The following is a 144179-nucleotide window of genomic DNA, read 5'->3' on the forward strand; positions in this document are numbered from 1 at the left end:
ATTGCACTGGGAGCTATAAATACACTTTATAACATTTTTCATATCTGTGTAGATCCAGCTCTTGTTATACCCATCACACAATATTCTCAATGGACAGGTTACGTCAAGTGGTAAGTTTGAACATTGAATGTTTAAGCTTATGTCTATAACAGATGGCTAGAACAAACACCATTAGCTGTACTGCTGGATGAGTGTTTAATAGCTTTTGCATTTGTTTAAAAACCAACAAAATTTGTTTAAAAGGAGAGAAAGAGAGCGGACTGTGCATGTGCCCTAGCCACTCCCATGCTATATCAGTGCTCATGGCCTCTTTTCCAGAGGGTTGGAAAAGGAAGCCTGCTTTTCCTCAAGGCATTCTCAAGGTCTTCTTTTGCTCTGGTCACCAAGCTGAGCTCATGGGAAGTCACTGGATGTGTAGCAAAGGAGGAAATATAACCTGCCAATGCAGCAGTAAGGGATCACACAGACATTCTTAAGTTTCTAGAGAGCCTTTGCACGAGTGCCAAAAGTGTGGGAATTGTAGGTCGGTGAGGAGAATAGGGGTGTCCCAATAACTCTCAGCTCCCTGAAGAAACTACAGCTCCCATAATTCATTGGGGGAAGCTGTGAATGTGAAAGTGGTGTGATACTGCTTTAAATGTATTGTTTCCGAGCACAATTCAAAGTGTTGGTGCTGACCTTTAAAGCCCTAAACGGCCTCGGTCCAATAAAAAGGAGCATCTCCATCCCCATCATTCTACCCGGACACTGAGGACCAGCACCGAGGGCCTTCTGGCGGTTCCCTCACTGCGAGAAGCCAAGTTACAGGGAACCAGGCAGAGGGCCTTCTCGGTAGTGGCGCCCGCCCTGTGGAACGCCCTCCCATCAGATGTCAAAGAGAACAACAACTACCAGACTTTTAGAAGACATCTGAAGGCAGCCCTGTTTAGGGAAGCTTTTAATGTTTGATGCATTACTGTATTTTAATATTTTGTTGGAAACCACCCAGAGTGGCTGGGGAAGCCCAGCCAGATGGGCGGAGTATAAATAAATTGTTGTTGTTGTTGTTGTTGTTAATACAGATTTGGCTCTAGTACAACAAGGAATGGCTACAATTAGCTTGGAGAAGAGAAGGTCAAGGGGCTGCTTTCAAATAACTGAAAAGCTGTGATGCTGACGATGGAGCAGACTTATTTTCTGTTGCTCTGGAGGGGCGGGACTAGGACCAGTGGGTGGAAATGGGAAGGAAACAGATTTTGGAGAAATGTCCTAATGGCAAGAACCTTTCCACTGCCTTGCTAGGTGATAGTTTCTCTGTTGCTGCTGTTGTTTAAGCAGGAGCTACACAGCCATTTGCCAAGGATGCTGCAGTTGCAAGATGCCTGTACTGAACAGTTAGACTACATGATCTGCAAGATCCCTGCCAACTCTAACATCCTATGGTCATATCTTGGTGTTGCAGCCATCTAGTGATGAATTTGCATGTTTGCTGGGGGAAAAGAAAAGAAAAGAAAAGCCCATATCCTTTTTCTTATCTAATTTTGAGCGTACAAGGAATCAGGGCTGGCTGACTTGGTTCTCCTCCCCCATCTTTGTGTTCTGCATTCTTACAGTGCAGGTTGAATTAGTAAAACCTGAAGCAAAGATACACAGTCATAAGACACTGCTTTGATAGCTCCCCCATGCTTGCTTTTCAAAGTGCTTTCTCAACATTAAGCCTCTTAGCACCCCGCCGAGAAAGATCTACATTATTATCCAAAGCAAAGAGAGGTTAACTGCCTTTCCCCGGGCACAGAGGAGGCAAGATGTAAACACAAACCAAATTATAACCCTTTCACTAGTTTCTCAGTCCTAAACTATAACCAGGAGAGTCTACCTGTCATTGGGCCAGCTTTCAAAAGAGCTAATTATCTCCAATTAGGGTTGCATTTTCCAATAAGTTCAGTCTCACGTTTGTCCTTGTGTGCAGAAGAGTTCTTCTTCACATCCTGCTTTATAGAAGGGGTGAAATGGCTCCTTTTTTGCTACTACAGGTCTTTGCTTGAAAAGGGAATGGCGGCATTCAACACCATGCTCCTCTCATCGTTCCATCAGCACAAGCATATCAGCTTATCAGATGGAATGATCCCCCCTCCCCTCTCTCCATGTGCTTTTTCTGGGGGTTCTCCCAACCCTTTAAAAGCCCATTTCATGGGCTGTGGGGGTACACAGGGGAAGGAGAGTGGGGGGAGCCCACTGCGCAAGCGGAAGCCCATATGCTGGCAGGGTTCAGTGGGTGAATCCCGTCCAATATATTTATAGCTGTATCAGACTTGAATGTTGAATGTATTGGATCTGGATGGAAACTTCCCACACTGGTTTAATGTTTTTAGTCCCTTGGTTGGAAGACTTTTTTCTGTTGAGGGCTACCTTCTGTCCAAGGTAACCTGCCAGGGGCCACACACTGGCAATGGGCAAGGTTGAAGCCATTGGTAGGTATGGCTGGAGCAAAAAAGAATGTAGTCCCTTCTTTCTTTCTCTCACTCTCTCCCCCCCACCTCATTCTTTCCCTCTTCCTCCCATTGCCTTTTCTCTCTTTCTCTCGTTCTGCCACTTGTGTCTTTCTCCCACTGATCCCCTTTATCTCTCCACTCCTTTCAATGGTTAGCAGCCTGCTGGGGAATGAACAGGTAGTTCTTGCCAGAGATCTGAACAGAAGCTTCCAATGGTCTTGTTTTCCTTCTCTTCTTTTCTTTAAAAAAGATTATTTATGCATTTCCCACAAATTTTATACAGACATCATACATTGTCCATCACATACAGTATCACTTCCCTTAGGACTTCCCAAGTCCATCTCTCCATGACATTCTATGCAAACCTTATTTCTGCTGCATATCCTGTTATTCCACCCAATTTTATCTCATGTGTTTCCTTTGTTTAATATTAACTGCTGCTCATAAGGGTTATACTCCTACTGGCTGGTTAAATGGAGTGTTATATCTCCTGAGATGTTCTCCGAAAGACTTGCACCCTTCTTTTATCTGTGTCTCATCTTTATTTCTTATTTTCATGGTCATAATTGCTAATTCTGTCAATTCTATCAATTTATTCTGCTGTATTTCTTTCATTGGTAGTTCTTTTTCTTTCCATTTTTTTCGCATAAACTATTCTAGCAGCAGCGGTTGTGTGTAAGAAGAGGTTGAATGTCTTCTTTGGGATATCATCGCTTATTATCCCTAGTACGAAGGCCTCAGATCTTTTGTGAAATGCAAATTTAAAGATCTTTTTAAAATTCTATATGAATCTTTTCCCAGTACTCTCTAGCATACTTGCACAACCACCACATATGCGTCAGAGTTCCATCTACCTCTTGACACTTCCAACATAACTTGGACCCCTTTTTAGCACATTTTTACCAGTTTGCTAGGTGTCAAGGACCACCTGTACATCATCTTATGTACGCTTTCCTTGGTAAGATAACAGGCTGAGAAATTCATGGTTTTCCCCCATAATTTCCCCCAGGCAGAAATTTCTATATTATAACCAATAATGATTGCCCATTTAGTCATTGTTGCCTTTACCATCTTGTCTTTGGTTTCCCACTCCAATAACAGTTTATATATTTTAGAGATTCATTTATCATCATTTCCTATTACACTTTATTTGAATTCTGAGCCAATTTCCCCAAATCCATTTTTTTTATCTTTTTAAAATAGCTTGTTCAACTGGAAGTACTGGAACCAATCCGTAGTATAATCTTGTACAGTCCACCATTCACTCTTTCTTCTTTAAACTCTATGAGATCTTTATAAGTAGCCCACCTTTTATCCACGTTTATCCTTTTCACTGATACCACCTCAGTAGGGGATAACCACCTTGGAGTTTTCCTTTCTAAGAGGTCCTTATGTCTCAGCCAGGCGGTGTACAGGCTCCTTCTTACTTACTACATGATTTTTGAAACCTTTATGTACCTTTGTTTTGTCATAATACAGATATTATGCATGCCATCCATAACGTAAGTCAAAACCCTCTTTTCCCTCATTCCATTGCTCCATCCATTTTGTCCCTCTCTAAAATCAGCCACCCCATAAGAGGACTTCTCTGCACACCTCCTGTCACTGCCATTTATCCTTTCTCACAGAGCTCCGTCCCCCTGCATAAAAGGGTGAAGGTCCACAGGGGTCCTGAAGGCACCCCAGCATTAGTCCAAAGCAGGCAAACAAAAAGCAGTACTTGCAAAGTATTAGTAAGAGAAGTGGAAGGACCTCTCAAACCAATACTATCCAGTTTTGAACTCATATCCAAGAGCAGGGGTGCCGGCTTGAATAAAATATTGTGGGGGCCCAGGTAACCCCTGCCCCACATAATCAGTCACATGACACAGTGCACACACACCAGTTGAATGGGAATGCCCATCAACTTTGTGGAGGCCCGTCCCCCTCAAATATTTTATTTTGGGGGCTGAAAGGAGTTGGCTCCTATGTCCACGAGCACCATGAAGAAGCCACAGATTTTCAGATTCCCCTCACAATCTAAATCCCATTCAAAGATGTGGGCCACAATCCTATATTCGTTTATCTCACAGCAAGTTCCATTGAACTTAATGGGACTTCATTATAGCCTTGAAGTCCCCGTCAAAAATGGGAACTGAATACATATTTGAAAGGCTTGACATTCTCTGAGAGGAAGCGTGGAGGTGGAACAACTCTTTCTGCCCCTGTTGTCGTCTGTCTATATATAGAGTTGTGCCCATGAAACGACTTGGCAAAGGTTGCCGTGCCATACCTCCATATGAAATGCGATGTTTTCCAACTGATATTCCCGTTTCAAGTCAGGCATGTAAGCATGATGTGTCTGTGCTCTGCAGTGGAGCAGGAAACAAGGTGTCTGTCTCTGCTGCAAAGAAACAAAACTAAAGCCCAAACCCTTGGCATACGCTGATTTAGAAGGTGGGGGGGGGGGAGGATGGAGGAAGGGGAGAGAGAGAGGGGCGTTCTTTTGTGGAACAAACCCAGGCTGAAAAACAACAACACTGGCGTCACCCAAAGTTTGGCTCATGCTAAAAATATAGCACATTTATTAAAAATATATATTTATAAACATCGGTTTGAACAGACACAGATGTCAAGCAACCGAGAGAGAAAAGGAACGTCAGGTAACCTTACTTTGCCCAAGGTTTTACCCTTTGGTGGCTCAGGCAACTCAGCGGAGTAGCTGGTTCCCCTCCCCCCTACCTTGTGATTGCACCATATGTTCATTTTAAGTTAAAAACTGGAAAAACAAAGAGCGAGGGAAAGAAAAGCTTGCTAGCTTCGATGTAAATCAAAGAAAGGAGAGTAGAGAAGATGCGGACTAATGGGCATGGAACATAACTTGGCACAGATATGCTATATATTTGTCACTGTTTATAATAGTGTCCAGTCTTTGGCTGTATTGAAAAGTTTTATCCATAGTGGGGGGTTTTCCCTTGACCCCCTGTCCAAAGCTGATACTTACAGATTTGTACTCATTTCTCTAGAACAGAGAGAGAGATTGAGAGAGAGAGAGAGAGAGAGAGAGAGATGCGAGTTTTGCTTGTAACTGTGTGAAAAAAGTCTTGTTCAATTAATTGTGCTTCAACCTCCAACGCCCTCAGGCAGAGCTTTTATGACGTCTTAATATACTACAGAGTCAATTCTCATTAAGCCGTGTGTCAATAGCCGGCCACGTTTGCCATCACCTCTTGTCAGCTGTCTCCCCCGCTTTGCGTCTGCGGCTCACAATGTCGTGTAGATGTACACAAAAATGATCACGACGAGGTTCAGGATTGTCCCGATAATGCCCAGCATTGCCAGGATGGACTCCTCTTTGCTCTCCTTTTCCTGGTTGCTTTTTTCTTCTTCATTTCCACTAGTGATTACCATCTTGGTAGCCAGTTTCTTAATCCTTCTCCTCAGGCTAACCTACAATGTAAAAAAAAAGATATAAGGAGGGAGCAAAGCAGAGAGTCAGAATACTATTGCTCTATTTATGAATTAGTGAATGGGCAAATTCTGTCAGGGTCAGTTCCTCGTTTTTCCAGTCTTCAGTTCTCCACATTTTCACATCAGCTTGCAATTTTTAAAATTAAAGCTAAAAAGGCCTCGTGAAAACGCTTCAGTACCTGAGGGCAATATTTACCACACTTCTGTGTGCAGTTTTGCATGATAGGCATGTTTTTGCAAAGCACCGTCCCCAAATCTAATGCATTTCGCCTGTTATTTTCATTAATAAATGCATTTTGTGCATACTTTACACCCGCATATTCATTTTTGTACATATTTATGGGCTGGGGACCTGCACTGCAAAATTTTGGAGAAAGGTGAATTCTGAAAGATGGCTGTGTTTTGGTTTGCATATTGTCTTGAAAAGTGCAAATTAGGTAACTTTTAAATGAGAACTGAACTGAATTCCCATCCTCCCGTCCCTTTGTGTTGAATTCTGTAGTTGACCTCCTTTGTAATGTTTTATTTTGAAATCTTTAAGATAACATTTCAGTTTTCTGTTAATTTTCTGTTAATTATGTTGCTCTGACTGTATACTCTATATATGATTTTCTTCAGAAATGTTTGATTCTGGATTGTTTTATTGATGTTTTAATATGCTGTAAACCACTTTGGCATTTTTCTTAAAAATATAGAAATGAAATAAATAATAATAGTAATAACCCCTGTAATAATGAGCATCTCTTATACTGATAATAGTCAACCAATCATTCTGCAAGCCAGCTAGATGTTATTTTATTTTATTTTATTTTATTTACAATATTTCTTTCCCACACTTTACCATAAGGTCCACAGTGGGTTACAACAATATAATTTTAGTTTTTAGTTTTGAGAAACTGAAATTGACTGATTTGTCTATTCCTAAATGGAACAGGAAGGCTAGTTTTCGACTGCATAGTGTTGCAAAAAACCCAAACACCCCCAAACAAAAATGGCCTGGCTATGGGGTTTTCGTGTGTGATGCTACAGACAAATAAAAGCTTTTGCTTGTTTATTTATTAAATATGCATCCCACCTTTCCACATTTGAGCTCAAGGTGGTGCATATGGTTCCCCCTCCCTATTTTATCTTCACAGCAGCCCCATTAGGTAAGTGGGGCTGAGAGATAGTGACTGGAGCAGAGTCACCCAATGAGCTTCTTGGCCAGTGTTAGAAACTGAAATATGAAAGTTAGGAGCTAAATGGCACCTTAAACCTGGATAATGGGCACAACAATGGAATGTCTAGGCACACTTTTTAATATAACAAGAATACAAAGCTGAAAATGTATGAACGGCAGCTAAAATACTATGCTCATTTTTTACATGGTCTAGTCCTTCCCCTGCCCAGCCCCCTAATATGCTTAAGAGGGTCTCTTCTCCAGTCTTCAGAAAGTAGCTGGAAGTGGGGAGGCAGAAAAAGGTCCTCCTTTCCTTGCACTGAAATCTTAGGCGTAATACTGTGCCCAGAGCTCAGAAACTGCTCAAGCTAATGAAATTCCTTGTCACAAAATGCGCCTAGAACAATGGGAGTCTCAAATGCTGTTCGTGACTGAATGGAGATTCAAACCCTGATCTCTCAGGTTCTAGTCTAACGACTACACCTCATTGCCTCTTTTGATTTATTCTTAAACAAATAAATAAACCTTGCCAGTCTTCACTTTGATATGACGAAAAGCACCCCGACCCCCTGTTAAGCTGCACACCCAGACCATCTCTGGGCTCTGTAACCTGGAGCCAAAAGGGTTCATTTATTAGCCTTTCCCAGGTTCTCAGAAGTTCTGGATCTGACACTCTGCAGCAGCACAGGTGAGGGCATAACAGAACAGGCTTGGCCAAATCTCATTTCTGCTAATATAATCAGGGGGAGGAAAACAATCCCAGGAGGTAAACAAGAGTCCCCCGCCTTTTTTCTATACTTTCCCTGCACAGAGAGAAAACTACAATGACTTTCTTATAAATAATGCAGAATAAAACCAGAGATGGAAGTGTTTTTCTCTTTGTTTTTGTTTTTCCTTTTCCTTAATATAAAATGAAACATTTGCAGCATGGACAGCTGCTGGCGGTGGGATATGGTGGTGGGCAGTCCCACTTTCTGAAGCTGCAAGCTCTTTAGGACAGTGAAAAACACACACACACCAAAACACACACACACACAAACACGTGAGTGATATTTGGTCTCTGAAAGGCAATCACATTATGCCAAGCTGCATCCACAACTCAGAAAGCTCCATATCCATCATTGAAAGCAAGACAGGATCTTGACCCACCTGATTTTGCTATGGTTTCATCCCTAAGAACCCTAATAATAATAATAATAATAATAATAATAATAATAATAATAATAATAATAAAAACCTTTATTGTCACTACACCACCTGTGTGCAATGAAATTAAACGAGCCTCCCCCCCCCCATACACTCAGTCTTGTTCGCGCTCTGTGTACTTGTCGGAAGTCAATTACACCACTATTTTCTTCCATTCAGCAGCCCAACAGCCCATGGATAAAAACTGTTCTTTAACCTGTTGGTGTGGCTGACTATACTTCTGTATCTCCTGCCCAAAGGTAGGAGATTAAAGAAGTGTTGGCCAGGGGGTGAGTCATCCCTAAGAATTTTCCTTGCTCTCCTGAGGCAGCAGTCTCCCGTGATGTCATCTAGCGAACTCAGAGGATAGCCCATGATGTCATATGCTGTATTCGCCACCCTCTGTAGGGACTTCCTGTCCGTGGCTGTCAAACCAGCATACCACACTGTTATATGGTATGAAAGGACACTATTGTGGCCCGGTAGAAGGAGATCATCAATTTTTGTTTGACATTGTTCTTTCGCAAGACCCTGAGGAAATGGAGTCTCTGTTGGGCCTTCCTAACCACCTGGGTTGTATTGATTTTCCAAGTGAGGTCTTCACTAAGGCAAACTCCCAGGAATTTAAAGGAAGAGGCTCTCTCCACACACATATCCCTGATATACAACGGGGCTAGTTCCTCTCTCTTCTTCCGAAAGCCCAACACCATCTCCTTTGTCTAGCTGATATTTAGGTGCAAGTTGTTCTCTAGACATCATGTGGAAACTTTTTGAACCTCCTCCCTATACGCTGATTCATCTCCACCTGTAATTAGATCCACTATAGTGATATCATCTGCAAACTTAATAACTGCAGTGGATGGATCAGATGAAATGCAGTCATATGTAAACAACGAGTACAGGTAGGGACTCAGCACGCATCCTTGTGGGGTGCCAGCGCTGAGCTTCAGAGAGGTAGTTGTAACAGGCCCAATCCTCACTATTTGTGTGCAATCCCTCTGGAAGTCTTTAATCCAATCACAGATGGTAGGGGAAAGGTCCAGGTCCATCAGCTTTTTAATAAGAATGTCCGGAAGGATGGCATTAAAAGCTGAGTTATAATCAATAAACAGCATTAATTCCCCGGTCTCTCCAGATGACTCGCTGCAAGGTGAAAAGCTGTGGGTATGGCTTCGTCTGTTGACCTATTTCTCCTGTAAGTGAACTGGTGTTCATCAAAATCCAGTGGAAAAAATGTCCTAAGGTGTTGAAGAACCAATCTCTCAGCCCCTACCCAGGCTGGTAATGTTCTTACAGAAGTTGGGAGTCACCCCCACTCTCTGCTGAGCGGCAGCAAGATTCCAGGGGGTTCCAGGTGCTCACCCAGGGTTTGTGCTCTTTTGGAGAATTGAAGACACAGCGGAGACTGTCGTAGCTTTAAGAAATATGATTTATTCACCCATTTACACCTTCAGCCTGCGTGGAGGGAGCCCAGATCTTACAGGGTGGTCATTTCAAGTGGGGCTTGTTCTCCACAGAAGCGCAGCATGTCTATCATTATTCTGTAAGTGAGATATGTAGTCAATTCTTAATGAGTGCCTGGCTTTAGGTCCTGCACAGCTGAGACATGCTCGAGCCCTTTTGCTAAATTTTCACACTGTGTATTTGCCATTTGAGCACAGGATTCCTTAGCCCTCAACCACACTTACTGCGTAGCAGTATTTGCAGCAAATAATGTGCAGGGAGTACCTGATCTCAAACAAGCCCACCACAGGAAAGATACATCCTGGTCTCTATGAAAAAAGGAAGAGCGAATAATGGATATTCCAAAGGCTATTAGAAAATAAGAGAGAAGCAGGAAGTGTACACTAAAGAGAAGGGGGAAACAGCTCTTTAGGATCCCAGGGATTCTAATTGCCTGATTTCCAAAGAACTAACTTGTGTGGCAAGGCGTCCCCCCTGCCCTTTAGACCTCTCCATACCAAAGGCATGACAATTATTAGAGAGCCAGTGTGGTGTAGTGGTTAAGAGCGGTAGACTCGTAATCTGGTGAACTGGGTTCGCGTCCCCGCTCCTCAACATGAAGATGCTGGGTGACCTTGGGCCAGTCACACTTCTTTGAAGTCTCTCAGCCCCACTCACCTGACAGAGTGTTTGTTGTGGGGGAGGAAGGGAAAGGAGAATGTTAGCCGCTTTGAGACTCCTTCAGGTAGTGATAAAGCAGGATATCAAATCCAAACTCCTCCTCCTCCTCTTCTTCTATTATTATTATTATTATTATTATTATTATTATTATTATTATTATTAATTTGTGTAAAACCAGGCCACATCTTTATTGACTACAGAAGTAGAACCCACGACTTCTGGCTAGCCTGCCAGAAGGACTTACATTGGGTTCAACCAGAAGTGGGGAAGTCCCTGACCTACATCAAGGAGTAACTCCCCCACTGGATTGCACCTATGGAGTGTTGTGGCCCCACACCCACACCTGGACATCCAGACAGAAGCATCTCCCCTGGATCCCTTTAATGGGCTATCTCATTTTTGGAGGGACCAGGCAGAGACTACAACCTCTCCTCCGTCCAACACTATGTCTGCCCAATGCCTAAACCACCACTTGAGCAAATGCTAACTGCCAAACCACCCATATCTGAAGCCAAAACCTTCAGCCTTCAACAGGTGGGAGCAACCAGGATGGGCTCGATTTGCAGAAATCACTAAGAAGGCTGATTTTGCTTCATAACTTTCCTTCTAGGATGACTAGAGACTTAAAAAAAACAACAACCCTCAGAGTTTGGAGCTCCTGCTCAGGTGTGCCAATGAAGGACTTCCTCTGTGCCATCGTGCCTACAGATGCCACGTTGATGTCCTCTGTCACATATCACAGGTCCGTTTCCTGATCTCCCCCCCCCCCCAATGTGGCTGGTCAACTTGGCATCAGAGGCTGAGGCACATTTGTTTTGTTTCCTTGTCACTGTTGAGGGAGTCAACCACCAGCTTGCTTTTAGGAAAGTTTCCCAGCTGCAAACTTCGAACAACCTCTGCGCTTCAGAAGAAGGGAGTGGCAGCACGTTTAAAAGAAATGATAAATAACAAAGGAACATTCCGTTCTTTTGTCTCATTCATACGGCTCAAGCCTATGCATTCCCCAGAATCTTCTCTTCCCTGCTTGGCAATTTGATCACTGCTGGTGCCTCTCTTCTTCAGGAGATAAGGGAGACTCGGTACTCCAACAGCGCAGAAACTCACACACCTCTTTACACCTTCCTTCTGGGGGTTACTTCAGTTTGCCAATCAAAGCAGGTTCCTGCTGCATATCGCTCATCTGCAGAGGGATGAAACTATCCTCCCAAAATTAATGCTCCCTTATCTCTTAATGTGTCATCACAATTAATAGCCTAGGGATAGAAAACATGCTGAAATTTCTGAACAATTTGCCTGGGAGATCTGCGATTGTGTATGAAAGCATACAGAACTGGGGGCTGATAGTCAAGCTAGACTGAACAGAGGTGTGGGACAGATCCTCATTTTTCGGTCTTTTTTCATGCTCCGTTCAAATAAAGGGAAAGCTGCTCTTGATTTACACCACTGGCAGATGTGGCCTTTGGGAAATGGTTACCAAAGAAGAGGCCTGACTTGTTTTGCAAATCATCAGATAATGCTTGCCAGCATAATGTTGAGCCTGGTCCAACATGGTGTCAAGCAAGTTTCTGCGATGCGATAATTAATTACTTCTGGCGCTGCGGTAGCTGTGAGAGTTGAATCCGTTCAGTTCTCCACGGGATAAGCTTTCCTCGTGCATCTCTCTGGAGCATCTTAATAAATTATTGCTTTTAATCTCAAATCACATCATTCCCACAACTTTTTCAAGTGCAAGCCAAGGTGCCGGCAACATTCAGAGCCTGTCTCAAAAAAGTTGAAGCATTTCCTCTCGGATTATTTTGGGGGAATGCATTTCCAGGGGGCGCCCAAATGTAGCATAGCAGGGGCTGTTGTTGGTCTCACTCATGAGCTACTCTCTGTCTGCAGGGTTGTCATGTTTTAAACCAGCCACCGTGGCACTGCCTTTAACAGCAACAAGGCTGTGTTTCCATACATGATACTGAAATTAGAAGCACAAGAGAATGCCAGACCCCTTTTCTGGTCATTTGGCAGCCTTATTCCTCTGGTGCTTGTCATCGACTAAGGTAGACTAATGATTTCTCTTGGACCAGCGGGTACAAGTTTGTAAGTTTGCTGGGTTCATTCTGTGGCATGACTCCTGTGCTGTGCAACAAGCAGAGATTCAACTATTCTCCTGCTCTAGCTCAGCTGGTTAGAGTGTGGTGCTAATAATGCCAAGGTTACAGGTTCGATCCCTGTATGGGACAACTGCATATCCCTGCATTGCAGGGGGTTGTATTTGATGATGCTCAGGATCCCTTCCGACTCTGCAATTCTATGATTTCTATGGTTTCCAGTAAGGTTAATTCATAGTATAGTCTAGCTCAGTTGGTAGAGCATGAGATTCATAATCTCAGGGTCGTGGGTTCAAGCCCCACATTGGGCAAAAGATTGGATTGGATTAGACCAGGGGTCAGCAAACTTTTTCAGCAGGGGGCCGGTCCACTGTCCCTCAGACCTTGTGGGGGGCCAGACTATATTTTGAAAAAACATATTGAATGAATTCCTATGCCCGACAAATAACCCAGAAATGAATTTTAAATAAAAGAATACATTCTACTAATATAAAAACACCAGGCAGGCCCCACAAATAACCCAGAGATGCATTTTAAATAAAAGGACACATTCTACTCATGTAAAAACATGCTGATTCCCGGATGATCCGCAGGCCGGATTTAGAAGGTGATTGGGCCAGATCCAGCCCCCAGGCCTTAGTTTGCCTACCCATGGATTAGATGGTCTTCATGGTCCCTTCCAACTCTACAATTCTATGATTCTATGATAGTAAATACTTTCCATTTTTTATGCAGCTATTCAGGGCCTGGGAAGGTTCCTACCAGGGTTGGAAAAAACTGTTGTGCACTCATGGGTAAATCAAGGTGCTTCTAGATACAGTGGTACCTCAGGTTACAGACGCTTCAGGTTACAGACTCCACTAACCCAGAAATAGTACCTCGGGTGCTTCAGGATGTGTACAGAAATCATGCTCCAGCGGCACAGCAGCAGTGGGAGGCCCCATTAGCTAAAGTGGTGTCTCAGGTTAAGAACAGTTTCAGGTTAAGAACGGACCTCCAGAACAAATTAAGTTCTTAACCCGAGGTACCACTATAGTTGCTGTTTTCAGGTAGGAGTCGATCACATACCAGAAAATTCAGGTTGCACAAATGCAGCTGACTGCAATAGCAGTGGGGTGACAATGCTCCCCTCAGCTCCGGTTGGTTGCACTGCTGCTGCTTACAATGAAGTAGAGGGAGAAGCAGTGGTGCGCTGTGCCTGGTGCAAAAGCACCAGCAGGATCTCCACACTGGTCCTTTCATGTCTATATATATGAAATAGAATGGGGTTGGTTATGTTAGTCTTCCCACATAATGGGCACCAGCTCTTTCCGTGCAGCACCAATTCTCCAGAAACAGATCCATCCAATAGGCTTTAGCACATTCTCCCAGCCATGCAGAAGCCTCTCAAGGAGGCCTTAACTGTACATTGGAATGGAGTACAATATTGGAAAATTGATTACCATTGGGCAATTGAGCAATCAGTTCAGTAATGTGCTAGTTGTTAAACTACTTGACTCCATCATGCATTAATATGTTTTTGACTTCCTTTTTTTCTGGTATTTCTTACCCACCCTTCACCCTAAAATCTCAGGACAAATTGCATAAACTAAAATACCAGGCTTGTCCATACAGTTTAATGTGGATAGGAGGCTTTCTGTACCTCTGTAAATTCACCATTGTTTGTATGCCATTCTCTTCTAAATCACTGCCTTCCCACACTTTCCTCCCCTGTTCTGGACTTTCTTATACCCCAATCCCTTTTGGAGTATCCCTTGTATGAGAAAATCTGTATTGAGGGAAGGGAAGTGTGAAAAGGCGGTGATTTAGATGAGAAGGTCCTATGGAAAATGGAGAAATAATGAAGGTACAGGGAACTTACTATCCTCATTAACCAACAGTATAGATGAGCCCACAATCACAAAGCAGAGCTGATTTCCTTCCACATGTTGGATCCGTGGTTCTTCCCATCTAGCCCTTACAAAATACCTCCCTCCCCTCTCTAGTAATAGTTTAGTGAATAAGAACAGCCTAGATCAGCCTTCCTCAACCTCCCATCATCCTTATGATCGTTACTTATATGCCGCTTAATATGCAAAGTCCATAATGAGTTTATATAAAATCCAGTAAGATAATTAAAAAAGAAAAAAGGTAAATACAACATTTAAAACCAAAAATACAAAGAAATGCCCGAATAAAAAACAAAAAGAAGTTATCAATAAAGCATTCAGTTAAATATCAATAAAACATAAAACATAACTGTGCGATGAAATGCCTGTTTAAATAGACAGGTCTTTAGGAGTGTTTAAAGTCTGCCACAGTTGTTGTTGTTAACTGAACTTATATACTGCCCTATAGGTCTCCTGTCCATTAAACTTTAATTAGTTTAATGTTAAGTAAACGTCCAGTGCGCTTCCAACGCCATAAATCTTATCTCAGCAGAGAATTTCATGCAGCGGTTGAAGAAGGCAGGAGAGTCAGTACCTTTCAATGAAGAATCCTGGAGCAAGCACTTTGGAACTCAGGGAAAACTTTATTTACAAAAGAAAAACCCTGGCGATAAAGCACACATGCTTTTATCTCCGGCATAAAGAAGACTTTACTCTAAACTTAACTCATATCAGCAAACACGCCCATGGCCACAAACTGAGTCTGCGAGTCAGGTCAAAGGGGAAAAACACACGGGTGAACTGACTATTTATACAAACTAACTCACATTCCTGGATGCTTAATGACTTCCAGCTGCTCAGTGATTAGAGCGACTTGTTACCTCTTAACCCTTTAGTACCAACAGTTAAGTCCAGTCAAATTTGACTATGGGGTTAGGGTTAGGCTGAGGGAGCCGGTGTTTGCTCGCAGACAGCTTTCCGGGTCATGTGGCCAGCATGACTAAACCGCTTCTGATGCAATGGAACACCGTGATGGAAGCCAGAGCACACGGAAACACTGTTTACCTTCCCACCGCAGCAGTACCCATTTATCTACTTGCACTGCCGTGCTTTTGAACTGCTAGGTAGGCAGGCGTGGGGACAGAGCAACAGGAACTCACAGGGATTAGTCACGGGGATTCGAACCGCCAACCTTCTGATCGGCAAGCCCAAGAGGCTGAGTGGCTTAGACCAGTGTTCCCCAACCTTGGGCCTCCAGCTGTTTTTGGACTACAACTCCCATCATCCCTCGCTAGCAAGACCAGTGGTCAAGGATGATGGGAATTGTAGTCCAAAAACAGCTGGAGGCCCAAGGTTGGGGAACACTGGCTTAGACCACAGCACCACCCACATTCCAGGGCAGTTCACAGAACTCAGGACAGTTCACAGTTCCTGCCTCATGAACCGCATATAGAACTGTGTTCCAGAGAGTGGGTGGAAGAACTCTGACCATTGGTCATGTTGACTGCGATGGATGAGAATACCACAAAACCTGGAATGTCATAGTTTCCCCATCTCTGGTTTAAAAGATAATCCCATCAAAAGTGCCAGGTGATGCTATGGGTAAATGCGTCTGGCCATTAACCAGAAGGTTGGTGGTTTGAGCCCACCAAGGGGCAGGATTCCTGCATTACAGGGGGTTGGACTAGATGACTCTTGGGGGCCCTTCCAACTATATGATTTTATGACTGGGGCTGTCAAATAAGAGACGAGCCAATGGACTGGGATGAGAGGAGTTGCAGTTTAAAACATCTGGAGAGGACCAGGTTGTGGAAGAGGGGCTGTCCAAATCCACTAAACAGCAAAAGAGCCATTTGGGTGGAAAGGAAGGATGTAATTAACAACAACAACAACAACAACTGTAATAAGGTCAATTGAAATCTGGCTACAAAATGTTGCTTTAGAGGAATGTAAGGCAGTCAAATGGGCCAAGGGAGAGACATTCTATGGCAGCATAAAGGTTGCAAAGCCTTCGTCATATCCTTCAGCACACAGCTGGGAGGGAATTGCTGTGGCCAAGAAGTATGATGAGAATAGAAGCTACTTGAGGACATGCGGGAGAGTTGGCTGCAAATTAAAGAATTTCCCCCGAGTCAGAAAGGTTCTCGGATCTCATAATGCTGAACATCTCCATGCCAGGAAACAATTCTTTTTTGGTCTTCTGAAGTTCAGCAGCACCTCTAACCCACATAGGTAAAAAAAGGAAAAAGAAAAAGAAAACTAAAGGACTCCTGGCCAGTTATGTCCAGCCAAAGGCGACTATGGCGTTGTGGCACTCATCTCACTTCAGGCCAAGGCGGCTGGCATTTGTCCACAGACAGCTTTCCAGGTCATGTGGCCAGCATGACTAAACCGCTTCTGGCACAATGAAACACTCTGACGGAAGCCAGAGCACACGGAAACAGCATTTACCTTCCCACCGCAGCGGTACCTATTTATCTACCTGCACTGGCGTGCTTTCAAACTGCAAGGTTGGCAGGAGTGGGGCAGAGCAATGGGAGCTCACCCCACTGTGAGGATTCGAACCGCCAACCTTCCGATCAGCAATCCCAAGAGGCTCAGTGGATTAAATCACAGCATCACCTGCTCCCCATAACCCACATAGGATAAGCAATCTGTCCGGTGCTTCTCCAGCTACCCAATTCCTCTACCGGGTGTTGAGTTCAATGAACAATCTCCACCCTTGTATGCTAAGGCAGAGGCATGCAAACTTCTTGCCCTTGAAGAAAACATGTGGCAGTGGAATGATCGTTGTGGGCAGGAATGGCACATCTTGTTTCTCTGCTTCAGGTAGAATATGCCGTTCTGCCCTGCTGGTGCCGTGCCACTGCCCCACCTTGCAAGTCTTCCTTGCCAGCTGGTCCACTCTGCGAGAACCACTGGCAGTCATCTTTGAGAATTCCTGGAGAACAGGCGAAGTCCCGGCAGACTGGAGGAGGGCAAATGTTGTCCCTATTTTCAAAAAGGGGAAAAGAGAGGACCCAAATAATTACCGCCCAGTCAGTCTGACATCGATACCAGGGAAGATTCTGGAGCAGATCATTAAGCAAACAGTCTGTGAGCACCTAGAAAGGAATGCTGTGATCACCAATAGTCAGCATGGATTTCTGAAAAATAAGTCATGTCAGACTAACCTGATCTCGTTTTTTGACAGAATTACAAGCCTGGTAGATGAAGGGAACGCAGTGGATGTAGCCTACCTTGATTTCAGCAAGGCATTTGACAAGGTGTCCCATGATATTCTTGTAAAGAAGCTGGTAAAATGCGGTCTTGACTATGCTACCACTCAGTGGATTTGTAACTGGCTGACTGACCGAACCCAAAGGGTGCTCATCAATGGTTCCTCTTCATCCTGGAGAAGAGTGACTAGTGGGGTGCCACAGGGTTCTGTCTTGGGCCCGGTCTTATTCAACATCTTTATCAACGACTTGGATGATGGACTCAAGGGCATCCTGATCAAATTTGCAGATGACACCAAACTGGGAGGGGTGGCTAACACCCCAGAGGACAGGATCACACTTCAAAACGACCTTGACAGATTAGAGAACTGGGCCAAAACAAACAAGATGAATTTTAACAGGGAGAAATGTAAAGTATTGCACTTGGGCAAAAAAAATGAGAGGCACAAATACAAGATGGGTGACACCTGGCTTGAGAGCACTACATGTGAAAAGGATCTAGGAGTCTTGGTGGACCACAAACTTGACATGAGCCAACAGTGTGATGCGGCAGCTAAAAAAGCCAATGCAATTCTGGGCTGCATCAATAGGAGTATAGCATCTAGATCAAGGGAAGTAATAGTGCCACTGTATTCTGCTCTGGTCAGACCTCACCTGGAGTACTGTGTCCAGTTCTGGGCACCACAGTTCAAGAAGGACACTGACAAACTGGAACGTGTCCAGAGGAGGGCAACCAAAATGGTCAAAGGCCTGGAAACGATGCCTTATGAGGAACGGCTAAGGGAGCTGGGCATGTTTAGCCTGGAGAAGAGGAGGTTAAGGGGTGATATGATAGCCATGTTCAAATATATAAAAGGATGTCACATAGAGGAGGGAGAAAGGTTGTTTTCTGCTGCTCCAGAGAAGCGGACACGGAGCAATGGATCCAAACTACAAGAAAGAAGATTCCACCTAAACATTAGGAAGAACTTCCTGACAGTAAGAGCTGTTTGACATTGGAATTTGCTGCCAAGGAGTGTGGTGGAGTCTCCTTCTTTGGAGGTCTTTAAGCAGAGGCTTGACAACCATATGTCAGGAGTGCTCTGATGGTGTTTCCTGCTTGGCAGGGGGTTGGACTCGATGGCCCTTGTGGTCTCTTCCAACTCTATGATTCTATTCTATTCTATTCTATTCTATCTCACCAGAAACTGGCGCCACTGCTGGCGCCACTTCTCTGCTGGCAGTAATGCAGGAGGGGCACCTGTGGGTTTCTGCCACTCGAGGCATCTACCTCATAGGCAGGCAGGCCCTGGTTGTGAGGAATGGGCATTCTTGTGGGTGTGGCAGGAACCAGCAGTGGGCGGTGCTAGAACTGGTTTCAAGTGAAGCCTAGATGATGGGCAGGTGATTCGTTTACACAAACACACACAACAGCCACAGAGCTCTTTGTCGGGGTGGGGGGAACACACTTGTGATGGGGGGATGGCACACAGGGAGGGTCATTTGTATATGCCCCCCTCCCAGCTTGAGTAGGCTGCCCTGAAGGCCTCCAAGGACTGCGGGTTGAGGCTTCCCCACATAGCTACAATTTCCAGAGTGGTCTAACAACAAATCCCTCCTCCCAGGGAACTCCGGAAAATGTTGTTGTGTGAGGGGAGTACAGTCATACTTCGGGTTGAAGTAGCTTCAGGATAAGTATTTCTGGGTTGCGCGCTGCGGCGACCCGGAAGTAACGGAGTGCATTACTTCCGGGTTTCGCAGCTCGTGCATGCACAGATGGTCAAAATGACATCATGCGCATGTGCAGAAGTGGCAAATCGCGACCCGTGCACTCACAGACGTGCGGACGTGGGTTGCCTTCACTTCTGGATGCGAACGGGGCTCCGGAACGGATCCCGTTCGCATCCAGAGGTACCACTGTAGATGTCTCCTAACAACTCTCAGCACCCTTAACAAAGGACAGTTCCTGGGCTGCTTTGAGGGAAGCCACGACTGTTTAAAGCATAGGTAAAGGTGAAGAGACCCCTGACCATTAGGTCCAGTTGCAGACGACTTTGGGTTGCAGCACTCATCTCGCTTTATTGACCGAGGGAGCCGGCGTACAGCTTCTGGGTCATGTGGTCAGAATGACTAAGCCTCTTCTGCAGAACCAGAGCAGCGCATGGAAACGCCATTTAAAGCATAGCCTCCAACACTTCTCTGATGAAAATAGGCAGTGCTTTTTTTTGTGGAGGGATGCAGGGGTACACATACCCCTAAACATTTTGTGAATCTTTGTCCATTTGTCCATTTACTGTATTTATTTTTCCCCATTTTGAACTATAAAATGGTGATTTTCTTGAGTCAAAATGAGAAAAAGGCACTGAAAATAGGGATATCAATAATAATAATAATAATAATAATAATAATAATAATACCCTGCTGGGTATTATGTTGGGTTGACCCAACACAATAAAACATTAAACATTAAAAAAATCTTTCCGTATTCAGGGCTGCCTTCAGGTGGCTTCAAAAGGTTGCATACAGTGGAACCTCAGTTGTCAAACAGTTCGGAAGCCAAACAATTCGGAACCCAAATGCCGACAATCCGGAAGTGAATGCTTCCATTTTCGAACGCACCTTGGAAGTTGAACAGCTTCTGAGGTGTGTTTCTCTATTTTTAAAAGGAATTTGCTGGCTGGCAATTGCGCCCCGGTTGTGTTCTGGAAGTCGAATGGTATTCCAGAACAGATTACATTTGACAACCGAGGTTCCACCATAGTATAATAATAATAATAATAATAATAATTTATTATTTATACCCCGCCCATCTGGCTGAGTTTCCCCAGCCACTCTGGGCGGCTCCCAATCAGTGTTAAAAACAGTACAGCGTTACATATTAAAAACTTCCCTGAACAGGGCTGCCTTAAGATGTCTTCTGAATGTCAGGTAATTATTTATCTCTTTGACATCTGATGGGAGGGCGTTCCACAGGGCGGGCGCCACTACCGAGAAGGCCCTCTGTCTGGTTCCCTGTAACCTCACTTCTCGCAATGAGGGAACCGCCAGAAGGCCCTCGGCGCTGGATCTCAGTGTCCGGGCTGAACGATGGGGGTGGAGACGCTCCTTCAGGTATACAGGACCGAGGCCGTTTAGGGCTTTAAAGGTCAACACCAACACTTTGAATCGTGCTCGGAAACGTACTGGGAGCCAATGCAGATCTCTCAGAACCGGTGTTATGTGGTCCCGGCGGCCACTCCCAGTCACCAGTCTAGCTGCCGCATTCTGGATTAATTGCAGTTTCCGGGTCACCTTCAAAGGTAGCCCCACGTAGAGCGCGTTGCAGTAGTCCAAGCGTGAGATAACTAGAGCATGCACCACTCTGGCGAGACAGTTTGCGGGCAGGTAGGGTCTTAGCCTGCGTACCAGGTGGAGCTGGTAGACAGCTGCCCTGGACACAGAGTTAACCTGCGCCTCCATGGACAGCTGTGAGTCCAAAATGACTCCCAGGCTGCGCACCTGGTCCTTCAGGGGCACAGTTACCCCATTCAAGACCAGGGAATCCCCCACACCAACCCGCTCCCTGTCCCCCAAAAACAGTACTTCTGTCTTGTCAGGATTCAACCTCAATCTGTTAGCCGCCATCCATCCTCCAACCGCCTCCAGGCACTCACACAGGACCTTCACTGCCTTCACTGGTTCTGATTTAAAGGAGAGGTAGAGCTGGGTGTCATCTGCATACTGATGAACACCCAGTCCAAACCCCCTAATGATCTCTCCCAGCGGCTTCATATAGATATTAAAAAGCATGGGGGAGAGGACAGAACCCTGAGGCACCCCACAAGTGAGAGCCCAGGGGTCTGAACACTCATCCCCCACCACCACTTTCTGGACACGGCCCAGGAGGAAGGAGCGGAACCACTGTATGACAGTGCCCCCAGCTCCCAGCCCCTCTAGACGGTCCAGAAGGATGTTATGGTTGATGGTGTCAAAGGCCGCTGAGAGATCCAGCAGAACTAGGAAACAGCTCTCACCTTTGTCCCTAGCCCGCCGGAGATCATCAACCAGCGCGACCAAGGCAGTTTCAGTCCCATGGTGAGGCCTGAATCCTGATTGGAAGGGATCCAAATGGTCCGTTTCCTCCAGGCGTGCTTGGAGTTGTTCAGCAACCACCCGCTCAATCACCTTGCCCAAGAATGGCAGATTTGAGACTGGGCGATAGTTGGCCAAATTGGCCGGGTCTAAAGATGGTTTTTTAAGAAGCGGTTTAATGACCGCCTCTTTCAGCGTGTCTGGGAAGGCTCCCTCACAGAGGGAAGCATTCACCACCCCGCAGAGCCCATCGCCCAGCCCTTCCCGGCTTGCTTTTATCAGCCAGGATGGGCAAGGATCAAGGAGACAGGTGGTCGGTTTCACTTGTCCAAGCAGCCTGTCCACATCCTCGGAGGTAACAGATTGGAATTGGAAATAGTTACTTATCTCCTTGACTCTGGGGCCGCGTGACTCCATACCATACCCTCAACATTTCTCCAATGAAAATAGGGACATCCTAAGGAAAAGCGGGACATTCTGGGATCAAATCAGAAACTGGGACGGCTTCTGTAAATCTGGGACTGTCCCTGAAAAAATAGGGACACTTGGAGGGTCTGTCAAAGTGGTATGATAGTGCTTTCAGTGTATGGTGTGCTTATGGCCTGTGTGCTGCTTCCTAGTAAAAGAGTTGTGAAATAATTTACAACCAAGGGGGGGAGGGGGAGGGGGAGAATGCAATAAGAAAATCACATTGACCCATTAGAGGCCTGGGAAAACAAAAACACCTATGCCTGGTATCAAAGCAATGAGAAGGGGCAGCATTCCATAAATGGGGGCTACCACAAAGAAGTCAATGCATGCTATAAGTTGCAGTAGACTCCCATTTGTGGAATGCTGAGAGCTTGTGACACACTGCCTATCACCACAATTTTTGCAAGTCTAAGACAAGGAACAAAAGCGATCAACGCCATAATGGTCAAAAGCTGCAGAGCTTGATCCAGAGTCAGATTTAGAATTTATTTCTCTTTTATGCAGATCCTGAATATGGATCCTGCCAGCATGGCCCAATGCTCATGGCAGCTAACGATAAAATAAAATTAACACGCAGCAATTATGCACTCTAAAGATAATGCCCTCCAAGCCAAAGCTCATCTGAACTCTGTGATGCTGTTCAATTCACATCTTGACATCCGACTACAGTATGCAAAATCCACACCACTGTGGAGTGGTGAACCTTTGAATTTTTGATCACAATGAGCATTTAATGCATTTCCTGATTTTCAACAGGCCCCTGCAGCAGCTGCATCTGAAGGCTTCAGCAGGCGGCCTTGTTTATCTCCATGCTCTAGAAACCTCTGCCTGGTGATTTCTGCAGATCAAGCTTCCGTTAAAAGATATGGGAACAGGCCAGGCTCCCTGCTCAATTATTTCATGCAGTTCTTTAATAAATGTGTACCTTGCCTTTCAGGGTAGAAAACCCTCCCTAAGAGGCTAAGAAAGGTTCAGGGAAACAGAGATGCAACATTAAGAGCACCGCAATCAAAATTAAAAACCAAACCACTTCTTTGTTTATTAGTAAATGTGTATCCTGCCTTTTCCTACAAAGAAGCCCCGAGAAACCTGTACAAAACTCAGGCAACCATATCGCTGTTCTGCTCTGTCTCTCAGAATGCTAGAACATCAGTAATCCAAGGAAATTGTCAGTAGATTCAGGATAGACAAAAGAAAGCACTTTTTCATGCAACACAGTACAGTGGGCCCACCACATAACGTGTAAATTGTGTCCTCCCTAAAAGAGGGCACGTCTTGGGGTAAGACCTGGAGACTGACCTCCTGGTTGTGGGTGGGTCTGTTGGATAGCCACAACACCCGATTGGTCCCTCATTGCTGGGTTTAATCTGGCCAATGGGGTGCAGTCTAAACAGATTGAGGGACCTATATAAACCCATGCACATGACCCAGAGCTTCCTCTTTCAGCTCGTGCATCAGAACACCCGCCCACCTCTCCCTAATTTTAGGGCATTTTGCGATTGACCTTGCTATGCCGTCGTGTATTGTCTGTCACTGGGACAGGGCACGGCAGGAATTTTTCCCACTTGGCTGATTGGCTATAGCCATTTGGGTTTCGCCTGCTGAGTAGCAATTTGTCACAACTTGTAAGGTTGCGGATAGGCACTGGTTCAGGTGACAGGAATGGGAGAACGCTCTCGCCATTCCTATGTGAAGAGTATTCCGTTAAAGGAATCCAGGGACTCAACTTAGTTTGGTCAACCCTCAAAAAGGGGTTGTGCCCATGCTTGAGTCCAGGGGAGCATCTGAGGAGTGAACAGAGTCTGCTCCCAGGCTTTTCACCTTCCTCAGGTGTTCACCCTTGGCTGACCTATGATAGAGCTCTGGGTCAGTGCTACCTGCAAGGGTGCAGAGAGCTAGTCAAACCAGAGTCTATGCAACCACTCACTTTTCTGTAATCAATAAAGCTGTGGCCTAAATTCTGCCAAAAACCAAAACTAAAATTAGAGTCAAATGTGTATTTAGCGGGGAGGTCTCTGGGTCTGAACACGCAACTTGCATACGTCAATGCAACCTTAGGGACATGGCCAAAAAGTAAGCAAATAAATAAATAAATAAATGGAGAGTATGGGAAAGCTGTTGCACCTTCCAGGGTCCTTGTGTGACCTTCTCAATGTGGATTTGCATGAGAGGGTGTTGGATAGCCACACCCACTTTTGGGCAGAGGGTTGACCAGGGCTGAATGAAGCTTTTAGGCTAGAGTTTAGCTTACCTGTAGGGTGAGGATTAGACAGTTTATGTAAACATATGTTCAGATATGGACTCTCCCTCCTTTCCTTTACCTGCCTTGTGCCCCACAACTAACTAAATGATAGACCTTTCACAAGGGTTGGGGTTGGATGATCGCATATGTGTTCTGTTGTTCCTCAGGTCAGCACCCGTGGGGTGAAATGCCCTGCTGCTGTTCCACTTGCAACAAAGGTGCCTGCTAAGGTAAGGGGAGGTGATATTCTGTCACTGAGAGCCAGTGTGGTGTAGTGGTTAAGAGCGGTAGACTCCTAATCTGGTGAACCAGGTTCGCTTCCCTGTTCCTCCACATGCAGCTGCTGGGTGACCTTGGGCAGGTCACACTTCTCTGAAGTATCTCAGCCTCACTCACCTCACAGAGTGTTTATTGTGGAGGAGGAAGGGAAAGGAGATTGTTAGCTGCTTTGAGACTCCTTCGAGTAGTGATAAAGCGGGATATCAAATACAAACTCTTCTTCTTCTTCTTCTTCTTCTTCTTCTTCTTCTTCTTCTTCTTCTTCTTCTTCTTCTTCTTCATGTCCTCTTCCCATCCTATGTCCCTGCACCAATGGAGAGACCTTCCAAAACAGCACAAAGAGTGGCATAGGAGGTGCTGCATGGGGGAAGGGATGCCTCCACTGGATCAAAATCAACTATGGGACCAAAATGGCGGCATTGGATCTCACCCACTAGAACTTCTCTTCAGAACAACGCTGTAACGTCACAAGACTCTTGTGTATGGTCAAAGATGAGTGTGTTTCAGAGCCACCCTGGGTGCTTCCAGACTGGCACTTAATATTGCAGAGGTGTCAGTCATATAATGCAAATGAGTAATCAGCAACAGTTCCCCCCCACCCCATATATATTTTTAAAAAATCTTAAGGAATTTTCTGCATGAAGAGTGCATCTGGATTAAATGGTGTGGGAGGGATACAACCTGCCATTTTTATGCCAAGGGTGTCATGCGGACACTGCCAAAGAAAAAAAAGTTGTTGGTCATCTGTAACACCCACCTAGAAGCACCCTATAACTTTCCTATGCAGGGCTGAATTCTCTGCTGTTGTGGAGAATAGTCTCCTCTCTGCAATGGTGGCCAGACTATATAAAGAACATATTTGAATGTCTCTTGCAATGCAGCATATACATTGCAATGCCTCAAGGTCATGGTAGGTTGCACCACTGTACATGATGCATCCTGACATGCTCTAATGTATCATCAGTAATTGAAAAACAGTGACTATGTAAAAAAAGAAGATAAAAACAAGAATTTGCCCCCAAAGCAAATTATATCTTGCCCCTATCTTGCAGTGGCACCATTATAGTGCAGGTGGATCTGAGCTTATTATTATCAATATTTATTAAATTTATATAGCGGCCTTCATCAGAAGATCACTGGGTGGTTTGCAGTATAACAGCACAAAAATACATAACATAATAACAAACAAGCAAACAAAAACCAACAATATCTCCCAACACCCATGAATAAAATACGTAGCAACAGTTCTCTCTCTTGCTCTCTTTTCATGTTTCCCAGCTACTGGTTTTCAGAAGCTTGCTGCCTGATGCTAGAGACAGTAGTATACAGTGGTATCTCCAGTTACATACGCTTCAGGTTACATAAGCTTCAGGTTACAGACTCCACTAACCCAGAAATAGTACCTCGGGTTAAGAACTTTGCTTCAGGATGAGATCAGAAATCGTGCAGCGGCGCAGCAGCAGCAGCAGCAGGAGGCCCCATTAGCTAAAGTGGTGCTTCAGGTTAAGAACAGTTTCAGGTTAAGAACAGACCTCCAGAACAAATTAAGTTCTTATCCCGAGGTACCACTGTACAACCAACTCAGCTAGTAGACACTGATAATCTCATCTTTATCTGGTATTCAGGGGCATCTGCCTCCATCAGCAAAGACAAAACCCAGCTATCCTCCTGGCCAGTAGCCACTGATAGATTTATGGGCGATGAATTTATCCAATCCTCTTTTAAAGCCACCCAAGCAGGTGGCCATCACTGCCTCTTGGGAGAGTGAATTTCACACACAGCACAAAGAAAAGTCCTTCCTCTTGTCTATTTGGAATCTTCCACCAATCAGCTTCAATGGATTACCACTGGGTTATAGTGTTACAAGAGACGGAGAGAAATGTTTCGCTATCTACTTTCTCATGACTATCCTGCATACATGTTTGTCACCCTTTCTTGCCTCCGTATTTCTTACCAAGTTCAAAAAAGGCCCAAGCATTCCTCAAAGGGGAGCTGCTCCAGCCCCTCAATCATTTGGGTTGGCCTGTTCTTTCTGCTTCACACCTGAAAGCCATCGTCTGGTGTCTCCATCAACTGGCATTGCCAGCAGGGCTGTCTTTAGCAGATGTGGTGCCGGGGTGCAAATATCCGCCCCGCGCCCCCAAAGTACTACGGATAGTCTTGGGTGGACATAGCTGCGCACTGCCAGCCATCCGGGGAGAGGCGCAACTCTCCCCCATGCCACTGCGGGAGAGTGATCCTGGGGCTTGGGAGTGAAGATGCACCCCTCCCAAGCCTCCGCGGGAGGAGAGCAACCACCACAGAGGCTTGGGAGGGAAGCTGCGTGCCCGCTAGCCTTATGGTTGGTGGGGCGCAGCTGGCGGGCATGCAGGGAAAGGGGAGGCCGCCGGCAAAGCCGCACAGCTCCCCCACTTGCTGGGGCACCCCTGAGAGGCCAGCGCCCTGGCGTGACACGCCACTAAGCCCTATGGGAGAAACGGCTCTGATTGCCAGAGTACTCCAGGTTAAAGATTCCCTAGCATATAGCAGACAGATGCCAACAACCACAAGGGGTTGGGAACCTTCTTAAGCCTGGGGGCTGCAATGCCTTCTGGGAAACCTTCCAAGGGCCGCATGCCACCAGTGAGTAGAGCCAGGTGCAAAAAGTGGATAGAGGACAGTACAGTAGGCTAGTTTCTATGCACACTGCTTCCTATCCTTACCCAAGGAAGCAAGAGGCATTATCAGAGTTCTAGGAAATATCCCAGTCAGGCAAAGACACCTGGGGTGTAGCCTGGGGAAAGTTCTGAGGGCCAGCTAGAGAAGTTTGGTGGCCGTATTTGCTCCCTGGGCTTGAGGTTCCCCACTCCTGATTTATGAACTGGCTTACTAGCAGTACATGTGAAAAGGGACTAGGGGTCTTGGCGGACCACAAGCTTGGTTGACATGTGATGCAGCGGGGGGGGGGGAAAGCTAATGCTTTTCTAGGCTGCATCAACAGAAGTATAGTGTCCAGATCAAGGGAAGTTCTTTTCTGCCTTGATCAGACCACACCTGGAATACTGTGTCCAACTCTGGGCACCACAGTTTAGGAAGGATGTTGACAAGCTGGAACATGTGCAGAGGAGGGCAACCAAGATGATCAAGTGTCAGGGGTGCCGTCAACAGCTCACTGGCTATCTGCCTATTGAAATCACAGAGAGAGCTTTTCAGCTACTTTATTTCAATCCACAGAAACACAGGAAGACATGGAATGTACATCCTCACACTTGAACCAACGTTGCTCAGAGTGACCCCCTGGCAGTTACTTCCTAGCATTCAGACCCCTCCTGCTGCCTATGGTGGCTGCTAAGGGAATTTCTCTGTTTGGCTTTCTGCTCTGAAACACAAAGGGCATGTCTGATGCTAGGGGAAGCAGGGGGCTCTGGCAAACTCTCCAGAGACAGCATGTTACTTGGCCACAGTACTGTTTCTAACACATCTGACTCCTGTCTCTGTTCACTGTTATCTTGCTCCTTATGGGGTGTGACCCATCTCAAACCACCACAATCCTACGTCCATGCTCTCTCCCCCTTCCTCCTTTCTGGAAGGATCTTGGAGGGGGGTGGTCTCCGCTCCTCCTCCTCATCTGCCCAGTCCGTGACATCAAGGGTCTGGAAACCAGGCCATATGAGGAACAGCTGAAGTGGCTGGAAAAGAGGAGACCAAGGGGAGATACGATATCTCAAGGGCTATCACATGGAAGAGGGAACAAGTTTGTTTTCTCCTGCTCTGGAGGGTAGGACTCAAACCAATGACTTCAACTTACAAGAAAGGTGATTCTGACTAAAGATCAGGAAAAGCTTTCTGGCAGCAAGAGCTGTTTGACAGTGGAACAGACTCCCATGAAAGGTTGTGGACTCTCCTTCCTTGGAGAGGAGGTTGAATGGCAGTCCATCATGGATGCTTTAGCTGATTTTCCTGCATTGCAGAGGGTTGGACTGGATTACTCTTGGGGTCCCTTCCAACTCTACGATTCTATGATTCTATATACTGCTCATCAACCAAGCAAAGCGAAAAAGCTTTACCCACTTCAGTGGCACTCTAGGCTATGAAGTAAGCATGTGACCATACCGCGGTGGCTGAGATGTTATTTTTCATTGAAGGCAGTGTCGGCCGGTGGAGAGAGAAGAAACAAATCTATAGTGATGTGGATTGAAATGATGGCCGTGAGTGTGTACAAAACAAAAGTACATTGAAGGAATTGTTCAACAAGAGCTTATCCTGCTGAAAAGATTACTCACAGAAGGTTGCCAAGGTCTGTGTCATCTTAGATTATCTGCAATTCAATGCCAGCTACACAAGTTAGAACCACCCAGGGGCTCTCTACTCTTAGGCAGAAGGTCACTAAACACTAACAGTTGATCTATGGCTCCTGAGACATGAAGAAGGAGTCATAACCAAAATATAACAATGCATAGTGTTTCTTTCCTGGCCTCTTTTCATGATCCTTCAAATGGAGGGTTGTGCTGCTGTCTTCCCTATGAACACCATGATCAGTAGTTCTAGGGCTGTCTGAGGGCAAAAATGGCATATGGCTGTTCTCCAAGAAACCTGGGTAGTGGTGGGCAAGGCTGCAAAGGCTGCATTCCTTTATGGGCACCCTCCCAGAGGCCACAAGTCACACTGTGAGTGGCCAAAGTGGGTGGAACCAGAGCAACAGGCGTGGCAGAAGTACATAGGAAGAGCCTGCTGGATTGGGCCAATGGCCCATCTAGTCCAGCATCCTGTTCTCACAGTGGCCAACCAGATGCCTGTGGCAAGCCCGCAAGCAGGACCTGAGAACAGGAGCACATTTCCCACTTGTGGTTTCCAGCAACTGATATTCAGATGCATTACTGCTTCTGAACGTGGAGGTAGAGCATAGGCAACACTTTCCATTATACATCAGGCTATGTTTCAGCCAAGGCAAAAGCATCATAATCAACCATCTATGTGAGCAAGAGGCATTGTCACAGCCCAAGTCAGGTAAGAGCACTTGAGAAAGGTGCAGAGCAGGGCCAGAAAAGGAGATAGACTGGGGAGAGTGCCAGGGGCTGGGCACAGAGGCCTATGAGACAGGAGGTTGCAGTTATCCTCCAGACCTGAAAATCCTCACCCCTGGCCTGCAGTAACACCTGAACAAGCTATGACTCCAAGTTAGTTGTAGACTCCAAACTAAGACTTACATGTAAGCTTGCACAAAATGTCAGCCACCCAGACCTTTCCCATCTGGATTTATCCAGACATTAGTCCTACTGCATTCAATGGAGCTTTTTCCCAAGAATGAGTGTGCACAGGACTGTATGTGCATCCTTCAGGAGGAATTCAGCATCATGCTAAGGTTATCGTTCCATCAGGGCAAGGATTTAGGCTTGCCAGATGGGATGATACCACCTCTCCTCCCCCACGCACTGTTCTAAAAGTTCTCCTGACTCCCCTGAGCCATGTATTTTTTTGGGGGGTGGTGTAAGTGGCACACAGGGGAGGAGAACGGGGAGAAATCCTAGTTGTTCAAGCAAAGGTCCTTGTACAGGGCTTCTGCTGAGGGACTCATGAGTTCAATCTGGTCCTTCATTACAAGAAAAACTACCAGCAGAGGAGCTAAGGAGTTAAAGCTCCAGATTTTTTTTGCAAAGCAGCTAGCTTTAAAAGACAAAGCAGAAAAGTAGAGAAACAAGTTTAATGCTCCTGACTTTGCTTTTAAGATAAAAACTAGAGCAAGGGCCAACAGACTCTAAATCGCAGCAGAGCTGACATTCAAGTTGAAGTAGAGCACTCTTTTTAAAAATATGTGTTTGCCCATTGGATTTGGCAACAGAAGCTTTCCTTCCACTGGTCCAAAATTTATATTCCTTTTGCTTTGTGGAAGCATCTATTGGGACACATAAAATTGCCCTTGGGCTGTAATTACACCAGCTTCCTTCTTGTGCATACGGAGAGCGTCATCAAATGTAGGGAGACCTGGAGGCAGAGCTTTTTTCAGCCGGAACTCGCCGGAATTCAGTTCCAGCACCTCTCAGGTGGGCGCCATTGCCATCCAGATGGACGGTGTATAAATAATAAGTTGTTGTTGTTGTTCTAAGAGAAGGAGGGAGGTGTTCATGGTGAGTTCTGGCACCTCTTTTTCTAAAAAAAATAGCACTGCCTGTAGGAGTATCTGAGCAGAACTGTGAAGAAACTGGGCTTGTAGCTACTGTAACAGGACCAGTGGTCAGGGATGATGGGAGTTGTAGTCCCAAGACATCTGGAGGACCGAGTTTGCCTATGCCTGTTCTAAAACCTCATTTGCCCTCTTTTTCTTTTTCTTTTTGGCAGCCCTAAGAACAGAAGAACTACCTTCCAGTATCAGGCCAATGGCCCATCTAGTCTAGCATTCTGTTTTTATAATGGCCACCCAGATGGCTGTGGGAAACCAGCAAGCAGGACCTAAGCAGAAGAGCATTCTCTCCTCCTGCAGTTCCAGCAACTGTTATTCAGAAGCATGGCTGCCTCTGACATGGAGGCAGAGCGTAGCCATCATGCCTAAGAGTCATCAGTACCCATAGTCTGAATGCCATTCACCCCAGTCAGAATAGGGATTCCTCCAGGGACTTTTGCTTTCCTTCCACTTTGATGTTGTGAAGCCAAAATAAACCCTCAGCAGCTTCTGGTAGATGAAGATACTTTGGACCAGGCATAGGCAAACTCAGCCCTCCAGGTGTTTTGAGACTACAGTTCCCATCATCCCTGACCACTGGTCCTGCTAGCTAGGGATGATGGGAGTTGTAGTCTCAAAACATCCTGGAGGGCCGAGTTTGCCTATGCCTGCTTTGGACGTATCTATGCCACTAACAAAGAATGCAAGGAAGCATGGCTAATCTCTAGCTTCTTCCTGAACTACCATCTCCACAGGTCACTGAGGCTAATGACCATCACCTAAATCTAGACGTTGCCTCTTTTATGCCTCAACTGCTTCTTTGTATGGAATTTCTTCTAGAGATGAGAGAATCTGCTAGTTCAGGTTTCTCCCAGTGAATCATTTTCACAGCCTTAAGTTCAGTTCTCCACATCTGCACATCGTGAAAGTTTGCCATCATTTTAGTGTCAATTTCTTCCAATACACACATTTTTGCATGCAATTTTGCCTAATATACCCATTTCTCAAAGCTTTTCTCTAATATAATGCCTTTTTTGTTATTTTCACCAATATGTCCATTTCTATGCATACTTTACTTTAGTATATGCATTTTGTACACGCTACCTGGCTGGAAAACTGCACTGCAAAATTTGGAGAAGAGGGAATGTCAAAATGATGGCAGTGTTTTGGTTTGCCTATGGTTGTGGATTAGGTAAACTTTAAATGCAGGCTGAGCTGAATTTATTTCCCAGCCATGGTTTCTACCTTCCCAGCATAATGACTAGCATAAACATCTCATGGTCTGCTGTCATATAACAAGTTTCCTTTCTCTGCCTTCATTAGTAGCTGCAGGTTGATGTGGAGTGGGATGGAGATGCTTCACTACATGACGATGGCGTTTCACACTATATTTGTTTGTTGATGTGATTCCAACTTCAGACAGATAAAAACCTCACCAGCACAAATGAGCTGGGGTTTGGAAAGCCCAGACTACCTTTGTTAAATCATCAGAACAAGCGTGTTGTACAGATGACATGCCTTTTTATATTCTCTGCTGTGATCAGGAGAGCTATGGTGATCAGCAGCTATGGTTGGTCAGTATAGGGAAGCCATTTTTTCATGTAAAGAGTAGACATGGGGTAGCCAACATGGAGTCTTCCAGATGCTGTTGGACTACAACTCCCATCAGCCCCAGCTGGCATGGCCAATGGTCAGGAATGATGGAAGTTGTAGTCTGTCAGCCTCCCCTGGAGTAGACCTACCTCTTCCCTGCTTTAGGTGTGAACCAGGCAGATACATGCACATCTGCTTCATCACGTTAGGTTTTTTTAAAAGCAAAGCAATGTAGCCATTGTGGCTCATGGTGAACATACTCTTCTTTTCTGTTCTGCTTTGGTCTCTGGACAAACAAAAATCAAGATAAGAGACACTAATTCTTATAGCTACAGATGAGGAAAGTTCATTCTGTTCGCATTTCCAGGTGAACTTACTTATTTCACAAGTTCTGAAATAATACAAGATTCAAAATACAGCTAGCCTTCAAAATTCGCAACTCTCTAAATTTTGCAATGCCATTCTACAAGTAATCAGTGTTTACAAAGGTGCATATATTGTGTGTGTGGGGGGGTGCTATTGGCTTTGTTTGTTTTTGCTTTATTGTGTATTTTATTTTTATTTTGGATTTTCATTTTGGATTTTTCTGTTGTGAACCACCCTGAGATATTCAGATGAAGGCAGTACAGTCATACCTCGGGTTGAAGTAGCTGTGGGATAAGTATTTTTGGGTTGCGCGTTGCGGCGACCTGGAAGTAATGGAGTGCATTACTTCCAGGTTTTGCCACTCGCACATGCGCAGATGGTCAAAATGATGTCACGCACATGTGCGGAAGCGGCAAATCGCGACCCCCGGACACGGGTTGCGTTCGCTTCTGGTTGTGAACAGGGCTCCGGAACAGATCCCGTTTGCATCCAGAGGTACCACTGTATACAAATTTAACAACAACAACATCTTGGGGGAAATGTGCATTAAAATGACTATATTACTGAAATTATTTATTTATTTATTCATTCATTCATACCCCACCCATCTGGCTGGGTTTCCCCAACCACTCTGGGTGGCTAAAAAAAATAATCCCAATATGTTCTATTGAGGGAAATTGCTTGCAAAACTTTAGATTAGTCAAAACAGTAGAGGAGAAATTTCCACCAAAATGCTAGGGCATATTCGTGAGTTTTGGTTGTTTTTTTTTTTAAAAAGGCATGCAAATCATTGCAGAAATGTGAAGTGAATATAATACAGGAAAAATTAGAAACTGACTGTGCCCAAACTAACAGATCCATCCCTACTTACAGGCCTGATGAATGGGCCCAGCTGCTGAGTGGATGACTGCATATTTTTGGACTCTGAGAAAGGTTTGAAAACTCCTTCTCCTGTTAGCGTAGTTCTGTGGGTCTGGAAGAGTTCCAGAATGGTTGACCGGGTTCCTGAAGCTGAGAAGGCTCTGGTCTTCCCACAGCTAACAGATGAGAACTATAGTTTATGGTCTTTTCGGGTGGAGGCGCTTTTGACCTCTAGAGAAGTATGGACCTATGTAACTGATGACCCTCCTGACCCTGTGACTAATGCTTGGTCGAAAGGAGATGCAAAAGCCAGGGCGATAATTAATTTGGCAGTCAGCGACCAGCAAGTAGTCTATATAAGAAATAAGAAAACTGCCAAAGAAATGTGGGACAGTCTTGCAGCAGTGCATGTTAGAAAAGAGTCAGCATCTGCATTGACGTTTTTCAAGCAGTTGTACCAGACGAAGTTGCAGCCTGGTGGTGATTTGGCAGCACACTTGAGACGTCTGGAGGCAATACGCGGCGAATTAATTCGAAGGGACATGGACATACCTGATATTCAGTATGTTTTTATCATTCTTTGTTCCCTTAACGAGGACTTCGATAGTATAGCTAGCCAGATATCTGCTGTTCCACCAGCACAATTAACTGTGGAAGGGGTAACGGCAAGATTAATGGGCGAGTTGGATAGAAGGGAGGCTTGTGCCATAAGCACTCCTATTTCCAGAAAGAATGAGGAACGCCATATGCAAACCTGTGGTGATACAACTGCATTTAAAGCTGCAAAGCGTTGTTGGTTCTGCAATAAGCAAGGACATTTTGCAAAGGACTGCAGATCCAAAAGAAAGCAAAGTACTCCCAAGCCTGTTTCTGTTCGTCAGTCACGGTCGTCAGCCCAGCAGCCGACATCGTATAGTAGAGACAGAAACGAGCCGCGAGTTTTCCATGCTAGGACAACAGATCGTAAAAGACTTAAACGTGCCAAGTGGAAGTCTTTTGTTGTGGACTCAGGAGCATCTCAGCATATTTGCAATGATCGAAGCTTGTTTATTTCTTTCGAAGAGGAAATTGGTAATGTACATTTAGCCAATTCACAAGTCTTGCAGTCGCTTGGCAGGGGTACCGTTAAACTTGACTCTTTAAACATTACAATAGCGAACTGCATTTACTGCCCGTCAGTGGACAATTTATTATCAGTAAGGTGTTTTGCTCGTCAAGGCATAGCTGTGCGTTTCTTAAAGTCAATGTGTGAGTTTTTTGATGGGAACAAACGTCTATTATATGCCCGGGAATCTGATGGTTTATATAGACTGTATTTTCGCACCTACTCACAATTGCCTATAAACTGCAGAGCAGCACAGTCAAGCCAGGGGTTGAGGAATGTAAGGCCACATTCTGGGTGTGTCCATGAGGCACACAGAATTCTGGGACACCTGAATTTTGCTGATGTAATTAAGACAAAGAATATTGTTAATGGCCTCAACTTAAAACCATGTAAATTCTTTATGCAATGTCTATCCTGTTGCAAGAATAAGATTAAGGTTGCACGCAAGGGTAGGTGCTCAGATAGGAAAGTAACTGAGCCATTTGAGCGTGTACATTGTGATTTAGTTGGGCCACTCCCACCATCATTAGGAGGTTCTAAGTACTGGCTTACTCTGATAGACCAGTATAGTAGATATTGTTGGACTTATGCAATAGCTGAGAAGTCCCAAGCATTTGAGAAGTACAAAGTTTTTTGCAACTGGGTAAAAACGCACTTTAACAAACCTATTAAGAACCTGTTTTCTGACCAGGGTGGAGAATTTGTTTCTGAGGATTTTGAGAATTTCCTGGAAGCGCAGGGGACTACTCATGAGTTATCTTGCCCCCGAAGTCCATGGCAAAATGGGCTTGTTGAAGTTGTGCAGCGTGACTTACAGGCAGGGGTTAAAACGTATCTGCACGATGCTAATCTGCCCAAAGACTTTTGGGCTGAAGCGCTTAATGCCTTTTGTTATGTTAGAAATCGCAGTTATCATTCTGGTTTAGATGTCACCCCCTATGAAAAGCTGTTTAAAAAACGCCCTAATCTGAAATACCTACGCATTTGGGGTTCAGATGTAATTATGCATTATCCCGCTAAGCAGAAATTGGGTGAACGTAGTGTCCAAGGAAAATTAATGGGCTACCAGCAGGGGGCGTACAGAATTTACATACCAGCAACTGGCAAATTTCATATTACCAGAAGCATGATACAAACTGTAAATTGGAATGGCGTTGCTGTCTTCCAAGATACTGATGGTATAGATAATACTGAGGAAGAAGAGGAAGAAGCAGCAGCAGCAGCAGCAGGAAATGGTGCTTCTGAATTAATGGAAAAAGACAAAAAGTCTGTTGAATCTGATTTGTTTGGTGATTTAAAGTCAAAGGCACCCGAGGGGAGGTTAGATTCTCTTGAGTTTTCTGACCGTGAGCTTAGCCTACAGGCATCTCTTCAATCTGACAATGATTTACAACCTGAAACTAGTGGTTCACTTAGTCCCATTAAGTCTGAGGAGTCTGACTCTCCTTCCGGACTGAGACGTTCAGATAGAAAGAGACAGAAGCCACAACGTTTTGCAGATGAACATTTTAATACTGTGTATGCCAATAAGGCAGTTTTTGAGCCAAAAAGCTACAATGATGTTCAGAAATTACCTAAGCAACAAGCTGCAAATTGGTATAAAGCTATGAACTCTGAGATAGCTTCTTTAAAAGAGCATAACACTTGGTCTCTTGTACCACAAACCCCAGATATGAGACTTATTGATTCAAAATGGGTTTATAGAGTTAAAATGAATGACAAAAATGAAGTTGTAAGGTACAAAGCAAGACTAGTTGCTAGGGGTTTTCAACAAATTCCAGGCGAAGATTATGATTTGTGTTATTCACCAAGCGTAAAATATGAAACAGTTAAGCTTTTGTTAAAAGATGCATCACAACGTGGACATTCTGTTTATCACCTAGATATAAAAACTGCATATTTGTTTGCAGATTTAAAAGAACAAATTTTTATGCGTGTTCCTGAAGGCATAGACGCCGCTGAAGGTTTGGTATGCAAATTAAATAAATCCCTTTATGGTCTGCACCAAAGTGGAAGGAATTGGCACCAAACTTTAGCAAAAGAATTGCTGGATATTGGTTTTTCACAAGGAAAGGCAGACAACTGTGTGTTTATAAAGGAAAGGGCAAACTCTGTAACAAAAATATGTGTGTATGTAGATGACGTGTTAATTTCTACAAAAACTAAACAGGAATATGAACTGGTAGTATCACAGTTACAGAAGAAATTTGATGTGGTGGAATTAGGCATAGCTAAAAATTACTTATCCATGCAAATTGAGAAAGGCAAAAATGGATCTTTTCTGGTTCATCAAACTGCAAAAATTGATGATCTTGTTGAAATGCTATGTTTAGAAAATGCAAATGGGAAGGAAACGCCTATGGTGTGTGGTTTCACCTTTACAGGTGAAGATAAGCCATTTCCTAACAAAACTTTGTATCGTTCTGCTATAGGCAAGCTAAATTTCATTCAAAGAATCTCAAGACCAGATATAACTTATGCTTTTCACTTTCTGGCAAAATTTGTGGAAAAGCCTACTACACAATGTTTCTCTGCTCTTAAGAGAGTGGTAATGTACCTTAAACACACCAAACATTATAGGTTGCAGTTTACAACATGCATTGACAAAGGTTTTGAAATTTTCTGCGATGCATCTCATGCAGTGGAACAAAATAATTGCAGGGGTGTGTCTGGTATGGTGTTTTGTTATAACGGTTGTCCATTTGAATGGAAGTCCCAGACACAAACCATTATTTGTCTCTCCACAACAGAGAGTGAATTATGTGCATGCATTCAAGCCACTTGTGATGTAGAATGGTATCTGCAAGTATTTGCAGACCTACAGATGCAAGTAACACTACCAGTAAAAGTTTACCTTGATTCCCAGAGCGGACTTGCTATCCTGTGTTCAGAGACCAATACGCAGCGCACTAGAGTCTTACGGTTACGTTTACAGTTTGTAAAGAAACTAATTGCTGACGAAATGATTGTATTTGAATATGTTCCAGGTGACAATCAAATTGCGGACATTTTTACTAAAGCACTTCCAAAGGTTACACATGAAAGACATGTACAAAATATGCTTTATGTTTTTGTTCCACAATGATGAACCGCAGGGGAAATGTTGAATGGTTTATTTAAATGTAAAGGTTCATCATTGTTGCACCCGATGTGTATGTCTTTAAGGGGCCAGAGCAAGGGCCAGAGTAAGATAACGAGACCCAGCTTTACAGCTGTGAAGCGTAGCAGGTGCTGCTGAGTTGTATTTGATTAAGGTGTGTCAGCATTTGGGTGTAGTATATAAGGAGCAGCACCTAGCTCTCCCATTACCCTGGGGGATGGGTTGGTGGTTGGGTCTGGTTTGGTTGTTAATGTACTTAGTGTAAAAGGAGTTTTTGTTTTTCTTATTAAAACCTAGTTTAAGTTATTTTTGAGTCCTTTCTTTTTAATGCATGGTCTCCCCAGCAAGCTCTCTGCAGCGTTACCATACTGCAAACAGCCAACAGAACTGCCATGTTTGAATTATTCCAGAATAAATTAGATTACAGACACTTAAAATTTAAAAGGAGATGACTGAGCCACAAAGCTACAGTTCCTAGAATGGTTTATTTAAATGTAAAGGTTCATCATTGTTGCACCCGATGTGTATGTCTTTAAGGGGCCAGAGCAAGGGCCAGAGTAAGATAACGAGACCCAGCTTTACAGCTGTGAAGCGTAGCAGGTGCTGCTGAGTTGTTTGGAGGTTTGGATACAAGGGCAAAAAAAGTTCCACAACGGTTATATTTGGCTGCAGCTGAGGAGGGAGGCTGCTCAAAAGGTCAGAAGAAAGAGCTCAAGGCTCCTTCATCTTCTAAGAGTTACTTTATTCCTTTGAAGGTGCTCATCAAAGAGCAAGATTTAATGTTCTGCTTGAGAATGGGCACAGGCATCCTAGAGGACAGGAGTTCTGAAAGGCTAGGCAAAGTGCATTGTCAGGACATTCTTCACATCTGAAGCTGAGAACGCCTTCTAGTTTGCAGCACATCACTGGCAAATGTTGCCAACGGAGGAGAGAAGCAAGAAAAGGACACTGGCGGCAGCGGATAGCTTGATGAAAATGCCGGCCCCAGTTTGTGGCAAAAGTGAGGCAGGCAAAATATCCATGAAACGGATTGAAAATAAAGCTGTCAAAATCATAACGCCGCCCTAGAGCATCTATAGCATAACCATATTACTGGAATAGTAAGTACAGTTCTGGCTGCCACACCTCAAAATGGTTATCGTAGAAATCGAAAAGATTCAGAAAAGTAGATGGAGCAAGTCCTCTGTGATGGAAGGTCATGGTGTTTGGGGCTGTTTGTTTGTTTGTTTATTAAATTTGTATACAGTGGTACCTCGGGTTAAGAACTTAATTCATTCTGAAGGTCCGTTCTTAACCTGAAACTGTTCTTAATCTGAGGTACCACTTTAGCAAATGGGGCCTCCCGCTGCCGCTACACGATTTCTGTTCTCATCCTGAAGCAAAGTTCTTAACCCGAGGTACTATTTCTGGGTTAGCGGAGTCTGTAACCTGAAGCGCCTGTAACCTGAAGCGTCTGTAACCTGAGGTACCACTGTACTGCCCAATACCCGTAGATCTCAGGACGGTTCACAACAGGACAGTTTAGGGACAAATATGAGTAACGAGAGACATGGTAGAGGTGTATATTATGTGTGGTTTTGACAGAGTGGGTAGGAAGAAGTCTTCCTCCCTCTCTCTTAACTGTAGAACCATGGTGCCATCCAATGAAACTGAATGTTGAAATGTCCTGGATAGACAAAAGAAAGTACTTCTCCACTAAGTGCATAGTTAAAGTATGGTATTCAGTCCTATCTCCCTTGTTCCAACAGCTCCCAGGCAGTTTCCCGGCATAATTAAAAGTGCCAATTATGACATAAAAAGCTCTGCAAGGTCTAGGTCCAAGCCACCTGAAAGACTGTATTCCCTTATTCAGTCCCACCACCCTCACAGGCATTCTGCAGGGATGCAGGAGAGGGCCTTCTCAGTGGTGGCTCCCAGACTTTGGACCTCCTTCCCTAGAAAAGTTGGTTTAGCTCCCTCCTTGTTGTCCTTCTGCTGGCAGGGGACTTTCCTCTCGCAACAGACTTCTGGGAACTGACTGCTTTTAATAAAAGGGCTGGTGCCATGTCAAGAAAAGAAGGTGGGATAGAAATATAATAATAATAATAATAATAATAATAATAATAATAATAATAATGGCCACCAACTTGGACTTCAAAAGGTACCTGGGCAAATTCATGGAGGATATCAATGGTTACAAGGCATGATGGATATGTTCTACCTCTAGTGTTGGAGGCAGTATATTCCTGAATATTAATTGATGGGAATCACAATTGGGGCTGTTGTGGTGCCCATGCCCTACTTGCAGGTTTCCTATAGGCATAGGTTCCCATAGGTTCTTATGTCCTTCCAAGCTCAGAGGGACACAGGTGGTGCTATGGTCTAAACCACTGAGCCTCTTGGGCTTGCTAATCAGAAGGTCGGCGGTTCAAATCCCCATGATGGGGTGTGGTCCTGTTGCTCTGTCCCAGCTCCTGTCAACCTAGCAGTTCAAAAGCATGCCAGTGCAAGTAGAGAAATAGGTACTGCTGTAGCAAGAAGGTAAATGGCGTTTCCGTGCGCTCTGGTTTCTGTCACGATGTTCTGTTGCGCCAGAAGTGGTTTAGTCCTGCTGGCCACATGACCTGGAAAGCTGTCTGTGGACAAATACTGGCTCCCTCGGCCTGAAAGCGAGATGAGCGCCCCAACCCCATAGTCGCCTTTGACTGGACTTAACTGTCCAGAGCAAAAATCATCACCCAAGTAGCTTATATGCACCATGGGGACCCAGTTCTGTGCAACCTGAACCGCTCAGGTTCTCTGCTGCTGGGGCAGCACATTATCTGTGTGGGAAAAGTTTAATTAATTTATATACAGGTATGTGTTTCATTAGTTGCTTCTATTAAATGTTTTGTGTGAATGTGAATTCAAGAACGGACGCTTGACCCGAAACGTGTACAGGTGTTTGCCTGAAATGTGAACACTCAAAGTATGGACAGTGATGGGGGGCATGCAAGCTCTGCCCCCAATGCCTTCGCACGTGTTGCACTCTCCCTTGGTCACCAACCTTCCCTCTATTGCACAAGGAAGATCTGCAGGGATCCTATTCACATTGTCTCTAATGCAAGCAGACTCCCCTGTGTTATCAAGGACCTTGTTCTGTCAGGATCCTTTATTATGTGGAGGAGCAAACACAAGGAGGATCCTGTGTGGACCTTCCATGCAAAAACTGGGGATTTAAAAAAAGAAAAAAGAAAATCCACAAATTGCTGCAAAAAATAATAATAATGTGGAGAACCAAATTTAAGATGGCAACTGAAAAACTGAGAAAATCGAAATTAGCAAATGCTTCCATCCCTAGTAGAAATGTCTAAAGAGGCATGGGAGAGGGCGAGAGGAGAAACTATCTAAACATGGAGCTGCTTATTTTCTGCGCATTGCTTCCATAAAACACTTTGGGAATTTTTCAAGATCTGTTACAGTGAAAAGACCCCACTGTCAATAAGAATTAATCTGCCAAATCCCTTCTCAAACTACACGTTTCCTGACTCAAATACACATTTTTACAACAGCAAGCAATATGCTTCTTGAGCCTAGCTGCAGAGTCGCATTAAGCAAAGCCTCATTTTTCTAGATGTTTGCATGAAGGATGGACTCCAAGTTATACCAGGCCCCTCCTACTTCGATGTCACTTCCTGTAAAAGCTACTTGAAATCTGGCTTGTGTGAAGTCTATCTCCTTTTGCCTCTTTGGCTATTTAAATACTTAGAAGCTCATCTATAGTTCTCAGAAACCATCTGGACAGGCCCCTCTCCCATATATAATTGTACCAGGCAGCTCATTGCTGTTCAGAATACAGTTAAATTCATATATGTTGCATGAATAATAATAATAATAATAATAATAATAATAATAATAATTTTATTTGTATCCCGCCCTCCCTGGCCAAAGCCGGGCTCAGAGCAGCTAACAACAGGTAAAAATAGCACAGTGTACATAAAATCGCTCAGTCAATTAATTAAAATACATTCTAGAATCAATTCAGAATCAAATTAATGGCAACCATCGGGTTGGAGTTCTATGAAGATTACAGGAGGAGAGAGGGGGTCAGACTGCGACTTGGCCAAAGGCCTGGTGGAACAGCTCTGTCTTGCAGGCCCTGCGGAAAGATGTCAAGTCCCGCAGGGCCCTATTCTCTTGTGGCAGAGTGTTCCACCAGATCAGGGCCACAGCCAAAAAAGCCCTGGCTCTGGTCGAGGCCAGTCTAACCTCCCTGTGGCCTGGGATCTCCAAGATGTATTTATTTGGAGACTGTAAGGTCCTCCATAGGACATACCAGGAGAGGCGGTCCCGTAGGTACGAGGGTCCTAGGCCGTATAGGGCTTTAAAGGTTAAAACCAGCAGCTGAAACCTGATCCTGTACTCCACCAGGAGCCAGTGCAACTGGTATAGCACTGGGTGAATGTGATTCTGCAGTGAGGACCCCATAAGGAGTCTCGCCGTGGCATAGTTTCTGGGTCAGCCTGAAGGGCAGCCTCACGTAGAGTGAGTTACAATAATCAGCTTGGAGGTGACCGTGGTGTGGATCACAGTGGCTAGGTCAGGGTGAGAGAGGAAAGGAGCCAACTGCTTAGCTTGGCGGAGACAGAAAAATGCTGCCTTTGTTATAGCTGCAACCTGCACCTCAATAGAAAGGGAAGTGTCAAAGATTACACCCAGTCTTGTTTCACGGACTATTGACCTGTATACCACGGCTTTATCCTTCCACTGCCACCAACCAGGTTTCTTCTGGTAAAATCCTGAATCTCAGTCAGGTTGTAAAGCCAACAACGAAGATTAAAGTTTATTGAAGAACAAACAAGTTTTAAATATGTTCAGATTTCTCAAATGCGCACCCTTAACTAGATGCGGCACTATCTCACACTGTCACACTCTTCTCTCTCAGTTCTATCCCTGTCTCTCATTCTAACTATCATAACCACTATGTTTGACTTTTACTGCCTCTGTCTGACCCTCACTCCTCTATCTCCCTATGGTAAAACCGGGTAGGCTCCGCCTCTGAACTTTCTCATTGGTCTATCTACATTAACCATTTCCATCCCCCTGCACAAACATAACCACAAGGAATGGGCAAACGCCACACCCAAACTCTTAACGGACAGCACTGGCACTAATTGTGCCCCCGCAAGAGATGGGAGTTGCCCCCCCATCCCATATCATCCCAAAGGGAAGACCCTCAAAGAACTAGAGGGACAGAAGTAGGGGGAGATCTATGTGGCTGTAATGTGTGTTGTGAATCCCATGTACCTTCTGAGAGGGAAAATCAGAAAACCCTGCACTAATTTTGCTGGGAACAAGCCAGTGATAGCTGGTAGCACTGGACCCATGACGAATTCGGAACAATTTGTCTTAAAAACCTTATTCAAGAGGAGTCCAAATGAGGAGGGATTTATTTGATTTTTTTATTTCCATAACTGATATATAAAACATTGCCACAAACCAACCCCTTTAATTTATTTAGGTTTTCTCTCTCTCCAGGATTTCTTACTTGCAGAGTTGACTATCCTACTTAGAATCACAAGATTTGCAAAACCCACAAGGACTTTCCCACTGAAAAGGACTGGCTGAAAAGGACTGGCTGTTGTTTTCACATATGGACATGGCTGTGTTTAATATGAAAGGAGAAATTTGCTAGAGGATGCATATTTACAGCAAAACATATGTATGGGTCTGGTTTAGGGGACATTGCTATTGCATAAAAACATCTGCTTTTGCTCTGAGTAGACATGCTGCTCTCTTTTTGATTTGTGTTTTGTTTTGTTTTTTATATTTTACATCCTGCACTCCATGGAACTGGAAGCATGATATGGAGAGCAACATTTTGCACAGAACCAGCAAAGAGTGTATTGATCACCCCACACGTACATGCAAGCGGACTGATCCCACGTTTCCCAATCAATCTCTTATAACAGCAGGAATGCAAGATGCATGAGATCACTTCTTCAGTAAACAAAAGACAAACAAAAAACTTTTGCAAAAAATAAAAACCCAACTCCATGGATTTATAAAACACAATTAACTGCAGGAAAGGGAAGGAAACATTGGATGGTCAACACTTGTCCTAAAAAAAAGAAGACAGAAAAGAACCTTGGAGCTATATGCAGAAACACAGCATCATTCAGTCTGGACACTGAGGTCCAGCTCTGAGGGCCTTCTGGTGGTTCCCTCACTGCAAGAACTGAAGTAACAGGGAACCAGGCAGAGGGCCTTCTCGGTAGTGGCGCCCGCCCTCTGGAACGCCCTCCCATCAGATATCAAGGAAATAAACAACTATCTGACTTTTAGAAGACATCTGAAGGCAACCATGTTAATGTGTGATGTTTTATCGTGTTTTTAATATTCTGTTGGGAGCCGCCTAGAGTGGCTGGGAAACCCAGCCAGATGGCCAGGGTGTAAATAAAATATTATTATTATTATTATTATTATTATTATTATTATTATTATTATTATTATTTCAGCTGAAGACAACTGAACCCTGATATGCTCCTACAGGTGGAAACAACAGTAACAACTCCTGTATGACAACAAGCATGTGAAGGGAAAGGCTGTTGCATTAGCCTGCAGATGCAGAGACATGGGGGACCAATCGAACATTTGAGCTCCCCAGCAGCTTAAATGGGCCAGTCCTCCAAAACATACATCCCATGTGATTTCTGTACACCTCTTTCACCTCTGTACATCTCTTTCACCATTGAAAAACATTGGGTTTCGCTGAAAGATAAAGTGCGAGATTGGCTTCACTATTATCAGATAATGGAGGTTTATAATCTGGACAAGAAAGTTGGTTTCCAGGTGGAAAAATCTAAATTGGAAACAGAATTGCTAGAATTCAAAACTAAGACTTTGTCAAAAATGTATAACTTGCTGCTGAAATGGAATACTCAGGATGAGACGGTTAAATCTGTAATGATTAAATGGGCACAAGACGTTGGACATAATATCATGTTTGCTGACTGGGAACAGTTGTGGACCACCGGGATTAAATTTACGGCATGTAATGCCTTTAGAGAGAATATTATGAAAATGATATACAGGTGGTACATGACCCCAGTCAAGCTTGCAAAAATCTACCATTTGCCCGATAATAAATGTTGGAAATGTAAGGAAAATGAAGGTACATTCTTTCACCTTTGGTGGACGTGTCCCAGGATTAAGGCTTTCTGGGAAATGATATATAACGAATTGAAAAAGGTATTTAAATATACCTTCTTGAAGAAACCAGAGGCCTTTCTTTTGGGCATGGCTGGCCAAGTGGTGCCAAAGAAGGACAGAACTTTTTTTATGTATGCTACAACAGCAGCAAGAATACTCATCGCAAAGTATTGGAAGACGCAAGATCTACCCACTCTGGAAGAATGGCAGATGAAGCTGATCGACTGTATGGGACTGGCAGAATTGACGAGCAGAATCCGTGACCAGGGAGAAGAGTTGGCTGAAGAAGACTGGAAAAAATTTAAGGACTATTTACAGAAATACTGTAAAATTAAGGAAAGTTAAATGGTGTTGGATTGAAATTGAGGGGTTTCTAGCTGTAATGATATAAAGGAACATAGATGGGGGGGGAAAGGGTTTGAAAAATGAGGTAATGTTACAAGCTGTAATGCTTTAAATGAAGGATTTGCTGAACAAATAATCTTAATTGGGATACAAGGAGGAGAAGTATGAGGAGGTCTGAGAAATTTGTTATTTAAAAGTATGATTTATGAACTTTATGTCTTTTTTAATATTTGTGTTTGTTTTGTTTTTGTTTGTTTGTTTAAAAAATTGGAAAATCTAATAAATATTCTTTAAAAAAAATATATGAAAAACATTGGGTTTCGGGTCATAATGGAATTTTGATTGTGGAATTCGGTCTGCAACGGATCATCCATACATCCACTTGATATAAACTGGCCCTCAGATATGGCTTCCGAAAACAACAATAAGAACACCCAAGTGAAGTGTGACAATGTTTGCCCGTAATATAAGTGAAGAAAAACACATTGCTACCCACAGACAAGATGTGTGTGTGTGGTGGTGGGGAATTCACAGCTGTCAGTCCAATCAGCTTTGATTCATGGAAGGGTTAGAGGGAGCCATCTTGTCCTTTGCCTCAGATAGCAAAATGTCTTGGGCCAGCTCTGAGTTTCTCCAAAACTTCAGACAGGGAAAAGGGATGTGCCCAATTTGATGCTCAAATGAAGAGACCATTGGGAAAAGCTGGAACAGAACAGAGTGAGTAGCCACTAGGATTTGGTAAGTAATGCCGGTTGCACAATACAGACTAAAAGTTTTCACCGACATTGTAGAGGCAACAATGGTACCAATTTGTCTAGCTCAGCAAGGCCTTTCATGTCCATGGAAGAACTTCTCATGCGAAAATCTGAAATATCATGAATGTGTTTGAATTACATGTGAACTTTCCTTTAAGAGAGAGAGAGAAAGAAAGAAAGAAAGAAAGAAAGAAAGAAAGAAAGAAAGAAAGAAAGAGAGAGAGAGAGAAGGCCAAGGTAGCCAACAAAAACAACTATACAAACATATTTTTTAAAAAAATACAAAAGTGTACAAATGCAATTAAGAACACCAAGGGCACAATAATTAAAAAGAAGAAAAAAGCAAGCAAGCATAGAAATGCAGGCACCGCTGAGTAAATTCCTCCAGCGTAGCATAATTCATTCAGCCACATAGAAGGGCAGTCATCTCCTCCTGGCTGCTCTGCTTCCTGCCACTGATTCCCTCTATTCCAAATGCGTGTCAGAATGACACTTAAGTGTAAAGGGCTTTGTATCATCTTCTGCATATGGGGAAATTGCCATTCTAAATTAAACAAGCAATTACAGGTGTTCTGAACATCTGTGTTTATTACCTTTCCTCTCGAAATTAAGCCATTACCTTGCAATAAGCATCTCACGCTTCCCCTAAGAGCCTAATCTTAGGTCACCTGGTAAACTGATTGGCGATATGCACAAGTAACGAAAAGCTGTGCCTTCAGTGTAGTGGGTTCAGATCTATGGAACTCTCTCCCATTAGAAGTCAGATAGGCTCTGCCCCTCCTAAATGTCAGATGCCAGGTTAAAACAATTCTATGTATTTCAGGGGCTCTTTTCACCATGACATTGTTCTGATGTATCAATTGCTTTCATCTGTGTTTTAAATTTTGTATACTGCATGGTGTGTGGGAGTGTGTGTGTTAGCCACTTGGAGGCATACAGTGAAACGTGGGATACAAATTATTTAAATAAATAAATTTAAGTTAAAAGGAATTGTGTTCTGGAAAAATGTGCAGCTGTGCAACCTAATCTGCATGTCTGTGTCCCAGCTAAGTATGATCTGTTAGATGTGGACTGGAGAGGCTCACTGGCAGAGGAAGAGGGGTGCGGGGGGAGTGCGGCCCACACCTGGTTGCCATCCCTGGGGGGGGCGACATCACTGTGCCCCCCAGATGCTCACCAAGTGGGCGGCAGAAGGCTAGGGAAACTCACTGTGCGGGCAGCTAGCCCCGCCCCTGCGCCGCTCTGGGTGCCAGAGCAGGTAGCTTCGCCTCTGGAGAGGCTTGCTCCAAAGATTGGAGCCAACCAAAATCCTCCTCCATCCTTATTTCAGACATCCAGCAAAGCCCTGCACTGCTGTTATCACTGATTAAAATGTGAGGAGGTTTTCCCTTTGCAGTTTAAAGGATTTATTTGGAGGCTTGCTCTCCTTCTGAGTTTCCTAAGGCATCTGGAAGTGCAAATTCAATAAACTAAACTAAATTTAGTTTAGTTCTGCTCCAGATTATTGGTTATATGGAAGAGTTTAATTCTAAACAGCAGGTCATAAACTAAAATCTAATTGGGCTAAGGAGGTCTATATTAATTGCCATTGAAGTACACAGATCCCAACCCCGGAGATTCGTAGTGAGATGATGATGAGTGGTCAGGGGGAGAAGAGGGAGATGACTGGAAGGAGGAGGTGTTGGAAGCTGAAGAGCTAACCAGGTTTAGTGAGCAGGAAGAGGCTGGGGCAGAGATAAGTCCAGAATCAGAGGCAGAAGCTGAAGCAAGAGAGGAGGGAGGCCAAGAGGCAAAGATGAGTCAGGCTGGTGAAGAAGCAAAGGTGTTTCTTCCTCCTTCTGCAAAAAAAAAACCCTCCCCTCCTCTGGTTGCCCAGCACCAGGAAAGGGATGAAGTGGGAGGAGCAAAGGCAAGCACACTGGCATAGTCTCAGATTTCTTGGGGAAAATCTGGGAAAGGAGGAGATTTAGGCAGCTGTGGGAAGATGGGGACCTTCAGTCTCCACAAATGCCTCATAGGGGCAAGACCTACCAAGAAGAGTTGCTGTGCTCATTAGGCCTGACACTCCTGAGGAGACCTTGTTTCTTCTAAGAGTTAACTTTGTGTGATTTATTGCTGCATTGCCCCTGACAATAATAATCTAAATAGAACTTACTTCTGATTAGACATGTCCAGGCTTGCACTATTACCTGACTTTTAACTGATTAATTAAGTGATTACATTTAAGTAAATTTACATATCACAAAAAATTCAATGTAGATTATTCTCATGAGATACTAAGGAAAGTGTGAAACTGATTATAATTTAATTAACAGAAGCTGCCATTCTTTGTGTGGATGAAAGATAATCTTTAGTGTTCTTTTCTTTAGTTATGGCTGTGAACACACCAGAATCAAAATAGCTTTGAAAATAAATTGTTGTGGTCTTAATTCTTAGTCTCACCAATTGCAGTTTTCCCTTACACTGACTTCCCCACTAATTAAGGCTGTGGCCCAATGGAAACTTACTTGGGAGTAGTCCCCAATGAATTGAATGGGTCTTAATCTGAAGCAAATATGCATAGGATTGGGTTGCACAACTGTAATCTTAAGCATATTCACTGAGTAAATCCACTGAACTCAGTGGGTCTCCTCTGTGAGTAAATACTCTTACCATGAACCAGTGTAGTACAGTGGTTAGAGTGTCAGACTAGGAGAGTTAGTTTCAAATCCCCTACTTGCCTATGAAATTTACTGGGTGGCCTAGGGCCACACCCTCCCTCACTTTTAGCCTAATCTGCCTCATGGGGTGGACTCTCCTTCCTTGGAGGTTTTTAAGCAGAGTTTGGGTGGCCATCTATCATGGATGCTTTTGTGGAGTTGCCGAAGCTGACGGGGAGGATTAGGAATCGACCTGAAGAAAAATACCAAAAGGACTGGAGCAAATTTATTTATTATTTGAAAGAAAACTGTACCCATATGAAAACGTTTGTAGCATTAACGTGAAATGTTTTGTAATGAGAAATTAAGATGCTGATTTAATTTAAATATTTACAAATAAGAATGTGATTTCTTAAGGCTAATATATGATAAAGAAGTGATTATGGGAACACGATAGATATGTTAAATGTGATAGGGATGTCAGAAAGAGAGACGGAAGGAAGTCAAAGCTCATTCTGAGCAAATAACGTAAATTGTGAATATGTGTATGAAATTAAGATGAAATATGGAAAAATCAATAAAAATTATGATTAAAAAAATCATGGATGCTTTAGTTGAGATTCCTGCACTGCAGGGGGTTGTTTGGGTTGCCATACATCTGGAATTTCCCAGACATTGCCGGGAAATGGCATTTGGGAGCATTGTCCAGGTTGAAAACGCAGAAGTCTGGAAAAAATCCAGACATACTGTATGGCAACCCATGTCGGAAGTCAATATTTTGGTGATTTCCCGAAAATAGCTCAAAACTAAAAGAAGAAGAAGCTCAACAACCTTTTGAAATATGGCAACCCTATGACCCTCAGGATCCCTTCTGATTCTATGATTCTATATTGGCGCTCTGGTTTGAGGAGCTGGGCTTAAATCCAATACTGGATGCAAAGGATACTCCACTTCCTTTTTGATTGCTCTATTTGCACTTTGAGTTTCAACAGAGTTCGTACTGGCAAAGTGTTCTCTGGGTTGTTCTCATAATTATGTAACGGGATGCCTGACAAACTATTATTATTATTTTATTTTTAAAAATGCAATTGGCTTGTTTCCTTTTTTTCAAAGAATGCACGCTCTATAGATTTTTCTCCATCTACGCCTGAAGTGAAGATCAATGCAAAGAAATAATTTAAATTCACAATCAGCTTTTGTGCTATAGCAGAATTATGTAACAGACTTGTAATTGGCCAGTTGCCTTGTTATGAGTTGGTGAGTAGAAATTGTTCTGCACTGACTGGAAGTGGCAGGAGGCTAGCTTGTTGAAACTGAAGACAGGCTGGGGTTGAGTGTCCCCCATTAACAGCTGGTCCATCCCAGTTAGGGTGGGGCTAAGGCTGTTTCATCCCATTTCCATGTGGATTTTGGGGGGAAATCCTTAAGACAGCTGCATGGAAATGCAAACTTTTTAAAAAAAAGTAACTACAAGGCAGTCTGAGGGCTTCAGCACTGCGTCTGTTCTTCTGAAATGTATTTCTTCCTTTAAAATTTTTAAAAATAGACAATCTAGCTGCCCACAGAATGTTCTTGTCGCCAAGAACTCTACGCTCTACGCGGGGCTGCCCTTGAAGCTATCCCAGAAACTCCAGCGGGTGCAGAATGCTGCAGCGAGGCTCCTCACGGGGTCTCTGCCATGGGAGCATATTCACCCAGTGCTTTTCAAGCTGCACTGGCTCCCGGTGGAGTACAGGGTCAGATTTAAGGTGCTGCTTTTGACCTTTAAAGCTCTTCATGGCCTAGGACCCTCATACCTACGGGACCGCCTCTCCCGGTATGCCCCACGGAGAGCCTCAAGGTCCATAAATAGCAACACCCTAGTGGTCCCGGGCCCTAAGGAAGTTAGATTAGCTTCAACCAGAGCCAGGGCCTTTTCAACTTTGGCTCCGGCCTGGTGGAACGCTCTGCCTCATGAGACCAGGGCCCTGCAGGATCTGATTTCTTTCCGCAGGGCCTGTAAGACAGAGTTGTTCCGCCTGGCCTTTGGCTTGGAGCCAATTTGATTCCCTCCCTCTCTTTCTTTTTTCTTTTCCTTTCTCCTTCTGCGATGAGGCTACATTTTAATATTTTAATGTTTCAATATTTTAATGTTGTATTTTAATGTTGTTTTTAAGTTGTATTCATTCAACTTGTTTTTATTATTGCTTGTTAGCTGCCCTGAGCCCGGCCTTGGCTGGGGAGGGCGGGGTATAAATTATTATTATTATTATTATTATTATTATTATTATTATTATTATTAACTTGATGGGACTAGATGACATTCCAGAAGTCTCAGGTGGGATCAGGGGCAGGATCACACTTCAAAACGACCTTGACAGATTAGAGAACTGGGCCAAAACAAACAAGATGAATTTTAACAGGGAGAAATGTAAAGTATTGCACTTGGGCAAAAAAAATGAGAGGCACAAATACAAGATGGGTGACACCTGGCTTGAGAGCAGTACATGTGAAAAGGATCTAGGAGTCTTGGTTGACCACAAACTTGACATGAGCCAACAGTGTGACGCGGCAGCTAAGAAGGCCAATACAATTCTGGGCTGCATCAATAGGAGTATAGCATCTAGATCAAGGGAAGTAATAGTGCCACTGTATTCTGCTCTGGTCAGACCTCACCTGGAGTACTGTGTCCAGTTCTGGGCACCACAGTTCAGGAAGGACACTGACAAACTGGAACGTGTCCAGAGGAGGGCAACCAAAATGGTCAAAGGCCTGGAAACGATGCCTTATGAGGAACGGCTAAGGGAGCTGGGCATGTTTAGCCTGGAGAAGAGGAGGTTAAGGGGTGATATGATAGCCATGTTCAAATATATAAAAGGATGTCACATAGAGGAGGGAGAAAGGTTGTTTTCTGCTGCTCCAGAGAAGCGGACACGGAGCAATGGATCCAAACTACAAGAAAGAAGATTCCAGCTAAACATTAGGAAGAACTTCCTGACAGTAAGAGCTGTTTGACAGTGGAATTTGCTGCCAAGGAGTGTGGTGGAGTCTCCTTCTTTGGAGGTCTTTAAGCAGAGGCTTGACAACCATATGTCAGGAGTGCTCTGATGGTGTTTCCTGCTTGGCAGGGGGTTGGACTCGATGGCCCTTGTGGTCTCTTCCAACTCTATGATTCTATGAATATTGGGGGGCCCAAGCAAGCCCCACCCCGCATCATTGATCACAAGACATGGCGCGTGCACACACCATTTGAATGGCAATGCCCATCAACTTGGAGGTGGCACCCGTGGGTTTAATTTTACGGGAGGGAGAGTTGGAGTCCAGCAATATCTGTCAGGCCACAGGTTCCTACCCCTGGCCTATACAGTTGGTCCTGCCCTGTGATGGTTTAATTCACAACCTCCAGAGTGACGATGGTTTGTTCCAGGCAACAATAGAACCTGTGCTGCTTGGCATATGCTAAGGTTATCCTGGGAAGTGGAGTCATTACATGCACAGCAACATGGCATTTTATTCCTGGGAAGTGGCTCTTTGTGGAGAGAGTTATGTACCTTCCCAGTTCCCCCAGATTTTTGAAGAGGTACAGAACTCTGTTTAGATTTTCCCTGCAATGCAAAAAGCCCTGGGATTCCCCAATGCATGCTGTATGATGTCAGAGGCCTATTAAGCCCCACTGAGTTCAATGGGACTTATCCTAGATAAGTGTGCATAGGATTGCAACCTCCATCTCCAAAATCAGCGAGGAGATCAGGCCAAGGTTGGTGCAAAAGCAGTTAAATTTATGCTTGCATTCTTGCATACCCAGCTTATATTTTCAGGTGTTGTATCTGGCAAGAACAATGTATTCAATTAAACTGTCTTCTAATAATTTCATATCTAGTTAAACTGGCTGAAAAACAATGCTCTCCATCATTTAAATTGTCTTCTGCTATTTCACATGGAGCAGCATTCGCCAGTCACACAGGTAGAGACTTCACAGCGCAATTTATCTTCATGGACGTACTGCTATAGAATTACTTCTCCTCCAAAAGCCTGGTGCCTTAATAAAAGCTGTCCCTCTGGTGGATAAAATGTTTTATTGATAGTACAAGAGTGATCAACTGAATTTCCTTCATTTTCTGATTTGTTTTGGAGAACCTTTCCCACCCACCTTCCCAAACGTTTCCCCCCTTCTTTATATAAATTTTGAGGGATTACTTCCAATTGAAGAGTTACAGTGTCCTTATTAAAGGCACCAATTACGTGCTCATGTCATATCTTCCAAGTTTGGGCACAAATAACACTATTAATATTCTGCACCAATTTCACATAATAAATGGCCTTTCTTTGATATTTCTCAGCAGGATAGTTTTCCATTACCACATTGGATTTATTTATGGATATTCTCAAAAATCTGCATAAACACACAATGAATACCCAACTACAGAAGTTACAAACACACACACATGCTGGTCTAGATTTGTCTTTCGGGATTTTCAAAATCAAAAATCCCTAAAGCTGCAATCCTGACTCCACTAAACTGGGACTAAGTCCCATTGAACTTACTTTTGAGTAAACATGGTTAGGATTGCTTTAAGGCATTCCTACAGAAACCCCACTTCATTTGCATAATCACAGCAAATGTGCTTTTAAATTTTAAATTTTAATGTAATGTAATTTTCTTTTCTTTTCCATTTTCCAACATTTACGAGAAAATCTTCATGCTCTGTTCCATCTTGTTTCCATTGCCCTCCTTCCCATTCTTCTTTGCTTCTAACTGCATTCATTTATTTTGGGGGGTATATCAGTCACCTTTACATATTTAAAATGTGTGCTCAAGATGCTTCACAGGTGTAATAAATAAATAAAGATAAAATTCTAAAGTGTATCAACAATTACATCCTTAGGCATACACTTAAAATTTTAGGTGTCTACCTAAAAACAGTATACTTTTAAAATGGTAATGATACACCGGCAGATAGCGACGACTGTGTTGGCAGATGGATGACCCCAGATGCTTTAAGAAGGAAGATACATTTGCCTGCATCTTCTTCACATCAGAGCGGGCCAACCTTTTGCCCTCCAGATGTTTGCTGAACTACAACTCCCTTGATCCCTGTCCTTGGCCATGCCAATTGGGGCTGATGTGAGTTGGAAATGATTAATGGTTCCTCAACATCCCGGAAAAAGTGACAAGTGGGGTACTGCAAGGTTCTGTCCAGGGCCCTTTGTTGTTCAATGTCTTTTTAAAAGACTTGGACGAAGGAATTGAGAGAACACTCATCCAATCTGCAGATGACACCAAACTTCGAAGGGTAGAAGACAGAATCGGGACCTATTGGAGAATTGGTTCTAAACTAACAACATGAATTTTAATAGGGACAAAGGTAAGGTTCTGCACTTAGGCAGGAAGAACCAGCTGCACAAACAGAAGATGGGGGACAGCTGGCTTGGCAGCAGTACATGTGAAAAGGATCTAGGGGTCTTAGTAGACCATAAGCTCAGCATGAGTCAACAGTGGGATGCAGCAGCAAAAAAGCTAATGCTATTCTAGGTTGCATCAACAGAAGTATAGTGTCCAGCTCAAGGGAAGTAATAGTACCACTCTGTTCTGCCTTGGTCAGACCACACTTGGAATACTGTGTCTAATTCTGGGCACCACAATTTAAGAAGGATGTTGACAAGCTGGAACGTGTGCAGAGGAGGGCAACCAAGGTGAACAAGGATCAGGAAAGTAAGCCTTATGAGGAGCAGTTGAAAGAGCTGGGTATGTTTAGCCTGGATAAGAGGAGGAGTTGAGTTATGATAGCCATCTTCAACTATCTAAAGGGCTGTGTCACATGGAAGATGGAGCAAGCTTGGACTAGATGACATAGCTGTCAACGGTTCCCTTTTTTAAAGGGAAATTCCCTTATTCTGAATAGGATTCCTAGCATGAAAAGAGAAAAGTTGACAGCTATGCTAGATGACCCTTGGGTCCCTTCCACCTCTACAATTCTATGATTCTATGAAGGACACCTGGAGCACCAAAGGTAAGCAAATCCTGCTCCACACCTTTGAATCATGTGTTGCAGACTCAGTTAAATGCTGAAAAATTACATTTTCAAAGATGTGGCGGGGGGGTATCTCATGATGCCTGGGGAATCTAGATCTCCTTAATGCAAGATAAAAGAATTGCACCCCAGTAATTCCATTCCACAAGTGTTTTCTCTGTCTCCTCTTCACCCAAAAAGCAACAAATAAATTAACATTCAGAGTGAAAATCACCAAGAGCCACTTCTAAGGCTTCAGTTTTAAGCTCCTTGCATGTCACTACTGATCTGCAGAACAAACTGGAAAGTTGAGCATGTGTAATGAATCCAGAATCATGTGTTGGTGTAAGGGAAACTCAAGTTATTTCAGGATTCCTGTTTCTCTATAGTACTCAAATTAGAATTTGCACATTGGCCATTGTAGCGAGGGGCTCATAAACTTTCCCCAAATTAAGAAAAGTTGGTCACTTACCCATCATTAAAAAAAGAGATGCATCTCTCAAAAAGAGTTCAAAGAAAGGGCTCGGATTTGCTTACTTATTTGCATTGGCTAAAGTTGCATAAAAATGCAATTACCATAGTGCAAATAGAAATACAATGCATCACACCACAGTATGGAGGACCAGCTGAGATGTGCGCTTGCTCAAGCCTCTTGTCTTGGTTAGTTCTCTGGCTGATGGTTGACTCTCATGAATGTACTATTAAACTAGGAGTCATGTGTGGCAGACCTGTTCTCCCAGAGAGTCCGGATCTTAATTTACTGATCTCCCAACTTCAGGATTGACACGCAAGGAGAGATGTAGCACTTGGGGACAGTCATAATCTCATAGCAAAGGGCAGATTATTCTCCCTTTTGATGAAAACATCACATACCACCCCAAAATTGTTCCTCACTATGAACCTCACCCCTCAAAAAAAACAAAACCCCATCAACATTGCAGTACTGCTTACACTTGGATCCCTCATACTGGTTCAGGACATTGGAGAGGGTAAATGACCCTTCTAACTTTGAACTTTTCCTTGTTGTTGTTTAGTCGTTTAGTCGTGTCCGACTCTTCGTGACCCCATGGACCAGAGCACGCCAGGCACTCCTATCTTCCACTACCTCCCACAGTTTGGTCAGACTCATGTTTGTAGCTTCGAGAACACTGTCCAACCATCTCGCCCTCTGTCGTCCCCTTCTCCTTGTGCCCTCCATCTTTCCCAGCATCAGGGTCTTTTCCAGGGAGTCTTCTCTTCTCATGAGGTGCCAAAGTATTGGAGCCTCAGCTTCACGATCTGTCCTTCCAGTGAGCACTCAGGGCTGATTTCCTTAAGAATGGATACATTTGATCTTCTTGCAGTCCATGGGACTCTCAAGAGTCTCCTCCAGCACCACAATTCATTCAAAAGCATCAATTCTTCGGCGATCAGCCTTCTTTATGGTCCAGCTCTCACTTCCATACATCACTACTGGGAAAACCATAGCTTTAACTACACGGACCTTTGTTGGTAAGGTGATGTCTCTGCTTTTAATGATCCTGTCTAGGTTTGCCATCGCCTTTCTCCCAAGGAGCAGGCGTCTTTTAATTTCGTGACTGCTGTCACCGAACTTTTCCTTAGTTTTTACTATATGAAAAATATACAAATTATTAAAATACAAGCTTCTGTTGAAATATATTTACTTGTGCTTCTGGACCTGTAATTAATTGTAAACTTTTGCAGTTGGAAAAGATTGCTAAATAATGCATTTACAGAGCTTAAAAAACTGAGATATCTGTTATTGACCTAGTTTGCTTGCTGTAATTACACAGTAAGGAAAGATTTACGTGAGCAAAAATAATGTTATTAAAGTGACTCTGTTTAGAAGAGAAAAAAAGGAATTATGCCCCAAGCTTAATGACTGCTGCCATGACAATGAAGTAACCCAACTTGACAAAACCTTTACTCACATGAATTGTTTTTAGTCACATGTTAGCTTCACCTCACTTTTCACTGGATTGAGTGCCGTAAGTCAGAATTTGCCTCAGCATTCAGTTCTAACCACAGGAAATGCTTAAAACTATCCTGTCCAGGGTTTGCGCCACACAATGTTGGAATCGGTCCTTTAGTGTGATGGTTCCTATCCTTTACAACTTCCTCAGACACCTTTTCTATTGGGCTTTCGGCACCTGTTGAAGACATGCCTTTTCAGCAAGTCCTTCGTGGGAAGCGATTCATAAATGAAACAAACAAACAAACAAACAAATAAGAGCTGTAATAATGATTTTCTCAAATGTGGTTCATTTATGATCTTTTCCTCCTATGTCCTTTTGAAGGTCAGATGTATGGCTATTGTTGAAAGAGCTTTTTCTGTGGTGGCCCCTAAACGTTAGAGCTCACACCCTAGGCATGTTTGCCTGACACCATCTTTATTCTTTCTAAAGGGCCAGGCAAAGTCTGCCCTGTTCTCTTGTGCTTTTCATGGAATTATCGGTACCTCTCTCTTCTCAAATCCTCTTCAGAGGGAATAGTATTTCGTGGTATTTAAGATCCTTCACTGAGGGTGCTTGGATGTCACAGAATGGTTTACTGTGTATGCACCATCATATGAATGGGGAAGGAATTCAAATCGCTTTTTAATGTGAACCTGCCTGATTTACATTTCCGGGGGGGGGGGAGTGAACCACAAAGCAGCTATCCTTTGAAATTTGCACTGCTCTGATGGTTCTCCAACCAAAAATTGTGTACAAAATGGGGGGAAGCATATGTATCTATGAGTGAAGTCAACATACAAAAAATTGCATTGTGCAATTAGGCAAAAGTATTTGCAAAAATATGTATAGTAAGCAGGGTTGCATAGAAGAATGTGAATAATTAGGGGGTTGCCTGTACTGCAAGCAGCTATATTTTCCCCCATCTCGGTTTAGGACTAAGGGCCAAGCACATTCACTATTTGATCACTCCAGGGACTGGTAGTGACTTGTGCATGTGAATGGACCGTCTCAGATGGAACTGCAGTATCACCTCTCCCAACCATGTTTTTTCAATGTTGCACCAACACCAGAGGTGTCTGTGCAATCCAAGATTCCTTGAGAACCACAGCATGCCCTCTTTCTTGGAATACTGTGTACAGTTCTGGCCCTCTCACCAAATAGGGGAGAGTAGAACTGGAGAAAGTTCAGAAAGGGGCGACCAACGTGACCAAAGGGTTGGAGCAAATACCTTATGAGGAAAGGTGAAAACATCTGGAGCTTCTTAGTTTCAAAGAAAAGTGAGTAGTGGTGTATAAAGTTGGGCATGGTATAGAAAAAGTAGATAAGTACCGCCTTTACTAGGACTTGGGGTCATCCAATGAAGCTGAATATTGGAAGATTCAGGAAAAGACAAAAGGGGATCTCTCTTCACACAGCGAATAATAATAATAATGATAATGATAATGATAATGATAATAATAATAATAATAATAATAATAATAATAATAATAATAATTAATAAATAGTTAAACTGTGGAATTCACTCCTGCCTGCTATAGTAATGGCCACCGACTTTAAAAGGGGTTCAACAAATTCATAACAGATAAGACTATCAGTGGCTACTAGCCAGGATGACTATGTTCACTCTGCACTGTTGGAGTCAATATTTCTCTGAATATCGGTTGCTGTGAATCAGTGTGGGGAGAGTACTGTTGACCTCATGTTCCGCTTGCATAGGTGTCCAGTTGGTGACTGTGAGAACAGGATGCTGGAAAAGAAGATCCAGCAGAGATCTTCAGATATACTGCCTCCCCGGACTTTTGCTGCAGAACCTTCTGTGCTTAATCCTCGACTGTGTACACCCCATACCTTCAAAGCACATGACTTCCCCCAAGGAATCTTGGGAACTTTTATTAAGAGTGCTGGGAACTGCAGCTTTTGCTTGTGTTCTAGGAAACTGCCTTGTAGCAGGTCACCTTATTAGTGCATCTAAGACAGTGTCATTAGACTTCTGGCAGTGGCTCTCCAAGGTCTATGGGAGAGGCAGAGATCTTTCTCATTATCCACCACCCATTTCTGTAAACTGGAGATGATGAGAACTGAATTGGGGACCTTCTGCATCCACAACAAGTATAAATGGCACCTCCCCCAAGTCTAGTTGCTGTACTTTCCCATATAACCTCCTTTTAATTCATTTGTATTTCTCCTAGGGCCCTTGTATTTACGGCTTAGGGCCCTTGTATTTATGGGACCGCCTCTCCTGGTATGCCCTGCAGAGGACCTTAAGGTCCATGAATAAACATAGTTTAGAGGTCCCGGGTCCTAAGGAAGTCAGATTATCCTCCACCAGGGCCAGGGCTTTCTCAGTGATGGCTCTGACCTGGTGGAATGCTCTGTCCTATGAGACCAGGGCCCTGCTGGATTTAACCTCCTTCCGCAGGGCCTGTAAGACAGAGCTATTCCTCCTGGCTTTCAATATTCTCCCCTGGCCTCCTTGCTGGCCCAAATACGACTAATTTAGCCAGCTAGCCCTGGTGATCATCTAATGTTTATTGGATGGATTTCCCCCTAAATTGATTTTAGAACTTTATTGTTATTCACGCTTTTATACTGTATTTTATGCTGTTTTTTGTTGTATCACAATTAAATGTTTTAAATTTGTTGTTAGCCGCCCTGAGCCCGGTTTTCTGAGCTGGGAAGGGTGGGGTATAAATAAATAAAATATTTATTTATTATTTATTTACACCATTCTGCTCTGTCCCTTATTTCTCCTGCTTTGATAACTTCTGACCTTCAGCCCCAGTCTGTAACCACACCATGTCATCATCTGGGTCACTGTTTGACTTGTACGTTTGAACACTTCCAGATTCTGCAAGGCACAACCAGTCAGGGATGTAGCGTGGGGGGGGGGGACAGGGGATATAGCCCCTGGCACACAATTTTGTGAACCAGGCACACCCATTCAGGGATCCCTGTTCCACCCTGCCTGCTGCTGGTTGCCAAGGTTGTCTTGCCACCCTGTGCCACCCTGCCTGCCAAGGTTGTCTTGCCACCATGTCCCTGGCCCCCTTGCTGAATGGCCGCCCTGTGTGGGCGGGCAGGCAAGCGGAGCAGAGCAGCCCCACAAACCCTCCATTGTGTCATCGTTGAGTTCTGGGCTGGCACAGCAGGTTTTGTTCACCCTCCTCACCCTGGCCCCTGTCCTGCCCAGTACATGTACATGCATGTGCACATGCCCCGGGTGCCAGCAAAGGAAGCAACACCACCGCAACCATTCTCTTACAAAACACCTCTATGTTGTCTTTATTACTCATGCACTGACTGTCCAAACAAAGGAGTTTCGTTTCGTGTCTTTCTCCCTCATGCTCACACTGTGATTCCTCAGGACAATACATACATAATGTCTTATCAATATTTCAGGTATTCCAACTTTTGCCTGACTTTTCCAGCCAATCAAAAATATATTGATGTCCAGAAATTATAAGAACAAAATGCTACTACAACAGGCATCCATCGGTGTGAATGATATATTTTTATGTCAAGGGAACCTTCAGCTCGATCAAAAAGAAACCTACTTGGTTTCAATGAGTCTGAGTTTGTCGTGAGTTTGCTTAAGATTCCAGTCCTAAAGAGGAGAATCCCACTGTTTCTACAATCTGGTGACCCGCTGCCTCCTATACACACCCCATCAGTCCTCAGAGCTGTCATTTGAATGGGCTACTGTGCATAGTTGCTAATGTTAGATTGCTTTTGTAGCTTAGGGATGTTTTGTTGTTTGAGTGTGTTGTCACTTGCTTTACACTCACTACCTCCAAGCATATGATCATGTAGGGAGAAACATCGCATTTACTAAAAGTTCACAAACATACTTTGCAGTGATTTCCTCCACAGGAGTGACAGCACAAAGTACTGCCGCAATCGTGGAAATTGCTGCAACGGGGGACCAGTGTGCCGATGGCTCACGCAATACTTTTTCCATGCAATTACAGTTGCACATGTAGCCTGCAGTAATTGTGCTGAGAAAATGGCTGTGGAAATGGTTTCGTTGTCATAAAGTTGAGTGGTGACCACCCACAAACTTTCTTTACCTGCCTAGTGTCTGTAGAATCCAAGTCTAACACAGCAGAAAAGCCAGAGAAATCTTCTTCTTCTTTATTACCCCTTTGTCTTATGCAGGGATCAGAGATAGTAGAAGGCCACTTTTCAACAGCCAAATTACCTTGGTCATACATTGTAACAAGGCTATTATAGGCTACAATCCCATGCATAGGTACTCATGTATACGTCCCGCTGAATCAGTGGAACTCAGCCACACACAAGTGACAGCAGGACCAAATCCATAATCTTAAATTGCTCCTCAAAATACAATACAAAGCACAACCTGGCCAATGTTTTCATTTAAAAATAAACAAACCATGAAACATTTAAACCACAAGCATTGAGGACCTAGATCCCTGATTACAATAATAAGCAAACGACGAGCACAGTTTTACATGCTTTCAAACTGAAACCAGCATTTGCTACGAGAAGAGAAATGGCCTTACCATGCAATGCATCAGGAGGAGAAAATCACCGAGCATGCTGCAGAGATTAAGCTCAGCATGGCATCCAGATTCCCTTTGGAATGCGTGAAGATTGTCCAACCCATCCTTCCCAGCCAAGCGGACAAGTTTTCTCTAGGCTTGAATTCTTCACCAGGAGTCAGAGCTTTCAAGTGCATTGTACTTTCTTCATTGAGAGGTATGTTTCCTCCAGTTACGTTTCAGCTCTGCAATGCCATTTCCAATCAGCCTGGAGAGGTTCTTCATTCCGAGATCTGTGCTGTCATCAGAGATTCCAAAGGAAAGGGAGGAGAGAGAGAGAGAGAGAGAGAGAGAGAGAAGTATTTTAGTGAAGCTCTGGAGTAGCTAACCAAAAAGGAGGAGGGTGCATCTCCTTTGCTCCACTGCAACAAAATTTTGCCCATGCCCCCTACAAAGAGGCAATTATTTTCTAATGAACAAACTTTCGCAATTCCCACATAGTGCATATTTTGTAATTGCAGCTCAGTTTTGCACTGCCGACAAATGACTCCCTCTGCTTTAAAAGAAGATTAAAAGAAGAAACTCCCCGTTTCTCCTTTCCTAACCTGTGTTAGGTCAAGCGTTAGAAATTCTGCCTTCTCTTTAGAAAGCGGTTGGGATAAGAGAGGCGACAAATTTGCCGGAAAGGGGAAATCCTCCAGCCGAGAGAAAAGGCCGCAGGCTGATTCACTCTGGGGCTGCTTACTCTGAATTCCAAAGAGAGATGAGCCAAAGGACTGTGATCCTTAAGAGAGGGAGTGATGGAGACGTGGGAGGGAATAACCAAGGTGATTGAGATTCTGGAGTCAGATGCTTGTTTATTTCCTTGACATCTGATGGGAGGGCGTTCCACAGGGTGGGTGCCACTACCAAGAAGGCCCTCTGCCTGGTTCCCTGTAACCTTACTTCTCACAGAGAAGGAACCGCCAGAAGGCCCTTGGAGCTGGACCTCAGTGTCCAGGCTGAACGATGGGGGTGGAGACGCATACATTTCAGGCATACATCTTCTTATCATTGCTTGTTCCTTTCACTTGAAGATGCTGGAAATTTAACATGGGGCCCTGGCCTACTAACTCACTGCCACAGATCACAGCACTGATGCCTTGCCTCTGCCTGCTGTTGCTGCCCACCAACTCAGAAGAGTATTCAATAATAGAGTTTTGCCCAGATCCACTTCAAACTGACTGGAAAGCTCAGACACAGAATTAAGCCTTTGTAGTTATGCTAAAAGCAGTGTTGTCTGATCGGCGCTGACAAGTGACAGGTTCCTCTCACTGGCAGTTTCTCCATTTGTGGAATGCCCCCCCTATTATTTTGTTTGTTTGTTAAATTCATGGAGAAAAGGCTATCAGTCTCTTGATACTATGTCTCTTGATATCAGTTGCTGCGAATCACAAGTAGGGAAAGTACATTCACATGCTGCTTGCAAGTTTATGTTCACATATCTAATAATATGTATTCATTAAGTTGCAAATGAAGTAAATGTGAATGTGAGGCTCCTACTCAGGTAAAACAGTTGAATCATTTGGAAGGAAGTTCAAAGAATTCTGACTAAAATTTAGCCAAATTACATGGTTTGGCTCATCTGCCACCACTGCATTGCAGCCAATGGAAGTTTACTTTCCAAATTCGGAAAGCTGCATTCAAAGCCCAACCACTGTATTTCAAGAGGAGTTTGCAGTATTTCTCTTAGACATTAGCCGGGTTCCATGGAATTGCCTTAAATCATACCATTGGTTTAGTACTGTAAACTTTGATGGACAGTGACTCTCCAGAAGCTCTGGCAGAGAGACTCTTCAGTGCCCAGTAGCTAGGGATGGGTGCCATCAGTTCATTTCTGGAGCTAGTCACTGTCACATGCATTCATTCATAAGTGGCTTCGCTGCTATTTCCACATTAAAATCCAAACAACAACAACAATAATACAGGGAAAAAACTGCTGGAAAAATCACATTTAAACATGTACTTTCTCACAAAATAACAATTTCTAAACATAGTTTATTTATAATATTTTCATATTTCATATTATAATATTTTCTCTTGAGAGTCCCATGGACTGCACGAAGATCAAATATATCCATTCTTAAGGAAATCAGCCCTGAGTGCTCACTGGAAGGACAGATCCTGAAGCTGAGGCTCCAATACTTTAGCCACCTCATGAGAAGAGAAGACTCTCTGGAAAAGACCCTGATGTTGGGAAAGATGGAGGGCACAAGGAGAAGGGGACGACAGAGGACAAGATGGTTGGACAGTGTTCTCGAAGCTACTAACATGAGTTTGACCAAACTGCGGGAGGCAGTGGAAGACAGGAGTGCCTGGCATGCTCTGGTCCATGGGGTCACGAAGAGTCAGACACGACTAAACGACCAAACAACAACAACAATATTTTCATCCAACTCTACAATTCTATGATTCTATGATTATCTATAACAGGGGTGGGTCACAAGATCTGGGTGGTAGGCCAGATTCTTACCTCCACATTCAAACCCCGCAGGCTAAGTTTGACACCTAATGTCACAATGACATCACATGACCCATTTTTGCCTTTGCAAGGTGGGGAGGAAGTGTGCCGTTCTTTCCACACCCCAACAATAAGCTGATTGTCAGCACTGGGGAAACTGTGCACACTCTTCCCAAGTGCCGACAGACAACTGATTGTTGCTGCCAGAGAAGTGTTGTGCAAGGGGCTTTGCAGGCAGTGCTGATCAGTAAAGCCCTTTTTACCCAAGACCTGCTTTTACTTGCCCAACAGCTGGCACCATATATTAATCTCCCAATACTGTTTTCCCCCAATGTCTTCATTTTCCCAATCTTAAATTTATTTCTCCACATTTTGTGGCATTTGCAAGAAGAAGAAAATCCTCATGAAGATTCATCAGCCTTTAACTGCAAAATTCTCCTAATAAACACATTATTGTATGTACTTTTAACTAATAATGAACTAACACATTTCTGCAAGAAATTTCCCATGATAAAGTGCATTTTTGTATATTGCTTTCCCCAACATATGTATTCTTCTGCACATACACACCCAATATATACATTTGGTACATATTGTTTGACTGGAGCACTGCATTGCAAAATTCAGAGAAGTATGAATTCCAAAGCATAGCGACGTTTCACTTTGCATGTTGTTTCAAGAAGTGTTAATTGGGAATTTCCCCATTAAAACACAAACAAAAAGTAATTTTGCCTCCACCTCTACTCCCCCATCAGTCACCTCAAAGTAAGGTTAAGTGCAACAAAACTCTATACCACACACATGAGAACATCACATAAATTTCACATACACACACATGCATACACACAAACGATAATATTCATATGAAATTCATTTTTTCATTAATTGGTAGAGAATGAATAAGAAAAAGCTGTAGTCAGAGTGCTGAGAGCTGTTAGGAGACCCCTGTTTCCTGCCCAGAGCTACAATTCTCAGAGTGGTTGTCGATTCCTCTTCCTCACAGAGAACTCTAGGAACTGTACCTTTCTGAAGGGACTGGTGGTCTGCATAGCAGTGAAAATCAGCTGATTATTTGGTCTTATGAAGTGCCATGCATGGGTCAACTCACCTCAAAAACATAGAGTCAGAAAAGATCTAGAACCAAAGTGACCAAGGGGTTGGAGTGACTCTCCTATGAAGAAAAATTGCAGTGTTTGGGACTTAAGAGGTAACATGATAGAAGTTTATAAAATTATGCGTGGCATGAAAGAAAGTGGACGGAGAAAAACTTTTCTCCCTCCCTCACAACACCAGAATTCACAGACACCCAGTGAACTTGAAAATTGGAAGAGTCGGGACAGATAAGTTATTTCTTTGCACACAGGAAGCAATGGTGGCCACCAACTTAGATGGCTTTCAAGGAGGATGAGATTAATTCATGGAGGAGAGGGCTATTGATGGCTCCTTGTCATGATGGCTATTCTCTGCCTCCACGTTGGAGGAAGCAATGCTTCTAGATACCAGTTGCTGGAAACCACAGGAAAGGAGATCATTCTTGTGCTCAAATCCTGCTTGTAGGTTTCCCACAGACATCTGATTGGCCCTAGTGAGAACAGGATGCTGGACTTGAGGGCTTGATCCAGCAGGCTCTTCTTATGGTCTTGCGTCTTTACAAGCATCAATGATCAACTGATTACAAGATAACTACATGAAGACATAGCTTTTCTTGGAAAGCCCTTCTGAGGAGAAACGACAGCTGCCAGTCAGCAGCCCTCAAGAAGAACAAAGAAGAATTTACCTCAATTCCTGGAATCTCAGCCCCCCCCCCCCCGGAGAACCATCAGAACGTCTGCACCATTTCACAACTCTGTGAATGGGTCAGCAAAATGTATGTGAGGGGTTGAGTTCATGCTCAGCATTAGTCCTGGACAGGCCTGGGCAGAGGTGGGGCAGCAGAGTACACTTGCTCCAGGCCTCAGAAGGGTCTGCTGGACTTACACAATCATGACAAGAATGCCCCGTGCCTCCTAGCCGACTGGGGACTCTCAACCTGGTCTCAGATAAGCTCTGCATGGGCCGGGCCTGGGCCTGGGCCTGGAAAGTGTGAAAAGAACACACACGACTATGTTTTACAGTCATAGAGTCAGAGAATTGTAGAGTTGGAAGGGACTGTGTGGATCATTTAGTTCAACGCTCTGCAATGCAGGAATATGCAGCTGTCGTACATGGAGGCTGGCAATGCTATTTTTCTAGAAAAAGAGGTGCCAGAACTCACCATGAACACCTCCCTTGTTTTATAATGACAATGGTGCCCACCTGAGAGGTGCCAGAACTGAGTTCTGGTGAGTTCCAGCTGGAAAAAAGCTCTGGGAGCAAGGGGTGTAGGTTGGAAGTGATAGACAAGCTAGCTCTCATGAAAACTTGACTACCCTTGTTCAACTTCTCATTCAAATTCTCATGCCAGAAGGTGACACGGCACACAGTTTAGAAGCCACTGTCCTAACTAAATTGCACTTCAGTTTAGAAGCCACGTTTTTGGTATGCTCTATTTATGGTGCTGGAGGAGACTCCTGAGAGTCCCATGGACTGCAAGAAGATCAAACCTATCCATTCTGAAGGAAATCAGCCCTGAGTGCTCACTGGAAGGACAGATCCTGAAGCTGAGGCTCCAATACTTTGGCCACCTCACGAGAAGAGAAGACTCCCTGGAAAAGACCCTGATGTTGGGAAAGATGGAGGGCACAAGGAGAAGGGGACGACAGAGGACGAGATGGTTGGACAGTGTTCTCGAAGCTACCAGCATGAGTTTGACCAAACTGCAGGAGGCAGTGGAAGACAGAAGTGTCTGGCGTGCTCTGGTCCATAGGGTCACGAAGAGTTGGACACGACTAAATGACTAAACAACAACAAAGTATAACTCAGTCTTGGCTTTGAAGAAAAATGGATTCAGGAAGTTAGCGAGATTAGACTCCATCAGTCAATATCGGTGTACACCTGAAAACGTGAAGGGAAAAGAAGTACACCCTCAGCATTTAGAGATAGTGGCTGAAACTGCCATACAGTCTTCAAACCTCCAGTGCTCAACTAATGTATAGAATAACTCTAAAACCAGAAAAAAGCAGTTCAGTGCAAAATATTTTACTGCAACTGAGTCAACATGCAAAAGAAATGAGCGGGGGGAGCAGAACACTTATCATCTGAGTTAAGCAGCTATGTTTAAATTACACCTACTGTTCAATACCTAATTATTTCATGAAGCCGCAGATCAAGCCGGGCAAGGAAGTATCACATACCTCTGCACATACCAACCACAGCCAGAGTTTGCTGACCTAAGTTACACTCCTAATAGTCAATTTCTGCAGTGTTTCAGTGCACTATTCATACTGCTTCCCTTGGCCGAACCTACTTCTGCTCCAGCAATGCTCCCTCAGGGGTGATCTGGAACAGCGAATGGCCATTAAAGGCTGCATGTGGATAGCAGAGGCATAATTTGATTGCAGAAATTCTGCATCCTATTTGCACGCAGAGAAATTGTGCTGGGGATAGGGGCTTTCCGCCAAACTTTTCCAGAGAGAGGAGGAATTCTCCAACAGCTTCTCAGGGATGGGGTTCATCATCAGCATAGTAGCAGTTACAAAGCTTCTTCCTTTTCCCCTAAGTTGGTGGGTTTCCTAAGGTTGGTGCAGAAGCAGCGACTGTGCTGGTAGCCTGGCCATCATTTAAAATCCTCCACAGTGTCTTGGATCTCTCCCTGTTCTAAGGCAACTGTCACCAAAAGGGGGGAAAGAAGTGAATTCTGGGGGGGGGAGGGGGAATCTGCAAAGCGGCCTCCTTTTTTCCACGTGAGGTGAGAGAAAAGAGGAAATCTCAGACTTTTTCCTCAGAAAAACACCATCTGGGAAATTTAAGATAAACTATCATGGATTAGGTGCCAGACCTGGGAATGGCTTCCCAGAATTTTGTGAGCTGATGAGGGTGAAATTAGATTATGGTGCAAATAAATAAATAAATAAATAAATAAATAAATAAATAAATAAAGTGCATTAGGATCTCCTTTTTTAAAAAAAAATAAGTTCAAAGCAGCTGCTAGGAACCTGAATAAGAACAGGTCCAATATGCTAGGGAAAGAACAGTCAACACTTCTCCCTGTGCTGTTTTCCTGATCTAAATCACCCCTTTCATGAGGGAGAGAATAAAAGGAACAGTATGGTATCTCTCTGTTTGTTGTAATACTGACAGCTTTTAAGGGCATTCTTTTGTTTGGAGAAATGATGCAAGTGACTCCCCCTATTCTCTAGCATGATATTCCCACATATCCCCATTTCCCTCACTTATAAAGCTGTTTTTAACTTCTTTTATTCATATTATTTTTAAAAAGAGTGGGTGATCATCATATATTTCCAGTCTCATCTAGTAGTACCCACAGAACATTTCTTCACAGGGTCAGATGTGCTTGAGTAAAGTCTGCCTTGAGTCCCTCAACTTGCCTGCATGGGAAATAAGCATAAAAGCAGGGCCTTAGTCCTCTGTAGTTGGCAAAACAAAGGGGTCCCCCCTTTGATTACACAACTACCTTGGCAGGGAATAAAGTTAGCCATTCCTTTCACAAGCATTCCAAGAGCTTCACTGGTGTGAGCATGCTTTTTGATGCAGCCTACTCTAAAAGTGGCTCCCCTCTCTCCATCATGCACCTACTTACGAGATCCCAAGGGAAGCAGATGCATTGCGCCATCAGCAACATGGGGCTGCATCAGCAGTGTGAGCCCCACGCAACCCAATGCGATCCATCAGCAAAGTGAACATTGCAGAGGACACTGGGGCAGAGCCCTCAGACCATGTGCTGGTGCAAGTGGCTTCTGAGCTAAGAGGTGTGCCTCAGCCTTCCCTGCTATGTTGCAAAGGTTCCTGCGGTGCATATTTCATCTCTCATGCTTCAGGCAAACACCACCACCCACCACCACCCCTGAAGCAATGCAGAAACTAAGAGGGTGCCTAAGCAGCCTTTGCTACATTGCTGAAGTTGCCTCTCTGATTTTCTGCAGCGGTCTCTCACAGGCAACAAAACGTCTCACCCCATCAGTCAAATGCAAAAATGTAATAAATGTCATAATCCTCAACCACTGTCTCTCTTCCCTTTCTTATGCACCCTTGTTTTGAGTACGGGGCTCCCATGTGATTTCTCCTCTCCTAATAGCACCACATATTGAGAGTTGTACATAGGGGGGCTATGTGTAGGAAAGGGTCTGAATCAGGCCAATAGCATTGGCCCAAATTATATTATTCTCATTCCCATTGCTTCTTTTCCAAGTAGATTTTGTTTTTAATCTTATGAAGGAGACGTGTCAGTCTGCAGAAGTAATAAGGATGAATTTGCAGAATTTCCATTCCGAACATCATATAAGAATCAGATTATCTCTGAATATGATTCAGTGATGTATTTGCACATCCTCTGTTTGTTGTCGAAGCTCATTGGGGAAATGATCATCTTCCTGTACAACCATGTAATAAGACAGGACATGCAATGTGCGAATTCACTGAATCTCAAGAGTGATCATCTGCCTGAAATCCTTTTCACCCTAAGCAGATTTGTACTTCGAAAAAGAGAGAAAACTCTCCAGTAAGTTACCCAAATTAACAGTTGTAACTGCTGCATAAATACACACACATTATTATTGTTCTTTAACTTAGTGCGAATGCCCAAAAAGCAGAGAGAGAGAGAGAGAGAGAGAGAGAGAGAGAGAGACAGAGAGAGAGAGAGAGAGAATTGCATCAGGTTACTGGAGGAGAAAAGAGCTATCCTCTCAATTAGTCTTATTAAAGTTTAGTTAAGCTCCCCATTATTGGCCTAAAATCATGAACAGGAAAATAACTTCTCAAGTTTCTATGCACTGAAAATTGTAGAAAATTGGGGATATCTTCTTTCATTGGATTAGCTTCTGGGAAAGTATATATGTATGTATGTATGTACACACACACACACACACACACACACACACACACATATTCAAATATTGCAACCGAAATAATCAAAACATGTTGCAAGGCTGAGACTTTAATACTAATGCTCTGGCTGTCAGTTTTGTGCTCTGCTCCATTTCACTGTGCTGAATAGTATTATTCAGGCTTCCAAAGTTTATTGAAATGATTTGGTTGAGTACTAGATGTAAAGGGATGGGAAATGGAATTTAGGAAATCGCTTTTTTAAAATGCTTTTAAGGAATCTCTGCTCATGAAGAGCATGAAAGGACTTAATCTTTCTGAAGCACTGTTCTGTGCAACTGTTTTCATCTTCAACAAACTTTCTTGACTGAATCTTTTTTTTTCTTTTTGAAATGTCTTAATTTGATGCAAGACATTTGGAAATTAGCAGAATGGTGATACTAAGGTTGCAGTTCCAAGCACACTCAGCAGGATGCTGAACACAATGGGACTTAGCATGCCTAGGATTCCGGCATACTTTTTTGAAAGTAAGTAGCAGCAATACTACTAGGATTTACTTCTAGGTAAATGTGACTAGAATCAAACATTTGAGGTCACGGTCAGGAAACTTCCATGGGACTAAACATGCTCCACCAACTGATTTGTGGAATAGTTTACTCAGAATCCCATGTCTATTAGGAAATAAACATGCCAAAGCAATCACGTTCCTACAGTACATCCAGATTGCTGCTTTCATAATTGAGAAGTATGATATGACATGATGCGACTCTTGTTTGCTTGCCTACATCCCTATATTCCACAGTTAATCAGCTACTAAATTCATATTAAATTCGTCCTATTTTAACATCTCACTTCCTTTCCTCTGCTGATCATGAGGCGGCTTTTTAACGTGAGCCCTCCGTGAGATGGGGTGCTAAATGGCTTATGTGGTGCAGAAACGATAACAGCTCTGCCTGCTGTTAATTAAGCATACAGCTATTCATATATTTTAGTTATAATTTTTCTCTGTCAGCATGCTTGTGTGCAGATCGCATAACTAAAATGCAAACCAGTATTCGAATTAATTACTTTCCACAATCAACTATACTTTCTCCCTTGTGGTATCGCTATAAAATTAATAATTTTGCTCAACACTGCCTCTGGGTTATTTTCCTGAAAGGCCACCCTAAAGATTCATCTTACACCTTTAAGATTCATATTGAAAACCATGAAAATGCAACTAAAAAACTGAGGTGTTTTAATTTGAGTGGCATTGAGTGCGCACAAAAGTAATCTTCAATTTTTCTTAGCAAAAGAACCAATGATCACCTGTCATTGCAAATATCATTCTCTATTAAGGCATTATTAGCACATCCCTCACTCATGCAGTAGTTCTGTAACTGAGCCAAGTTGAATAGCCCAGATTAACCATAAACCCATTAAGAATCTTCATGTTGATCCAGAGACTACATTCAGCTTATCAGCATTTAAAATGCCACCGAATAGAAACCTAGCTAATGGGGCGGGGGGGAATCCTGGTGAAACAAGAACTTGATGGTTGCAAAAAGCAAAGATTGAGAAAACGAACTGGAAGGATGTGCTTGAGCAATCACACAGCCTGTTCCCATGCATGTTTATTTGGAAGTAAGTCCCACTGACTTCCCTGGGGCTTACCCCCACATCACTGTGCAATAAGGATCCAGTCAAAATTTGCCAGGATACTTGCAAATACAGGACCTCCTGTTAAGATAAGGTCCACCTTTGTAACACGTTTGCTGGGCAGCTGTGCCCAAGTTCTCAGAATGGAAACAGCTAAAATGTATTAATGAAAAACGTACAACTCGGGCATGAATAATCTGTCTTTCAAGTATTGCCAAGATAGCACTGTGCAGCTAAAAACTAGCGTCACGCAGTTTCCTCTGAAACAACAACTGCCCCCCACTCAAACCCCCATTCAGTTTGTTTGGTTTTTAAAAAAAAGAAGAAGAAGGTTCTTAAGACTCACATATTCCACTTGGAAGAGATGTTAAAAGTTTAAGCCATCGTCTTTTGCAGTGCTGCTCATCCTGTCCACAGAATCAGCCCTTCACATTTATCTTACGTGGAAAGGAAATAATGACATTCTCTCCAGCTCTTATCCTCCTTGGTAAGTGACAGCTCTTTACGGACGCCGGCAGCCTTGCTGAAGTATTATTGTAATCCATCCGAGCTTCCCAAGATTGCTCAGGAGATTGAGTCTGAAATATACATCATCTTTAGTTTCGCAAGCTGCTCAGTGCTTTCCCCCTGCCGTGTGCCTTCCCCTCCTGGATGCCTGGATATCTCAAACTGGATGTAGCACAGGCTTGGCTATTTATACAGCGTTCTGCACTGCCTGCTTGGAACACAGAAGGAGGAGAGCAAATGAAACTGAACTCTTCAGAGATGAAAAATGCTCTCACATGCCCGGGCATTTCCCATATCAAATGGCATTCATTTTTTCGAAGTGGAAGGCAGCCCCTGGGTTCAAATAAACCCAAGCAAGCACACAGATATATATATATATATACACACACACAAATGGTTTGGTTGGTTGGAGAAGCAATACGGAATGATACAGAGAAACAAGCAGCAGCTTAGTGCGCATCAGGAAGGGATGGGCATCTTGTGATTGCTTTGAATTTAATGTTCCTCAAGGGGAGTTTGTTTGTTGGTTGTTGTTGTTTAAAAAAGAGACCTCTACAAATACAGCGAAACCTGTCTCATGGAGTGAAAATCTGTTGGCTCAGCCAAGTTCTTCTGGCAAAGTTATACAGCGTGTGTATATTTACTTTTGCTGATTTGATCGGCATTACAGCCACGGTTCAACAACAATGGGATTAACTCACCAGATGTATCTTTTCTCCCTCCTCGAGAAAGATGAACAGGATCGGGGGGGGGGGATATTGCCCTGGTCCTGATTTGCTGAAGTCAATAAGGTCAATGACCAAAGGCAGGAGCACCTTTATTCTGTGATAATAAGGGTCAGACAAAAGGCCAAGATGCCCTGACATGATTCCTGGTAACATTTTGATAGCCAAGTCTTCTATCCAGCAGAAATTACATTTTGCACTGTGCCTGAGGGCAGTGCAGTGAGCTAGCTTATTTGTTAAGGGGCAGGGGAACACAGCCCTGTCTTCCAAGAAAAGGAAAATGCCCAGGGACCTCAGGAAGAACAACTGAGGGGCTCTCACTGCTGTCTTCTCACTTTTCCCAACACAGGAGCCAACTCCTAGGGGTCAAAGTCCCTTTGCCTCCCTCCCCCAATAAAATATTTGAAGCCCCCCCCAAGTTGATGGACATTGCCATTCAAATGGTGTTGCGTGCACTGCATCATGTGATCGATTATGCAGGGCAGGACTTGCCTGCCCCCCAATATTTTATTCAAGTTGCCGCACCCGTCCCCCAAGATCTGCCACCTGAGGCAGCCACCTCACTCTGCCTAATGGTAGGACTGGCCCTCTGACCTCCTGCTACTGCCACTTCATCACATCAAGAAAGCAACTGGAATCCCATCCCAGCATTTTTAATTTGCCAGTGCAGAGCCACATGCCAGTGTGGTTCATTTGTTCTCCACTGTGCAGGAAGAGAAGAGGACCATTGTGGTCTGAGGGCTGGACAGGTTGGATTCATATCATACATGCACATCCGCTTTCTAGTGGGGACGAGGGTGCCGCTGTGGGTTAAACCACAGAGCCTAGGACTTGCTGATCAGAAGGTCAGCGGTTCAAATCCCTGCGACGGGGTGAGCTCCCGTTGTTCGGTCCCAGCTCCTGCCAACCTAGCAGTTCGAAAGCTCAAAGTGCAAGTAGATAAATAGGTACCGCTCCGGCGGGAAGGTAAACAGTGTTTCCGTGTGTAGCTCTGGTTTGCCAGAAGCGGCTTAGTCATGATGGCCACATGACCCGGAAGCTGTCTGCGGACAAACGCCAGCTCCCTCGGCCAATAAAGCGAGATGAGCGCCGCAACCCCAGAGTCGGTCATGACTGGACCTAATGGTCAGGGGTCCCTTTACCTTTTTATCCACTATAAATTTAAAGCCAATGTGAAACTTGGCTTTCCTTAAGGAACCTTGTGAATTGTATATTCTAGTAGACAGCCCTACCCTCTTTTCAAAACTACAGTTCCCAAGATCCCTTGCCCAGATGGCTGCAGTGCATTTAAATTTATAGGGTGGGCATCAAAATAGGTAACAACAGCAGTACACAAAGCTGAAGAGGCCCTTTCTTGGGGTGCATTCCTGTATTGTTCAGGACTGTAATGGCTAACATGGGGTGCAAGGAATGACCCAGGAGTATGGATATCTTTTCTCTAAAGGCATCTCCATAAGGTACATTGGGCAGAAGTCATGTGACTATACAGCCTCAGCTGGTCGTAGACTGATAGACTGGAGAAGACCAGAAGAAGCTAAAGTCCCCCATATATGTGGACTAGGAGCACTGAACCACCAGTTCAGAACTATTTGTTAGCTTGAACATGAACCTCAGGAATGTTCTTACCTTCTGAAGCACTTCCTGAGCTGGATCCCAGCCAACATAAAAACCGTGTTGCCTTCTTGTTTCAAAAAGGAAAGCTGTTGATTCTTCTGTGCACAATCAACATCTGTTTGCAAGTGCTTGTAAATACACTTTGGGACATTAAATGCCCAGGCACATGCATAGGTGAGATAAGTGTGATGTATTTGTAGTGTGAGATCACTGCCAATATAGCAAAGAGGAAATGCCAGTGTCTGAGTGCCAGTGCCAGTGCCAGTGTGAAGGAGAGATTCTGTTCATTCCTTTCTCAGTCACATGTGTTCCAGTGCTGGGTTGGAAAGAAGGAGGGGGGAGAAAGAGAAAAGGGAAAAGGTATTCGCTTTCATAATTGTATACATAAAAGGGCAAGGTTCATTCTGTTTCCAGCAGTGGACAGCCAGGTGTCTCTTGAAAGAGCATAAGTAGGGTAATAGCTGAATTTCGGTGTTAAGCATCTCTGGACATGAATGCATACAATATTTCTGCAAATGCTAAAGGGGATGAGAATTTGTATAATAATTTTTATTAATTTTCATTTATAACAATCCAATAAAAGTCACCTTAATACAATACCAAATTATAATACAATTATTAAAGCCAATTATCCAATGCCAAATAAAACAATTTGCATGACTTCCCATGCTCTGGATTTCAGGGGCTGTCATTCTTATTCCACCCAGCTCCAAAACTCTTAATTAGTCCAAATGCAACAGTTCCGATCTTGATCCTTTATGATGACTTTCATTCATATTTAGATGTTCCATATCCATTAATTTTGCAAGGGTTTTTTTATCCTGTGAGGGGGATGAGATTTGTTGCTTGTGTTTGTTTAGCATCCCCCTGCCCAACGTTTGAGCCAACAGGAGAAGCTAAAAATGCTAATGTTTCAATTTATGATTTGCTTCAATTGTGAACTTTATATTTAACACTATTATTATTATTATTATTATTATTATTATTATTATTATTATTATTATCATTATTATTATTATTATTTTGTTGTTGTTGGCCATCCAGAATTTCTTCTGAAAAACAAGTGGGAGATAAGTTTATATCTAAAGAGATAAAAGTATAGAGTTAAAGTAGCCCTTAACGAACAATACATGGTGGTACAATCCTATATGTGGCAACTCATATAAGCTCAGCTAAATGTGAGTCTACAGCTTTAGGCTGCAATCCTAAACACATTTTGAGAAACACTTCAAGGAAGCTTCCATTTCCATTTTCCATTTCAGCAGAAATGAAATAGTGGGAACTACCTGAAAGCGCTTCTCAAAAGCACTGTTTGCAGCAGCTGTCCCGTCTTCTTCATTTAAAGGAGAAGCAGGCAGCTGCTGCAAATAGCACTTTTGCAAAGCCTTTGAGACATCCCTGCACTGCACACTCCAAATTTAGGCTGAAACGAGCACAGGGCCTGTTTCATAGCCTTGCAACTATCCCCATACTCTCCGATTAAACCTCCAAGACAAGGAGTTTAAAAGAGGAGGGTGAGACTTGCAAAGGTGCTCATTTGACAGGTAAATGGCCTCACTCACCTGTCATATTTTACCCTCAAGGCAAAATAAGTATTTAGCCTGTGGAGTCACAAAGCTTCCTCACCCCTGCTGCAGGGGAATAACTTCCCCAAGGAATTGTATCATTGATATCACAGGCATTACCCAATAGGGTCCTGAGACAGTCACACACTCACCTGACAGGCAAGATTTCAGAAGCAATATCTGTGCTAGTGAAGGGGCTGGTGGAGAATTGCATACAACTTATTTATAAGATTTTTGGAGGTGCACATTCATTTTGTAAAATAGATGGAAAACAAAGCAAATGAGACCCATTTGTTTCATTTGTCTTAGTTATGGGAACAGATGGGAAAGCAAATGAATGAATGGAAATTCATTTTTCACTCATTTTATCCCCTCCCTCCCAAACAACTATTGGGATGAATGCTGGAGCAGCCGGAACAAGTCACAGAAAGGTGACAGGGATCAGAAACTGACACATTTGCTTATTTAAGAAATTAATACCACACTTTTCAAGAAAGCTTCTCCGCAAAGTGGCATACAACGATATTGAAACGCACAGGAACAATACAATATACAAGAATAACGTATTCATTCCACGACCAAGATAAGGATAAATCCAACAGCCAACAATAAAACAATAAGCTCTGGTCACTCCAGCTCAAAATTGGACATTATAGAGTGGAAGCAGGCTTGGAAAAGGGCAAGCAAAATGATCAAGCAGGTGGAGTGAGCAAAGGTTGCAGCATTTGGGACATTTTAGTGAAAAGGTGACCAGGGGTAAGTACCTTAAGTAATGATAGAAGTTTATAAAATTATGCATGGCATCGAGAAAGTGGACAGAGAAAAGCTTTTCTCCATCTGTCATAACACAAGAACTCATAGATGTCCAATGAAGCTGAAGGTTGGAAGATTCAGGACAGAGAAAATAACTTCCTCCCAAGTAGCATGATTAAACTATGGATCTTGCTCCACCAGGAACAGCTCCCTATGGAACTACGGATCTTGCTCCCTCGGGATGCAGCAGTGACCACCAACCAAGATGGTTGAGCACCAACCAAGATGATGAAAAGCAATTAGACAAATTCATGGAGGAGAGGGCTGTCGATGGCTACAAGCCATGATGTCTACTGCATAGTTGGAGGCAGTAATACTTCTGAATACCCGTTGCAGGAAACCACTGGAGAAGACAGCGCTCTTGTACTCGAATCCTGCTCGAGGGTTCACCACGGGCATTTGGTTGGACATTGTGACAACAGAATGCTGGACTAGATGGGCCACTGCCTGATTCGGAAGTCTGTTTATGTTCTTCTCAAGTTCCAGCTTGTTCGACCTCATCCACCTCTAAACAGCTGAGGAGTTCCATAGCCTCCCCAGGGAGAAATTCCAACAGCTGTCGGAAAGACCTCACAAGGTCTCTGGTGAGGTCTCCCAACCATTCTACTAATGCTAGGCAACGTAAGAAGGAAGGGATGGCAGGAGTTGTGGTGCAAGTGGTTGGACCTCACTGCTTTCCTGATTATGTAATTAGAAGCATATTGGGATTAGATTTGGACTTGGAATACTGAAGAGAAAAGAAAGTATATCTCCAGTATATCTGAAGGAGGGTCTCCACCCCCATCATACTACCCGGACACTGAGGTCCAGCACCGAGGGCCTTCTGGTGGTTCCCTCCTTGCAAGAAGCCAAATTACAGTACAGGGAACCAGGCAGCGGGCCTTCTTGGTAGTGGCACCCTCCCTGTGGAACGCCCTCCCAGCAGATGTCAAAGAGAACAACTACCAGACTTTTAGAAGACATCTGAAGGCAGCCCTATTTATGGAAGCTTTTAATGTTTGATGTATTACAGTATTTTAATATTTTTTTGGAACCTGCCCAGATGGGTGGGGTATAAATAATAAATAATAAATAATAAATAATAAATAATAAATAATAAATAATAAATAATAAATAATAAATATTGTTGACACTTGCTATTCTATATTTATGTATTGGACCAGTGCCAGCTGCTTTATTTTACTGGACCAAGCGCTGCAGAAAACCCAGTTCTCTAAAACTTATTATGGAAAGCAACACATTGAATTGTTGAGACAAGGAATTGTTGAGATGAGGGATGGTGGTAGAATGTGCAAACGGGCTGCATATCAAACTGACCCATAGTCCACTTGTCTTCTTGCAAAGCAGTCTTGCTTGGAACAATTTTCTGTGGATTTTTCCTATGCTGGTTGTTTGGTGTGTTTTTTACAGAATTTGTCAAATACGACGACATTTGTTCTGATGCAATTTAGTCAGCTACCATCACCAATGTTTATCCTAACTGTCTGCTAACACGGTACCTTTGAAATGTGTATTCACTTCAACTTCTGCTCATTGATTATGTGTTGAAGTGATTATGTTAGCCATTAAGCACAACTAACATGCCTTGAACAATGTGAGCTGGGTTTTGGGGGCCTGGTGGGTCACTCATGTCCTTGACAATATACGCTGTTAATAGCTAGCTAGCTGACAGTAAAAATGACCAAAAACACAATAACTTCATGGGGGGGGGTCCATCACCTCCTCATCCTCACTTAAGCAGACAGCAACCCTCAAGCAAGATGCATACTTCAGTGGGCAATTACTGGCTCATTGAGTTTTCAGCCAGCTCTGAAATCGTCATAAAAAACGTAAGGAATAACATTATATTCAACAAGCTAAAGGAACAGGTAAAACTAGAGAGGGAATAATTGAAGAGAAACATTGAAAAGTGAAAAGTGAGTCCACTTAATTGTAATCTAAACCAGTACCTAGAATCGGATTGCATCCTTAGTTAGGGCCTACAGGAAAAGGTAAAAGATGCCTGGACAGTTGTTGTTGTTGTTTAGTCGTGTCTGACTCTTCGTGACCCCATGGACCAGAGCATGCCAGGCACTCCTGTCTTCCACTGCCTCCCGCAGTTTGGTCAAACTCATGCTGGTAGCTTCGAGAACACTGTCCAACCATCTTGTCCTCTGCCGTCCCCTTCTCCTTGTGCCCTCCATCTTTCCCAACATCAGGGTCTTTTCCAGGGAGTCTTGTCTTCTCATGAGGTGGCCAAAGTATTGGAGCCTCAGCTTCAGGATCTGTCCTTCCAGTGAGCACTCAGGGCTGATTTCCTGAAGAATGGATAGGTTTGATCTTTTTGCAGTCCATGGGACTCTCAAGAGTCTCCTCCAGCACTACCTGGTCAGTTAAGTCCAATCAAATTTGACTATGAGATACAGCACTCATCTCCACTTTCAGGCCAAGGGAGCCGGCGTTTGTCTATAGACAGTTTTTGCAGGTCATGTGGCCAGCATGACTAAACCACTTCTGGCATGATGGGACACCATGACAGAAGCCAGAGCACACAGAAACGCTGTTTACCTTCCCGCTGGAGCAGTACCTATTTATCTACTTGCACTTTGACATGCTTTAGAACTGCTAGGTTGGCAGGAGCTGGGACCGAGCTACGGGAGCTCACCCAGTTGAGGGGATTCGAACCGCTGAGCTTCTGATCGGCAAGCCCAAGAGGCTCTGTGGTTTAGACCACAGCACCTACAGGATGAAACTCAACAGAGTGTAATTCAATGAGGTGAAATTCAATTCTCTCTCTCCTCTTCTCCTCCTCCCATGCACGGTACTGGGGATTCTCCTGATCTTTCAGAGTGAACTCGGGGAGTGTACAGGAGGAGGTGGAAAGCTGAGTTGCAGTAGCAGGAGTCCTTGTGCTGACTTCTGCTTGTGGAATATGAATCTGGCTAGCCAGAATGGCCCTGCTTCTGACTTCATGTATTTTTCTTGCACAGGCAATTACGTCTGAATAGAGCTACGATGACTGCATGAAATGAAAATTATTATCCAGTTTCTTGCCACACAGGAAAATAAATACCCTATTTTTTGCTCTGTAAGACTCACTTTTCCCCTCCTAAAAAGTAAGGGGAAATGTGTGTGCGTCTTATGGAGCAAATGCAGGCTGCGCAGCTATCCCAGAAGCCAAAACAGCAAGAGGGATTGCTGCTTTCACTGCACAGCGATCCATCTTGCTGTTCTGGCTTCTGAGATTCAGAATATTTTTTTTCTTGTTTTCCTCCTACAAAAAACTAGGTGCGTCTTGTGGTCTGGTGCGTCTTATAGAGCGAAAAATACGGTATATTATCCTTGTTGTTACTATTATTCATTATGAATTGCTTCCTATGAAGCAATGTAATATAAACAGTTTAAACAATTATAAATGTGTATGTACCAGCAACTGCATATAGAAAACAATTTCAAAATTCAGATCCTGATGGCGATATTAAAAAAAAAGACCTTCACTTAGAAAGCTTGTTGAAAGCAGAAAGTCTACAACAAATGTTGAGGGAAAGCCAACAGAGGTGGCAGTTCTGTGGTGTGTAACAAGAGAGAGGTTCAAAGGGCACTGCCAGACTCAAGGCCCAATTTCAACATTGTGTGCAGCAGACCTCTTGATAAGATGGCATCTTGAATTTTTCTTCTCCTGCAAAACACAGTGATCTGCTTGGTATATAAGGGATGAGACCTTTTAGATATGTCCATAGGAAACAAAGGCGCCAGCTTGCGAAGGCGAATGGGGTGGGAGCAATGTCACACACACAACATCAGAATGTTGGGAGGAACATGGCGGCTGCACAGCTTCAATGGCCAGCAGCTCCTCCTCCAACTTCTTTTGGCACTTGAAATATACTCGGAGTCCTGTAGTGATTTCACGCTCTTTATTGCAGTATGTAAAACGGTGATTGAATTGCCCCCCAAACCTCGGGCTTTTATATACATTATTTACACAATGAGTCCTGTCTGATTGGCTGATTCTGCTTCCCTCCTGGAGCCTGATTGGTCTTTTCCTGCAGGCCAATCAGTTGTTGCATTCTACGATCCTACCAGCCTAATAGGCTGATTAACTTCCTCCTGGAGCCTGGTTGGTCTTTTCCTGCAAGCCAATCAGTTGTTGCATTCTACTATCCTACTTGCCTATTCTTCTAGGATTCAAGCTTAGTACATAACAGCACTGCCACCAGTGAGAAGTGGTTTTGACCCTCCTTCCCCTGTGTAGCTGGAGGAGAAGGAAGAGGAGGAGCTGGTCACTGGAGCCATGTTGAGAAAAGTCATCAGGAAACAAAGTTAACCACAAATCTCCCAGTCCCAGACTCCAATTCAACATAAGGCTTCTAATTTTTTGTGCTTGAATACTCCTAACAACATAGACATGTGCCCATCAAGTCGTCTTCTTTCGCGATCACTCGTAGCCGAATAAGATTGTCTTCCATAAACACGGTTTTAACAATGAGTCCGTAAGTGACTGTGGAGGCCAATTCTGGACCCACACGTCCTTCCACAGTGGGGACATTGGTTCCCGGGCAGGAGTTGATCACGGTGTGGATTTGCCAAGCATGCCTTCCTCTTAGCACGTTTCTCCCTTGCATTCTGAGTTTGAGTGTCTTCAAAGTCCATGACACCTTTGGTAAAGCCTGTTCTCCAACTGAAGCGCTCACAGGCCAGTGTTTCCCAGTTTCGGTGTTTATACTACATTTTTTTAGATTTGCCTTGAGACAGTCTTTAAACCTCTTTTGTTGACCACCAGCATTACGCTTTCCATTTTTAAGTTCAGAATAGAGTAGTTGATTTGGAAGACAATCATCAGGCATCCACACAACAGTCCAACGAAGTTGATGTTGAAAAATCATTGCTTCAACACTGGTGATTTGTAGAAGTGGACATATGTCACACCAAAAACTCAGGTGAAGAGTCAAGGACATCATTATCTCCTGCTTCCAAGTTTTTCTGTGACACCCTTGCCTGGGTAAATCCATATGTTTTTGTGTGGATGTCTGTAATTGCTTCCCATGTGAATCAAATATGGAGAGCACTTCCCCATCCTGCCTCATCGACCTGTCATCTTTTCAGGTGGCACCCACAGCAGGACAGGAATCCATCTGTGGTCATGTGGAGACCTATGCATTCCTCAACAGAGTAGGTGAGTGGCTAGGTGAGCTGCATCCCCGTTACCATGGCAGTGGGAAGGACAATCTCAGCTTGAGGATGCCCAGAAAGTCTCATTAGATGGCAAGGAACTCTCGTGATATTATGTTCCTGGTCACAGAGGACAAATTTGTGGCCTTTGCTTCACTGCTAGGAGACAAGGCTGAAGAACTGAGTTTGTTCACACTCTTCCCTCTAATTCTGAGGTCAAGGGAGGAAGATTCTTGGGAGGCCAAAGAGGAAGCCAGGACAGAGACAGTGTTTAAGCCTCCCTGCCACAACTGGAGGAGTCCTGGGGCAATAAAGTAGGTACACATTTCGAAGCACAAAAAGTAAAGCGAAAATAATCTCATAGTGTGGTTCACGGAAGTCTGTATTTTACATCTTCTCCCATACTGTTCATTGTGCGGGAAAATGGCTTTGACAGGCTAGGTTCAAATTCAGTTTAGAACGAATTATAGCTATTTCACTGGGCACCAGGGCTTCAAAATATATCCCTACTGATCTATCTATATATGTGAATTTATAGAGCGTTTCCCTGCTACAACCTAAGAGAATTACCACAGCTATTTTCCCCATCTTGTCTCAGGTTATTTTGCCAATATGACAATAAACATATTTTGTGGGCTCTGTTTCTCTCTCCAAAGAAGTTTATTTCAGACAATTAAAAAAAAATTGTTTCCGGATTCAGAAATGTTTAAATGTGACATACTTAAGATCACAAAAACTACTGAAATGCAGCACCATCCAGTGTTTAATATCTCATAGATTCTAATTTAAAAGTTACTAAATACATTGCCAAGAGACAACTAAGAGTTCATTTAAGACTCTTGACTGTTCTTCTGCAACTGAGTTTTCACTTTGTGCCTTGGACCCAGCTACAGCTTTGACGGACAGCCTCCATACTGCACTATCGACCTCGGACTGGACTCGGACCTCACCTCTCGGTTAGCCCCCAGGACCAGCACACGACCACTGAATACATACTTTGTAGGATGACATGTCTGTTTAGGATATTGCTTTAAATGTGCAGTGCAGAAGGTGCCATAGTCATGCTTGCAGTTGGCTCATTGAAATCAAAGGTACATACTTACCGTATTTTTCACTCTATAAGACGGACCAGACCATAAGACGCACCTAGTTTTTGGAGGAGGAAAACAAGAAAAAAATCTGAATCCCAGAAGATGAAGGCTCCCCGCTGCCCTGAAGAGGCTTCGCGCGGCTATCCCAGAAGCTAGAACAGTGATAGGGAGCACTGCGCAGCGATCCCTCTCCCTGTTCTGGCTTCTGAGATAGCTGTGCAGCCTGCATTCGCTCCATAAGACACACACACATTTCCCCTTACTTTTTAGGAGGGAAAAAGTGCATCTTATAGAGCAAAAAATACGGTAAATGTCACTTATTTCAACGGGTCTACTCTAAGCATGATGGGAAGTCTAGACCCACCCCTTTATTTTTTGTATATCCTTACATTTTTCAAGAATGCAACACAATGAAAAGTTTTAAATTAAGGAATAACCAACATTATAGGATCAAATAATTGGGCACAACAATTGCTTCATAACAAAGTTTGCAACCCTGAACAAAAGCTGCGATGAAGGGCATCCTTTAAACCACAAAGTAATTTGGATATTTTAATCCCTTGTGCCTTAAGAATGGTCTGCTAAGGATCTTATCAAATTTCATGCCCACCAACCTTATTGTATTTCAGATAGAAAGCTGGTTTTAACCTCCAGAAGGGGTTGCCTCTGTTGTCTCCCTTTACACCAGTGGCAAAGATAGACATGCTTAGTTATCGATTTTTTTCTCTCCTCTGACTCCCAGATGTAAGTTGTTTCAGATATATCAGCAAATTTCATAAATAAAAATGTGTCAAGGGCATATTGAAGAATGCAAGCAATCCAGTTGCCGTTTTGCTAAACTGGACATATTTATCTCCTCCAAAGCAGACGCTCTCAAATTCTGTCACGAGGAGTGGGTGCGCATTATATTTCTATCCTGAGCTGCTGTTCTAACAGAAACGCCTAGTCTCTATGCATGCAGCAAAATGAGATGGAAGAATATTGAGGTGGTAGAATGGACTGTGCCACTTCAGACTGCTGGCCGGGATGCCATTTCTTAATCAACAACAACAACAGACCACCAAGAAGAGAAGTTCTTGACCAGTCCTGTCCCTGGTCTGTTAATCTTATACTTGCAAAATGGCACCCCTTACTGCGGCCCATTCTCCCATCTCAGAATGCTCCTAATCAGTACTATTTTTCTAGAAAAAGAGGTGCCAGAACTCACCATGAACACTTCCCTTGTTCTTTTATAATGTCAATGGAGCCCACCTGAGAGGTGCCGGAACTGAGTTCCAGCTGAAGAAAGCCCTGCTCCTACTTCATTCAACTATGTGTGTACACCCTGCTGCAACCTGGAGCATATGCTCCTCAACATACGTAGGCTGCATTCACACGGATGTGTACATGGGTTTCTGCAAGGTGAGACACAGTGATTACAGCAAGAGACTTTATCGAGCTGATGACTAACAGCACAGAACAGTCAAACAAGGGCAAAGCAACTGCTTATATATATTTCTGAAGGCCTGGGCCACACCCACTCTCAGCGTGATTGGCTATCTAAATCACCAAGCTGCAAATCATAGCCAAGAGCTTAAGAGCCAATGCCAGTAGCCCAAACCCTGACAATATTATGTGATTGGATATCATGTACTGAATCAAAACACAGGACTTTGGATCCTAGTTCAGACTCAAGCTCAGGCAAACATAACTGTCAGCGCTGCCCAAGGTCCCAGCTCACACAAGACCAACGCTGCTTCTTTCTTTAGTATAAAAGTCTTTATTGAAGTTCAGTTTCACTTCCACACGCGCAGCGTGCAACGCTACGTCTGTACCTTAGACCGCCGAAGCTCCATCTGAATCTCCTCCCCCCTGACACCAGTTTAAGATTCTAGCCTTACTCCACCTCTTCCTCTGTTCCTTCCTTCTCTGGGTCCGCCTGCTAGTCGGGGTCTCACCCTTCCTAGACTCCTCTGACGCTGAGTCCCCTGACTCTTCCCCCTCCCTCCTTCGGGCTTTAGGACCTGGCTCCCAATCCGGGTTTTCTGCTGTCCCGCGCTCCTGCACATTTGAACTTGGCGTGCGCGCGCAGCCTCCCACTTTCCTTCTGACCGTTACACTTGTGTCACTGCTCCCTCCTTCGGGGAGGCTAGCTGGACCTGCCCTTCCCTCCGTTTCCCCACTCCCCGATGGGGGCGTGGTTATCCCTGACTCATCTTCTCTCCCCGCTGGAGGAGAGGCTGGTCCTGACTCATGTGACTCTTCCCCCCCACTGTGCTCTGGTGGGGGAACTGGTCCTGATCCTCCGCTGCTCCCTTGGGAGTCCCCACTGGCCCCCTGTTTCTGGAGCGTCCCCCCTGGGACCCCCCTTGCCCTTACCACAGGCGCCCCCTTCTGGGAATCTTCTGATTCGCTGGAGAAGCTCATGGAATCTCTCGGGTCACTGTCATACTCCCCTACGCTCCCCTCGTATTCCTCTCCTCCGCTCTCTATTTGCTCTCTCCCCTGTGCTTCTGCTCCTGAGCCTCTGACAATAACATACATAGATAACATACACCCTACAATGAAAGCATCATAATGCCTCTTTAATTACTCATTGCTTCCCCCAAAGAATCCCGGGAGCTGTAGGTTGTTACAGGTGCTGAGAGATGTTAGGAGATCCCCTTTCCCCCTCCTAGAACTACAGTTCTCAAAGTGGTTTAACAATTCCACTTCACAGGGAACTCCTGGGAATTGTAGCTTTGTGAGGGGGACAGGGGGTCTCCTAACAACTCTCAGCACCCTACAGCTTCCAGAAGTCATTGGGAGAAGCCATGCCTGCCTAAAGTGTTTTCAATGTTTGATGAGGATGTAGTCCCAGGGTCCCAGTGGTCAGGAATGGAAGGTAAGTGTTATGTACTGAGTTGAATCGGATCCAAAATGCAGCAGTCTGATTGGTCCTAGAACAATAGGATTCAGAATGCAGCAGTCCAATTGGTCCGCAGGAGCCACCCATTCCAGCTCCAGGTGGAAGTGAACCCGCAACCTGATTGGCCTACAGGAGAATCCGGAGCTAGCCAATCACGTGGGGCCCATTGTGTAAATAATGTATATAAAGCAGACAGTTTGGGGGAACTTCCATTCCTCGCTACTATGAGCTGAATATAGAGCATGAAATCTACACTCGACTCCGAGTATATTTCAGTAAGAATTTATTCTCTGTTTACTAGGCAAAGGCCAAGCCAGAGGTGTTGTAATGAATACCAGCCACATGGACTGAAGTTGCACATAACCCTTCTGTGCTGAGGCCTAACTACACACACACACACACACACACAGAGAGAGAGAGAGAGAGAGAGAGAGAGAGAGAGAGAGAGAGAGAGAGAATTTGTACACATTTTTTGGTTGGAGAATGGCATCACAAGATTCAAGAAAGTGGATTTTGAAGGATAGCTGTGTCTCAGTTTGCATATTGAATCAAGGAGTGCAGATTAGGTACGACTGCATTAAAATGAGAAGTGAATTGAATTGCTCCCCCATTACTCATTCCAGTGCACAAAACACATTGCACACACTCTCAGTGCTTCTTAGTCAGCCAGCTTCTTTATTTGCTTCAGAAAAAACAGCAACTTTGGAGTGTACATCTCTGTGAGGCCACTGAACTTATCACCTTGTTGGAATGAATGGCCATGCCTTTGTGACCAGAGAAACTCCATATGCCCATCACATGCCCACAAAGAATTATTTGATTGACATGATGGTGTCGTGGATTTCAGGCTAAGCTGGTTGATTCCATCTCAAGAGGAATAGCTTAACCGCTGAACACCTTCACTCTGGATGTTCACAGGAACAAATGAGAACATAACTGTGTAATTTATTATTAGATGTTTGCTTTGGGATGGTGTCAGGAGGAGGAAAGGTCAGCAAAGGAGGTCTGCAGCATAGTAATGCTAGTCCATTATTTATTGGTCTAAGGGGCTGGGCTGGCTGAGTAGTACTGTAGTAACATATGATTTAGGAAGCAGGTGTGGTCCTGCTTTTTCCATGGAAGGAAGGAAGTACAAGTGAATCCCTCAACATATACAGCCAACACATGGGGGAAACAGGAGGACTTACAGCAACCAGCTCCACCCCCCAGTTCAGTGCATCACATACCCACTCTTAGAGTTTACACATTCACTCTATGGCCTTGGAAAGAAGCAAGCCTATGGACATACAGATGTTTGTGAATCAGTGACCTTTTCCAGATGTTACACCCAACAGGCTGTCAGGATGCTGTCAGTGGCTCCCGGCTGGTCGCCCTGGAAAGTATAAAGACAAGGGAAAGTTTCTTACAGTCCTTTTTTATTTCAAACTTTATGGAGAGAGGCTGTAGAACCCAGCCTATTGGATAATGGCATTGTCCTGAGTGAGTGGCGCCCGCCCTGTGGAATGCCCTCCCATCAGATGTCAAAGAAATAAACAACTATATGACATGTAGAAGACATCTGAAGGCAGCCCTGTTTAGGGAAGTTTTTAATGACTGCTCTTTCATTGTATTTTTAACCTCCTGTTGGAAGCCGCCCAGAGTGGTTGAGGAAACCCAGCCAGATGGGCAGGGTAGAAATAATAAATCATCATCATCATCATCATCATCATCATCATCATCATCATCTCCACCCCCATCTCTCCTACTTCCTCATTCATCATTCTCATCATCTCCTCTATGGGTGCTGCTACGTGCCCTCTGTCTTTGAGCTCTTTGCTCTCCTACTTTTAAGTCTCGCTGGGTTCTGGGAGATGGTGGGTCTTGAAATGCTTTCTAATGATGTGTCAGCCAGCTGCTGCTCCGGCTCTGCCTGCTCCTCCTCCCCCATTATTTCCCAACTTTTCTCCTCACCTGCCTCTGAGCTTTGACCTCCCTCCAACCCCTGTTGTAAATCTATACCGTCTTCCTCTTCCTCCTCCCTGGAAGGGTCAGGATGGGGAGGGGGTCTCCACCATTCCTCCTCTGCCCACTCCCTGACACATGCAGATCTTGTAGTTGGGGGCAGGGGTTGGGGTGTAGCCAGCCACAGTCCCATGGTTACCAGTTGCTGGAAACCACAGAAGGTGAGAGTCCCTAATTGGGAGGGATTAATTGTTAAACCACCCTGGGAGGTTTTAGTACCCTTAACAAACTACAGCTCCCAGGATTCTTAGGAGGAAGCTGCATGCTTTAAATATATGTTGTGAATATCTGACTATATTCATGGCAATAAAACAGGATAGGCTGCAATCCTGACCAGTGGCATAGCATGGGGGACTGGGGGACCGTGGCCCTGGGCACATTTTTTTGAGGGGGCACAACCAGACCCATCAGGCTCAACAGGCTGATTTGAAGCAGTGGCTGGGCTGCTGTGACTGCAGCGGGCTCCCTTTACACACTGCCTCCCGCACATACCGCCCCCAGTGCACTGCGCACCTGCCCCAGGCAGCAGCAGCATATGCTCCGCCGCTGTTCCTAACCTCGGAGTAAGCCCCATTGAATTAAATGGGCTTAACTCTGCGTAATTGGACTGTAAAGAAATAGACTGCATCTCTAATGCACCTGTCTTTTTAAACACACATGCGTGAACACTGATTCCATGCAGCGTAGTCAATCTTTTCACATGCTAGTGGGGCTCATTTTGAATGGCTGGTAATAGCTTCTTGGACCATTTTGCTTTTCTAGCATATCTTTAGTGTAAAGTACAAAAATCAGGTCAGGAACAAATACATCCCGGGGATTAAAAACTCCCTACGCCTCTAACTAGAGAAACAATCTGATTGCTTCTAATTTACATTTCTGCATACTCGTGGGAGGTCTCCGGCTCTTGCTTTCCATATAAGCCTCCAGGACTCGACTTTTGCTTCAATCATATCTGCCTAAACCCCATTCAAGTACCTTGAACAGATGTGGTTTTTATTAGCGTTTGTCTTCTCTTTGGAATTTTTCTCTAATTTCATGCCCAGAAGAAAAGGAGAAGCCTGAGTATTATATGCATGTATAATAAGAATAAGAAGAAGGGCTTGAGCAGATGTTAAATCTGCAAGATTGGAGAACCAAAGACACTTTCCCCTCTCCGTCACTGCAGTGCATGCAGCAGACTGAAAAGGATCCTTATGCCCATGTGCAATATTTCACGTCAGACAGAGAATCAGACTAGAAATAATCATGATATGCGCCATCAAACGGTAGTCCTAGTTGGGCATTTGCCCTTCACAAAATTGGAATTGCATGAGTGGGAGTGCAAGTCCATATTCCTGGTGCCCTACACCTCCGTTGCATCTCTAATGGCTCACGCCTACCACCATCAGCACCAGAGATGCAGAACCTTAGGGCTGGGGACTTTCTATCCAGGCCTGTAGGGGATGCAGGTGGCGCTATGGTCTAAACCACTGAGCCTCTTGGGCTTGCCGATCAGAAGGTCGGCGGTTCAAATCCCCACGACGGGTAAGCTCCCGTTGCTCGGTCCCACATCCAGCCAACCTAGCAATTTGAAAGCATGCCAGCGCAAGTAGATAAATAGGTACTTGTAGCCGAGTAAGATTGTCTTCCATAAACACGGTTTTAACAATGAGTTCGTAGGTGTCTGTGGAGGGCAATTCTGGATCCACATGTCCTTCCACAGTGGGGACATTGGTTTCTAGGCAGGAGTTGATCACGTTGTGGATTTGCCAAGCATGCCTTCCTCTTAGCACGTTTCTCCCTTTCGTCCTGAGTTCGAGTGTCTTCAAAGTCCATGACACCTTTAGTAAAGGCTGTTCTCCAACTGGAGTGCTCGCAGGCCAGTGTTTCCCAGTTGTCAGTGTTTATACTACATTTTTTTAGATTTGCCTTGAGACAGTCTTTAACCTCTTTTGTTGACCACTAGCATTACGCTTTCCATTTTTAAGTTTGGAATAGAGTAGTTGCTTTGGAAGACGATAATCAGGCATCTGCACAACATGACCAGTCCAACAAGGTTGATGTTGAATAATCATTGCTTCAACACTGGTGATCTTTGCTTCTTCCAGTACACTGATATTGGTTCGCCTGTCTTCCCAAGTGCTGTGTAAAAATTTTCAGAGACACAGATAAATAGGTACCACTGCAGTGGGAAGGTAAACGGCATTTCTGTGCACTCTGGCTTCCATCACAGTGTTCCGTTGCACCAGAAGCGGTTTAGTCATGCTGGCCACATGACCCGGAAAGCTGTCTGCAGACAAGCACCAGCTCCCTCTACCTGAAAGTGAGATGATCGCCACAACCCCATAGTCTCCTTTGACTAGACTTAACCATCCAGGGGTCCTTTACCTTTACCTTTTTAACCTTAGCCTGTGGACTCTCACTAAATCACATCCCCTCCCAGGCTACATCCACCACCGGTCCTGCTCCACACCTTCCTTGATTGTTGTTCCCTAGCAGGAGTGTATCCCCAAACTGAGATAAGAAAGCATTTTGTTTGCATGGATGGAGGACAGAGGTGTATGTGTGTAGAAACACACACCTCTGGGTGCTGGCTTTGTGAGGTATAAAAACAAAAGGAAAACCAGTTGGATCAGGCCAATGGCCCCTCTAGTCAAACACTTTCTTCTCACAGTGGGCATCCAGATGTCTGAGGGAAACCCGCAAGCAGGATTTGAGCACAAGAGCCCTCTCCCCTCCTGTGGTTCCCAACAACTGGTATTCAGAAGCATTTACTGCCTACGACCATGGAGGCAGAGTATAGCCATCACGGCAAGTAGACATCATTAGCTCTCTCCTCTATGAATTTGTCTAATTCTCTTTCAAAGCCACCTAGGTTGATGGCCTTCACTGCCTTCTGAAGGAGCAAGTTCCATACTTTAACTATGCACTGTGTGAAGATGCACTTTTCTTTATCTGTCTTGAATCTCCCAGCATTCAGGTTCATTGGATGTTTACCAGAGACGGATCTACTATGAAACTAATGAAGCTTAAGCTCCAGGGCCCCAATCCTGGAGGGATTCCAAAAGTGACTTTAGTCTACATTGCTTAATTTTATTTGGGGGGGGGGGTCTAGTAGAGCCAATTTGATTTGCACAACTCAGTTTTGTGTTGCATATATTTCATCAAGTCAAAAGTTTGGGTGTCAGTAGCACAGATGCTGTAAAGGTGGAGTGACCTGTCGTGAAACAAGTCCACTGAAGATGATACCCAGACCTTCTTGCTGGCTACAATGCCCGCCAGCCCCCATGACAGATCAAGCTTCAGGGCCTCAAAAATGTAAATCCGCTAATGGTCCATAGCATGGAATTTGCCTTTTTCATGGCCACTGCTTACTTTTCACGCAGGCATTTGGTAGCTCAAGGATACAGTTGCTGGGAAACCCAAGATCACTGGCCGGATGAATGTATCTAATTGTAAGGTAAAGGTAAAGGGACCCCTGACCATTAGGTCCAGTCGTGACTGACTCTGGGGTTGCGGCGCTCATCTCGTTTTATTGGCCGAGGGAGCTGGCGTACAGCTTCTGGGTCATGTGGCCAGCATGACTAAGCTGCTTCTGGCGAACCAGAGCAGTGCACGGAAATGCCGTTTACCTTCCCACTGGAGCGGTACCTATTTATCTACTTGCACTTTGACGTGCTTTTGAACTGCTAGGTTGGCAGGAGCAGGGACCGAACAACGGGAGCTCACCCTATCGCGGGGATTCGAACCGCCGACCTTCTGATCTGATTGGCAAATCCTAGGCTCTGTGGTTTAACCCACAGTGCCACCTGCATCCCTTTGTATTTAATTGTACCAGCTCTTATTTCTTGCTAGTTGTAATTATTTAATGGTGATTTTGTTAGATAAATAAAAACAAAGCACACAGTGACATTAGATCCATTAAACAAACCTGCAGTCAACAATCAATTCAAACAACTCAAAATATAAATGTAAGTGATGCCTGCATATATGGGCAATTTTTCATTGAAATGCAGCATTAAAGTATTTTTAAGGGAGGAGTGTTTCAAGGCAGATTTTAAATGAATAAATACCATGCGTGCCACAGCTGCCACAGCTGGAGAGAATCTGGGAGTTTCTATTGTGATCACAGGGGACAGAGCTGGGATGGAAAGAAAAATATTAACTTGATGTTTCTAGCCAGTTTCCTAATTACACATTGCCTCTCTGCATCAAGGAGATGCAGAAGGTGACCATATCTGAAGAGGCACCTCGTCCCATGCAGCACTGCTCCAGGAGCTTGAAGAGCATGAGGGTTATTGTTAATGAAAAGGCTCCTTTCTCCCTTCTTTTGTGGCGTGCTAGGAATGTCACACCAAATCACTTTTAATGGCCTTGTTCTACAGACACATTGCGAGCCCTATTGGAAATCTCAGATATCCGACCTAAAACTTCCACTCTTGCTTTTCTTCCAAAAGGCTTGTGCGGGTTTCATAAATGTTGCATGGTGAGTCCTGCTGAAAGGTGCACTTTCAAAAGTTAACGCAAGTTCAAATGACAAATCATTTGCTCTCGCAAAACCCAGACTTCCCTGAAGCTCATAAACGAAATGTGTGTACCTCCACCAACTGAACTCTCTCTCTCTCTCTCTGTGCCTGTCTGTCTGTCTGTCTGTCTGTCTGTCTCTCTCTCTCTCTCTACCCACAGTCTCCCAGTGAGAGGCACTGGGTTGATCCCAATAATGGCACACATCACATGTGCAACACACATCATGTGTGCAAAGGAGGAGGTTGTGGCACAGGTGTGACATCACACACACAACATGCACAGGGCTGCCTCAACATTGAGGGGCCCAGCTCCCTTGAAGCAAATATTGAGGGGTCCCAGGTGCCTTTGGCCCCCTAGATTTGGTGCACCTGGCCCCAGTACATTCCAGTAACAGCTTGATTATGTGATCTGCCCTAAGGTGTGCTCCCTTTCATGGCTATGGGGCAGACTCCAGCCAATGTAAATGTTTACTTAATAAGAATATTTATTAAATACCCTCACCCGCCCCTCGTCATAACTGATGAGGTCGCATACGATTAAAACTCATCCAAATTAAACAGTCACAGTAGGAAACTGGCTTCAGGACAAGAGCATCTAAGGCAAATACAATTAAAACCCAAATCCTTAAAATACAGAGCAGGCTAAAATCTTCTGCAATAGCAGATACCCTGCAATCAAATAGGCTTTTGCAGCACAGGAATGGGAAAATGATAGGTTCCAAGTTTTCCTCTAAGACACAAGTAAGGTACCTGTTTGGCTCCATGGGCCAGATCCACATCTGATCTAGGCCTACAGGCGAAACTTGATAGGTTTGTTGGACTGCCGAGCTGGAGATGCCACAGCTGTCATTCTTCACCATTCAGATCCTTCCTCCAAAGTCTCCAGATACCAAAAGTCAGGGTCAAACAAAATAAAAAAATTCCTTCCAATAGCACCTTAGAGACCAACTTGTGATTGGTATGAGCTTTCGTTTGCTTCAGATACACTGATATAGAACTCAGGGTCAAACAGTACATGATGTGAGAGTTTCTGTTTTCATGCTATATTTTAAAAAAATGGCAGGTACATTCCTCCACCTTGCAATTGGATTAGAACTGTGGTGCTGGAAGAGGGTGTCTAATCCTTTCTTCTGCACTGTTGCCCCAACTAAACTCTCCCCAAGTTGGCATTTGGACCAAGGTCAAGGCCTGGCAGCAAAGGGTTAGCTAACCCCATGTACAACAGCCTCAATTCAAACTGTAACACACACACACCCCAGACAGCTGCTTTCTGCAAAATAAAAAAAGTTGTCAATAACTGAATTATCACACCAGATGTCGTTTGACCCTCCAAGTGGGAGAAAGCATGGGAGGATTGTCTCTAGTGAACGCATGGCCACTAAGGCACTGGCTGCAGGGCAGAATCTGCCACTTGAAATGCCACACCTGCTGAGGTTCATTTGGAAGGGACCCCAAGGGTCATCTAGTCAAACTCCCTGCAAGGAATATTTTGCCCAACGTGGGGCTTGAACCCACAACCCTGAAATTAAGAGTCTCATGCTCTACCAGCTAAGCTGCTCTCACATCTAAAGGATGTCATACCTTGGATCCCAAACGCCTTGGTACTCAGACGTTTTGGCTCCCGAACGCCGCAATGTCGGAAGTGAGTGTTCCGGTTTGTGAACGTTCTTTAGAATCCGAATGTGAGACGAGGATAAAAAATAAACGGAAAATTATCAGACAAGCTGAGGGAAGTTCTGGAAAAAAGGGTTTGAGTTAAAAATGGATGTATAATTTTGTAAAAATGTTTTTTTTATGGAAAATCTAATAAAAAATATTTATTAAAAAAAATAGAATCCGAATGTCTGGTGGGGTTTCTGCGGCTTCTGATTGGCTTCAGGAGCTTCCTGCAGCCAATCAGAAGCTGCACTTTGGTTTCCAAACGTTTTGGAAGTCGAGTGGACTTCCAAAACGGATTCCGTTCAACTTCCAAGGTACAACTGTACTGCAACAGTATATTTTGCACCTAAAGTACAAATGCCTTTGTTAAAAGTGGTGGATGGAAGTAGCACCTTGGACCATATGTGACATTAGCAGCAGGTGAGGAGTAATGACCCTGGGAAAAGCATTGGGGCATTAAACATGGGCTCTTATTTTCCACACTGAAAGTTAGGCATCAGTCTTGCCATGATAGTCCAAGAGTTGTTGCTGTTTCTTTATTTCAGTTATGCATCACTTCCCATGAGGCACCCCAAAGCAATTTACAGTATTATAAAAAAAATATACAATACATCCTAGCTGCTAGGAAATTTGTGTGTTGGGGAAGAGCCGTAGCTCAGCAGAAGAACACTTGCTTTGCAGGCAGAATATTCCAGGTTCAGTCCCTGGCATCTACAGGTATGGCTGGGAACATTCACCACTTGAAACCACATAAAGCTATGGCCAGTCAGTCTGGACAGTGCTGAGCTAGATAGACCAATAGTCTGTCTTGGTATCAAGTAGCTCCCTCTGTTGCTCTATGTGATCTCATAACCACTGACAGCAAGAGGGATTCCGGGAAGTCATGACTACAGGAAGTGATGGAGGAAGGTGTGCAGTGGTAAAGATGGTCCCCATTCCTATAAGGGCCATTGAAGTGGTTCCCAGAAGAAGCTGCCCAGATTTTCTTTTAATCTTTTATTTAATATCTGGTCAGTATTCATGGTATGAAAAGCATTGGGCTGCCTATTTCTTGACGCCTTAGGAAAGGGAAGAAATTGTTCTTCCATAGCTGAAATGAATTGTGCCACCTGGATCTATAACCAAACGCGAGAGAAGACCTATTAGCAAAAGAAGTGGAGAAAGTTGGGGAGGGTGGAAATGAAAAAGCTGACATGATTTTAATTATGATTTGCATGCACTTTATCCAGGCCGAGGGTGGGGGAGCGTATTTGAAAAGATCAAAGAACTCCTCCTATCCTTCTGACAAACCTTGCAGCAGATATTTTGCACAGGCCAGCTCAATACATGGACCCATATGCTGTGCTCATCAAAAACTTGAAGGTTGTGTGATGTTACACCAGGAAAAGGATGCTGTAAGGAATCAGGCAGTAAGCAAATCTATTTTTTATTCACTAACTGGTTAACCCCGGAGAGAGTTATAACCATTAACTGATAGGTTTTTTGTTCTTAAGTCTGCTTTTTCCCAAGGCCTTCAGAATCATTATATATATATGAATGTAAGTTGAGTGATTAATGTGCAGAACAACTGGCTAGTGTGCACATTCACCAGGCCTCTTGGGGAAAGTGCACATAACCCTTCCAGGAAGAGGGAACTATGCACTTTTCCAGGTCAATATGCAATGGGTAGAATTCAACACCGTGCTCTTCCCATCGTCCCATCTGCACAAGTATTTCAACTGTCCTCTCCTCCACTGCATGCTGTTCCATGGGTTCTTGCACACACACCCTGACCCAATTTTGGCATGCATGAGGTAGGGATGGGCAATATCTGATTTTCAACATCATGATATATCACCTGCTAAACATCATGATATATCGGTATATCACGATGTCTGAAATAAAGATGGAGCTACATAGAGTCATTGGCTGTCTTCACAGTTTTCCCCACATGGTGATTTTGGCCGGGTACACCCCTCCTGAGCATTAATAATAATAATAATAATAATAATAATAATAATAATAATAATTTATATCCCACCCTCCCTGGCCACAACAGGGCTCAGAGTGGCTAACATCAAAATATATAATGCATTAAGACATAAAATTCAGCAATCAACTGAGATACAGCTTAAAATCAGATTAAAATCAAAATAAGATCAGATGGCTACCCGCAAATTATAACTATAGGAGTAGGGAATAGGGACGCTGGTGGCGCTGTGGGTTAAACCACAGAGCCTAGGACTTGCCAATCAGAAGGTCGGCGGTTCAAATCCCCGCGACGGGTGATCTCCCATTGCTCGGTCCCTGCTCCTGCCAACCTAGCAGTTCGAAAGCACGTCAAAGTGCAATTAGATAAATAGGTACCGCTCCGGTGGGAAGGTAAACGGCATTTCCCTGCGCTGGTCTGGTTCACCAGAAGCAACTTAGTCATGCTGGCCACATGACCCGGAAGCTGTACGCCGGCTCCCTCGGCCAATAAAGCAAGATGAGTGCCGCAACCCCAGAGTCGGCCACGACTGGACCTAATGGTCAGGGGTCCCTTTACCTTTACTATACGGGTTGGGAACCTTCCGTACTCACCAGGCTCAGCTATTTGTATCAGCCGGTGAGAAGAGTTAGAGAGGCCACTTATATGCAGGGTCTTGTAAAAGGAGAGGGGTCAGACTGAGCCCCGACCAAAGGCCTGGCGGAACAGCTCCAGAACATTGACACTGTTACGTTGGTTTCTTGATGCAAGTTTAGATCTCAGTCATAAAGAACCATCCATTTTCAGCCACAAGAGCGGTCACAACACAGAACTCAATGACATTTCATTGCATACATACTGATCAGCAGTACCGGAGAGTTTGGCCATGCACTCTTTTAGAGAAATGAACACAAAAAATTAAAAGTTATCATGCGACAAAAAGGAAAAGGACTAATTTGAGACAACATGGAAGATGTTCATTAGCTATGTGAGCCTGAAAAAAGATTATTCTTTGCCACCCCCAGCATTCTTTTGATTATGGAACTTTTAAATCACTTCTCCTTCTCAAACCCTGTAAAAGTTAATGTTTAGATAATGATATTAACGATGAAGTTATAATGTATACTTACTAAATTGCTTCCCTTCTCATATGTTCGTGCTTTACTATTTGTATTTTCCCAGATGAGTTTTCACTGCTTTCATTTTAATTTGTGTTCTTGTAAACTCAATAAAGATATATACCGGGGGCGGGGGCGGGGTGAACATTCTCAAATTTCCAACAGGCCTTGGGGGGGGTGCATATCATCAGAAAGCAAGAGTCCCTCGCTTTTCCACTATCAAGAGCAGGATTCTTTCAGCAGTGGGTGGGGCCCGAAATGGCAATGGATAGGATCAGAAGTGCTTCCCACTTTTTCTCTCCCAGCACTCTTTTCACAGCTGGATACAGTGGTACCTTGGTTCTCAAACACCTTGGTTCTCAAACACCTTGGTTCTCACACTCCGAAAACCCAGAAGTAAGTGTTCTGGTTTTCCAACGTTTTTTGGAAGCCGAACATCCGATGCAGCTGTCAGCTATTGTTTCCGGGGCACTTGCACCAATCAGAAGCTGTGCCTTGGTTTTCGAACATTTCGGAAGTCATACGGACTTCTGGAAGGGATTAAGTTTGGCGCTTTTGTTTTTGCTATTTATTTTGCATTTTTGTTTTTGAGGCTTTTTTGATTAATTTGTTTTTGTGACTGTGTGGAACCCAGTTCAGCTACTGATTGAATGATTGTGTGACTGCAAAAATGGATAACAGCCCCCCATCCAAGCAATGACTATCATCAGTGCAGGTAAGAAAAAAAAATAATTTTAATTTTTATCATCTACAGTACTGCCTTATTTATTTTATAGTACAGTACATTGATTATTGCTTTCATTTTATGGATTAATGGCCTCATTAGATAGTAAAAATTCATGTTAAATTGCTGTTTTAGGGGTTGTTTTTAAAAGTCTGGAACAGATTAATTCGTTTTGCATTACTTTCTATGGGAAAGCGTGCCTTGATTTTGGAACGCTTTGGTTTTGGAACGGACTTCCGGAACGGATTAAGTTTGAGAACCAAGGTGCCACTGTAATTGTACTGAGTTGCTTAAATCTCTTCCCACCCCTCTGACTCCCATGGTGGCTGTCCTATGCTGCCATTAAGCTTTTCCCAGAGGTTAATAGTAGCACTTGTGTGTGTGTACAATCTCAATTATGGAAACAAGCATCTTTTCTTCCACCCATGTGTTACATCCTCCCCATTCATTCTTAGATCTTTTTAAAATATATATAACACCCACCCACACAGTAACTCAAGGTTTCAAATGTTCAAAGGATGAGTTATGTTTTAAATAATCTCAGAACGTCATGGCTTAATTTTCATTTGTCTTTATAAAGAATGTTTGCTCTTTCTCTATTAGTAACGACAGAAATTATCTTCTTAACTACTCCAGTGTGACAATCTGGTTCTTTTCTAGAAAAATTAGTTAATAATATAGGGGGGGGCAGGGCGGAATCTGAATTAAATCTGCATGGTGCAGCATTCATAAGATCTGTTTACTGGGTACCCCAACCCCCCAAGTCTTCTTTCTGCTCTAATGATGATTGGGCTATTGCTGAAATATTAGTGCTGGTGCTTTAGGAGATGTTCTCAGTCCACTTTTTGAAAGCGAATAAATAGGGCAGCAAAACAATACAGGCATGTTCCATCAATTTTGAATTAAAACGGCAAGTTAATTGTTCAATTGGAAAAAGGCGGGAGGAGAGCACAAACTCACTCGAGCTCGGTCTTTCAAGCTCCCAAGGACAAAAAAGGAAAAAAGGAGAGGGTCAATGGGTACTTCTTTCATCAGATTTGCTTGAGTTTATAACAAGTGCCATCTAATTCAATCTTTCTTTGGTTCTGAGGCAGCGATATTTCAAAGGCAAAGAACGGCATGAATGAGAATCATGGAAACGACTGGGGCTCCTTCAAAGAAAGCTTTGCAGCCTAAGGAAATTAGGTACTTGAATCCAAGATAAATTTCTATGTGAATTCTATGTCGAGTGGTGGTTAGCAGATTCTTGGAACCAGATACAGGGACAAGGGGAGCCTTACTGAAAGTCAGACCTCTCGTTCTGTATTATCTACATTGACTGGAAGCAGCTCTCCAGGAAACACTCCTAGTCCTATGGATTGAACCATGGACTGTCTGCAGAAGATCTGCCACAGGGGATGTAAATAAGATTCATTGCTATCAAACATCGTTCCAAAAGTTCCACCATGGACGAATTGAACACTATGCCTTATGGACGTCTGTGATCTTTCAAAGGACTGTGCACTCTCAGGCTTCTTCGAAATATCATTTAGTTACATCACACTAAATGCTTTCCAAAAAAACCCCCCATATTTATTCCACAAACATATTCCTTTTGCAAACAGCCCTCTTAATAATATTGAATCGTGGCTGACTGAGACTTGGAAGCTTCAGCAAAGACCTAGAACAGGGGTCAGCAAACTTTTTCAGCAGGGTGCCAGTCCACTGTCCTTCAGACCTTGGGGGGGGCTGGACTATATTTTTTTTTGGGGGGGACGAGTTCCTATGCCCCACAAATAACCCAGAGATGCATTTTAAATAAAAGCACACATTCTACTCATATAAAAACACCAGGCAGGTCCCACAAATAACCCAGAGATGCATTTTTAATAAAACGACACATTCTACTCATGTAAAAACACACTGATTCCCGGACCGTCCGCAGGCCAGATTTAGAAGGTGATTGGGCCGGATCCAGCCCCCGGGCCTTAGTTTGCCTACCCATGACCTAGAATGATAAAGTTTGTTTTAGATAAGATGACTTAGGTGAGCTATCTATTAAAGCACAGAGAACCAGACACACACATATATCCCCATTGCCCAACAACATTATAATCACCGTCATTTACTGTATTTATATTCCACTATTCGCCTGAATTTGGATTCGTGGCAAATTACAACATCTCAAACAACATTATAAAATACAAAGTAATAAAAACAAGCTACTTGAAACCAATAATTAAAACACAGCAGGACACATTTAAAACCAACAATTGAACTACAGGTTGACCTGATCAGCATCAATGATCAGCATCTCCTGCACCTCAGTTTTCAAAGGTCTGCCTAATTAGGAAAGTCTTAGGCTGCCAGAGCAAGGTTAACAAACAGGGAACCAAAGTAATCTCTCTTGGGAGGTAATTCCACAATAGGGGAGCAGCCACAAAGAAGGCCCTCTCTCCTATCACCACCAGCCATGTCTCTGGTGATGGTAGGACCAAGAGAAGGTGCTCACCTGAGGATCATAGCCCCTGAGCAGGTTCATATAGGAAGCTGCGATCTCTCAGGTAGTCTGGGCCCAAGCCATAAAGGGCTTTGTATTTTTAAAAAAATAATTTTTATTAACTGGCCAATCACATCAAATTAAATCACATCACATAAATTCCAAATTACAAAGCCAAATTTTTAAATTTTGTTGGGGGAACCCATACTTCAAGATCCAAAGGGGGATTCAAATCATCTTCTTATTACTGCGTTAGTGTCCAAATCAGTCCCAATCAGTCCAGACAAAGTTCATAATTCTATCCAGTCTTATCTTGGTGTTTCCACATCATATCTTGTTCATATAATTTCTCTTTTTCTTTTACGATCTCTTCTGTTAGTCTCCTTAAGCCGATAAGCAAATATAATAATCCTGTGTGAATTTCCCGTTCTTCCACTCTAAGTCCAGATGGTTTCCATATATCTCCTTCGTAGATAACATCGCTCTTTCCATCATAAATCAGGCATTTGTCGCTCTTAAGTCCCACAGAGAAGTTTATCCACGATATGTAAACAGCTCTATTTCTCTCTTTCTCCTCCCAGACACAAGAGCTCCAACAATGCCTCCCAAGATGGCGACGGCATTTTTAACTGCGTCATTCCAAAACTCTTAACTTTCCAGCTTCGTCTTGAAACATTGTTTTGGTTCGAACGTTTATCTCCACACAGCCTTAAATCACAGCTTAAGTCCTTAAAGTTCTGACTCATTAGGGGAGGGGATTCTTGTTTAATCACATAAAAAGGAAAGGAAGGTGTTTTTTCCCCTCCCCCCCAGTCATTTGCCATACCGTATCTTGACGTATCTTCTCATATTTTATTCTTGCCTTGTTATCAGAGATCTCTTCTGTCAGCAGTCTTTACTCCCCCTTTTTCCTTGAAGTATGTGCAATTTATCTCGTCCAAATTGTTTCTTTTGAAGATTCTTGCAACTAGAGGCGCGGATCAGAGACAGCGTCAAGGAGTGCCGGAATCCCACAGGAGGGCTTTGTGCCTAGTGCCCCCACCCCCACAAATTCAGGGGTGGTATAGGGCACAGCAGGCAAGGGCCGTCCCCCCCATAATCCTGGGGGGGTTAAGGGGGCTAATTACCCCCATCATAGCCTCCAAATTACCTCGTGTGGGTCGGAGAGATGTTATTGTCAGCCATCTTCCGATGCGCCACCTAGTGGCCCCCCCATAAAGGGCTTTGTAGGTCATAACATAATTGTGCCTGGAAACGAACCGGTAGCCATTAAAGTAGTTTTAGCACAGGAGTAACATGCGGTGGCACTGTGGGTTAAACCACAGAGCCTAGGACTTGCCGATCAGAAGGTTGGCGGTTCAAATCCCCATGAAGGGGTGAGCTCCTGCCAACCTAGCAGTTCGAAAGCACATCAAAGTGCAAGTAGATAAATAGGTACCGCTCCTGCGGGAAGGTAAACGGTGTTTCCGTGCGCTGCTCTGGTTCGCCAGAAGCAGCTTAGTCATGCTGGCCACATGACCCGGAAGCTGTACGCCGGCTCCCTCGGCCAATAAAGCAAGATGAGCGCCGCAACCCCAGAGTCGGCCACGACTGGACCTAATGGTCAGGGGTCCCTTTCCCTTTCCCTTTAACATGCTTCCCATAACTAGCTCCAGTCAGCAGTCTGGCCGCAGCATTTTGGACCAGCTGAAGCTTCCTAGCACTTTCCAAGGGCATCAGGTTTATAAAGAGATTGATTAAACTGGGTGGTTTTAGATTTCAGATTGTCTACAGCAGAATCCTAAAACCTGCCTGCTGTAGCAGAAAGTGAATACCTAGAAATGACTCACCAACCACTGGACCTGTGCAACTGTTTATAAACAGTGAACAAATGCTTGTGCAGCTGTAAATAATGGGCTCTTCTGACACCGTCCGTACATTACAACTTACATTTGTTTTTCTGTGTGGAGAGGGTGATCATGGCGGGGAAACGTAAACAAGGGTTAGCCTTGACTCACCCTGAAACAGGATCAGAGGAAACAAGAACCTTGCAGGACAGACTATAAAAATCTGCAGAATTCATGCAATATGAGAGCCTGCAAAAGAGCCCTGATTAGAATAACAGCCTACCTAGCCCAAGAGCTACGGCACACTCTCTACTGGTGCTCCCCAGCAACTAGTATTCAGATATATAGTGTCAGTCTTTTCATGACTGAAATAGCTGTGTTCTTTAAACAGGCGAATTTGAGAGTAAGAGCACTCTGAAAAATCTCCCTTTGCCTTGTATTTCTGCTCTTGTGTCTGAGTCACTGCTCTGTGCCTGCCTGCTGATTGGAAGGAGCAATCCAAGTCAGTGATTCATGCAAAAGTACAACATATAGCTTCTTCATTCATTCATTCATTCATTCATTCATTGAGTTATTCAATGTGGCATGCCAGTATGTTGCAAACCGCCCTTATAGTATTACTACTATAATAATATGACAGTAGTAGCATATAACATCAAATGTGAGTGAATTGTTGGGCTATAGGTAGGTTCCGGTGAATTCAGGGAATGGGAAAGGATTCCATTTCAAATGGATTTATACACGGAACTTGGCAGTTCTTGCCCAGCCAAGATTTTCTCACACCAGACTGCTATTTGAATTGAGCTTATGTCCAAACAGCATGCACATTTTATTTCTCTTTTTTTTTTTTTTAAAAAAAAGCCTAATTATATACAACATTACATGCCAGAAATATACATAAGAGATTCAAGCCCCATGTGGTACTCTAGTTCTGTATCATGATTTTTAAAGTATTTTAATACACTTACAGTACACGCATTGTTGTATGTATATCTGCACTGGGTGTGTATATTCAGATACAGATAATATATGTTCATAGAAAAAATGCATATACAGTGGTACCTCGGGTTACATACGCTTCAGGTTACAGATTCTGCTAACCCAGAAATAGTACCTCAGGTTAAGAACTTTGCTTCAGGATGAGAACAGAAATCGTGCTCCAGCGGTGCGGTGGCAGCAGGAAGCCCCATTAGCTAAAGTGGTGCTTCAGGTTAAGAACAGTTTCAGGTTAAATACGGACCTCTGGAACGAATTAAGTACTTAACCTGAGGTACCACTGTAATGTGCAAGATTTTTTTTATAGTAGAACTAGTGGGGGGAAATAACATTACTCACCAAGGAGTGAGACAGAAATTGGGAGGGCAGAAATCTGTGTTGGGTTCAACCCTCAGTTCAACCCTGAGATTTTCAGAAAACTCCATCCTGAGTTATATTCTGCCAGATTCTTCCTCACATCTAATGAATTACCACTAGCCACTGCTTGGAGGCAGCTTTCCAGGTAGCTAGATGTTAACATCTAGCAGTCACTTCTTCCTGCAGCCGCCAAAGTAAAACATCTGAAGACAAATACTTGAAAGAGCTGGGTATATTTAGCCCTGGGGAAAAGAAGGTTAAGGGGAGACAAGATGGCTGTCTTCAACGATCTGAAGGGCTGTCATGTGGATGATGGAGCAGACTTGTTCTCCTTTGCTCCAGAGGGCAGGATTAGAATGAATGGATGGGAACGACAGAGAAGCAGAAGTTAGCTAAGCATCAGGAGGAATTCCTAATGGTAACAGCAGTTCAGCGGTGGAATAGACTGACTCAGGAGGTGTTGGCTATCTTACTCTGGAGGTATTTGAGCAGAGGCTGCATGGTCCCAGAAAAGAAAAGATGCTGTCCTTGCATGCTGCATTGTAGATCCTGCATTGCACAGGTGGTTGGTTTAGATGACTTCTAAGGTCCTGTCCAACCCAATGAACTATATCCAAGATGGTACTAAGTGAAGTTCCATCAGCGCAAGGATTTCTGTCTGCACAACCAAACTTTTCCCCCTCTCCTAAGTCCCTTATATCTTCGAACCTCCTAAATTTTAAATCTTTATCTACTTCTATTAATAATTCTTTATATGTTGCCCAATCATTTCTCATATTCCTCCCCCCCCCCCCCACCGATATTGCTTCAAGTGGAGAGAGCCACCATGGTGTTTTGTGTTCCAATAAATTTTTGTATTTATCCCATACTTCATACACTGGTTTCCATATAAAGGTAAAGGTACCCCTGCCTGTACGGGCCAGTCGTGTCCAACTCTAGGGTTGTGCGCCCATCTCACTTAAGAGGCCGGGGGCCAGCGCTGTCCGGAGACACTTCCGGGTCACGTGGGGTTTCCATATAACATGATTCAAAAAAGCTTATGAACTTTAACCTTGTCATACCACAAATAGGTGTGCCAGCCAAATCTGTTAAGGTGTCCTTCAAGATTTAATATGGAACCATTTTCCAATGATATCCATTCCTTTAAATAGCAAAGACAAGATGCCTCAAAATATAATTTCAATAAACCATTTCCAGTCCTTTATTATAAAGTTTGTTGTCTTGATTTCTTATTCTTCCAGTAAGTTTCGCCATTTCTGCATAGTCCATTAATTTCTGCAGCCATTCTTCTCTCATCGGGACTCCTTTCCATTTTTGAGTAAATATCATTCTTGCAGCTGTAAATTTCTATATTGTTTAGGTAGCTCTGATTCCATAATCCCCAAGAGAAAAGCTTCTGGGTTGTTGTTTTTTTACAAATGTTATCTTAAGTATCTTTTTCAATTCATTCTACAGTGGTACCTTGGGTTACATACGCTTCAGGTTACAGACTCCGCTAACCCAGAAATAATACCTTGGGTTAAGAGCTTTGCTTCAGGATGAGAACAGAAATCGTGTGGCGGCGGTGTGGCAGCAGCGGGAGGCCCCATTAGCTAAAGTGGTGCTTCAGGTTAAGAACAGTTTCAGCTTAAGAACGGACCTCCGGAATGAATTGAGTACGTAATCAGAGGTACCACTGTATATAGTTTCCCAGTAAGCTTTAACCTTATTACAAGACCACCATACACTTCCTAGGTATATGGAGTTGGTGTCTAACGAGTTAGTTATCCATGAGTTTGCTAGGCAAAGCATGGAATGCTCTGTCTTTGATTGAGTTTCTGGACATCCAGGGTTTGTTGGGGAAATGGGGTTGGTTGGGGTGTGTGCATGTGAATATATAATGCTTCTTTTTCATTATCTGCTTCCTCCCATTCCACTTCTCTACACAGTCATATGCAAACAATTCCAAAGCAGCAATTTCCATTTGCCATATATTACTTTCTTTTTTAAAAAAAAAATATGTTTGGGCTCTTTGGGCAGTAGCATGCAACCTAGGATGAACAGCAGCTGAAACCCATTATACCTTAATTTGCGGTTGTAAATAGTCCAAAGCGGTGTGGTGAAAGGTATGAAATCAGTGAAAAGTTATTTCCATTTTGAAATGAAAATATGTATCAAAGTAAAGTAACCGTTAACTGTCATTCATAGAGGATGAACAAATTGCTCTTCAGGCCAAACGCATTCCCATTTACTCAAGAAACTGATGAGCTTGCCCCACTGCTATAATGAAAGCAAAAACAGGGCAGGTGTGGGGTAGGGAAGAGTACTTGATGAAAATTGGCCACTACATTTTCTCCATGCACTGTTGTACTTCTGGCTTTGCTGTGTTCATACTAAACTAAACTAAAATAAAATAATAAAATAAAATAAAATAAAATAGGATGACCCTTTGGAAGCGAAGCAGTTCTCCTTATTTTTTAAAAAAATATACCAAGGCAGGTGTGGAGAAGCTTTGGTCCTCTGAATGTTGCTGGAATGCAACTCCCATGAACCCCAGCAAACATGTCCAATAGCAAGGGATGATGGGACCTGTAGTTTAGCAACGCCAAGAGAGTCAAAGGTGTGTGGTCATCTTTCACCTGAAGCACATACCCAAGTCAAAGTATCAGGGTGCTTGGTGGATTAGCCTTCAGTGATGATCTTAGCGTGACAAGGAGTGCCAAGGGCACGTTGCCAACAGCAGCTGTGGAAGTTGCTGGGTTTCTTAAGAGAAGAGTCTTCACCACAATAGGTGTTCTGAGAGTGCACTGCCATGCAGCTAGATGCTGAGGACAAAGACCTTGTACGTCAGCATCTGTGTCTTTGATGGTCATAGAATCATAGAATCATAGAATCATAGAGTTGGAAGAGACCACAAGGGCCATCGAGTCCAACCCCCTGCCAAGCAGGAAACACCATCAGAGCACTCCTGACATATGGTTGTCAAGCCTCTGCTTAAAGACCTCCAAAGAAGGAGACTCCACCACACTCCTTGGCAGCAAATTCCACTGTCGAACAGCTCTTACTGTCAGGAAGTTCTTCCTAATGTTTAGGTGGAATCTTCTTTCTTGTAGTTTGGATCCATTGCTCCGTGTCCGCTTCTCTGGAGCAGCAGAAAACAACCTTTCTCCCTCCTCTATGTGACATCCTTTTATATATTTGAACATGGCTATCATATCACCCCTTAGCCTCCTCTTCTCCAGGCTAAACATGCCCAGCTCCCTTAGCCGTTCCTCATAAGGCATCGTTTCCAGGCCTTTGACCATTTTGGTTGCCCTCCTCTGGACACGTTCCAGTTTGTCAGTGTCCTTCTTGAACTGTGGTGCCCAGAACTGGACACAGTACTCCAGGTGAGGTCTGACCAGAGCAGAATACAGTGGCACTATTACTTCCCTTGATCTAGATGCTATACTCCTATTGATGCAGCCCAGAATTGCATTGGCTTTTTTAGCTGCCGCGTCACACTGTTGGCTCATGTCAAGTTTGTGGTCAACCAAGACTCCTAGATCCTTTTCACATGTACTGCTCTCAAGCCAGGTGTCACCCATCTTGTATTTGTGCAATACTTTACATTTCTCCCTGTTAAAATTCATCTTGTTTGTTTTGGCCCAGTTCTCTAATCTGTCAAGGTCGTTTTGAAGTGTGATCCTGTCCTCTGGGGTGTTAGCCACCCCTCCCAGTTTGGTGTCATCTGCAAATTTGATCAGGATGCCCTTGAGTCCATCATCCAAGTCGTTGATAAAGATGTTGAATAAGACTGGGCCCGAGACAGAACCCTGTGGCACCCCACGAGTCACTCTTCTCCAGGATGAAGAGGAACCATTGATGAGCACCCTTTGGGTTCGGTCAGTCAGCCAGTTACAAATCCACTGAGTGGTAGCATAGTCAATCTGAGATCATTCAATTTTCAAAAGTGGTGGCATCCCATATATGTGCAATGTAGCCTCATCAACACAGGTCACATCCACACCATACTCTGATGCCACTTCCACAGTCATGGCTTCCCCCAAAGAATTCTGGGAACTGCAGTTGGTTAAGGGTGCTGAGAGTTGCTAGGAGACCCCCTCAGAGCTCCAGTTCCTAGCACCCTTAACAAACTACAGTTTCCAGGATTCCAAGGGGGAAGTCTTGGCTGTTAAAAGTTGCATCAGAGTGCTTTAGATGTGTGGTGTTGATGTGATCACAGTGAGGCAAAGGGCATTAAACTGGTTTCTTTTCTCTGCGTTGTTCATTGCTGATTCAACTGACAATGGTTGTATCATCCAGAATTCTTGAGAGCATTCATTTTCATATTTGGCTATGGTGCCTGCTCTTCCAAGTGGTAAACAATCTACCAGTTGAAATAAAATGATGGAGCTGCTCACGATAGGTTGTCTTCATCATTGTCTTACTTATTCATAATGCTGTTCTGCTAAATAGCTTTAAAAAACAACAGCAACAGCCCAGACCCTTCTTGAATTCAAGGTTGTCTTCTGTGGTGACAAGAAACATGCTTTTGTTTTGTTTTGAGATTGGCCTCCTTGTATTTCTAGGTAACCAATGAATAGTAGAAGGATTAGCTATATGGCTGTCCCATTTCTTCATAGGTTTATTATGCGATTTCTAATTCAGCTGGAGCCACTGGCACCAGGCCTTTCCTGGCCAGTGGCGAATCCAACATCCCACAAAGCAAGAACCTGCATGACTTTAGCAATATGTTTCAAGAACGTCCTTAGACAGTTGGCTGTGACACTGCTACATGGGGGTCACTGTCCAATTTATCTCTTAGTGCACATACAGGCCCTGGACTGCCGAGTGAGATTAACAAGTGCAGCAGAAAAATACACAGTGATTCATCATCATAACAAAGCATGGCAAAATTATCGGGTATTTCAGATGGCTGGAGCCTTCACAAAATTACATGGGGGGGAAATTGTTTGGTCTGTTCTGTTTGGAGTGAAAGAATGTGATGTAGATAAGTGGAAGCCATAGCTCCCAGCCCTTGCAACGCATCCAAATTACCCTTTTGTGGTGCTACCAAATTTAATTTACTGTTTGCTTTTCCTATTGAGGTGTGTGTGTTAGAGAGAGGGGGGTGCCTTTAGGGATTTTCTGTTACCTTTTCAAATTGTTCTTTTTGTGTCAGGAAGGATGTTTCACAAATCAACCTATAAACTAGGAAAGATGAAGGCTGGGGAGCACTTGGTCTCAATCAGTTAAGAGGTGGTGGATGTTTTTGCCATGCAATTTGTCGAAAAGAGCAGCTATTAATTAGTCTTGAGTTTACATCATCCTAAAGAATTGCCTTTGTTTGATCTGCCTTGCTGAAGAAATGTTAGCTCATCAGCATCTTCTTGAAAAGTTCTGCTCTCTCTCTCTCTCTCCCCCTCGGTTTCTGGGCTGCAGTTTGAGATGGTGCTTTATTTGAGTTTTCTCCCAAAGGACAACTCTTTGGCAGGCAAATCAAGGCTGTAAGATGCTTACGTGGAGGTTTCCTCCACTGTTTCCACAAATGCTAAAAATCTATTGTAAGTAAGAAGGCACAACAGTTAAGCATGTAACTAGGGATGGATCGATAGATTCCAGCTCTACATGAGGACAGAATTAAGTCTGTCCTATCCTTGTGGATTCAAAAGGGGGAACCCTCAAAAACCGGAATGGAAATACAAAGGTTTTGTTGTTGTTGTTGTTTTAAAAGTATAAGATAGTTGGAGGGCTCCCTGCTGTGGTGCCTTCTCCAGACAATTTTTCCGTACACTTTTTCTGTACAATTCAGAATGTCAACAAGTTGCATTTCTCCCAGGTGGATTTCCTTTATTGTAATTCAAAATGTGCAGTGGCAAGGAACCTCATGTGATAGCCACTCCAGGCTGTGGGCAGTTGGATGACTGTTCTGGAGCTTTCAAAAACGGAAGTGAGAAAGTCAAAGGACAGTGGCAGCATTGTAGCCCTTGGGCAATCTCGCAAAGTGGCCTCATGATCCAGTCCAGGTCGTTATCCTCTTGGATCAAATCAGATCTGCCTGCTTCTGAATCTGCTGGTACCTTCCCATCCCCAGGCGTAACTAACTTGTGCTCATATTCTATATGAAGGGGGTGCATATGGCTCATGACTGGTGATCTCTCAAATGTGTATTTGTGGTGAATAATAACACTGATGGATTTTATCGTTCTCTGCTGTTAATAAGAATGAATGAATTTCTAGTTAAGTATATTCCTTACCATTCACAGAGTATCAACTCAATGCAAAAAAGTTTGTTCTTCCATAATCTCCATCTGTACTGCATGCCTCCACAGTTCACGGTTTTGAGATCATCTTGCTATGAAATTGTTTCCTTTACCTGCTCTGTATTCCACCAAGATTTCGCAGCCAACTGAGAATGCCCTCTTAATTATTCAGCTGCGGAACAGCTTTTGGCACAGCTGTTTGGGTAATAGATGGCTCCCTGTGGCCCACTGGAACATCTGGCAAAGGGCACATAGAGAAGCCATGCAGCATGTTTGCTGCTACAGAGACCCAAGAATGGAACAGAACAGCTTTGCTCCTTGCTTTACTTCTTGGTGGGAGAACGCAAACTCTTGAAGCACAACATCTGGTACACGATTTCACTGCATACACAAGAAGTTGGACTTTCCCCTTGGATCCATAAGCTTCCAGCCCCACAGTGGCAACAGATACGACTTTGCATGGCGAGTTCCCAGCCGCCCCCGCCCCATGTAGAAATAATGACACATGACACAATTATTAAGGTTAATGGGCTAAAGGTCTGTATAGTTAAGGTTAATGGGCTAAAGGTCCATATAGTTAAAGCCATGGTTTTCCCAGTAGTGATGTATGGAAGTGATAACTGGACCATAAAGAAGGCTGATCGCTGAAGAATTGATGCTTTTGAATTATGGTCCTGAAGGAGACTCTTGAGAGTCCCATGGACTGCAAGAAGATCAAACCTATCCATTCTTAAGGAAATCAGCCCTGAGTACTCACTGGAAGGACAGATCCTGAAGCTGAGGCTCCAATACTTTGGCCACCTCATGAGAAGAGAAGACTCCCTGGAAAAGACCCTGGTGCTGGGAAAGATTGAGGGCACAAGGAGAAGGGGACGACAGAGGACGAGATGGTTGGACAGTGTTCTCGAAGCTACAAACATGAGTTTGACCAAACTGTGGGAGGCAGTGGAAGGGCAGTGCTCTGGTCCATGGGGTCACGAAGAGTCGGACACGACTAAACGACTAAACAACAACAATGGGCTAAAAAAGGCCACAACTTTATTGGTTACAAGTGATGAGCAGTATTGGCTTAGGCATTGGACCTAACTGACTATATCTGACTCCAGCCTATCCGCTGGAAGTCCAGGAAGGGTTAACCACCAGTAGGGGGAGTCCTGCTGGTGCACATCAACTAGGAGCTCCCCCAGGGTCACCAATAGGGGCGTGCCTTAGGCGCTAACCTCCCTAGGCTTTGGACAGGGCCACGCCCCCCAGAATCCTTTAATGGACTACCCTTCAAAATGTGGGGCAGATGATGGCGCTACCTCCCCCTTTTCCATCTACAGAACTATTCCAATGCCTAACCACTAATACGCAGAATGTTGTGACAATTTGCTACGAGGTAGGCGAAAACCAAGTGGCAGGTGCCAATTTGCCAAGTGGAAAAATTCCTACCAGGCCCCTCAATAGCGACCAACCAAGGTCCATAGCAAGGTTAGAGGAAGCAACCTTAAAGTAACTTCATATTCAACTTTAATATAAAAAGACATTAATCACTTTCAAATGCATTAGAAAGTTTCCCCTTACAAACTGCATGATCTGGCACAAAAACTGAGTTACAGAAATAGGCATCTACCTGCCAGGTCTGGAAAACATACACTGCTGTTTTCAAATCAGGTGCTTCAAAAGCACTTAAATTATTAAGGCTGCAATCATGAAACCACTTCCTTGAAAGCAACCTTAAAGGGTGGGTGGAAAAACCAGAGCAGCTGGCGGGCAGGCAAAGAGGGAGATCCCCGGCTGCGTCCTGCCTTTAAGGGGCAGGCCACACCCCTGAAGCAAACTGATTGGCTGGTCAGGGGGTGATGCAGCCAGGAATCCTCCAGTCGTGCAGGGGCTGGCCTCCCACCCCCTGGTCACGTGGAAGGGGCCGTGAAGCCTGCAATCCCACCTCCTCCCTAAGGCAGAAGTGGCTTATCTTGACAGAGGGGTGGGAATGGTTCCTAGAGCTACTTCATATAGTTTCAATAAAGGCTGAAGACCTTGAGAAGGCAAAGCAAAACAGGAAGAAGAGCTGGGCAGGCAAGTGGGCAAACCTTTGATCAAGGGAGTGGAGAGGTAGAGAAGTAAGTCGGGGCATCTTCACCTGAAAGTCAAGTTGCTCAGACTGAACCAGCTGCTCATATCACTGGCCCTTCATAAGACCTTTGGAGAGTTGAAGTATCACTCTTTAAACATCCGCTGTGCTGGTAACTAAGAGGTTAGTCCAATATCTCCCTCTTCAGGCAAGCTGACAAGGAGGCTCAGAGAGTCAAAGACCTTCCTCAGGAACCCAATTTGGTGCTTTACGGTTCTGCATTTAAGTGTGGAATGCTTGATGGATTAAAGAAGCAGTCAGAACTTGCGTAAAGTCCACAACATTTGGGGTCGGGTGAATGCAAGCATGTGACATGGGGGGCAGAGGCTCCCCCCACTTCCCCTTATTATGCATGGACTCATATTTGCTGGTTCCCCCTTCTCTATCATGCACCACTCTTGTAATGTTTGGATGACCCAAAACACAAGATAAAAGATGTCTCGTATGGGAAATGTCAATTTCTACTTCACAGCTCCCAAGCGATCTGAGATGAAAACCGATATGGGCACTCCCAAACCAGGGAGGCGTAAGGAATCCGATCTTTGCAAATTCCAACATGAACAGATTTGATCTGCAGCTTTTGGATTGATGTGCAGAACGGAACTTAATTAACTAGTGGCTTTTGCACTTCTGAAATCACCTTTCAATATATAGGCGTGCATTGAGAGAAAATACATTTAGAAATGCAAATTTTGACATGAGATGTTTTCAAAATGAGAAAAGAGACTGATTTGCCCATCCCTGTTCACAGATGACTTTCATCATCCAAATGATACCAGGGTAATACGGTTTTCCAGCTACAAGGAACAAAGCAGCAACCTTATTCTTACAACCTACAAAAAGGTCTTAATTTACCTCCACGGGGAGTTCAGTCTAAGAAGCATGGTGAATATGCAGTTGTGTAGGCCTAGAGGGTGCGGTGGTTTAAAGTTGGTGCTTTTTGGAGCAGGTGAGCTCCAGTAGTTGGTTAGCTAAGCACTTGTTGCCAGGCAACAGGTTCCAGACCATTATGTTCCCCTAATAATGTTCTGTAGTGTTTAATTCCTGCTTGATGGCTGCCTGCATGTTTTCTTGAATTCCCCTTCCGACCTATATTCCGTGTGGAAGTTGTTGTTCTCTGAAACACCATGGGAAAACAGCGAGCTACAAAGTTCAGGATGTTTTTTTCAGGTAGATGGGAAGGTAAAAAGGGAGGCGAGGGCACAGGAAGGAAAGGCTGGATGCCATAGCTTATCTCCCTAACGCAACAAGTAAAACAAGAATGTAAGAAAAGCCTGCTGGATCAGGCCAATGGTCCACCTAGTCTAGCATCCTGTTCTCACAGTGGCCAACTAGATGCCTGTGGGAAACTTGCAGGCAGGACCTGAGCGCAAGAGCTAGCTTTTCAGATAACTTGTGGATTGTGGGCTCAATCCAAGCCAAGATTGGTACAAAGAAAAACAATACAGAAAGGTGAATTCTTGGGTTCTAAGTCTGGAGCAAATACTCCAAAATTCAAAATCGCAAAATATGCAGCAAAGTAAAAGTGTGGCTGTTAAACCTTTAAAATGTTACCATTGCTGTTGTTTATTCAATTTCTATACTGCCCTTCATCCGAAAATCACAGAAAGAAAACAGTTAAAAACAGTTAAAAGTTCTTGGAGCAGCAGCTCTGCCTCTGCTTTGTAGCTGGTGCTGCAGCCAGGAGATGAAGATTGGCTGCAGGTTCAGACATCACAACAATGATGCTGCTGTCAGCAGCTGGGACTGGCTTGCCTGACAGTGAGAGGCTCAGCAGAAGCAAGGGGTTAGGATCAGGGTTGGAGGTAGGGTTAGGGTTAGGATAAGTATTGGCAGAAGGGTTAGGGTTAGGGTTAGGGTTAGGGTTAGGGCTAGGGCTAGGGCTAGGGCTAGGGCTAGGGCTAGGGCTAGGGCTAGGGCTAGGGCTACTGCCAGGGAGACAAAGTCCATCATGGCCCCCAAGCCGGCTGCCAGACGTTCCATCGATCTCCCGTAGTCACGCAGTATCAGCAAATAGCGACACGAAGCCTCAGAAAACAGTATTCCACATTCTTAGGCTGGTGCACACTCTGTCAGCAGAATTCACACAGCGAGAGATGCACAGCAGGAGAGCATATTTACAGTTTATTTAGCGTTGGTCAGAACAAAGAAAAACATGACCGTCTGCATCGGTATGCTCAGGCACGAAGAAGGAAACGAAAGCAACTGAAAACATAAACATCCTGTGAACAGGAAATACGCAGACTCTGTGACTCATAAAGCCTGCTCCCTTTTAAGGTGGAACGGAAATATCCTAACAGTTTTTAGGGTTCAGGTTCGCTTGGGTTAGGATTGGGACTCTAGGCAGGGTTAGGGTCAGTGTTGGAGGTATGGTTAGGGTTAAGGTTGGAGGTAGGGTTGGGTTTAGGGTTAGGACTAGGGTTAAGTTTGGAGCCAGGGTTAGGGTTAGGTTTAGAGTTGGAGCTGGGGTTAGGATTAGATTTATCATTAGGGTTAAGCAGTGCTTTTTTCAGGGGGTACTCAAGAGTACCCAGCACTGGCACCTCTTTTTTGATGTTGTTAAAAATGTGGCACACTTAATGTAACAACTTCATGGTTAGTACGTGTTCCTCTTCTCTTTTTTTAAGTTGAAAAGTGTGACACTTACTGTAACAATATATAAAAACACAAGAACACATAACATAATAACAAACAAAACAATAACCTCTGCATATACATGGTTTAAAAGGCTGCAGATTCTTTAATTAGCCAGAGGCCCAGGAGAAGAGGAATACGCCTGGTGCCTAAAGCTATGTAAGTCACCAGGTTGGGCTCCCTGGGGAGAGCATTCCACAAGCGGGGAGCCACTGCAGAAAAGGCCCTCATGTTGCCACCCTCTGGACCTCTTGTGGATGGTTGTGAAGTGTGGGTGGGGCCACAGCTGCAGTTGCCCTGGCGTAAAATGCTTAGGGGCGCAACATTTCAAAAGGAAAGTAGTAATAATAGATTAACTATAGCACGCCCTCCCCCTCAGACAGAAAATCTCACAATGTTCGTTTGGACGGACTGAGGAGTGGATTTGGGTGATGGCCGGTTGCTAGAGCATGGGCTTTAGAAAGATACCCACTCCCAACCAATCATCGCTCCCACTCTCCACCATGCTCAACACTCACAGGGAGCTGGAGCTGCCACTCAGGTAGCTTGCCAAGCTATTGTCCCAGCCTATTATCAGGTAGTGCCAAGGATACTTACCTTGCCCCATGTTCTGGCAATCCACGCTACACCACTGCTTGTGGAGGAAGCACATGAAGAAGGACCTCCGATGATGACTGCAGGGTCTGGATTGGTTCAAGCGGGGAGAGGCAGTTCTTGAGGTATCATAGTCCTGGACAGTTTAAGCCTTTACACGTCAAAACAATCTAGATGACTCTAGTATTGTTTCAAGGTATCATGCCTGGTTATTAAATGCTAAGGAAACATAACACGAATGGTATTCATCTCATGCTTGTATCTGCCGCGATAGTGTTAAAAGCAGAGGGGTGCCATTTCATCTGACTGAGCTCTCTTAATTTGTTCTTAGAAAAATAATAATAATGGGTTTTGGTGGGGCTGACATCCCTTAGCCTCCCCACTCGGCATTACTGCATCAGGGTTGTTGTTTTTAAATTAACAATACACTGAGCATTAAGTTCCTAAAAGCTTAATCAGGGCAACCTACTCCATCTTGGAATTTTGGAACCATCATGGTTGTCAGGAGTGCGTTTGTGCCCCTGGACCCTTTCTTGGTCAAACAGAAGGCAAGTTAAATTTTCTGCTTGGCAACATAGGAAGCTGCCTCACACCATGCCAGACCATTGGTCCAGCTAGTTCAGTATTATCCACACTGGCTGGCGGCAGCTCTCAAAAGATTCAGCCCTACCTGCATATGCCAGGGATTGAACCTGCAACCTTCTACATGCAAAACAGATGCTCTACCACTGAGCTATGATCTCTCTCTAACTACATTGGGTCTCAGAGCTATGGTGATGGAAAGGCTTCCTGTTATATATATAGCAGAGGCCATTGATAGTGATGTTACTTGTTGCAACTGAAAATCCAACGCCCTTCATTCACATAATGAAATCCAGTGCCATTCATTCACAAATTGAGATCTAATACCATTCGCTCATATTGGGACCTCCCTGTCCCAAAGGCTTGATGTGGGCAACAATATTAAAAAAACAAAAAGAGTTGTTTAATCTTTTAAATAAGTCAGTAATTGCATGAAAAGGATCTAATTCTCATCTGGTCCAGAGAATCACCATCAAAGGCATCTCTCTACAGTCTACTTCTCTTCAAACGTACAACACAGAGAGCTCTATCGAGAGGTCATTCTCTGCTGATGGTAAAAAACCACAAGGAGGCATAATGGAAGCCCTATTTAGGTAACAATTACATACACAATGAATGCAAGGAGAAGAAAGTTGTGGCACACCTGCTGTGTCTCTTTTCCTATTCTCCCACCATGCCTTCAGCTGAAGATCTGAATTGAGATTCTGGTGCAGTTGAATTTGCATAAGTGCCGTACCTGCAACAAGGAATCCACCATTTGCAGGGTTCCTAATTACTGTGCAGAGACAACCCAGACACAGTCAACGTGTCCATGCTGGGGCTATATTCAGCATCCATGATTCTGCCTTCCCCTCCAGGTGCTTCAGGAATATCAATAAGGTGTTTTGTTTTTGTTTTTAAGGTGTGTACGTCTCGAGTCATGCTAGCCTTCTGGGCTATTTAAAAACCAGCATTAAAAGTGGAACTCCTAAGAGACAAGCAGCCCATCAGGATGTTAAAAACATTAAGCACAATTTAGAGAGTCTGCATCAACTGCACAGCGTGTTTCTTGCTTTTAACAAAAGCTGATGGATCTAATAAGCAAGAGTTTTCATTTCAAGGGCAATTTAATTTAAACAAACCCAACCTGGCAGTAACCTCTCATTGTTATTGCTAGTATTCTAAGCAATTAGCTAGCTTTAGCGCTAATTGACAAGCTCTTACAGCAAACCACTTCTGAGACCACGGTGTGCTTCTTGGCAACTCTGACTGGCTTAGGAGGCAGAACTGCAATCTTTGAGTGGGTTATTTAAGTTCAGTTGGATGCCAAATGAACTTGCTCTATTATTATTTTTTGGAAAGTTGTTTGCACCCTAGGATTTCCATCCAGAAATCCACTTGGAGATATTCAGATGGGGTGAAACTGAAACAGGGTCGACTGAGACTGGCGTCTTCAGAGAGGCTGCAATTCCCCCTTTTTCTAAGAGCCAACAATTGGCACTCAAAATAACTGCACGTTCCATTGACATGTAAGTGGTTTGGTTTATCTTCCCACTCAGCAGGACCAGATCCCTCCTGTGCTTGAAGCAAACCTTTCTGTTACCGCCTGTCCTTGTGAATAACTGGCTTTTGTTTCCTTTTCCCTGCTACAAAGGATGTGAGGGAGGTGGCATTGTGCCCAGCCACAGATGGGAGCATGGCATGCAGATGTTGGTGGATGTTCACCACCCTTGCATGCCAGCCAAAATGGAGCAAACAGCTGCTGGAGTATTTAAGGAGGGAGGGACTTTGTCAGCTGAGCTACTGGGGCAATTTCAAGATGTTAATACTAGCATAAAGGTAAATGTAAAGGGGACCCCTGACCATTAGGTCCAGTTGTGACCGACTCTGGGGTTGCGGCACTCATCTCGCTTTACTGACTGAGGGAGCCAGCGTACAGCTTCCGGGTCATGTGGCCAGCATGACTAAGCCACTTCTGGCAAACCAGAGCAGCGCAAGGAAACACCGTTTACCTTCCCGCCGGAGCGGTACCTATTTATCTACTTGCACTTTGACGTGCTTTCGAACTGCTAAGTTGGCAGGAGCTGGGACCGAGCAACGGGAGCTCACCCCGTCATGGGGATTCGAACCACCGTCCTTCTGATCGGCAAGTCCTAGGCTCTGTGGTTTAACCCACAGCGCCACCCGCATCTAGCATAGAACTAGCATAGAACACCCCAAATGGCTTGGGACCCAAGTACCTAAAAGAGCATCTTCCCCAAAGCCAACCATCTCTGACCCTGCAACTGGCAGATAAGGCCTTGGTGATGGTGACGCTCAGTAGGCAGTGCCTTTTGAATAGCAGTTGCCCATTTGTTGGAATGCCCTCCCTTGTGAAGTGTGCCTGTCTTCTTCATTGCTGACTTCCAGCAGCAGAAATGTAAAAGCTTTCCTTTTCACTCAGGAATTTGATAGTTGAAAGACACAGTTCCTGGCAACCCTGATATATAATGAGATAATGTTTTTGACTGTTTTTAAACATTTTGCTTGGTTGGATTTATCATTACCATGTCTGCCACCCAGGGCTCCTTCAGAAGGAAGGATGGGACATGTATTGCAACAACAACAACAACCCAAAAAAGACAACAAGAAAACTTTGTATGAAATCGGAGTCTTTTTATTGGACATTGCAGAGGAAACACTTTGCTTCATCAATCCAAGGGTGGTCTCAAAATGTTTTAAGATCATTATGAAATATACATAGCACTGCATGGTATGCCATAGTTGCAAGTTAAAGTTAGGGATATAACTGTGCAATAAGTTTTAGAAATTGTGGCTCTATTTTTGCTTTTTGTTTGGTTATAACAAAAGAGGCGATAATTTAATATGCATCCTTTCTTCTTCATCAATTATCATCATCATCACCATTGAATAAAAAACACATACATGCATAAGTATTCAAAGCTTCCCCATTCCCTTTGCACTAGAATGATAATGGATATCCCCTTTTAAAAAACAAAACAAAACAAAACAAAACAACAACAACCTGGAGCATTTGCATCTGAAAATAATTTCCCCAAATATTTTAAAAGAGATAAGAGGGCAGAAGACACACACAGCTTGCGTGACTTTATCTCTTTTAGCTACCTGAAAATTGTCAAGTCCTACAGCAAAGCCTAAGGCACTTAGTAAGATGCATCCCTTAAGCCTCTTTGCTAATCAGGTCTTAAACCAATGCTATTCATGGCCAATTTCATCTCTGTGTAAGAACAAAACAGTGCCAAAGTAGTCTGAAGGCTCCACCTTCCAAGGGTGAAATGCTGAATGCAATGCAGCTCTGTCTGCTCCTATGGGAATTGAGGGAACACGGTATCACCAGGAGATGCTACTTGCTTGCAGGATGAGTCTGTGTATGAATATTTTAATGGCAAACTGCTATAAGCAATGAAAACAAGCCACCATGCTGAGCAGCGAGCTTTCCCTAAACCTGTCTGACAGCAGTGGTGTTATTACCTCCATGTGTCTATTACGCTTTGGGCAACTTGCTCTTGAATGCTAACAACACGACAGTTGCTGTTAGGCACCTATGGAAGGGCTGCAGCTCAGGGGTAGAAAACATGCTTTGCATGCAGAAGGTCCCAGGTCCCATCCCTGGCATCTCCAGTTTAAAAGGATCAAGTAGCAGGCAATGTGGGAAACCTGTGCCTGAGATCCAGGAGGACTGCTGATGTAGCTCAGTGGTACAGCATCTGCTTTGCACACGGAAGGGTCCAGGCTCAGTCTCCAACATTTCCAGGTAGGGTAGAGAGAGAATCCCCACTCAGTCCAGTACTCCCGAACCGATCGGCTCCCCTGTTTACAAGCCGTCAATTGTCTGCGCACCAGTCCCTGTTCAATCTCGCTGGAAAACATCAAATCCATGGCGCGGAAAAACTTCCTCGTGTCCTTCAGCATTTCACTATTCCCTGCCATCAGGGGTCTAACCCAGTCTCTCGCCCCCCCTTCGAGATGGCCCACCACAAACGCCACTCGCGATGCCTCGTCGGGAAAGTCGTCAAACTGCAGCTCTAGAGCATACTGCATCTCTGTCCTAAAGGCTTGATAGTTCCTGGGGTCCCCCCCAAACTTCTGCACCAATCCTGGCATCTTTCTTGCTAGTGTAGCGCCTTTTGCCTTTTCTGCATCCTGCGCCCTCCTTTCCTCTAGCCTCGCCGTTTGCAGCGCTAGCTGGACTTCCAACACCCTGTACCTTTCTTCCAGGCTTGGACCCTCTCCAGCTCCTCCTGCTCCCCCGGCTCCGGCTGGGTTGCTCATGATGCCTCTCTGCACAAGCTGCTTTCAGGGACTGTCCGATTGCTGTGATGGGATGGTGAGCTGCTTGTGCGTAAAATCCTAGTCCCTCAGAGTTTGGCTAAGTCCACAAACCTCTGTCTGTGACGGAGCTCCTTAAGCATGGCTCCACCAGTCGCTCGTAGCATCGGACAGTGGGCGTTTACGGAACTTCTTCCAGCATAAAAGCTCCTTAACGGAAACGCGTCTTCTGGACTATCGGCGTGACAGTTTCCGGCGAGGAGTAGGTGTCCCTATGGGAGGTCCTGAAACCTCCCCACTATTTTCGCTGGAAGTGTCTCTGAGCCCTCCCTCCGACTCACTTTCCCTTGGAACTCCACCTCTCCCCCTGCTGGTTCCCTCCTCAGCTGAATACTCTCTCTCAGCCTCTGTGAGCCCTTTCACCTCCTGCTCCTTCGATGGCAGTTCCCTGACACTCTACACCCATTTACAGATATGCTTTTGGGGATGACATCCCTGTATCAGTGTCCAGTGCAGTGCAGCAGTTACCCAGAGCCAGCCCCATGATACCAGCAGCCCGGCTGCTTGCCATTTTTCCCACGTGCCCCCTCAAAACATATTAGATGTGTTATTTATAAAAACATAGAGTATGCAGAAATTCTGAAACTAAAAAAGATGTGGGAGTGAGTGCTCCAAACGACCCTTGTTGCCTTGTAGATGAGAGAACAGGCTCTCCCAGAAGCTGAGTCTCTCAGTCCTGAGAGCAGAGGATTCCCTCAAGCGACAGCCTTTGAGCGCTCCAATTTCTCTACAGGAATCTGCAGCCCGCTGTCTAAGTCAAGTCACAACATTCATTTTTTTTCTTATGAGCAGCGAGGCAAAAGCTCCAGGCAACATGTATCTCATATGTCACTGTGTCTTGCAACTTAGCATCCAGTGCTGAGGTGGTGATTGTCATCACGACATCTTCTCAAGGATAGGAGGCAAAATTAAAGGGTCTAATCTTCCCATGACCCTTTCCCCTGTCCTTTCCAGCAGTTCCCTCGAACTGTGTCCTCCCTTTTGTGTCTGATTAATTCAGCCCATATATAGCACCACATGGTTTTTAAATGGTATGGGAGCCACCACGTCAGCAACGCCAGCGCCAGCAGGAAAGCCACCAGTGCCTGAGAGCAAAGCAGAACTCACAAAGTCTCCTTCCCTTACAGAACTAGCAGTGATGGCTGCGCAAGTGTCTGTGTCTGTCTTTGCCATGCCACTCTGTCTACCAATTTCAGTACCCAAGAAAACAGGAATGGGGGGCATTTTTCAGCCTGAGGGTCACCCTCCCTTCTAGGCAAGCTTCCAAGGGAGACATGCCAGAGACGAGCAAGGACAGAAGCAAAAGTGGGCGGAATGAACAAATGTTAATCTTACCATTCTACAGTAAGCTTGTTTTTCTAAACACATACATACACACGAGAGAGAGAGAGAGAGAGAGAGAGAGAGAGAGAGAGAGAGAGATGCCTTTGGTTTCCATTTTCCATCCAGGCAAGTCGGAAGCATTACCAGAGTTCAAGGCCACATTCCAGCCAAACAAAAGCACCCAAGAAGGGTGCAGAGCACAGCCAATGAAAAGTGTGGCCTGGGGAGAAGGGGTGGTGTTTGAGAAGGGGCGTGGCCTCAAGAGAGTCCCAGGGGCCACCTGAGGTTCCAATCATTGAGTATAAGCAACCATTCATGCCTCCAGTCAGTAGAGGGCGGAGCTGAGATTAACAGATAGGGGGAAATACACTTTGTGGTTGCCCACAAAGCTCTGCCCCTTCCTCTTGCTCACTCTCACCTCTCTTCCGCACAAGGCAGCCATGAAACCAGCTCTCACCATGTGAGCTTAAAATCTGCAACCATCCTTGTATTTATGAAAAAACCGTAAATAACCTCCCCACCCCTGTCGCATGACCAACGGGACCTTTGTGTGTTTTGTTTATCTTTTTAAGGAGTGCTACTGATGGTGTGAAAGAGACAGAAGAGATGGTGGAAGGACTGAGTGGATTCAGCTTCCAAGCTTAATAGCTGCTATAAACCAGTCAATATTATTATTCTAAAACCCAGGACCCATTGGCTATGCTGACCAGGGCTGATGGTTATTATTATTTATTGAATTTATATACCGCCCTATACCTGGAGTCCTCAGGGCAGTTCACAGAACAAAATCAAAATATAAAACCACAAAATATATAATCAAAATGAAAAAAACAACCCAAAAACCACACCTAAAAAACCACATTTTAAAAGGGCATAGGATGTCAATCAAATCAACCAAAGGCCTGGTTAAAAAGGCAGGGGTACCTTTACCTTTACCTTAAAGGTGTGTAATGAAGACTCCAGGCGAATTTCCCTGGGGACAGCATTCCACAGATGGGGGCAGAGAAGGCCTGTTCTCGTTTTGCCACCCTCCGTACCTCTTGAGGAGGAGGTACACGAAGAAGGGCCTCAGAAGATGGTCTCAGGATCTGGGTAGGTTCATATGGAAAGAGGCGGTCCTTGAGTTATTGCGGTCCTGAGCCGTTCAAACTCCTGATGGGAGTTTGAGTTCCACAGTACAGTGGTACCTCGGGTTACAGATGCTTCAGGTTACAGACGCTTCAGGTTACAGACTCCACTAACCCAGAAATAGTATCTCAGGTTAAGAACTTTGCTTCAGGATGAGAACAGAAATTGTGCGGCGGCAGTGCAGCAACAGCGGGAGGCCCCATTAGCTAAAGTGGTGCTTCAGGTTAAGAACAGTTTCAGGTTAAGAACAGTTTCAGGTTAAGAACAGACCTCCAGAACAAATTACGTTCTTAACCCAAGGTACCACTGAATCTGGAAGGTCACAAGTTCTCCATCCCATCCTGAGCTAGAAGATATGGTGGCCATATCACGTTGTTGTTGTTTAGTCGTTTAGTCGTGTCGACTTTTCGTGACCCCATGGACCAGAGCATGCCAGGCACTCCTGTCTTCCACTGCCCCCCGCAGTTTGGTCAAACTCATGTTCGTAGTTTCAAGAACACTGTCCAGCCATCTCATCCCCTGCCGTCCCCTTCTCCTTGTGCCCTCCATCTTTCCCAACATCAGGGTCTTTTCCAGGGAGTCTTCTCTTCTCATGAGGTGGCCAAAGTATTAGAGCCTCAGCTTCAGGATCTGTCCTTCCAGTGAGCACTCAGGGCTGATTTCCTTAAGAATGGATAGGTTTGATCTTCTTGCAGTCCATGGGACTCTCAAAAGTCTCCTCCAGCACCATATTTCAAAAGCACCAATTATTTGGCGATCAGCCTTCTTTATGATCCAGCTTTCACTGGGGTATCACATGCCCCATCTATTTGGTTAGCCTGGAAGAACCAGTTTTTCAGCAAGAGCATAATGGACAGAGATCTAAGAGAGCAATCCTACACCTACTTGGAAATAAGCTATAATGAGCTCACCAGCACTTGCTTCAGCATATACACACATAGGATTGTGCTGTCAGTTTTGTGGCTGGCTTGCAAAGGAGTCATGGTATGAAGTTGGGTTCCGAGGGTGCCCTGTTTTTCTTCCTTTTAGGAAATCAGTGCTGTTTCACATACTAGTACGGGGTATGCCTAGATACTTGCCAGATCTTCCATGCTTGGCTTTTGTATTTGGATATAAACACATCTTTTCCAAAGATGCCATATGTCTTCAGTGCTTTCTCTTTGCAAGGAAACTGACTAGTCTGTCAAAGGCTGCCTAGCCATCTGGAAATTCCAACCACTCAGGGAATGTGGAGTCTCTTGTCCTGTGCTTTTGGTTAAATGCTGCAGGGATATGTTGATAAGGCAGAAAGCTGCCATCCAGACACACCCTTTGAGAAGATGAATGGCCCTGTTAGGATTCTTGCTCCGTGTTTCCAGTCATGAGATTGTTTTGTTATCACATGACGGTGTATGTTTTCATTCCACAGTATGGAAAGTGACGGAGACAGGATGTTTGTGTTACTGTGTTCTGTGATGTGGGACTATTGTCCTTTTTTCTTTCTCTCTTTGCTGTCTGATGAGAAAGAGGAAGAAGCTAAGTCAGAATGCTCCTAGTGTATTATATGTAAATAAAGTAGATTAGCCAAAATGCTGAGCTACTGAGTTCTGTTACACAAACTGCAAACACCCTGCAGGATTCCTAAGTGTGCTGATGCCTCTTGGTATCAGTCGCTGTGATGCTTGGGCTGAAGAAACCTTTTGAAGCTCCTGAATGACAGACCAGGAGGGAGAGAACATGCCAGTCGGGCATGTGTCTCTGCCAGGGTCCTAAATGCGAGTAGGACAATCCTAACAGGCCCTGTAGCTTGGGCCCTGTCAAAGAAGCATCACACACAGGCATTTTTAAGAGGGGGGCAAAGAGACAGAAACTAATATGGCAAATGGAGGGCTGGGTGTACAGACATTGGTGTGTGTATGGAAAATGAGCCAGGGAGAGAGCTAGCATGCGTATCTCCTAGATATACAGTGGGGAGTCTCATTTGTGCAGGAAAATCTCCATTAAAAAACAAAGAAGTCCTACCCTATGCCCTAAACTGAAGGCGTTGGAGGGCTGAGTATGCAAGTAAGCATCTTCCTGGAGGCAGCTGCTGCTGCTGCTGCTATGGAATTCTGGACAAATCCCCAACACAGTCTTATGGTTTATTTGGAAGATGTGGAGCAGCTCAGTTCATATCAGAATTGAAAAAGACTGAATTTTTTTGAGCATCCCTACTAAACTGGAGCTCAGGGGCAGGAGAATGGAATCTGCTTCAAATGACTTCACGACAGTTCCTTCACTGGAAGTTGCTTTCAAAAGAGCAACACATTTCAGCTGGCAAGATCCTGAATTGCATCACAGTGTTTCCCTTAGCCCTTTTGCAACAATGAAGAAGAGGCTGTTAAAAGATTAATCCGTTTGAAGATGATGTATAATAAATAACAATAGATGGCCTTAGAGTGAAGGCATGGTTGAATTCACTCCGAGGGCTCACTCTGAATGTCATGTCGAAGCCCCTTGAGTCAATTACATCATTTGCGTTTTCTCCAGGGTCATCAGTCTATGTATAATTCACATCGCTGAAGCTTCTACCCACATCAATAATCTAAAATCATCTGGTGTGACAACAGGCAAACAGATATCATTCTTTGCATTCAAAACAAAAAAATTTTTTTCCTTCCAGTAGCACCTTAAAGACCAACTAAGTTAGTTCTTGGTATGAGCTTTCGTGTGCATGCACACTTATGCACACGAAAGCTCATACCAAGAACTAACTTAGTTGGTCTTTAAGGTGCTACTGGAAGGGGAAAAAAATTTTGTTTTGACTATGGCAGACCAACACGGCTACCTATTTGCATTCAAAGTCCCAGTACTCATCAATAAGGTCTGCTTCATGTATCAAATGCACATGAAAAATCTAAACCTTTGCCCCTCCAGCAGTCTTTGTTTTATTTTATTTTATTTATTTACAGCATTTATCATCCATCCTATACAAAAAAGAACCATGTAAACATTCTCAACTAAAGAAGCTTTCCATAAATTATGGTCAGTATTTGGGTGGTGTGAAAAAGACCTAAAATTATCCACCCTAGTCAGCAGAGTAATTGGGGGGAACATTTCTTCAGGCTGAGGAGAAATTCTCCAGCAGTTTCTCAGGGGTGGGCCTTGCCATTTGCACCTGCAATAATTTTCTTCTTTTCCCCTAAGGCAACAGCAACTGTGTGGGCAGCTTGACCACCATTTTGTATCGTCCCAAATGCCCCAAACCTAGCAACATTCTACTTAAGAACCCCTGCTGGATCAGGCCAAAGACCCGTCTAATCCAGCACCCTGCTCTCATAGTGGCCAACCAGATGCCTGTGAGAAGCCCCCAAGCAGAATCTGAGCAAAACAGTGTCTTTCCCAGCTGTGATTCCCAGGAACTGGTATTCTGAGGCACTGTGGAAAGAAAATGGAGGCCGCCATTTTAAAAATGTGGAGAATAATAAGAGAAAATGCTGCCAAGTGGTTCCCCCCCCCCATGGATTGAAAAAAATAAAAATAAATGTGAAATCATATCAAAAGAATGTCTTCTGGGGAATTTTTACTCAGTTCCAGAACCATCAGTGGTCTTCAGAGCTCAGTCCATTGTCACCTCCTCACAATTCTTTCATCTGTCCAAGGCTTGGCTCCAAAATCTCAAAAGGCAAAATGGGAACAAATATAAGAAATTACTTTTTGATCAGTGTTCAGATAACATCTCTCATCAAATGGTTGCTGTTGATCAAAATTACTATTTTCCTCTCAGTGTCTTTCCACTCTTGCTTCGCTCGAACTTCTGCCATTGTTTAAAACAGCCACTTTCCCCCTTTCAGAATCTTTTCCTTCTCGCTGTATTCAAATGTCTCCCTCTTCCATTCCTCAGCAGCCTCCTGTGAGAGATAAAGAATGCAGAACCCTCAGATATTCCACAATACCTTCACAGATTGTATTTCACTCGTAGTTCCGTGTGTTGTCTTCAACATGGAGTTTCAAAATCCATCTAGTAATTTAGAACCGATATTTTGTTATCAACTAGAATTCACCTTCTCTAGCTGAAGAAGCTAACTGACAACTTGCTCTTCAGATTCCATTCATCTTGAAGATACAGTAACATATCATTATGGCATGTGCACACAAGCAGGGCTGCAGAACAGGAAGAAGAATAAGGCATGGAAATGGGGGTGGCCTGTGAACAATAGTTGAAAAAAGGAGGGTGAAGGAAGGAAAGAAAATGGGGTGAAGGTGATAACGGGGTGCGTGCAAAGGGGGTTGCAGAACAGGGAAGAGAAGAGGGCATGGAAATGTTGAAAGAGGGAAGTTCTCGGCATTAATGTAGGGAAAATAACAGGGGGTTGGTGAGCAGAGCAAGCAGGGATGAAGACCCCTTGTAGTTTAATATTTGTGTAATTGGCATTTATACTTTTAAACCGCTTAGGCTATTCTGGAATTAAGTAGTATACAAATTTATTATCACTGCTTTTACTATGGTTATTACGGTGGTACCTCAGGTTAAGTATTTAATTCATTCCAGAGGTCCGTTCTTAACCTGAAACTGTTCTTAACCCAAAGCACCACTTTAGCTAATGGGGCCTCCCGCTGCCGCCGCGCCGCTGGAGCATGATTTCTGTTCTTATCCTGAAGCAAAGTTCTTAACCTGAAGCACTATTTCTGGGTTAGCGGAGTCTGTAACCTGAAGCGTATGTAACCCGAGGTACCACTGTATTTTTATCAAATAAAATCCTGTTTCAAAAGCCAGTAGGAATAAGGAGGAAGCCAAATTGAAGGAATGAACTCTGATGGGATGAAAGAATAGGGCAGCTTCATGTGGTGCCAGGGGTTGCATAAAATGAGCTTGGGGCTACATGTGGCCCTCTGGACCACTGGTTGTCCACTTGTGGCATAAACTGAGGCAGAATTTTGAGCCTGCCTCCCAGAAGCATTTCCCCATATTAGGCAAAGAGGAAGCTGCCTTTGTTCTGTTTTGTTTTGCCCTTAACAAATAGCACATGACTTCATTTTCAAAGCCCTTTCAACCACCAGAGCAGTCCCCATAACAATATTTCTGCTTTATTGAACACCCTGTATGAGATGAAACTTCACCAAGATGCTTCCCCACCCTCTTCTTTTTCCTGTAGCAATTTCCCAGTAACTTGTTTATTTCATTCCATCTGCTGATTATTTGGATAATGCTCTTGGCTTCCAAGATCCCGGGCAGGCCACAACATATCATTATAGTTCTCCATTATGAGCCTTGAAACCTAAAGCTCTTAGCTGTCAGTTGAAATATGTTTTAGAGTCGATTTAACTGGCAGCATTACATTTTTAACAGGTCACATCGTATTGATCAACATCTTAGTTAATGAGCTGTGACTTTGCTGGGCCCACATGAAGCGAGACTCTAAATTCAGAAAACGAAAAGCCGAGAGAGGAGAAGAGCTCAGAAGTCCATTAATGCCAACTGTTTCGCAATGTAATTAAATTTAACATAGAAAATGGGAATAGGAAGCTAGTTGCATCATAACTGTTGACAAAGTTGACATGATCCCCTCCCTAAGTGCATAAACACTGCCATGAGACAGATGCTGGTTCCCTGTGGCATTTCCCCTCATGGCTGCATTACGCATAAGACTGGGGATATTGGAACCACATTGGGAGAGGATCTCTCCCAGCCCTTGCCAGTTAATAAACACAGGAAGATAGGAAGCTGCCAAGCCATTGGTCTACCTAGCTTAGTATTGTCTCTAAGAGCCAGTGTGGTGTAGTGGTTAAGAGCGGTGGTCTCGTAATCTGGTGAACCGGGTTCGCGTCTCCGCTCCTCCACATGCAGCTGCTGGGTGACCTTGGGCCAGTCACACTTCTCTGAAGTCTCTCAGCCCCACTCACCTCACAGAGTGTTTGTTGTGGGGGAGGAAGGGAAAGGAGAATGTTAGCCGCTTTGAGACTCCTTCGGGTAGTGATAAAGTAGGATATCAAATACAAACTCTTCTTCTCTTCTTCTCCCAAAATTGGGTCTCCAGCTGTTTTCGACTACAGCTCCCATCATCTCTAGCTACCAGGACCAATGGTCAGGGATGATGGGAGTTGTAGTCCAAAAACAGCTGGAGACCCAAGTTTGGGAAAGCTACACTGATTGTCAAAGGCTCTCCAGGGTTTCAGGCAGGAGATGCTAGGGACTGAACCTGGAACTTTTTGTAAGCAAAGCAGATGCTGCTGAGCTATGGTCCTTCCCCCAAACCAGATACTTCATTGGACAATACAGAAGCTGCATTATCTAGCTGAAAGGAGCAGCTTGCTCAGTATTTTCTACACAGGGCATATCCAGATGTTGTTGGACTCCAACTCCCATCATCCCCAGTCAGCATGGCCAGTGATCAGGGATTATTATTTTATTAGGCATTAAATTTGTTAATTGTTTTATTTTGCCCAGGGCAACCCAAAGCAACCTACAGACAAGCAAACAGTAAATGATGGGAGCTGTACGCCAACATCTGGAGGGCATCATGTTGCCTACCCCAGTCTACATAAACTGGCAGTGGATCTCCAAGGTTCCAGACAGAGGACATTTCCAGCCCTACCTGGAGGTGATGGACATTGAACCTGGGATCTTCTGCATGCAAAGCAGATGTTCTGCCACAGAGCTATGACCCTTCACAGGTGAAAAGAACATACTGGTCTTTCTATGCCCAGTATTGTCTATTATGGATGTTAGTGACTCTCGCACAAAGAGTGGCTGGGGAAACCCAGCAAGATGGGCAGGGTATACATGAAAAGTTGTTGTTGTTGTTGTTGTTGTTGTTTCACATTAGGGATGGAGGGAATTTCATTTGGTCCACACTTTTAAGCAAGCTGACCCCATTCACATCTCCTGCACCAATGTGTGGCTTACAACATAATACAGTGGTACCTCAGGTTACATACGCTTCAGGTTACAGACTCCGCTAACCCAGAAATAGTGCTTCAAGTTAAGAACTTTGTTTCAGGATGAGAACAGAAATTGTGCTCCGGCGGTGCTGTGGCAGCATGAGGCCCCATTAGCTTAAGTGGTGCTTCAGGTTAAGAACAGTTTCAGGTTAAGAACAGACCTCTGGAACGAATTAAGTACTTAACCCGAGGTACCACTGTATTCCTTTGGATTTTGCTCTTTGCAGAATACTTCAATATTCTGCCAAAAAGTTACCAAAATGTGTACAAAAAATGATATTTTAGATAAAATATATTTAGGGATGCATACACCAAGATAAAATGTTTTAATACAACTTTTCATAATTCACTGGTAAATGCAGAACAAGACGGAGTAGGCTTATGAATGAATTCACGTGAAATTTACGTGAAGTGGAAACAGACGGATCCATCTGTTAAGCTCAATAAATTTGATCAACAATTTCACATTTAAGCAATTTGGAGACAAATTGTAATGTCATTCTGTTGCAAGAAAAAATAAAAAGGGGTTTGTGGCACCTTAAAGACTAACATATCTATTATAGCTTTTGTGGACTATACAGTTGGTGGTCTGTAGTTTTCTCTGACCTTGTTGATTACATTATCTATCTCAATTGTTGCCAGCCATTACAACATAAAAGCTTATGTTATAATAAATTTGTTAGTCTTTGTTTAATTTCACATTTAAGTTCCGTGGTAGAGCAATCCAAAAGGGGCAGAAAGAACCATAGGCAACAGCTGCATATGCACAACATTTTATTCTAGAATCAATGGAGGCTGCGTGTATTTTTCACTGTGGTCCACACACAATCTAGATCTCTTGCATATTTTTTGCCGCTGAAAAACACTTCTTGAGAAACTGGCTTCATTCTGAAAACAAAAGCTCATTGCAGATTGATTCTGCCTTACCCCGCAGTTTGCCCATTTAAAAACTGACGTGGGCAGTCCCAGCAGTGGGATGGGCTTGTGCATCCACCCTTGCCCAGTGGCATCATAGATCAGTGTGTACAAGATCACAGTCACCACTTCCTTTTCATTCATGCTTTGAGAATCTGAATAGAAGAGCTACATCGATTACAAAGGGAATCTCCAGATGAAGGAGGAGAAAGTGTGGGACAGCAATAGTTCGAGGAAAACACCACATGGAGGAGGGAGAATTAAAGGAGGCACAATGGCCTCAGCCCAGTATACCTGAAGGAGCGTCTCCACCCCATCGTTTTGCCAGGACACTGAGGTCCAGCTCCAAGGGCCTTCTGGCAGTTCCCTCACTGTGAGAAGCTACAGCGAACCAGGCAGAGGGCCTTCTCGGCCCGCCCTGTGGAATGCCCACCCATCAGATGTCAGGGAAATAAACAACTATCTGACTTTTAGAAGGCATCTGAAGGCAGCTCTGTTTAGGGAAGTTTTTAATGTTTCATGTTTTATTTGTGTTTTTAATATCCTGCTGGAAGCTGCCCAGAGTGGCTCAGAGGCCTGGTCAGATTATTATTATTATTATTATTATTATTATTATTATTATTATTATTCACAGTCCGCATCAAGCTGAGCTATGAACACGCCCCAAGTCATCAGTACATTGAATTACATTGGGGTCACATTTCCATTATACAAAAGCATCCATATTTCTTTCAAACAGCATTAAAAGTTGCTCATAACCCAGAGTTGCAACAATGTCAATTTCCTTCCCCCTTTTTCAAAGTGCTTGCTTTAAAATCACAAACTTTGTGAAAATAGCAAGTCTTTAAATAACCTTCCCAAGCCTACACCCACCCACCCCCCATTAAAAAAAGAAAATAAATCAATCTGGTGCTTTTTCTTTTCTTTTTGCAGCACCCTATCTTAACATCCCATGGAGCTCATTTATACCGAAACACAGCCATGCTGCCAGCTGACCTGCCCTTGTGAATATTTATTAGCCGTCAGCTCCTTCACTTTCCCCTGTACACATCCCCAAATTGACACGGCCCCTATAAAACGATCTCCTAATTGGCATAGCTGCACATCACTCTTCCCACTTATTAGGCTCTTAGTTTTATCACCACATTCTGCTGTGGTGAGTGATATACAGCCTGTGGAGAATTAGTTTAGCAGCACAAGCAAGGAATGTTTACGCGTCTAAGTGGCTCATTTGGCAGGGCAAGCCAACTGGACCATAAATGGCCTTAAGTGTCATCACTTTATAAGTTGTTGTCATTCGGCTGGTGCTGAGAACACAAGCTGGGGATGTGCTAATAGGAACAGCCGTCTACGCTGCAGCTTCCGATATTCACCTCCGTTTGGAGACCTCAGTTGGGTGAGGTACCCCATAATCCTTTTTAGCCATGTTGGCTGTTGGCTGTATAACAACTGAAGGGCCACATAGACTCTCCATCCCATTGAATCAGTGAGTTCAGGGATTTATTCGTGTATGTGGAAGTTTTAATATATACAGTTGTGCCTTGGTTTTCGAACAGTTTAGTTCTCGAACTTATTGGCTCCCCAACACCACAAACCCGGAAATGAGTGTAGCGGTTTGCAACTGTTTTTTGGAAGCCAAATGTCCAACCATAGCTGACAACTTTTCCCTTTTCTTGCAAGGAATCCTATTTGGAATAAGGGAATTTCCCTTTAAAAAAGGGAAACGTTGACAGCTATGTGTCCAACACGGCTTCCGTGGCTTCCGATTGAGTGCAGGAAGCTCCTGCAGCCAATTGGAAGCCACGCCTTGGTTTTCAAATGTTTTTGGAAGTCAAACGGACTGCCGGAATGGATTCCATTCCAAAACCAAGGCCTGACTGTGCAAGGAAATTTCTCACCTGGAAAAGCTTTGCTATTCCTTTTGGTAAAAGGGGCACCTGAATTCAGAAGCCCTCCATAAGCAATCAATTTGGAGCTCCAGCAAGAGCAATCTGTCCCTCATTCAGCCTGCTGAGAGAAGAGGGAGACAGAGAGAGGGGGTGGCAGAAGGAATGAAAAGAGAATGGTGTAAGAGAGAGAGAGGAGGGGAGACAGAAAATGGGGAGGAGAGAAGGGGTGGCAATGAGAGGGATAAAGCAAGGAGATGGCAGAAAGAAGGAGGAAAAAAGAAGAAAATACTGAATTTCCTACCCTCTATTTAATGGGGAGGGAGGCATCCCTTTCATCATCATCATGATAATATAATACTTTTGCTTTTCATAGCAAAAGGAGTGAAAAAGTGAAGAGTGAAGTCACCACCCACCCCAAAGCCCTAGGTTTCCTCCAAGGCCGAATCAAGAGCAAGATATCTGATGGGGTTACCACAGGGATGGGGCACTTGTGGCCCTCCAGAGTTGTGGGCCTCCAACTCCCATCAGCCCCAGCCAGCATGGCCAGTGGTGAAGGGTTATGGGAGTTGCAATACAGTAGCAACTGGAAGGCCAGAGGCTCCAGTCCCCTGTGATACGTCTGCAACATACATTTAAAGCACGTTCAATGCACATTTAAAACACATGGCTTCCCAAAAATAATCCTGGAAACTGTAGTTTACCCCCTTACAATGCTATAGTTTACAGCACCGTTGACAAGCAACAGTTCCCGGGATTCTTTGCAGGGAGCCAGGTGCCAATCCACTGAACACTTACCAGTGTTGGGATGGGTGGGGTTTACTCCCAAGTAAGCATGCATACAATTGCAGCATTTGTTTATTTCCCCCTCCCCCTTCCTCCGAAATAATACATTGAGCCTCTGAGTCTTCAGCACTTAACTCTGTTTCATTTTGTTCTAGTTAATAAAATGTTACTGGCTTTTGTCTGCAATTATTGACTAGCAAATTAGGAGGATGCCTGTTAGCTCTATCTTAATTAGTAGCTTATTAGAATCTAAATCACACGCAGAGTCTTTGTCAGGTTTAATATATTTGTGCATCTCTATCCAAGTGGCAATCAGTAAAATGCCACCCTATAGACCCAATTTGTTGCTCAAAATAAGGCTTTGTTCTGCGGCCAGGTAGCTGTCTGGGATCAAGGAATGATCACCTGGCTGGAAAAGCTGCTTTCCACAGCAGGTTTGCTGGATGGTATCTGTGGCCATTAAAAATAAAAAGAGCTCCTTCTAGGACTATCCTATCCCACCTTCCCTTCCCCCTGGCTGGGTGTGTTTGTATGCTAATAGCATTGAGCGGCAGCGATCCACTCAATGCTCAAAGCAGCATAGCAGAGGGAGGATCAAATGGCCCTTCTCCACTGCCGCTGCTTCAAATAAAGTTCAAGCCCCCTCCCCACAGAGGCTTTCAAATAAATAAATAAAAGTTGGGCAACCCATGGTGTATGCCATGCATTTTGGCCTTCAAGATTGGCTCCCAGGCAATTAAGAGCTGGGCAAGGCAGGAAAGAGGGCATGAAAGGTGCGCTATGGGCAGATAGCAACATCAGAGCTTCTAGTTTAGGATTACCAGATGTCCCCAGATTTGCAAATCTGTCCCCGGACAAATTCTGTCCCCGGAATGTCCCCAGATTTGGGAAACGTGGCAGCGGCAGCCTCAGCAGCCCAGAGCCAGCCTGGTAGCGCAGTTGGCTCTGGGCTGCTGACCGCCGCTGCCACCACCACTGCCGAAGGGGAACCGGGGACGTCTGGCAGTACAGATCTCCTGCCCTCTTCCCCCTTTGTTTTGACTGATGTGGGAGGCTTGGGAGTTGTGGGTGGGTGGCCCTTGCCCAGGAGGGGTGCAAGGCATGTGGTTTCTCTGCCGGGTAAGGTGCAAAGCCCTTCTTTTGCACCCTGTGAAACATAAATGTGCAGAGTTTTTTTTTAAACTGGGCAACGGCTTGCCGCCCGCCCATGACTGCCGAGGCTCTGATCTCCTGCCCCCTTCCCCCTTTGATTTGACAGATCAGGGGAGGCTCGGGAGCTGTGGGCAGGAACCATTGCCCAGTTTTTTAAAAACTCTGTGCATTTATGTTTCACAGGGTGTGAAAGAAGGGCTTTGCACATTAATACAATATGCATGTGTGCTTGGGCCCAGGGTCTTTTGCCTCACCATCCCCACTACTGGCTCTCTGTTGCTACTCAGCTTCAAAAAAAAAAAAGAAGTGTCCCCAGATTCATTGAAAAAAATCTGGTAACCATATTCTAGTTGCTTGTCGAATATCATCTGACTTCTTCTGACCAATTGACACATAAAGGCTCCCTTGGCTGGTGTCAGCAGCATAGCGTGGCTTGCCGGCACCTGGGGCGAGGCGAGTATTGCGCCCGTCTGGTGAACTGGGCAGCTGGGGTGGAGGTGCACACAGAGCCCACATGGAGAGTGAATGGAGCCCACCTCCAACAGATTGCCTCCATCCACCTGCCCACCAAACCAACCGGCCTGTCGCCATGTCTCAGCTGCCAGGGCTCCGTGCCTGACATGGGGAGTACCGGATGGTGGCCCCTCAAAAATATGTGCCTGGGGCCCCAGGCCCCCTGGCCCTCCCCCACACACTATCCCTCTGGCTTTCCCTGCAGTTCCCTCTTTGGGTGGCGCACAAGCTGAAATCCTGAAATCCCAGTGACTCGTGACCAACGCTTGCAATCAGATGTCCTGTTAAATGACCATTTGCTTAATTCTGAGTTTATGTCCCATGCATCTCAGTGAGACTTCTCTAACTTTCTCCAAACTTGAGTTCATGAGTATATGGAATTATTGTTTGATTTCCAGCTCCTAAACTTTTTCCCCACCCCAGCTCCTTCACATACAAATCCTTTTTTCTCCCTCAGTGGGCTAGGTATTGTGTATTCATGAAGCCTCCTTGTCTTCATGTTGAGCTCCTTAGTATCTCAGGCAGCTTTTATCTCACCGCCTGATAAATGGTTGATAGATGGTTCTTTCTGCTCAAAACACACACACAAATCCCTTTATTCAAATGTTATGTACTCTCTCGGTGATAATGTATCTGAAGAATACAGCCATTATTTAATATTATCGGGTATATTCCCTTTCATTAGAGTGTAGTACCTCGCTGTGGTGCCGGAACTGATAAACTGACTAACCTTCAGGCTGCGAATGCAACTGCACCGTGCGAGATTTCATAAAAGCCCGCCTGAATTGGTAGGCTGAATGCGCCTACCTCCTCCCATTGCAATCTCGCGGGGATAGTGATAAATGCCTTGCCACAGCAAGCAGTATTTCATCCAGGCTGTCCCACAGTTGGGAAATGTGTGACTTCTGTTCATAGCACCAGGCAAGTTTGCAAGCCCTTGATCCACAGCCTAAGCTGATTTAAGATCTTTAATCTCACTGTAATTAATGGTTGCTTTCAAACATCATGTTTACTTCATGACAAGGTAAGTGCTATAACTGTCCTGAGGTATTCCATTCGAATAGCACCAGATATTGATTCTATCTGGGCTCTCTTGGAAGACATTTCTGCTCACTTTTCTGCTAAAGACATAATAATAATACAGTGGTACCTCGGGGTAAGAACTTAATTCGTTCTGGAGGTCTGTTCTTAACCTGAAACTGTTCTTAACCTGAAGCACCACTTTAGCTAATGGGGCCTCCTGCTGCCACTGCGCCGCCAGAGCATGATTTCTGTTCTCATCCTGAAGCAAAGTTCTTAACCCGAGGTAATATTTCTGGGTTAGCAGAGTCTGTAACCTGAAGCGTATGTAACCTGAAGCGTATGTAACCCGAAGTACCACTGTAATAATAATAATAATAATAATAATAATAATAATAATAATAAATAATATACCACCCTATACCCGCAGGTCTCAGGGCAGTTCACAAGATGAAATCACAATATAAACACATAAAATACAGAATAAAAATAAGAACAAGAACAAGAACAGCCCAATAAACTGCCCCCCTTCCCAACACATTTTAAAAGGGCATTGAATGTCAATCAGCCAAAGACTTGGTTAGAATGGATTCCGAAGGCAGAGGCCCTAATACTGTCAGTTTGCATTTCTTAGTACAGAAAGTATTGCTCTGATGTGTAGAGATCTTTCCCATTCTGCTTAATTCAAGAGGGTTCTAGAAGGCTTCTTCTCTTTGTGAAAGAAGCAAGCAGAAGTTTTCTGATGTTTGGGTTATTCCTTCTGGGAAGCTGAGTACAGCTGGTTTAAACTGGTTCTGTTATCTTTTCTGTCAAGGTCATGCTATCTATAATAGTCAAGCCAGGAGGAGCCTAGGTCTCACTCACTTTCTCTTTCTATCCCTTTGTTCTGGTGCGGTGTTCTGTACACAGTACGCTATAGTGTTAAGGTTTAGTCTTATTCAGTGCTTTTTTTCGTAAAAAAATGTTTAGGGGTACTCTCATTCCGTCTGAGACTCAGGAAACATCGTGACAGGAAATTATGCCTCCATTTGGAATAGCAACAGAACAGACAATTCACTGTGCTAGAGAAGAAACTAAACCTTATGCTTAGGGATTTTGGGATGGTATCAAGGAAAAGCTGCTGTTCCCACTTATTTCTGCCGCTGCTGTCATATGCATGCAGACAAAATTTTATTTCTCTAACACAAAAACTCATACCCTTGAGCTCGGAAAAACTAAGACAGCATATTCAGTATTCATGAAGAGACTCAGAGTTTCCATTGAGAGGCTGAGGAAAATCTATCTCTGACTACCTAATTTTGAAAATGCCTGGGTGGTATCACATTTTGGTCCTAAACAATATCAACTTATTCTTTGCATGCTTGGAACGCTCTCTCCAGAGAAATGCTCCTGGTGCCATCATCACCAACTTTTAGGTGCCAGTAAAAAAAAAAAATCCTGTTCACAAATGAATTTGGCTCTTAACTGAGGTCATAGGATATGATGATACCCATGTTTGTATTGGTGTTCACCTTTAAATAGAGTGGGGTAGAATTTTTCCTTTAAAAATTTATAAAATATATAAGGTAAAGGGACCCCTGACCATTAGGTCCAGTCGTGACCGACTCTGGGGTTGCGGTGCTCATCTCGCTCTATAGGCCAAGGGAGCCAGCATTTGTCCACAGACAGCATGACTAAGCCGCTTCTGGCGAACAAGAGCAGCGCACGGAAACGCCGTTTACCTTCTTGCCGGAGCCATACCTATTTATCTACTTGCACTTTGATGTGCTTTTGAACTGCTAGGTTGGCAGGAGCAGGGACCAAACAACGGGAGCTCACCTCGTCACGGGGATTTGAACCGCCGACCTTCTGATCGGCAAGCCCTAGGCTCTGTGGTTTAACCCACAGCGCCACCCGCATCCCTCATAAAATATATACTTTGCCATTTAATAGGAAATCAACACACCCTAAATTTAAAAAGTATAAATATCTAAAATGACAAGCCCAGAACAAGATAAAATTCCACCTAAAGTTAGTTCTTCTTGGTCTCTGGACTGTGGTTGCGTACACATTAGGTTGTCCTTTTTCTCAATTTGGATCGAAACTGGTTTGGAGGAATACACATAAGAATGTAGTATTTCATAAGAAGTGACAGGTTAAATTTGGGATAGATATGGAGCGTGGCCACTGGATGTGCCCCTGGATGGAATGTAAATGAGAAAGTGTACACAGCCTGTTTCACTCTTACAATGCCATCGGAGAAAGTTGAATTATATTTAATGGGGTTAGAACATTACTGTGTGTTAAGATCTCAAGTTACAGAGGCATGCTGTGACAGTCAATCAACCAAATAGAAACACCAATAGAAAATTTATAAGGATTATTTCTTCATTAAGTTCTGGTTTCATGCAATTCAAGAGCTAGCCAACAGAGGGCTCCCAACCCCTTTTTCACATGCACCCATTGCACAAATACAACCAGCTCTCTCATAACTTCGGGTAGGTAGCCGTGTTGGTCTGACGCAGACGAAATAAATAAATAAAATTAAAAATTGTCCAGTAGGACCTTAGAGACCAACTAAGTTTGTTCTGGGTATAAGCTTTCGTGTGCATGCACACTTCTTCAGATACACTGAAACAGAAGTCACCAGACCCATATATATAGAGGGAGGGTGGGGTGGGTTTTTCTCAGGAGGGTAGTAGGAGATGGGTGATTGACTCAATGGGTATGGTAAACCTGTTGACAACTGTTAATGACTGCAATTAGTCCTACAGGGAAAAGCAAGGGATAGTATGCAGATGACCAAAATAGCTTTAGCATATGTAATGGGACAAGAATCCAATATCTCAATTCAGAAATAAACTTGAAAGAGAAGTTGTTGAGTTACAACGTATTACTAAACTGAAAACTATGGAGAGACCTGGTCTTAATAGAGATATTGGATTCTTTTCTCATATATAAGGGTCTGGTGACTTCTGCTTCAGTGTATCTGAAGAAGTGTGCATGCACACGGAAGCTTATACCCAGAACAAACTTATTTGGTCTCTAAGGTGCTACTGGACAATTTTTTATTATTATTTTATTTAGCTCTAATTAATTAATTAATTAATTAATTCACAATTAATGAGCTCACAATCACTTTGTCACTTATCCTCGGCCATTTGCAGTCATGCCCAAGGTCAGCTGAATTAAGCAACATGGATGTATCAGAAGCGAAAAAGGAACAAGTGTGGTGTGCATGTTAGCTGTGGCCCTGCATGGGCCCCAATAGGAATCCAGTCTGAATGCTTCTGATCCTACATAATTTTTAAGGGTATTTGCATATGTGACGGCTAGATTTAAAGCAAGAAAGACCATACACTTGCATTTAGGAGCTTCATTAATACAGACCAGCAGTATTAGGCTAATATATTTTGCTGCCCAATTGCTCCCATGCCTCTTGGGAGTCTGAATGTGATACCCACATGGCAGAAGTTTTCCCCAGTTGCAGTCACCACACAGAGGTAGCTTAAGGCCCAAAATCGCTTGCTGCTACAGAAGATCAGTTCTGGACATTAATATATATGCATAGAGCTTGTAGGCTTTGTAGATCAGATACTGTAGAAAGTATTTATGTTGCTCCAGCAAGTCAAGATGTAATGCAGACTCTGGACTCAGCAACATTAATAATAATAATAATAATAATAATAATAATAATAATAATAATAATAATAAATTTTATTTATATCCCGCCCTGCCCAGCCGAAGCCGGGCTCAGGGCGGCTAACAAGAATAAAACAGTACAAAAGTACAGCACAAACAACACTCTAAAACCATTCATTTAATAATAATAATTTTTTTTTAGTCAAGGCATTAGTCAAAGAACAGCATTTTAAATGCATTATAAACATGCAACACCAGATGGCGTTGTAGAGCATAAAACTTATCTAAGCGATTTTACATGGAGGGTTTTTTCCCCTTTTGTTATAATGATTTAATTTATTATTCATTTTTAGTGGTTTTTCCCCTGTATGTAGATCCATCCTCTGACGCATGGACAGCACTGACAGACTGACTAATGATCTGACATGCCATAATCACTTATATAGAACAAGGCCTCTAACATTACTTTTCTGTAGATTTCATTAGAAATAATGCACGTTCATTCAATAATTTGACACTAAGCTGAAAAGAAGGAAGGAGAAGACGAAAGAAAGAAAGAAAGAAAGAAAGAAAGAAAGAAAGAAAGACCAAAGACATAGCTTTAAAAGAACGATAAATGTGCTAATGAATAAACTGGTTGTTTTCACACGTAAAACTGCATGACAGTGGTGATGTCTGATGGGGGCAGGAAGAAAAGTTTTACATCTGCCTCAGCACATTAAAGACGTGATGATAGCTACAACATGCTTAAGAAAGCTTTTTGCACCATAATTGCTCTATGTTCCTTGCAAAAGTTACAAAATACTAATTACTTCGGAGTTCGTTTTGTTCTGATTCATATATTTCTTAATTAGGATTTTACACAAGAGCAGATGGCCGTCTTCATTAAATCATGATATATTCCACTCAAATAGAAGCAGCTGGATTTCTGAATGCACTGTAATTTATTTTCTACATGTCACACACACACACAAGACTCATCTGAACAAACAAAAAATCTACTAAACTGTAATCATTCAATTTCCTTCCGTCCTTTGTTTTTTTCAAATAATAACTGGGTGGTCTACTCTACTAAAATAAGCAACAGTCAGGGATGGGATATCCCACATATTGGACAACTGCAGGTACTCTCAAGATCTTCAGGTTGTTGTATATAACCATTTATTGATATGAGAACAACTTCAGCCCATGCTGACACCAATATTTAGGTCGGGTCAGGAGACTGAGAAGGGAACTGTACACCCAACACAGGCTTCTGCCTTAAATGGCATCCCTTTGTTGGGTTCATCCTTTGATTCCTCCATAATGCAGAATACTCTTACCCCATGTCTTGATATCCATAGTAGGCAATGTAGTTCCCTCCCTTGAAATGTTAAAGGTTTCTCTCCTTTGCTTTAAAACAAGGATGGGAACCAGGGTTGTTGCACCACAACTCTCATCAACCCTGAGCATTCTGGCAGGAGTTGATGAGAGATGGAGACCAACAATACCTATGAAGGCATAAGTTAGAGTCATAAAAGGTAAAGACCCCTAACCATTAGGTCCAGTCGTGACCGACTCTGGGTCATGTGGCCAGCGTGACTAAGCCACTTCTGGTGAACCAGAGCAGCGCACGAAAATGCTGTTTACCTTCCCGCCGGAGTGGTACCTATTTATCTACTTGCAGTTTGACGTGCTTTCGAACTGCTAGGTTGGCAGGAGCAGGGACCAAGCAATGGGAGCTCACCCCGTCACGGGGATTGGAACTGCCGACCTTCCGATCGGCAACCCTAGACTCTGTGGTTTAACCCACAGCGCCATCCGCTTGCCAGTTGGAGTCGTAGACAGGTACAAATATCTGTTGGAAATGTAAAGAAAAGGAAGGCACCTTCTGTCATCTGTGGTGGGCGTGCAAGGTAATGAAAGCATTCTGTGAAATGATATATAATGAACTGGGAAGGGGGAGTTTAAAATAACTTTTACAAAAAACCCAGAAGCTTTTCTATTAGGAATTTCAGGTGCTGAAATTCCAAGGGAACAGAAAAGACTGTTCATGTATGCGGTGACATCTGCGTGGATGCTGCTAGGCCAGAGATGGAAAGAAGACAAAGTCCCTACCAGAGAAGAATGGCAGATCAAGTTGATGGACTATGTTGAAATGGCAAAAATGACTGGAAAAGTCAGAAATCAGGAAGACCAAAACTTTAATAAGGAATGGGGAAATTTTATAATTTGTCTTGGAGACCACTGTAAAGAGTCAAAATCATTAGCGGGATTGCAATAACACTTGAGAAATATGGATACAATTGAGATTTTGAAAAATTGGATTATTCTAAAAGATGCAGTAGAAAAGGTTTAACAATGGGACCCATGGAGGGGGAGAAGTCCAGAGATTCGTGGGAATCTTGTACTTTTGGAAGGTGTTGTGGCATAATTGTAATTTTTAATATGTAAAATCAAATAAATGAATTGGGGGAGGGAGTTAGAATAACTGAATCTTAAAGTTGGAAGGGATCCCAAGGCTGATCTAGTCCAATGCAGGAATTTCACCTAAAGCATCTATTGGCCATCCAACTCATAAACTCATATTAAACAAAAGCTGTCACATTTCTTTTTGTAAAGTCTATTACCAAAATTTAAAGCTCTCTCTCTCTCTCTCTGTGTGTGTGTGTAACACACGAATATTATATATCTCAGTAAATATGTGTCTCACCAACCAAATTTAAAACGGAGCCTGAAAAACGTAACAGCCTCCTCAAAATACAGTATATATTTTTTCAAAGCAACAGAAACCCTGATTGGTAGGACTAAAAGAATCAGCAAAGTAGAAGTAAAGCTATAGGAATAAAACCATCATTCCAAAGCAGGTATCTAAGCTATGCTGGCTCATCCAGTCTCCTCAGACGTAGATGCACATGCAAGAAGAGTTAGGCACACGCTGCCAAGTGCTGCCCCCTCCAGAACATCAGCTACACTGTTTAGATCAGCAGTGATTGACAAGGGAGGACAATGCTTACTTGGCTTCCCAATGCCAGGGTTGCTGCTGCTGGTGACTGAAAGTGGGAGGGACAAGGGAGCAGGGAAGTCAGTGCACCCCTGCTTCTCCTCCTGGTCCCATACAAGTAAACTGAATGGCCAAAAGGGTCTCCTGAGAGTTAAACATCATAGCAGCTATAAATTAATACAGGAAGCCCAAGGGATAAATTCCACAGAGCTATAACACAGGGCCGGCACTACCATCAGGTGGAAGAAGGCCATTGCCTCAGGCAGCAGCTGAGTTTGCTAGCAGAGTGGCTGATAAAATACTTCTTTTATTTCTTGACTTTTTTAGCCTGCTCTTCCATGATTAACATGCAGCATGAAACATGCTGAAGAAAAAAACATTGATACCCTGTGACTAGTTCCCCCCCCCCATTCCCCAACCAACTGTCCTGCAAGAAGAACCCCACAACCTTGTTCATCTTGTAGATATAGAGAGAGAAGAGGCCTCTTTCCTGTTGATTATGAAATCACGTCATGAGTGTCATCCTTTTTAATATATACTAAGTCTAAGAAGTGAACTCACCACCACTAGGATTTCCGTTTGGTTTGGGGAACTGTGCCCCTCTCTCCAGAAATCCACATCATTGCCATCTGAGAGCCTCTGAACCCTACCTGGAGCCTTGTGGTGTTGAAGCTTGAGCAAAATCGGGGATGGGATCATTAGTTCCTACAATATTTATTACACTGAGGGTTTCTTTCCCCTCTCCCTCCGCAGCGGCTCCATGCAAGTTAACGATGCACGTACCGTCAATCATTCAGCAGTTCAGTGCAACCCGGGGACTATCACAAACGGAAAGGCCTAATTTAAAATATGCTAGCTAAGGTCTTGCTGCACCTCTGCTGCTCTGGGAGCGCATTGGCTTCAAATTAGTTCCCGCAGAAGCCCCTCAATAAAGCGAGTGTCATCATGTTTACTGCTTTGCTTTGCTGGGGCTTTGTGCTTACTGTAACATTTCAAAGCAGACCGTGCGGTTTTAACTGAACTCCTGAACCATAAACACGGAACTGGCAGGAATCCCCCCCCACCTCCCCACTTGTCGCGCGCTGGTGAGCTCAAGACTCTGAGGATCAAAAGGTATTTATCTTCTCAGAAAAACCACCAAGATTTTCTCCTTCGGGTTTTCCTGGCTGCAGGAGAACCAAGTCATTGTGAGCTTGGCTGCCGCACATTTCTGGAGGCTGCTACCAGCTCTTTTCTCAGACTTCTGAAGTAGGTTTTACAGGACTTGTGTGGAAAGAAATACACTCTCTTCTTCTTAAGATCCACGGCGACAGCAACAATAAAAAAAGCTGCAGTATCTGGCTGAGAACTGGATTGGTTTCTCTGATGTCAGCAACCTCTCTGCATCCTTCACTGGAAAGAAAAAGAAAAAGAACAGTTACCAGATTCAGAAGAAGACCAGTCTTCTGTGCATTTAATAGTGAGCACCGGGGGGGATCCTTGCAGATGTAGGTTCATCCTGCTGAGGAGAGGAGAGCTATGTGGTTTTTAAAACATATTTTTTTATTAAAGATTTTCCTCATTTACAAAAGCACATGCATTGTCTCTTTCTTCAGGTTGTGTTTTCTACAGATCAGCTTAAAAACCCTCCCTTCTACATAGTTATGAAATGCCCAGGAACTCTAACGTTCTTTATACCTGGTTACTTGAGTTTGAAGCATTGGTCAGAAATATTCAGTGAGAAGAGAGTCAAAGAAGGATGGGAGTTTCTAAAAGGAGAAATATTGAAGGTCGAAATGCAGGCAATACCAACAAGAAAGAAAAGTGGGAGGCGTCTAAGGAAACTGGTGTAGCTGCATAAGGAGCTTACAGACGAGCTGAGAGTTCAGAAGGACATGTATAAGAAATGGAAAGAAGGGGAATCACAAAGGAGGAGTATACACGAGTAGCCAACAGTTGCAGGGGGGAAGTCATGCTGGCTAAAGCTCAGAATGAGCACTGGCTTGCAAGAGAGGTTAAAAATAATAAAGAAATGGTTTCTTTGGCTATGTCTGAAGTAAGAGGAAGAACAAGCAAGTGGTAGGTCCTCTGTGTGGGGAACAAGGAGAAACGCTATTGGGTGACAGAGAAAACACAGAACTACTCAACACCTACTTTGCCCCTATCTTCACCCAAAAGGAAAGCGATGCCCAACCTGTGAGCATTTAGAGAAGGATGCTGTGATTACTATGACCCAGCATGGGTTTCTCAAAAATAAGTCATGCCAGACCAATCTGTTTTCTTTTCTTTTTTTATGGAATTACAAAGTTGGTGGATCAGGGAAATGCTGTGGACATAATGTATCTTG

General features: G+C 44.0%; 1 protein-coding gene and 1 non-coding gene across 3 annotated transcripts; one reads left to right on the top strand and one right to left on the bottom strand.

Moving 5' to 3' along the window:
- Nucleotides 1-5006: 5006 nt before the first annotated feature.
- Nucleotides 5007-72011, bottom strand: LOC128407417 (protein TUNAR). Of its 2 annotated transcripts, none has more exons than XM_053375778.1 (3): nucleotides 71531-72011; nucleotides 61149-61420; nucleotides 5007-5900 (listed from the first exon to the last, which is right to left on the bottom strand). In XM_053375778.1, the coding sequence occupies exons 2-3, from the start codon at nucleotides 61182-61184 to the stop codon at nucleotides 5715-5717; spliced, it is 222 nt and encodes a 73-aa protein (XP_053231753.1). In that variant the 5' UTR covers nucleotides 61185-61420; nucleotides 71531-72011; the 3' UTR covers nucleotides 5007-5714. The 2 variants fall into 2 exon arrangements, with proteins under 2 accessions (XP_053231753.1, XP_053231746.1); XM_053375771.1 differs by having other exon boundaries at nucleotides 61149-61425.
- TRNAM-CAU (transfer RNA methionine (anticodon CAU)) lies at nucleotides 12720-12793 on the top strand. The gene has a single exon. It is a non-coding gene; the product is annotated as a tRNA-Met (tRNA).
- Nucleotides 72012-144179: the final 72168 nt, after the last annotated feature.

Source organism: Podarcis raffonei, chromosome 1, assembly GCF_027172205.1.
Source record: "Podarcis raffonei isolate rPodRaf1 chromosome 1, rPodRaf1.pri, whole genome shotgun sequence".
In the NCBI taxonomy this organism is placed as follows: Eukaryota; Metazoa; Chordata; class Lepidosauria; order Squamata; family Lacertidae; genus Podarcis; species Podarcis raffonei.

Excerpts from the sequence above, each read along its gene's own strand:
- LOC128407417 (XM_053375778.1), bottom strand. The coding sequence starts at position 61,184 with ATGCTCGGTGATTTTCTCCTCCTGATGCATTGCATG. Across the intron at positions 5,901-61,148 it reads TCCTCCTGATGCATTGCATG|GTTAGCCTGAGGAGAAGGAT; the intron begins GTAAGGCCATTT and ends TTTACATTGTAG.